This window comes from Melitaea cinxia, chromosome 30 (assembly GCF_905220565.1).
Source record: "Melitaea cinxia chromosome 30, ilMelCinx1.1, whole genome shotgun sequence".
NCBI classification, from domain to species: Eukaryota; Metazoa; Arthropoda; class Insecta; order Lepidoptera; family Nymphalidae; genus Melitaea; species Melitaea cinxia.
This window is the reverse complement of record NC_059423.1, coordinates 2064487-2208665: the sequence shown is the minus strand read 5'-3', so window position 1 is coordinate 2208665 and position 144179 is coordinate 2064487. Positions and strand designations below refer to the sequence as shown.

Below are 144179 nucleotides of genomic sequence, written 5' to 3'. Positions count from 1 at the left end.
AAGGAAACCAGGATCTGATGATGGGATCCTTGAGAAATCGAGGGAAACTCTTGAAAATCCGCAATAACTTTTTACTGGGTGTACCGATTTTAATAATTTGTAATTTAATCGAAAGCTGATGTTTATCATGTGGTCACATATAAATTTTATCGAGATCTGATAACTACTTTTTGAGTAATCTTTGATAACGCGTAGTTACTGGACTATTTTTTCGTCGATCTACGTTGTATTACTCTTCGATGTAATTGAAGTCGGTTTTTTTTTCGTTTGCGAGCAAACACAATTATTTAATAAATAATTTTGATGATTCTTGTTTTAATCGAAAGCTTATGCTTGTCTTGTGGTCCCATTTAAATTTGATCGAGATCTGATTACTACTTTTTGAGTAATCTTTGATAACGCGGTTTTACTTGACTATTTTTCGTCTACTTACGTTGTAATGCTTGTAGATGTAATTCAACTCGGTTTTTTTACACAACTAGCTGCCCGGACAGACGTCATTCTGTCAAAAGTTAATAATAATTTTTTTTTAAGTATTAATACCTTCCGTGGGCCATAAGAAACATATTTTTTTTTTTATGAATTCTCGAGTTATGCGCTTAGCATTCATTTTTAACCGACTTCAAAAAAAAGAGGAGGTTACTCAATTCGACCGTATAAAAATATTTTTTTATTTTTTTATGTATGTTCGGGGATAACTCCGTCGTTTATGAACTGATTTTGATTATTCTTTTTTTGTTGGAAAGGAAATATCCCTAGTTTGGTACCATGATAAGGAAAGTAGGATCTGATTATGGGATCCCAGAGAAATCGAGGGAAACTCTCGAAAATCCGCATAAGTTTTTAATGGGTGTACCGATTTTGATGATTTTTTTATTTAATCGAAAGCCGATGTTTATCATGTGGTCACATTTAAATTTCATCGAGATCTGATTTTAACTTTTGCAGTAATCTTTAAAATCGTTCTTAAAAAACAAAGTCGCTTCCCGCTCTCTGTATTCTTAGATCTTTGGAACTACACAACGGATTTTGATGCGGTTTTTAGTAGTAAATAAAGTGATTCCAGGGGAAGGTATTATGTATAATACACATAATACAGTCGAGGAATACTGACAGTTTTAGAAGTTTCTAATATGATGTCGTAAATAAACACCTGTTTTGCGCTTACATTGCAAATATTTATTTATATTTTATATTTAGTGTCAACATTGCACCCGTGCGAAGCCGGAGCGGGTCGCTAGTAAATTACAAAGCATACATGCAAGTAATTGATTTTTGTTAATTCATATTAATTTGAATAATTTCATGATGTTGCAAGGATGCAAAAGAAGGAAAGGTTATATTGAAAATATGAGGTTATATTATGTTTTATGGAAATAGGAATAATATGATCCAAAATAATAATTTGATTTGTAATGCATATAATTAAGACAGTTAATAGTAAATATTTTACAAGACACATTTTGACAGTTATACTAAGATAAATTGTAATAATATTCAACATTTATTTACAAAAATTTATAGAAGAAAAGTACTTTCATGACAGATGACGTCTTACGATGGAACTAAATTCTATCACCAATAGATGGCGCCGCGTGGGCGCAACGGTCACAGCCATGGATTGTACCTGTTGCGCTGGCTATTGCTGGTTCGATCCCCGCACATGACAAACATTTTTATTGGCCATACAGGTGTTTGCCGCGGTCTGGGTGCTTGTGCAGTCCTTGTGGGTCTCCCCACCGTGCCTCGGAGAGCACGTTAAGCCGTCGCTCCCGGTTTTTATCATGTACACCTGATAGCGATCGTTACTCATAGTAAGGAATATATCCGCCAACCCGCATGGGGCATCCTACATGGAAAAAGCGGGTTATGCCCAGTAGTGGGACATTACAGGCTGAAACGAATAGATGGCTCTAAACATACATTGTACATTTTGCGAATGAAAATATTCCAGTAACAATACTATACGGCTTATTGAATTTATATTCTTCGTTGCTATGTGCACTAAATTATGTAATCTATAAAACAACACTAAATATAATAATACAATAAACCGATTAATTACATCGATTGTAAATTAATATAAAAAGATAATTAATGTGTATGATTTATGAGAATGAAAGATAATGTAGTTGGTATTAAAACTTTTTATTTACTACATAAGTGTAGAAACTGTAGCACGAGTTCTTACACGTGTTTTCAATGCTTGCATAGGTACTTTGTGAAGACTGTTTATCGTTGATGCATTTACGCTTAATTTCGTAGTGTGATATTTTAAGGCATCTGTTCTTCAAATAGGTACCTACGTTATCAAATGCAGGCTGAAGTAACGTTTGTGTGATAACGAGTTTTAACGAAATACTCTAATCTAGACATAAATAGCTGTAGAGTTTTAGTTGAACGCTACCCGGGCATCCCGGATATCACCCGTAAAGAGGTTCCACTGCGATACCAAAAAAAGGGTTCGAATTAAAAAAAAAATTACATTTAAATAGCCCCTTAATGGAGGAAGGCTATAAGCTATACAAACGGAGCATGAATAAGAAATTTTGCTAAAAGAAAAATTTATTTCATTTTGATAGTTATAACATTATTATGAGATGAAATGAAAATCCGCTAACCCGCATTGGAGCAGCAAGGTGGATTAAGCTCCGATCCTTCTCCTAAATGGAGAAAGAGGCCTATGCCCAGTAGTGGGATATTACAGGCTGAAGCGTATGAGATGAAATGAAAATTTATATACAAACGAAGGCAAAGGCTACAGTTAGTAAACAGTAGTGTAATAGGGTCACTCTTACTTACTCTACTTATTATTTACTCTACTATTATGAAGCTATTTCGAATCGCTTTACTAACGCAAGGCGATAATCTGACATTTTTGTATCATGATTAAGGAATGAAATATTTTATCTCTTATAACAATAATACTAATGGCATGTGTAAGGACTCGTACTCGTAAATAACACAATACCTATTTCAAGTTTTCCATTTTGTATACTGAGAACTCAGACTGAAAGACGCAAAGACGAAAAACAAAAGAGAAAAAAAAATGAAGTAGATAAGAATTTTATGCGTGAGTATAAATTTGAATTTGGAATTTGTAACCAAAGAGAAAATACTTATTTGAGATCAAAGTTGCCAGTACGACAAAACGTCAATTTCATATGGAAGGACCTAATATATATATATCTACGTTTGTATATATACAAATTATACAATCATATAACGCCGTATAGGTCAATGTTTGCTAATTGGCCTTTATTTTTATTTTTTTAATTTTGTTGATATTTTTTATAACTTTGTTGTACTTATATAATAAAGTTTTAATACAGTATGTTATATTCAATAAACCTTTAGCCTACATATACAAATAAATAAATCTGGAGTGTGTTGTGATATTAAAATAACCGCTTTTTACTAACTGCATATCAGGATGCATATTATACTAAAATAAAAAAAATTACAATTTTTGTCTGTCTGTCTGTCTGTTTGTTCCGACTAATCTCTGCTGATGTAATAAGGAGTAACTTAGGCTACTTTATTTCAGAAATTTATTTACTGAACAATAACTTTTTTGTTAAAATCCACGCGCATGAAGTCGTGGGGGCAGCTAGTTTTAAATGTATTTTAAAGATATCTGCAACCTGCTAGAACAGGTAAATGACATGACAACAAGATAATGACATGACAGCAGGATATTGGACATGACGACAGCGTAATAAATAACAAAAGACTAATTTAAACACTTTTATGATAATACTGCGAGTAAAAATACTTTTTACTCACAGCAATAATTAATAAACAGATATAACGAAAACCGTAAGCTCATAATAGACAAAACTGTACATTTTTTTTTCTGTTAAACAAAAAGTTTCATAAAGGTAGGAATGTTTTAATCACAGTCGAACGTTGTTATTGTGTCAGGAAGGCTAAGATTTGAGATTTTATGGAGATCTTTAACAAATGAAAAAAATTAATAAAAAAAAAAACAAAATAACTGTAAGCCTCTGAAATAATCAACTTATAATATATAATTGTGTTTGCATGCAAACGAAAAAAAACCGACTTCAATTACATCGACAAGTTATACAACGTAAGTAGACGAACAAAATTAACAAACGCACTAGTCGCCGTTACGGTTTTCGAAGGTTATCCTCAATTTCTCTGGGATGCCATCATCAGATCCTGGACTCCTTATCATGGTACCGCCCTTGGGATATCTCCTTTCCAACAAAAAAAGAATCATCAAAATCGGTACACAAACAACGAAGTTATTATCCGCGAACATACATGACAAAAATATATAGGTATATATTTATATATATTTATTTATTTATTTATTTATTTTATAGGCAATCCGACAGCGTTATGTTACAATAGTATGTTACAATATAATGTACAAATATGGCCAAAATAGGATCACACTGATGTATAAAAATATTATTCTTTATAAAATACATAACTAGACACTATATTTAAAAAATAACAGAAAGTAATAAAAAGTAAACGGCTATGTTCCGTCCCCTCCACTGCAGTTAGAGGTGAGTGTAAGACATGAAAAGGTGAATGCGTGTTCGTATAGGTGTGCATGTAAGACGAAGGTAAGGTAAGGTAAGGTATTAGTGTGGGTTTGTGTATAAATCTGTAGGTGCTGGTTTTGAATATTTTTGATGATACTACGAAAAATGCATCATTTTGATTTCTTTTTTAAGTGCCGTCTTCGTTCTTAGGTAGAACAGGTCTAAGTTTGGATACTGCGTATTATACGTATTGACAATACGGCAGAGGACCGAGTTACGTGCGTAATTAGTTCTTACTCGAGGTGTATGGAACAATGGTTTAATATGTCTAGAGCGTCTTGATGGTATTCGGAATTCAATCTGGGATAAAAGCTCACTGCAATCTATTTTCCCACTCACGATATCATGCAATAAGATAATATCGTACTGCTTACGACGTTGGGATAGGGATTCAATTTGGTAGTGTTTACATGAATCAACATAGGTGTGACAGATTCTGTAACTTTTGAAATTTAAAAGTTTTATAAATTTTTTCTGTAGTGATTCAATCCTGTCGATGTGTACATTGTATACAGGGGCCCATATACTACAAGCGTATTCCAGTATAGTTCGAACGAAGCAGAAGTATAAACTTTTGAGACAACCTATATTTTTAAATGTGTTGCAAACTCGTGATATGAAACCTAGTTGGCTATATGCTTTAGAAATTATTGTATCGATATGATTTATAAAAGTCATTTTGGAATCTAGTATCACCCCTAGGTCTCGAAGAGAATCGACTTTTACGATGGGGACATTGTTTATAGCATAAGTATATAATATAGGATTCTTTTTACGAGTGAAAGTAATTTGATGACATTTTGCTGTGTTAACAGTGATACGATTAGTTAAATAATATGTGTATAGATTATTTAGGTCACATTGTATATTGTGGCAATCAGTGATGCTATTAATTTTTAAATAAATCTTCTTGTCGTCGGCAAACATTATAAATTTAGAGTAAGTTAAACATGAACCAATATCGTAGAGATATGCATTGTAGAGTAATGGACCCAGTATAGACCCCTGAGGAACTCCAGAAATAACTGAAACGTAAGAACTTTGCACTCTTCCCAAAGTTATGGCTTGACTCCTATTTGTTACGTACGAGCTTATCCATCTAAAAAGGTCACCTCTTATACCCAGGGCATGCAACTTGTGTAACAGAATTACGTGATCAACCCTGTCAAACGCCTTTTCAAAATCTGTGTATATAGCGTCAACTTGAATACCACTATTCATTGAGCGAAAGATGTAATCTGTGAATACCATTAAATTGCTTACAGTGGAACGCCTCTTCATAAATCCATGTTGCTCATCCGGGATCGAAGAGAGAATTAACGGACTTATAGATTGGTATACTAATTTTTCGAAGATTTTACAAAATAAGTTTATAAGTTTAACCACGGGAACCACTTTTATGAATGGGTATAACTAACGCTTCTATATATATATATGTACGGTCGAACTGAGAAACCTCCTTCTTTGTTGAAGTTCGTTGAAGGACACATTTCTGTATAAAGATTTTTTTTTTTGTATTTGTCATACGTATCTTCGTTGTGCTTGTATGGTAATAAAAATAAAGAGAAATAAAAATAATGTTCTCTTAAAAAGCTGCACAAACATGACTTAAAAACTTTACCGTTTTATAATAAAAGCAAAACAAGCAATTAATGAGATATTTAAAAAGACAAAACATTAGGGGCTATCAAAATGGCGCGGCTTTGAAATAAAATTAAAAGATAGGATGTATATCTCCAAGATGAGGTGAAAGGTGAAAAGAATCGTATCATACGCACCCGGGAGATTATTTTAATAGTGGCGAGTTGTAGTTAAAGATATAAGGTAAGGCAAAATAGTAAATGTCTTTGTTGAAAATTTAGAGCAGCCCGACCAAGGAAGTGCTTAAACCTTACGGAAGATCACAGCTAAATAGCACTGCACTCAAGTAGTGATGTGTTACTGTGGGGGGGGGGGAGGGTGAGGAAGCTAACAGGGCCGACTGTATTAGGCGCAAAGTATCCATATACAATTTTTGTAAAGTTTAAGCTGCACATTATCAGTTGACCTTTTATTTCCTTCCGTCAAAACGGCCCACTTGGGCACTACATCCAACCCTGGTAGCTAGAGCATCTGGAGAGGTATTGCTCGAGTCCATTGGCTACGGTATCTGCTTACAATAAGGCGCACTGTACGTTTGTTTGCCACCGCAGTATTATTAAAAATTAAGTTTTTATTTCAGACATTCACAACAACAAATATAGACATCAAATCGTTCTGACGAATTACTTCATGACATCACCATCACCGTCATTAGAAAATATTTTTTTTTACTATGTATTCAAAAGTCGATCACGACATAATAAAGGGGGTGATAGACGTACGAACTTAAATAACGCGCTTTTTAAGATCGTGAACTTACTCGGCTCGACGTCGGTGACACACGTGAAGCTTACTCATTCTGTATTGCGATGTCGTCGACAGAAGAAGCTTTGTGTTATTTAAGAATTGTATCGTACTACATTTTAAAAACCAAAAAAAAAAAGACGAAGTTCGGATATAATTCATTTTGAGTAATTTCGAGTAGTTTGAGATTTTGAGTGTTTGCTCGCAAACGAAAAAAAACCGACTTCAATTACATCGACCAGTAACACATCGTAGGTAGACGAAAAAACAGTCAAGTAAATACGCAATTATTAGAAATGGCTCAAATATTACTTGTTAGATCACAATCAAATTGACCACACGCCACACACCACCTTTCGATTAAAATAAAAATCATGGAAATCGGTCTACCCCAGTCAAAACTTCTGAGATAACATACATGAAAAAAGTACAATCGAATTGAGAACCTCCTCTTTTTTGCAAGTCGGTTAAAAATAGCGGTTCGCGGCTCGCAATGCTGCCACACGTACGAGCGGAGGCGGGTTACGAGCAAAATTTCAAACTTGTCGGTTCGCCAACGAACTTACTCGGCGGTTTTAAAGTACGCGTACTTAGGGTGACACACTAACGAAAAAGGTCGTCGAGCTACAAGTTCGCGAACTTACTCGCACGTCTGTCACCCCCTTAAATGATTTATGACCATTTGTCGTAGAACATATTTTTAACCGACTTCCAAAAAAGGAGGAGGTTCTCAATTCGACTGTATTTTTTTTTTTTTTTTTTTTTTTTTATGTATGTTACATCAGAACTTTTGACTGGGTGGAGCGATTTCGACAAATTTTCTTTCAATCGAAAGGTGGTGTGTGCCAATTGGTCCCATTTAAATTTATTTGAGATCTAACAACTACTTTTCGAGCTATATCTAATAATGCGTTTTTACTTGACGCTCTTTTCGTCGACCTGCGTTGTATTATACCGCATAACTTTCTACTGGATGTACGGATTTTGATAATTCTTTTTTTGTTGGAAAGGAGATATTCTAAGTTTAGTACCATGATAAGGAAACCAAGATCTGATGATGGGATCCCAGAGAAATTGATGGAAATTCTTGAAAATCCGCAATAACTTTTTACTGGGTGTACCGATTTTGATAATTCTTTTTTTGTTGGAAAGAAGATATCCTTAGTTTAGTACCATGATAAGGAAACCAGGATCTGATGATGGGATCTCAAAAAAATCGAGGGAACTTCTTGAAAATCCGCAATAACTTTTTACTGGGTGTACCGATTTTAATAATTTTTAATTTAATCGAAAGTTGATGTTTGTCATGTGGTTACATATAAATTTTATTGAGATCTGATAACTACTTTTTGAGTAATCTTTGATAACGCGTCGTTACTTGACTATTTTTTCGTCGATCTACGTTGTATTACTCCTCAATGTAAATGAAGTCGGTTTTTTTTTCGTTTGCGAGCAAACACAATTATGTAGGATTATTTTAGTTATCAAGTTCTTTTTAGAATTTAGTGGTCTTTAGAGGAGAAATCTGACATTTAATGGCTTATTTAACCTGTATTTACGTAAAAATAGGCGTTGTAATTACATGAATTTACTATAATTATATGTATACGACAATTCATTGTACATTTCTCTACATTAGGTAGAGACGTTTAGAAAATGCGAATTTTAAAGTATTAAAGTAAAAAATAGTCGGAAAATGTGTAGCAGCCTTTAAAATGTCATTAACCGACTTCCAAAAAAGGAGGAGGTTCTCAATTCGACTGTATTTTTTTTTTTTTTTTTTATGTATGTTACATCAGAACTTTTGACTGGGTGGAGCGATTTCGACAAATTTTCCTTTAATCGAATGATGGTGTGTGCCAATTGGTTCCATTTAAATTTATTTGAGATCTAACAACTACTTTTCGAGCTATATCTAATAATGCGTTTTTACTTGACGCTTTTTTCGTCGACCTACGTTGTATTATACCGCATAACTTTCTACTGGATGTACCGATTTTGATAATTCTTTTTTTGTTCGAAAGAAGATATCCCAAGTTTAGTACCATGATAAGGAAACCAGGATCTGATGATGGGATCCCAGAGAAATCGAGGGAACTTCTTGAAAATCCGTAATAACTTTTTACTGGGTGTACCGATTTTAATAATTTTTAATTTAATCGAAAGCTGATGTTTGTCACATATAAATTTTATTAAGATCTGATAACTACTTTTTGAGTAATCTTTGACAACGCGCAGTTACTTGACTATTTTTTCGTCGATCTACGTTATATTACTCGTCGATGTAATTTAAGTCGGTTTTTTTTTTTCGTTTGCGAGCAAACTCAATTATTTCGTATAATATCTACTACACATTATCTAAAAGTAACACGTTGTTTATATCTATTCATTCCTTTGGTTTAACGACTTCCAGTAGTGCCAAAATAGCAAAAATGATTTCTGAAATATCACGTAGAATGGAGAACACATATTGCTCAAAAACAATAGTAAGTAGTACCCTATGGAAAAAATCTCATAAAACCTCATAAAACATGGACAAATGCAGACCGAATTCTCATACTGAGTTATGAGAAGCTATGAGATCTATGTAGACTGTTTCGATGATTACTTACGCTTAGAGAAATAAAAAAAATCAATTGCCTATCAAAAAATAGATGAACAATTTGTCTGAAAGCGCAGACCACAGAAGTGTCTGAAAGGTACAGGTAACTGAGGTAGTACAGCAGGAAATTTACTGCTCAAAATATGGAGCAGCCCGACTGGATAGTACCTCAATCCTACAGAAGATCACAGCTAAATAATACTGCTGTCAAGCATTGTTGTGTTCCTGTTGGTGATTACCATCAGGTGAACCGTAAATCTTGAATATAGTATATAATTCCGTGTATATGTTGATATTATAACGGTAAATTTAATAGCTTTGTTTTGAACGCGCAAAATGATGAGACCTACTAATCCGGTTTTATTAGTTCTTTTTGCGTTATAAATTGTTGGGGAAGGTTGAAACAGAGAGTATATAAAAAAATTGGCTATACCTCACTGCTTCATTATATACTAGCTTTTCGCTTACGGCTTTGCCCGCGTTAATTATACGATTTTCGCTGTTCCTTTTCCTCCTGTTATAATTATGTTTGTACTAAAATTAAAAAAAAAAATTAAAAACAGTTCTTTTTGACATAGCCCAACTCTTTTTCTAACCAAATTCATTTTGTGTTCGCTATTGTCAGAAGAAAGTTTGTATTAAAGATACTACTGATTACTCGCAAAAGAAAAAAAAAAAAATTAATATAAGTACATCGACAAATTAATAATAATACAACTTATGTAGTCAAACAATAGTCAATTCAATAGGCATTATTAGGGATAATACAAAAACTGCTCGTCTGATCTCGCTCAGATTAAATAGGATCACATGACAATCACCAGCATAATTAAATAATAATTATTAAAAATGTCTCCCTTACTTTAAATGATATAGAGACGCATTAACGGCGTTTACGACATAGCTTTTTTTTAACTATTTTTTTTAGAATTAGACAAAAATTCCAAAAGATTTTCGTTGCAAAAAAAAGATCTTTGACTTGGTTTTTGTCGGGAATTTTATATAATCTAAGCAGTTTTATAACATTATATACGTCTTTAATTATTTTTTTTAATTGTTGGAGTGTTTTTATACTTAGGTGTTAATAAACTTTCTAAGTAACAGTTCAATAAACGTTAAAACACCTACATACTAAGCTTCACTGATAAACTATCACTTGAATGAATATATATGTGTACATACGTCCAGATAACGTGTGAATTACAAAACAATATAATAATAATCATAAAATACATTTATAATTCCATGAAATATAATATCTTGAACAGGTAACACGACATCAAATATAAGACGCAATATCAATAATTATTTGTTTATCACATTATTCTGTTAGTTAAAAATACGCACAAAAGGAAAAAATAATACCTATCGTAAAATAAAAGTAAAAAATACAACATTGAATAATATAACCCAATTAATTTAAGATAGCATATTTTCCTTAAAAACATGAGTAATTATGCTCTATCCGCAATATGGTCGGTTTATTATGACGTGAGACACGTTGGACAACAAGGGTTGTATATCGTCAATATTCGCCAAGGCTCGTATTATTCGCATCTTCTATCTCTTTCACACTCAAGATAATCCCTATTTTATTGTCTATTGAATTTCTGTAGTCTCGCTTGGTCTCGCTCTTTAGTTGATATTTTTAACTTGCGGAGTGTAGACGTAATACATACATTAGAAAGTCGGTGTTTTCTTACAATTGAATTAAAAATTATAATTACTGTATTGAAACAAACGTATTGAAGAAATAGAAAAGCGATGGCCAAGGTAATTTGTTTATCTAGCAATTAGTTATTTAGTTACAGTGAGATTTATAAAATGTGTTTTTTTTTCGCTACGTACATCGTACCACCCTGTGACGTATGACGAAGATAGCGAATTATTTGTAATTGAGGCGTAAAATTACTTTTTTAGTAAATTAAACCGTTGAAAATTTGATTACAATAGCAAAAAAATTTCACCCAAAATCTAAAAAATAAAACTAATATTTTTTATTATTTATTTAATTAAAAAATATATATATATTTATCATGGACGTCATTATATTATTACTAAACATTGCCGCGATAAAAAGAATTGATAATAATTTTTAACTACGTATTATTTTATTCTGTCTTGTTATGATTCATTGATAATGTGAACTTGCTATTTAAATGCGGACGGGAATTTGTAAACAAACCATATATATGTTTATAAACATTAGTAGGTATAAATTCTGCCGTCTTTAGTCTATATATTTTTCGCTCTGGCAACATGACTACCATGTCAGTCGAATCAATATCGTGATAACCGTACTAGTACCGCTAAAATTAGTATATTTTGGTAATTTTAATGTCTTTTTATATCAAAAAGATATTAGTGGGCGCTAAAAATAGTTGTAGACGACTGATAGACATGAACCGGAACAGTTACTGGGTATGTTTTCGTGTTATTAATTAGTAATATTTTTATAAGTGGATTTACATGTGCCGAAGGTACGTTTTGAGTCATTTGTTTTGCAATTTAACAATAAGTTACCTTGCGTTTACATTCATTTTTATCGTAAAACATTTCGACCTTATGTTTTTAACACGAGATGAATTTAAAACAATTTTTCAACTCTAAATTTTCAGCTTTATTATGTGCAATTCCCGAATAACAACTAATTTATTGCATCACTTTTTAGAGATTTTGGTAAAGCTTTAGATTAGGTAAAACCGAATTTCGGGACCGTGGGGGGAAGGGGGAGGAGAGGGTGGGGAACGCTACCCCTGGTACCACTGTCACACCTCAGAACCCCATGGTTATGGAGATATCCATGGTTAAAGTTTTGAGGTTAGAAGAAGAATTTCGAAAGTTAGAGGAACGCTTGGCTCCGGCGCTGCGGGAAGTGCAGCCCTTCCGCCCTTGCGTGCGAAAGCACGCTCACTCATGCTCTGTTCCGCAGGGGAGGCTGGTCGCCGAAGGCGACCAGCCTCAGCCGCTCCTCTACGCATTCGTTCGCGCCAGGGCTGCCCTCCCTCCGCGCCTCCGCGGCACAAAAAAAACACTAGGGGTAGGACAGACCAAGACCACGTGGACAGTGGGGTGCTCCGATTTGGTTTTGGTTTTGGGTCCGATTTGGTTTTGGTTTTGGGTCCGATTTGGCGAATTTCTAAACCTATATTCTAGCACGCAATGTCACTAATTTTATTAGAATATTATGTCTGACGTGTTATTTTGTTTAAAAGTGTCGATTTGTCAAACAATGCAAACAGTATGAGCTCAAAGGTATTATAATAGCTTTAAATTCTTCTTCTAACCTCAAAACTTTAACCATGGATATCTCCATAACCATGGGGTTTTGAGGTGTGACAGTGTTACCTTGTATAGATTCCCCTACACCCTCCACCCTCCACACCCAAAAACCCCATAATTCGGTTTTTCTAATTCGGTTTTACCTAGTCTAGATCTTAGCCGAGATTTTAACAAATGGTAAAGCTTTAGATTATGAACCATCGAATTATCTAGGTTCCAAAATTTGACCATTTATCGGCATAATTTCGTTTGAAAAAAAAAATCCTAACCTATCTAACTTCAAAATGTGGTTCTTTATCTGAAGCCTAGCCAACAAATCTATGCAATATAGAATCTACGTATACTATTTAACGGAATACATATAATATAAGAAATGCTAAGTAGACCAAGCTTGGTTAAGTTAAATGGAGAAAAGCTAATTTTTCCAGGAATTATACAGGAAAAATATCCGGCATAATTTTGTTACAAAAAAAAAAAATAACCTTAACCTATTTAACTTCAAAATGACGGTTCTTAATCTAAAGACTAGCCTTTATACCTTCTTAGATTAATTTTTTCCCTGAAAAGTGTTGCAAATTTGATTAAAACAAATAGACATATCCGAGAATGAAATTAACTATATGTATTTCTTGTTTAAAAGTGTTGGATGATTATAAGACGCTGGCACATAGACTTATCTATCTAAATCAAACATTGTAACAATATTATTTACACAATGTGATTCCAATAACTACGTACATATATATTCCTTATGCACTTAAATATGCAAAAGAAATTTCTAGCAAAATGTATCCAAAGATACTTACCTACTTGACATGAAAATGTAGAAATTTTCGCATTAACTACAAATTTACTACAAAACTTACAGAATTACTTTCTTGGAAATATTTGAGTTTATACCTGTTTTTAGCATCTTGAATTAATGTTAGGATCATCATCATCATTACAGCCTATACAGTCCACTGCTGGACATAGGCCTCCACAAGTTTACGCCAAAAATAACGTAAACTCATGTGTTTTGCCCATAGTCACCACGCTGGGCAGGCGGGTTGGTGACCGTGCAGGCGGGTTGGTGACCGTTGTGACCGAATGTTAGGAATTTGTTTGTAAAATTAATGACAAAATCATTATTTATCTAAAACTTTCCGCTATACACAGGTTTCTTAATGCAGTACTTACAACTTGTGATCGATGGTCACACACACAGGCATACTATCATCAATTAACACAAATAAATATGTTTAACATACATACATAGATGTCTGTTACTCAGATAGGCTATCTATTTTAGTGCCTATATTTTAGGTAACAGTTGAATGTGTTGTGCCAACAAAGGTTTCTGAGTTAGTACGCCCAAAAAAAAAAGCGTAGCAATGTGCGCAGGGTACAGCTAGTAATACATAAATACACCTAGATTAGATTTGAGATATTGTAAGCCTAGAATTGAAAGCTTACTGCCAACTGTGTCAATAGGCCAGTCAAACTACACAAACAATATTTTGTTTGCCAAATATTAATACAAATGATGATAATAATAAATAATACTCATTGGCTTGGTATGAATGATGATTTGTGTGTGAGTAATATTAACAAATGTTTCTTAATAATTGATGTAAGAAATACATAATTATAACATAGTTACTATGTTAAATAATGATAAAACATGTCAACTTTCAATGATATATAATGATATCATTAATGTTATGTAACAAATTAACATAGATTAACAAATATATGCTTGTAATTGGAAAATTATTGATTTAACAATACTTTTGTAATTTATAAACCGTTGATTTTATAAATAAATTAAAAAATTACACCGTAAATATTTATCTTGGAAATAGGTTACGATTACACTTTAACAGCAGGACCTGTTTCACATCAATGAATAACCTACAACTTTTAGATCAATTTTTGCAAATAGAAATATCTCATAAGAAAAATACATCAAAAACTTATCTGTTGGATATCTCCATCCATCAAACAGCGCTATATACAACTGGTGAAACAGACCATTAAACAGTAAACGTAAATTTCTAATTTAGGTAAATGGGTAATCTTATCTTTTAGTAACTTATTAAAAACATTGAATGTCTGCATTGTAAAAATTCTCATCATTTTTCCCTATTACGCCAAAAAAAGTATAACTTCAAGAAAATAGTGCCACTTTCTGGATATTTCCATAATGTACGATTTCTTTGTGTTTAGTTGTTTTATCTATAAAATATAATATGATTTATAAACATATAATGTCTGTTAGTAAAGTTTGTGTAAAGGTATGTCTCTGAATGCAATCTTTTTCTTTATTAAATTACTAGCTGTGCTGTACAGTGCTATGACTTCGTCTGCATGAAATTTAACAAAAAGTTATTGTTCAGTTCGTAATTCAGCCATTTCAGAGATAAGCCGGCACAAACAGTCAGACAGACAACAATTGTAAAAAATGTTATTTTGTTATATGTACCATATATACATCCATATGCATTTAATAAAAAGCGGCTATTTTTATATTACAAACAGACACTCCAATTTAATTTATTTGTATAGAAATATGTAAGTAGGTATGTATTTTATGTTTGAACTCTCATTCTTAGTATTTTAAAATTTCAAAGTATAATTTCTTTTATATTCATTATTAACTTATCATCACATATAAAATACTCATCTGTCACACTCGATCATGTTTGATCTTTTCTTTAAATAGATAACCTAAGCCCAACCTAACCCCATTATCAATATATACAAACAACTTTTTATATGTGTAAGGATATAATTTAATTAAGCTTTAGTGAGTTCACACAGAGGTTATACACATTTATAATAATATATTATATATGTATGAAGTATGTATAATATTGCTGTTAAGCTGCTTGTTTTTAAGCGACTTCCAAAAAAGGTGAGACTCTCAAATCAACTGTATTTTACTTATTTATTTATAACTACATTATTGCACAATAATGCTATAAGCATTCTCTACCAGCCAACCTTAGGACGTACAAAAGCGGATGTTAGTAGGTTGTGTATTGTGTAATTGAGTATTAGTAAAATTCACATTAATAGAAAAAAAAGAGACAAAAAGGGAGGAAAAATAAAGTAACGTTAGTGACAATCGTTATATTATATACACAAGAAAATAATTCATGAACATACTATACAAATACATACATACATAAACACATACAAACTTAATGTATGTTACCTCAGAACTTTTTACTGGGCTGACCGATTTCGATAATTTTTTTTTTTTTTTTTTGTAATCGAAAGGTGGTGCGTGTCATGAGGTCCCATTTACATTAAATTGAGATCGAACAAATACTTTTTTATTTATATCTAATAATCTGTATTTACTTGACTATTTTTTCGCGTCATTCTTAATCAATACTCAACGTTTATGTATCATAGGCTTTTGTTCCCCATATTTTTTCCACACTACGGGCCTTATATTGTTTCTTAAGAAGGAACCTTCAAAAAGCCTATGTGTTTAATCTAGATCTTCAGCTATACACGTGCTAAGTTTCATTACAATCAATCCAGTTGTTTTTGCGTGAGTGTGTAACATCATCCTAATACACTTTCCGAATTTAAATATATATATTTTTAATAAAACGGTCAGCAAACTAGGCTACGGCTGACCTGATGGTAAGCGATTACCGTAGCTTATAGACGTCTGCCACACCGTAAGCATTGCAAGCGCGTTGCCAACCCTATCCCCAATTCCTCCCAGGAGCTCTGGTCACTTTACTCACCACAGGAACATAACACTGCTTGAAAGCAGTATTATTTAGCTGTGATCTTCTGTAAGGTCCAAGTACTACCCAGTCGGGCTGCTTCATATTTTGAGCAAGAAATTTCCTGCTGTGCCCTACCTCAGTCACCTCTCTAATATTAGTTAGGTAACTGATATAATTAAAAGTAATTCATTAATATATTGCTTCAGCCTGTAATATCCCACTACTGGGCATAGGCCTCTTTAGGCCCTCGTAGGCCCCATGTAGGAGAAGGATCAGAGCGTAATCCATCATGCTGCTCCAATGCGGGTTGGCGGATATATTCCCTACTATGAGTAACGATCGCTGTCAGGTGTACATGATAACAACCGGGACCGACGGCTTAACGTGCTCTCCGAGGCACGGTGGGGAGACCCACAAGGACTGCACAAACACCCAGACCACGGCAAACACATGTATGGCCAATACAAATGTTTGCCATGTGCGGGTTGTATTAATATATTAATTCACTTCAATACTTGGCATGGAAATTGTTTGTGTTATATAAATAGGGCGATTAATTTTATTTTGTTTTGATAAAGCTATCTGACGTATAACGGTATCCAACAGATAGAAGTTGATATATATTTTTCTTTTGTCTAAATAAGCCATACAAATCTTGCCCAAGCAACCTCGTACCTGCACAAGTCACTATGAGTAAACTTCATATTTGACCATTGCTGTAACCCATACTGATAACATGTGCTGAGAATTTTTTAGTTTTTATGAAATGACGAAAGTATGGGCCACGTGGGCTCTGGATCTGGTACGTAAAAAGTGTTCGTAATCTTAAATCACGTTTTGTTTGTCTGAAATTTCACAATTTAATAATAATCTAGTACACAGCCTTGCGTCATCAGCAGTACGTCACGCTACGTCAAAAATATTTCGGTTACAAAAACACTCCCCCCATCTCTAAATATCGTATTCTTGTATGATTCATTTCGATTCATTGATTCTTACTGTAACAAATATATGAAGTAAGCCCAAAAATGTCTAACACATAAAAGTTTCGATGTTGTTTCTTTTTTACCGTCATACACAATATCTGTTAGATAACAGATATAGTAGAGAATAACGGTAAAAAAAGTGTATCTACACGTATTAGCAAACTATGCATCAAAATAAGTTGAGGTAAATCAGACCAATTTTGACTTGCTGATAAAGCTTGTCAGTAGTTTAAGTGTCAGATAAACTATCAGCACGTGGTGAAATAGGTCAGTAGTGTTGACTTATTATTATCAAGATTATCTATTTTGATTCGCCATTTTATCAACTGTTTCCGTTCTGTGAATCATGTGTTTTTATAATTTTTTTCTATGAATCATATTTTTGTTTTTTCCTTAATTTAACAATAAAAAAGCTGAATGGAAGATTAGGAGATTAGTTTTCTCGCTACAAATGAACACACCTTTAGTAAACTAGCCACTTCATACTGTTTGGATTCTTGAGACAGCCATTTTAGATTGATTCTAATAACTCATCTATCTGTCATCATTATAGTTTTGATTTATAAAGACAAATTTTTGACATGATTAATGAATCAAACTAAATGTCCCACTGCTGGGCAAAAGACCTCTTCTCCATATAGAAGAAACGTTGGAGCTTAATCCAACACACTGCGAATTTGCTGATACACTCTACAATGAGGTACCGATCGCTGTCAGGCAGTCTATAATAACAACTGTAACGGACAGCTTAATTTGCTCTACGAAGCATAAAGACGTACACCAGAGATCAGAAACAAAGATGTGTATTGTTACAAATATCTATAAAGAACGAAAATCGAAATCTTGACCGCAAATGTTCAGGCGATCACACGCTCTACTGAAACTAATACTACTAATAGTTGTTTTTGACATAAACTTGATACGATTATGTCAAGATAGATATTGTAACCGCCTGTAAAAATAATTGTTACCGTGTAACCCACTAGGTAGAATCACGAATGATTGGTGGACGAAACAGGTCCAAAGATTAGCTCGTGTGTTCTATAAGTAGACTCATAATTATGTTCGGTGCGTGACCATCGTTCGATCGATCATACGATGAAATCACCAAAAATTAAGTTTTTTTTAACTTTATTTTACGTATAATAAGGCGCGAATTTCAATGTTTTTCGCTTTTGATATTTTTATCGACTTGTTATATGATTGACGTTAACTACAGACTGTCGGGGGGTGTGTTGTTTTGCAATTTATTTTTATCGTTATAGAGTTTAATTGACATTTTTTCATCAGCAGTTTTTTTTTTGCATCAGCTAGCATTAACATGTTTCGTTTTGTACTATGTCATTTCCAAACTCCTGATAAAAATGAGATGGCTTCATGTTACTAAGGTTTTTCGTGTAATATACACACGTGTATATATATAGAAATTCATCGCAATTGTATCATTAACAAACGCAATTTTTTTTAATTAAAGTCACGTCATTTTTTAACAAGACGATGAATAAGTGCATAAAATTGTCGTATAATAAATACGAATTTTATGTGACTTTGTTTCAATTAAAAGTGACGGGACAAATTAAATAATTGCTATGATTTTAATGGGTTAGTGTTCATTTATTGCTGTCACAATTTATGATATTAAACGCCTTGATCTTCAATGAATATAAAATTTAAGTGTTTTTGTCAAGTAACATCAATTAAAATTGAAAAATTATAGTTTATGATACATTAAACCAAATCAGCTAATTCAGCAGTAAGAGCCATTCGGGTAGATGACTGAATATGGGAAACTCAGAATGATTAATGGAAAACATGTAAACCTTTTATATTATCATAATACTAGCGACCTCTGTCCGTCCATATTTTTTACATGATAAGTAATCACCAACAGATCATATAATAAACCTCCGAAACATGCTGCATCTTATCATCTTATATTATTGTACTGTGTGGCTACGGTACTAAAGAATATAGTCACCCCCTCTCTCCCGTGGGTGTCGTAAGAGGCGACTAAGGGATAACACAGTTCCGCTACCACCTTGGAACTACCGACCGGTGGCGGGATAACCATCCAACTGCTGGCTTTGAAATACACAGGCCGAAGATGGGCAGCAACGTCTTCGGTGCGACAAAACCAGCCCTGCGGTCACCAACCCGCCTGCCCAGGGTGACTATGGACAAAACACATGAGTTCACGTATTTGGCGTGAACTTGTGGAGGCCTATGTCCAGCAGTGGACTGTATAGGCTGTAATGAAGTAATCACCAACATATCATATAATAAACCTCCGAAACACGTTGCATCTTATATATATCGATGTATAGTATAATTCCGATCGGATCCATCAAAAAAAGCTCCATTTATTAGTATAGATTTTTAGTAACCATACAAGTATGAAAAGTTATATTTTGTTCTTAAAAATTCGGTGTCAAGAATGTACTTATTTAATTTTGTGCTAACAACGTCATTAAGATAATTATGATAACTGTGTAGATACGGAAAGTTGTGTGGAAATTACCGTTCCTTAATTATCTAATTTTGTTTAAACTGCCGGTATTATTTATTTTGTGTCTGAGTTTGGACGATTTCATAAAGTTTTATATGATTTGTGTCTTTGCTAATTATGGTTTTATACTATTCCCGCTTTCTGTCACAAGATTCTGTCTTTGAAACATAAATCGCTAGATCTAGATCCCTTATTCCTTAAAAATTAACTGTAAATATTATACCTAGAACAGAACAGTTTTTTTTTTTTTTGCAATTCTTAGCTAAGTTTGAAAATATCCTGTCCAAAAAGTACAATGATTTCAATATTTGATGAATCATTTAATTGTCTAGACAAAATTATTTCCTGTTTGTCGCATTTGTTGGGCTTTTGTTGGCTATTCAGTTCTTTTGGATTGCTGTACGGAATTTCAGTTGTTCCGATTTTTTCTGACAAATTCCGTGGTGTTTTTAACAATTTTATTTGAGGAAGAAGAATTTGTCATTGCTGTTTTGGGGATATATTAGCTTAACCCATTTCGGAAAATTAAAATTTATTTTCTGCAAATATTCATTTGCAGTTCAAATTTTTCGAGGCCAAAGATGCAATTACAAATTCTACGAAGTTATTTCCTCATCAAGTAATCGAATCTGAAGCTACTCCGTCGAAATAAATAATATTCTGAAATACCTAACAAAAATTTTCCATTTCAAACATGTTTCGAAATGAAGTAGACTATCCAATGTGTATTTATCTTGAATAAAAAATAGTCAGTCTATTAATAAGTAGTCTTATTGCAATTTCTTTAAATACTATATTGATACGGGTACCAACATCATAGCACTATTAGCTAAATTAAAAGATAGGATATCGCAGTTTGAATCGTGATGTGTTTGGATACCTTGTTTTGTATACAATCTCATTACATAACTTTACTTGCTGACTAATCTAAGAAAGTCAAGTACCTGATTGTCTATTACTAGAAATTCGACTAGATAAGGTAATATATATTTGTCCCTGCTTCGACCATGAGTCATTGTCTGATTTTTTTTTTATGTATACGCCAATTGTACCGAACAAATTAAAGATAAGATTTTTTCATATCAGATAATGAATATGAATTATTACTAAAACACAATATATATTATATTTAAAAGAGTAACTACGAAGTTTCATGCCGATTCTTTTCTGCAGAATATACATTCCGAATCGGTTGTAGCTTCATTTTTAAAAATAACACTTGAAATTTTAATTTGTAAAATGACGATTCGAAAGTGCGTTTACAGCCTATTTGAATAGAGCTATTTTTGATTTTAACTGATTCATCATTCCAGCCTATTGCAGTCCACTGCTGGACATAGGCCTCCAGAAGTTTGCACTAAAAATGCGTGAACTCATGTGTGTTGCCCATAGTCACCACGCTGGGCAGCCGAGTTGGTGACCGCAGGGCTAGCTTTGTCTCACCGATGACGCTGATTACTGAATTCAAATTAATGATATCTTTAGGTTCATTTTAGCATTAAAGTATAAATTGCATTGCAAGTAATTTTATAAATAATAATAACTCACGTTTCGTGGTAACGTGGGTTTTTGACAGGCTTAAACAACCTCTTCTGATAAGATTATCTTAATCCAGATTATTTGTAAGAATATGTAATGGGCTCTAGATTATTTTTTATCAAGTAAGTGAAATTATGTCTACTGATATCTTTATGTGCGTCATTTTTTTTTTTATTATTATTTTACAATAGGTGTTGTTAATATTCTGGCCGGAATTCCAAATGAAATACGTGATCCATATTTTGTTTTCGGCTTAGAAACTATCTGGTGGGTTGTTTGATGCTATGCGAGTACCGTTGGCCAAAACACTATTATGTGAGGAAGTAGAAAGGAACCTTTGTTATTGGTCATGACACAGCTATAAGTGTCGCCGGCTATTTCAAGCCTATTTTTTATTAGGTTGTAGACTTGTAGTCCCCAAATGTGTTAGTAATTGCTTATACCAAAATTCTACCAGAAAAGCCGACTTAGCCTTTAAGGTATGGGTGTAATAAAGAATTTAAAAAAAAACTACTAGAAATTTTTTTTTGAAGTAGAAAGCTTGAAGGTTACGAATTACAAGTGGAGATGTAGAAGAGTTGAGTAGAGACGCTTTTTGCTCTCTAACCAAGAATTGAGAAAATTTATAACAATAAAAAATTCAATAAAGTACAAAGCTTTTATAAAAAAAAAGTTTAAATTTTCTAATATTGAAATTGCCTTTTAGCGTAAGCATTTGTTTAATTCATATAAAAATATGAAATCTGTTTGAATGCGACTTTCTATTTAGGATTTACGTTCTTTTTTTTAATTGTTTGAATCTAGCGAATGCTCTTAGGCAAAAACTTTTAGATTATCTTAGTGTGTCCTTGTCCTCGTCATTTTTTTCTTCTGGCTATAAAGAGTTTTCTACCTAAAGTAACATATTTACTGTGTATCGATTCTTGAGTCAAGGTTCGGAGTTAGCACGTCGTCACGTTGACCCTGCAGTCTACCTTACATTGTAGTTCAATAAAACAAAAACTTTATATAAGGATGGGCTGATATGTAGTTCAACATAGTATAGAATTTATATCGCATAGCAACTCACTCTTAGCAACGCGTAATTTTGTACATATGTTATATTACGAAGTGATTTACATTTTACTTATTACAGTCTTTGTATAGCATGCTAACGACGAATCGACCTATGTTCACATTTTTTCTGAATTAAGCTACATTTCCATTTAGTACATCAAGTGGTATTTGCTTATTTTCTTTTTTAATAAGAAAAAATATATATTATTTTCACTTATTGGATATTATGGATATATTATTGCGTAATAGGTAATTTGTCTTTTTCACATCATAATTTAAGGTTGTAAATTTAAAATCCAAGTGACTTAAGATACTACAAAATAATCAAATAATAACCCAAAGCTTATGTGTTAGATTAAGGCGCGTGCCGTACTAAGTCGATTAGGTATCTTAGATTATCGATATGATTAATACGATTTCGTAATATTAATTTTTATCAGCGTAAAAAAAAATAATAATATTCATAAATAATGAATGAATATAAAGCGTAGCTTATTACCATTATATTTTAATCTTGGACTTTTTTGAAATAGAACTGCTCATTTTCTTTTATCCAATGGACATTTGGCAAGTAGGCAGAGTTCTGTAACAAAAGAGGACCAATACTTTATGACAGATCGGCATCCACTAACTATGATTCTGCCAATTATGATTTTATGAGACGTCATTAAATAGGCAAATGTTGTAATAATCCCCCCTATTAAACTTGTTTTAAAAGTACTAGGCTTAACAGAGGAATCACGAATATGCATAAAGAAGTAGAAAGTGATTTGATATGACGGGTAGTTTGGGATCTTTAAGTGGGTAGCAATACTCTTAAGAAGTTCCAGAACGTCATACAGATATTACAAATGGACATAGTTGCAAATCTAATGCAATTCTTGTAATTAATTTTCATTTATACGTTTCAGTTTCCTAGAAAATAAGTGATAATAATTATCTTGTTATGATTTATAGCGATGACTAAAATATTTACTTACACATATAGTTGAGTGCTATGTAAAAACACGTTTCTATACAAGATGAATTATAAATATCAACCTTATTTCATGGGCGATCACAGTTTCGAATATTAGGCGTAGTTATAAAATGTTACAGTAATTATTTAAACAAATGACAAGTTAAGATGTTTGTTTTTATTAAGTAATTAGTAAATACTGTTAAAAATGCATAATATTTATAAATTGATAAAAATATAGAGATAAAATTTTTTATAACTAAATTTCTTTGTTACTGTTATCGTACGATAGCATTATAAAATTCACAAAAAATACTCTTCTATTAAATTAAGTTTAAATCTTAATGTACCACATTATTCAACTGCAGGTTAGTGGGTATTTATGTCCTAAAACGTTCTGAAGAGCCAGGTTTCCTCACGATATATTTTCATTCCTTTCCTCTATATCCAAATGAGAACTTGTCTTGTTTTGGGATTTTTACAGGTTATTTAAGCTGTATTATTAGTAATGGGAACTTGCAGTTGATTAAAGCAATATCACTGATCAACTTAACGTCTTTCTGCCTAATAAAAGAGAAGTATTGGTAACAGTACAACTTATATTCCCATGTTCAATAAACGATTCGTGGGCAAAAACCCATATGTGTTCGAAATTCAAAAGATTGTGAGCAAAACGAATTTTTCTGAATTCTAAATACTCCCGGTAAGTTACCGTTGGATCTTATGATGTCCTCGTTATCAATGATGGGATGAATTAAATTGACGGCCCAAATCTTGAAGCTACTTAGTTTTGATAAGTAGTACTTAAAAAATTGGACCGATACTATTGATACCAAGGCTGTCTGAACCCTTAAGTTGTGACAGGAAAAAATATTTACAAACATACGTCACGTTTAAATGTGTCACGTTATCGTATTTACTGACTTATCTGACAAGGTCCTGGATGTAGATAAGAGATAAGACGAAAACTATTTCGGTTGTGAATCAATAAATAATAATATGACGTTTCATACTCATACATAAAATAATAAATAATGAAGATAAGAGAGAGGAATGGAATTTTTTAAATCCCATAATTATGATTTAAATATGAGCGTTTGCTGATGATGTGGTTTTGTATGTTGTGTATGATGAGACACGATTTTGAGTAAACTCTTTGTATGATACGAAATAAACAAACGCATTACTTGCAAGTTGATTGCCTATGCCTTTCATTACGTACGAGTATCGTTCTTAGTTTGTACTGCATATGGAAATAATCGTTTAGTTAGGTACTGATACTAGTTTCCCATCTGCTATATAGTGTTCGATTCCTACCAGCGTTTCTTCAAATAGGGGATTTGTATGTGCTATAGATTACATTCCAAGTGAAAAATAATATCCTAGGCCTTTTTTTAAATTTACATATACTAACTGAGGTAGGGCACAGCAGGAAATTTCCTGCTCAAAATATGGAGCAGCCCGACTGGGGTAGTGGGATTGTGTGCCTCGACCTTACAGAAGACCACAGCTAAATGATACTGTTTTCAAGCAGTATTGTGTTCCTGCTGGTGAGTAAGGTGACCAGGGCTCCTAGGGGGATGTTGCAGGCAGGTCTATAAGCTACGGTAATCGCTTACCATCAGGTGAGTCGTACGCTTGTTTGCCGACCTAGTTATATAAAAAAAAACGCGCCACATTGGAAACGAATTATTTTACTCGTATAACGTTTTTTACCGTAAATTATATCCTTACGCTCATGACATGTATCATGTAGAACGAGTCTATTAAAGGTGCTCGTGTATTTAAACAAATTCAAATTTTAAAACGGGCAAGGAATTTTTGTACACGCGGAACGTGAAATATTACATCTACAGCACCCCAGCCTCCACCCTCCCCTCCAGTTGAAGGAACACAGTTAGGAGTCACCCACTTGTTAATGTTTTATGTTAACCGTTTTGGTTCAGATACAACTTTCAATGGATTGATTATAAACTGCCAATGTTTCAATTTACCGAGCACGCTAATCAGTGTATTTAGTGGTATTTATTTAAATTTGAAACAAAACTCAACGTATAAATATAATTACTGAGCATCTTCATCGTTGGGACTAAAAAATTTGGTCCTCTCTTTGGTTAAAGGAGTACATATAGACCTATGCAGCATCGAAATAAGGATTTAATGTGCTCTCATTACACTAATTGTCTTCCAAAAAAATTTTTGTCCAAATTGTTGACACGTGCGCAGATCTTCTTCTTAGAAGATTTGAACTAACAAATTTTTGTAGTATAGATAAACTCCGCCGTATAATCTTAGAATATAAAGTAAATTTCTAATGTTTATTACTATTCTTATCTCTTTCAGAAACTACAAATGTGCGGTACCGAGGAAGAGATGCGAGAGGTAGCGGGTAGAATCTGCAGAAACTATCTTCATGGAGCTTGGAAGACTGTCGATCCGACTGACTTGGATTTTAGACGAATTAGGTAGGATATTCTTTTATCTATACTGCCGATAATAATGTTGGGTTATAAATACACAGTAAATGGCCGATAAGGCGTTGTTGCTGGGCATAGCTTTATGACATCATTGTAGCGTTTTGTCATGTAAGGTCATCTAAGGTCAAGATTGAGGTTCAGTCTACCGTACTGCTTTCCTTCTCAATGTTTCAAAATTGTATTGTTAATTATGAAAAAAATTGACTTCAATGGGTTTTAATTAACGCCTGAAGGGTATGAATCATGGGTTCAGCGACTTGATATCCCTCATTCCCCATTTCATTCATTCATTATTATAATTATGGCTTTCAATTTGCCAAGATGGAACGTGTCATTTTGCTAATTTCACCTGCAAGAGTGGAAAATCAAACAAGACATGGCAAGGCAACTCCAGTTTTTGCAAGTTGTTGTGGTGGCTCTAATTTATAGTTTACCCTTGTTACCCTTTGTTCGATAGTTTATTTGCGTCCATCTGAGCAAAACTATTAAATTTTTTACTATATTAATACACTACTTATAAATGGTAGATTAGTTTTTATATTATACAAAAAATGTAATTATTATTATTCCATTACACACAACCAATTAAGGTTCATTAGACCATTAATTTATAACAGGTGTAACGGTTCTACAAGGACTAATGTCCTAGCTTCAAATAAAGTGAATTTAGGTTTTGTGTGCATATTTTTTCACAGAATTAATTAATACTAATAGGTACATGTGAACTATTTGCAAGTTTAATTGGTAGTACTAGTGTATAACAGAGCTAACGACTTAAGGCTAATATTCTTCTAGATACATAAAAGTATTCACTTATCGACGTTTTTTTATGGCTAATAAAAATAGTATTGGTCGGTTATGCAAGTACGTTGCCAGAGTAGATCGTATAATAAAACAAAGTCAAATTTAAAAAAGGGCTAGATTTTTTTACGTGGATGTGAACTATCATCTGTGTCAGAACTATCATCTGTATCATCTGTGTCATGTGTATCAGATGTGATCTATAACACCTACAGAACCCCTCATTTGAAGGAACGCAGTTAGGGAGTCGAACATTCTGTATATACCTTACTATTGGTTATGGGATTGCATATTAATTTATTTTATAATCCGTATAAAGAAAATGTGTCTTTATTTACATTTGATAATATTATAAAGTAGATAAAATTAAAAACATTTCTCTACATATCGACTAGATAACATCACATTAAGGTCTTATAATTTTTCCAGTGACGACTAATTTACAGACCTAACTGTAAAACTAAAAAGTTTAGAATTTCCTTCTACCCTCTTTACAAAGTGACGTATAAATTAAAAATTTATTTGCCTCCCAAGCAATGGCACGTGGTTCGCGTGTAAGATCTAAAAAAAATGTATATTTCGTAAATCCGTCAAATTTTTTTAGCGACAATTCACTCGATCAATATAACTCTCGGTATATAATTGAAGCTTCCATTACCGGGAATCGGGTAAAAAAGCAACAAAAGTACCAGAAAAAAAGTAATTTGTCTCGACTTAACCGAACCTTTTCTATACACAATGGACTGGAGGCAAAAAACTTAAACAAACCGACGACCTTGAGTTCTGCTGTACACGTAACGAGCAGGATTTCATGTCACGTTAAATATTGATCGTAAAACTGTTTTAAAATAACTTTCTGCTGTAAAGTCCTATTAGAAATTAACAATGTCGTATAGTGCACAACTGTGCCACTAAAATAATGTTCAAGATTATGTTTTTCAAGGTACAGATCTGATTTGTAACTACATTGTTATTTTGTTTTTTTCCACATTGTTAACTACCTTATTAGTTGATCCTGAGTTCTGTATTTACTTTTATACTATAGTAGATTATATATAGTTGATATGACTCTTCTTCATAGTTATCTACCAAGTGGCAATGAAGTAAAATATTTGGTTAACTTTGGCCACCTTTTATTTTTAGTATCGTAGAGCAACCAACGCTTACTTTTCCCGTAAACCCACTATAGATGAGATGCTGATGCTTTGACAATGTCAATGTGGATGTATGTAAGAGGCTGTAAAATATTACAGCGCGGCTCATGTACGTAATTAATATAATGGTCAACTCAGGCTTCTTATTTATCTGAGTTAGTCATAGTAATCATTGAATATGATAAAATAGAACTCAATTGTGAATTTTACGAGGGGCGGCTGAAAAGTTCTGAGCCTATGGCATTAAGAGTCTAGATAAAAATGTAAATAAAATTTATTTTTCAATATAGTCCCCCTGGACTTCAATGCACCTTTGACATCTTTTATAGAGGGCTTGTATCCCTGATAAAAAGTAACCCGCGTCTTTGGCTAGAAAATGTTCATTACGGCCACCTTCATCTCTTCATCATCCCCAAATCTTCGTCCCCGTAAGTCTTTTTTCAAATTTTTAAATAAAAAATAATCGCTAGGTGCCAGATCTGGACTATAGGGATGATGGGAGGAGGGTGATTTACTTCATCGAAGCCAGTTTCTCGCAAGGCTTTCCTCGCAATGCGCACCGTGTGAACCGACGCGTTGTCTTGCAAAAACAAAATTCTTTTGCTGATTTTACCTCTTCTTTTTTCGACAATGGCTTCGCGAACTTTTTTTAAAAGCCCAGCATAATACTCTGCATTAATTGTAGTTTTTTTTTGGAAGGCAATCTATGAGCAAAACTCCTTCGCAATCCCAAAAATTGGAAGCCGATTTTTCCACCTTGAACTTCTTCGGCGGTCTTTCCCCCTTCTCTATCCACTGCATTGTCTCGTCCACAATCCACGTTTCATCAACGGTGACAATACGAGTGCAAATTTCTTCCAAATTATCCTTGCACAAGTCTAAAAACTCTTCAGAAGTATCAACGCGCCGCTGCTTGTCAAGTGGCGTGAGCATTTTTGGCACCCAACGCGCACTGACTTTATTAATATGCAAATGATTGTGCATAATATCTCCAACTCGTTCCTTACTAAAGCCAAGCTCTTTTGCTATCTGCCACAATTTTATTCGGCGATCGTCCAGTACATTTTTTTTTTTACTTTTTCGATGTTTTCATCGGTGACTGCGGTGTTCGGCCGACCCAAGCGAGGGTCATCTTCCAGAGCCTTGTTGGAATAGGCGTGTCTATCGTTTAACCGTGGCTGACGACGGTCCAGATTCTCCGTATATACTAGAAGTTTCTTCAAAATTTTCTTTTGCTGTTTTCCCCTTTTTAACGAGGAATGTGATGACGGCGCGATGCTCAAACTTCGTTAAGTGAGTGATGACTCAGACATGGTGATGTTTACGGTTCAATTATTTAAAGCGTAATGAAGCTAATGACGTGAAACTTCGATTATATAGTGGGTAGATGTTTATTCAAATAGTGACCCACCGGATAAGTAAATAGTACGACTGCAAGTACCCTAGGCTCAGAACTTTTCAGCCGCCCCACGTATTGTTATGAGTAATTTTGAATTTCTTGACTACCCACTCAAGCTTATTCACCCGGCCGTAATTAGAAGGCACAAAGCGAATTCAAGTGAAGATTAGTATGATTTCTTTGTTCAATAGTCGTCTTGAATCTTTCTATGAAAATAAGGTATATTGTTATGCCCTAAAATAGTACATTATGATACCATTTAGAAGTTATTAATAAATTTTGTCGGTAACTATCTGCACCTCATAGTTTCTCCTTCATAATTTCCGATTTCGGGTGAATTTCGAGAAAAAAGCTGCTTATGTCTTGCTATTCTGCATCCACGTACCAAGTGCCATAACAATTAATTCAATAGTTTTACATCATACAGTAACAAAAACCCATCCATCCTGACTAAGCTTTCGCGTGTTTACTATTTTGTGGATATTAGTGAATAATGATCTAACGCGCAAATTTCATGGTCGAAACCCTGAAATTCCAAAAAAATTGACTATTTTTTAGCACACATTTTGTTCATTTGAAACTTATGACCTTCAAGAGGTAACCGCGTTATAGCAATCAATATCCATTTTTAACTTTATTGTGTACATTTTTTTACGAAGTTTTTATTCGACATCAGATAACAATATTTATTAATGTTTTTCCTGGATTTTAGAAAAAATACCGTATACTTTTTTACGTGATAGCGACACGTTTTATTTACGTTTTTTGATAGCGATTTTTTCCTTGAATTCTCTGTACAATTATATCCATGACGGAATTTGATGTTTTGCTTGAGTTTGGGTAGTTGAAAGAAGTAGGGTTTTTCCAAAAAAAATGCTACTCTGACTATATATATATATATTTGTTTTGTACGTGTGTTTGTCACTGAACACCTAAACGGCTGGAACCGATGTGGTTAAAATTTTGTACGTATATTTCTGTGGTTTCATGGATGGTTTGAAAACACAATTGGACCTAGTAGGTGGCGCTGCTTTCGGTATGTCGGCAATCAAATTTAGTAGCTGTATTCTGGGCAGGACAACGTCTGCTGGGTCCGCTAGTAAGATAGATTTCTTGATATAATTTTTACTTTCACTTCAAACAGATATCAAAATCTATCTATCGAAAATAATAAGATAATTCTCATTAATTTTTCTTTGTAATAACTTAGCTAGTATAACATGGAATATTGATTAGATTTAGACATATAATATATATAACTGATATTGTTGATATTTCAAGGCTATTTTAATACTACAAAACTTTGATTACGTCTGATTACTAAGTATGGTTGCCTGATTGAACAAGTTTTCTAACTTGGTACACTCGCCGCGTATATAGATATGCCTTTCTAGATTAATTTGAATTTCATTAAAATACCTAATTAAAATTATTTGCATTCCTATATGCATGGACATAGCATGCCTGCACAAGTTCCCGCCAAAAATGGCGTGAACTCATATGTGTTGCCCATAGTCACCACGCTGGGCAGGCAAAATTGGCAGATTTCAGTTTAAATATCGGCATAGTTCGGTTACAGATGCTAATCTCATTTCTTCGGATATTGTTGCCACATTATCATTGTAATATAGTACTTCTAAGTTTGTGAAATAAAGTATCGATAACAATTTTCGAAGGATTTTCAATAAAATAATCGGCTGTAGTATAGATTATGCCGGAATTTGATAATCTCGTACAACATACCAATGTTATTTTCCACTGACCTACATTGTACTACGCAGTTATGTCGAGACGTGTACAGAGTTTCTTATAGAGTTCAAACATACCCGTTATCATTTAAGGCGTCCTTTGTTTTATGTAGTTTTTTTTTTTATTACAAGATTAGTTGACCTGAAGATACTACGGCCATATAGATTATTCCGTGAATTCCGTTCCGTGTGAATATATATTTTTTTTTTCTTTGTAATTTTCCTCTATACAGACCATGCTCTGACAGTAATTAGTGCAATAATAAAACAAATATCCAATTTGGTATTCGGGTTACTGTAGCCTATAGACGCTCACAGCACTAGGAGCATCACAAACGCATTGCCAAGCCTACCGCTATACGCTGTTAACAGCATCATCTTAAGCTCTCCACATTACTCACCACAGGAACACAACACTATTAGTGGGCGCAATATTTTTTATCTGTGGTCTTCAGTAAGGTTATAAGATACTTCATCATTAAGTAGCATGGGCATCTTCTTCCAATAGGAGAAGGGTTTGAGCTTACCCCACCACGCTGTTCTACTGGGTATTTGGTTGTCTATCCCCTACAAAATGAAAATCAATAATAGCTTTATTTAAATAGGCTTCAAAAGTTTTGAATCTTCATTTTAAAAATTAAACATGTTTAGTTATTATTAAAATTGAATCTATCACTGAATCGGAACGTAAATTCTGTAGAGAAGAATCGGCAAGAAACTACAGTTTCTCTTTAAAAAAAACTAGTGTTTATAGATAAAATTGGTAATATCTTGCAGGAAATACGGTTCAGCCTGTAATATCCCAATTCTGGGCATAGGCCTCTTTCCCCATGTAGGAGAAGGATCAGAGCTTAATCCACCACGCTGCTCCAATGCGGGTTGGCGGATATATTCCCTACTATGAGTAACGGTCGCTATCAGGTGTACATGATAACAACCGGGACCGACGGCTTAACGTACTCCGAGGCACGATGGGGAGACCCACAAGGACTGCACAAACACCCCGACCACGGCAAACATCTGTATGGCCAATACAAATGTTTGTCATGTGCGGGGATCGAACCCGCAACCGCCAGCAACAGGTACAGTCCATGGCTGTAACCGTTGCGCCAACGCGGCGCGGCTTGCAAGAAATACTAATTATAGATTATCAATAATTATTTATTTCGTTTCAGTGGCGGTCTGTCGAACTTTCTCTATTATGTAGCTCTGCCGTCCGACACGTCGAAGCTAGGAGCTTACGCGAGAGAGAACTCTCCGGAGACGGAACTTACGAAGAAATCTCTAATGAGCTCTCATTCCTTTTCTATGGACGAACCGAAGAAGGTAATTTGTTATAATATTTTTCATTGAATTAAATGGGTTTTAGGGTGGGCGAAGAAGCATATATCTTATGGTAAGCGGTTACAGTAGCCTTTATATACCTGCAACACCAGAAACACATAATAATGACTAATAAATAGAGTTTTTGTACTGGCGAAATGCCGTTCCGGGACTTCCCGGCACGCTTGTCTAGATTTCGAGACTTAGGTCGAGATATTCGAGAAATTGAGACACGAAAATTTTGACATGAACACGAATTCCAAAATGCAATGGAAATGTGATGGAAATTCGATACTAAATAATTCATGTTTAGCAAATAAAAGGAACTTTTCGCCCAACCCTCTGCTGATCATAAAATAATAAAAGAAACCGAGCCTGTTGTGGGCCGATAGTTGGTTGAATGTAAAGGCCGCTAACATTCCGGCTGGTATAGGTACACTCAGGGCATGGTTGCTTTGGGAGTTATTTCTGGAAAATCTCTAGGAGGGAGCCGACACCCTAAATACAGTATCATTCTCTTGAAGATACCATGACGTTCTCTAGACATCTTGAGACAAACCCTATTAGTGAAATATTTGTTTTGAAAAGTTATAAATCTAATTTAAAGAAAAATTTGATGCTTTGAATTTGGTATTTACTGTAAAATTTCTTGTTTACTAAAGCAACTATCATTCTACAACACTTTGTTTAATAATTGAATTGTAAAAAATACTTAATTTTTTACAATACATTGCTGTTATTATTTCAGGTTTTGCTACGTATATATGGTCAAGTACACGGTGAGCGAGCAATGGACGCGATCGTTACCGAATCTGTGATATTTACTTTGTTATCTGAGAGGCGGTTGGGCCCCAAGCTTCATGGTGTCTTCTCTGGAGGCAGGATTGAGGAGTATATACCCGTATGTATTTATTTAGTATTTATTAGTGTGCTTTAGACTACACAATTGAATTAAAACTTCGTAAAAACGTAACTCTCTATCTTTCTATTTTGATTAACTCATATCTCCCTCTCAACTTCCGTTCGCCTCTCCCGATCACACTTTTCTTAACGCTCTCGTCACGGATTCACCAGTTTACTCCCCAAGTCAAAGTGTTACCGTAAAGCAGTTTTACTTCAAAAAGCTTTGAGATGGGAATTGAACCCACAATCTAGGAGCGGAAAGCTGGCCACCTGCGCCATACTTAATAATAATATTTTTTTAAAGTCATCAAATTAGTTTTTATTTATTTATTCTATTTATTTATTCTTAATGTACACCGAAATACAGACACAAATAAAGAAAGATACAATAAAAGATGTACAAAGGCAATCTTATCTCTAAATAGCGATTTCTTCCAGATAACCACCAGATATGGGTTGTCTGGAAGAAATGGCTAATTAGCCATAAGTCCGCCCATTGTACTTCACTGTCTGTAACTATCTTTATGCTTTGTTTGTAATGTATTCGTGGTGTACAATAAAGTATAAAATAAATAAATAACCTTTGGGTACTGGACACGATACAGTAGCAGCGGTAAAGGTGTGCACAAATTAAGGAGGAAAATATATAAATATTATAAATAGACAAAAACAACTTACATAATTATTAAAAAAGAAAAAAAAACATATAAAGAAGTAAATATATTAGTATATAATATATAATACACATATACACACACACATACATACATACATACATATAACATACACATACATAACTACATTGAGACATACATATATTTATGTTTTTATGTTCACAATTCTACTAACAACAACATTTGAAAGTAAAGTCGTTAGTAATAGGCTATTTGGTAAATAAAAACAAAATGAGAATATTTTTTTATGAAAATTTTACATTATATATTAGACTTGGCTATAATGATTTTTTAATTTCCATCAATCCTCAGAAATTGTAAAATTTTTTTAAAGAAAAAGCAACAAAGATTTGGAAATTACCATATTCAGTCATATGTCAGATTTTTTTTGTTATATTTCTAAAAACTAGTCTTGTTTACAGGCTCGGGCACTCTTAACCAAGGAACTGTCAGAACCTGCGTTATCTATGAAAATAGCCGAGAAAATGGCTGCCATACATTCTATGGATGTACCATTATCCAAGGAACCGAATTGGTTATGGAAAACCATGGGGAAATGGCTGAAGACCGTTAAGGAGGAGAGGTTATCAACAAATAATACTGGCAAGGTCTTTAATATACATTTTTTTACCTTTTATCTATATTATGATCATCAATTCAGTTTAACATGGACTGTTTAGCATAGGCCGCTTTCTCCGTGCAGATCGTAGATTGGAGTTTAATCACCACACCATTGCAGATATTATCAAAGAAGTTAACTGTGTGGTTATGGCAGTAAAGAATATAGCCACCCCCTCTTTTCCCGTGGGTGTTGTAAGAGGCGACTAAGGAATAATACAGTTCCTTCTACCACCTTGGAACTTAAAAAGCCGACCTATGGCGCCATAACCATCCAACTGATGGCTTTGAAATACACCGGCCGAAGATGGGTAGCAGCGTCTTCGGTGCGACAAAGCCAGCCCTGCGGACATCAACCCGCCTGAAAAAAGCCTAAAGCCTGCCCAGCGTGGTGACTATGGACAAAACACATGATGGATTTTTGGTGCGAAATTATTAATTAAACTAGCACTTTAAGCCGTCGGTCCCGGTTGTTATCATTAGTGATGAAACGGATACCAGTTTGGCCGGATACCGGATACCGGATATTCGCCCAACCATGTGGCTGAATAGCCAAATATCCGGCGGAACTTAGCTGATTGGTGTATCGCACACACACACACACACTTTCCTTTCTTCCCGTGGGGGTCGTAAAAGGCGACCGAGGGATAAACCAGGCTCAAAATCATCAGGGTCCTGGAGAAGGAAAACTTCATTTGAAACCCGGAATTGGGTCTCCGTCAAGCTTGCGTGGCATAGCTCTAAAATGCGAAAGACTCCTGCAGCCGAACTGGCTCCACAGGTATCGACTCGTCGTTGCTGTGGGCCTAGCCAGTGAGGTCGAGAGGGTGGCGCAGAGCTTAGGCAACTCTGCGTTTTCACGAAGAGTGTTCTAGCCGACACAGTGTCTGTCTGACACTGCCTAAATCGTCTGCAATAGATGGATTAAAGCCAATGATGATGATACTGAATTACTATCTGGCGATCGGATACTGAATTACTATCCGGTATCCAGCCGGATAGTGAAAACAAGGCCGGATAGGCTGGATACCGGATAGTTACCAAAGATCCGTTTCATCTCTAGTTATCATGTACACCTGATAGCGATCATCACTTATAGTAGGAAATAAATCCGCTAACCCGCAGTCAAGCAGCGTGGCGGATTAACATCCAAAACATCTCCTACGTGGAAAAAGAGGCCTGTGCACAGCAGTGGAATGATACAGGCTGAATGTTGTAACGTTGTATTAATAAAACCTGTTTTAATTACTTATAGAACGACGAAGAACAGCATATAATCAAACAGCTGAAATCGGTAGACTTTGAGAAAGAAATAGAATGGTTGAAGAAATTCCTGACGACCGTCGAATCACCGGTCGTCTTCTGTCACAATGACATGCAAGAAGGTAAAAGAATGTTTTAAATATAAAACTTATATCGCCTTGCACTCACTGAATCCCCACTAAAATTAACTCCTATGTCTATTTGACTGTGTCTAATAACTAGACTGTTTAGTTTGAACGAAACTGCTTTCTGCTCAAGGAGTTGTGAGTTCGATTCCCACTTCGAAGTCATAACATACATGTCTTTGTATATGTAAAAAAAAAAAATTATCTTTATCAATCGAGGCTACCTACAATATAGGTATTTATTTTCCTAACATACAAACAGACAATAATATATTATTTAACAAATTTATATATTACTTTTTAGGTAACATCCTCCTTTTAGAAGATGAAATTCAATCAACATCAGACGATGAGTACACATTCGAAGACTCAAAGAAATCTCAGTATGTACTAACTCAGTTCGATGACACCAATACATCTGACTCTATCCACAGCCATATATCTGACTCTGGAGAGCCAAAGCTGGTCTTGATCGATTTTGAGTACTGCGCATATAACTACAGAGGATTTGACATAGCTAATCATTTCCAAGAATGGTCCTACGATTACACGAACCCGGAGAGCCCGTTTTATTATGAAAATCAGGAGAATTGTCCAACTCTAGAGCAAAAGGTAATTTCTTTGATTTTTTTGTATGTTATTTTGGTTTTTTTTTTTGTGAATGGAAGGCGATCTTTATTGTTGCTAGTCGTAATATGTTGTGGATTGACTTCGATCTTTTTAATTTTTTTTTCCTCTTATAATAATTGATACAGAATTTTCTAATAAATGTATCTACTTTTAAGGGCCTGTTTTACCGGTTGTTGATACAGCTATTTGACGTATAACGATATCCAGCAGATAAAAGTTTATTATATACTTGTTTTTTCCTCGTGCTGAAAGTACTTATCAGTAACTTATGTCCAAGATAAACTTATCAATCACAGCTGAAACAGACCCTTCTGGTTTGATAGATTTTTAAAGTAAAACATCTAAGTTTCTTAGTATCTTTACAAAATAATCTACATTCGAAACGAAAAATATGTTACAATAAAACAACTTTTTCGGGTTTTATCGCTTATTACTGACGGGGTCCTCCCGTGACCGTGGTAGCTGCAAAGTATCCGAAACGTCGAGTATGTAAACCACTTAACAAACCGCGATAAAATCCAAAAAAAGTTGCTTCATTGTAGCGAATGAAATTCGCGTCAACATTAGAAAACAAAAATACTTTTTTTTTTTTTTACTGAACTTAAAAGTCGAAAAGAATTTAAGTCAATCCAAAAGAAGACAATAGACCTTCCATTTCAGAATAAAATGATCAGAAAATATCACATAACTAACGTGCGCTGCTTCCAAACTCCTAACAACACAGCTTTGATATCAATATAGCTTCATAAGGACACGAACATTATCATGGGGGCTGTTAAAACGTGCGATACTGTATACAAAGAAAATATGAATACATCCTTTGAACAGAACTGTGTGGAAAATAGAAATAACTTTAAATTTTGTGGCAATATCTGTCCATACAATGAAATTTGAGTTTGACAATTTCCTACAAAAACTATCTTCCATTTCCAAATACCTTTAAAGTTTTTTTTTTTTTGTGAGGGGGTAAACCTTGTTATCCAACCGCAAAAAAAATTAAAAAATTGTTGATATTTATGTTTATTTATTTATATTTGTTTATTAAGAATATCAGTGTGTCAAAAATAATTAATAGAATTTAAAAAATGCATGTCTTAAAATATGGTAATTTTTTATACAAAATCGCACGTAGGCCCAACGCTTTGATCATGTTTTTTAAAGTTACAGAAACGGAAACAACCTCCGCGATATAGCGGTGAGGTTCGTTTATGATTGATTTTAAAAAATCCTCTATCAACCGCCTACAATTTACATCAAAATATGCTTAGAAGTCATTCATAAAATATATGTTAGAATGATAAAATATGCATTCGGTTCCGACCCTTCTATATATAGAAAAAGACCCAGCAGTAGGATGTTACCGGCTGTGTCAATCAACCTATCAAAAATTTGGTATAATGATGTGGAACAATTAAAACTCGTTATTACACTGTTTTGAAAATTTGAAATTTTTTGGGATAAGTTTGACCGTATACATAAGCGGTACTACAAAAAATTATAATAAAGGTGGGGGGCAATATTTTTTTTCTCTAATGACAGATATTTAGTAAAAACTTATAATTAAAAGATTAGTTTGTGTTTACATTGTTTAAACTTTAAATTTACTACAAAAACTATTATATAGGGCGCAAACACAAAGCATTTTTTTTTTGTAATTATGTATTTTATGAATCACTTCTACTTAAAAATAAATTTATCTCAACTATATTTTGATAGAAGAAATTGTATAAATTTTTCGTAAAAAAAAAAAATAGTCAAAAAAAAAACATGGTGTTCGATAGAGGTTTTATATAGAATCAAGTAATAAAAAAATGTATTGTGGTCAAATACATCATACTGTGAAACCATCTAATTTATATTAGCTGTATCAATGAAACACTATTAGTTGTAACTCTATATCTGCTTAAATTTTTTTGTTAAAATTTTTTTTGGTATCAAAAAATTTTTGGTAAGAAACAATATTTATCATGAAAAAAAAAATTGATATAGCTAATAAAAAATGGCCTAAAACAACCACTACGCAGCTTGTGTTTGTTTATGCTTGGTTTTTAGCTGGCGAGTTAAATATGGCCGCCGGAGAGGAACCAAGGACTATGGAACTTGGGAAATTCGTATTATAACTCTCGGATAAAACGGCGTCGCGTTTTCTATCGGAAGGAAATGAGTTTTTTTGATTTACATTTTATTAATCTATAAAAAAAAATTGTTGTCAACTTGTCAATTTTCTTTAGTTTAATCGGCGATTCTGTTTTGGTAATTCTCTTGATTTTTATACGAATTAACATTTGTATATTTGAGTTTATTGTAAATTCGATTAATTAAATTTAAATTTTATTGTAAAGAAACGAAAAAAATTTAAAAATCAATCAAGAAAAAAAAAAAGAAAAAGCCTTAAAAATTAAAAAAAAATAATCCCTAAAATTTTTTTCGACTCATTCCTCAGCCTCCAAAAATCTGACCAAGTATTTTATTTTTCAGGAGATTTTCATCAAGGAGTATCTAAAGCATTACCACTCGAATCATTCAGACAAAGATGTGGATGTGGAACCATCAATCGATGATGTAAATCAACTCCTAAGCGAAGTCGACGCGTTTGCTCTAGCTAGTCACCTGTTCTGGTCCCTGTGGTCTGTCGTCAATGCTTCCAAGAGTCAAATACCTTTTGGTTACTGGGTGAGTGAAATTTTTTTTATAACAATTTTCGGTGTAAAATCTTCTTACGCACGCTTGACTTTGTGTGTTAGCTGGTGAATGAGTGACGAGAGCGTTACGAAAAGCGTGATCGGGCGAGGCGAACTGAAGTTGAGAGGGAGATATAAGTTAGTGAAGAAAGAGAGAGAACTGCTTTTCCTATATTACACTGAGGTGTAACATAGGAAAAGCAGTTCTCTCTAGTAGTTTAGTTAGAAGTTTTACTTCAGTCGTATGGTCTAAAGCAAACAAATTTTTTTTTCTTCATGGAATGTTTTTTTTTCTGATTTTTTTTTACCATGTGTAGTTTATTTCTTTTTTTTGGATTTGTAAAGTACCCCCGTATTTATAATTGTTTTATGACTTACTATTGGTTTAAATACGCTTGAATTAAGAAAGACTTCTTTGAGTTTTTTTTTTATATGTATTAAATTTTAGTCATGTTTTCGAAGTATTTTTTTTTCACAGGAATACGCGCTATCCAGGCTAGAGACCTACCTCCGTTTAAAACAGGAGGTAGTCAAAAAGGACAAATACGGTTTCCCGCAAAAGAGGAAAATCTGCGAAGTGGACATATGAGTTATGAGCGAGTGAGTCTGTCCTTGTCTAACATTGGACGTGCGAGCGAGACAGATGTAATTTAATTTTGAAACGCGGGAGTTTTATTGTTGTGATATTTTTTGTGAACAGACTGTATATAGGAAAAAATTACGGTTATTATTCAAACACGCTGTGAAGGGTATGTAGGTTAATGAACTCGTGTATGCGGCTGTAACAAGTTTTTTCTAGTTTTTTTTTCCTTTTTTTTATAGAGGTTGTTGCGAATGTCACTCGACCTTTTATTTCGAATATTAAATAAGTTTTGTAAATAAAAGTAAAGTTTGTATGTAAATAGGGAATAGAAAAAAAATGCAGTATTATCGCACAATTTTTTTAAACATTCCTTAAAAAAATAGGAGATACTCATTATTTTGTTGAGATACCTTCGTGGAGTGGTTTTTTTTTTTCAATATACTGTTGTTGTAGTTCGTTTTAGCCGGATGTACTTCTAAAGTAGTTTGTATATTAGTTTAGCAGTCATTTAGTTCGATTTTCAAAATTAGAAAAGTATAATATTTAATTTATTTTATTATAAATAAAAATAATAAACCTTAGCACGCATATCCCAAGATTCCGGCACGGATGAATTTTCTATATTTAATAATGCCAAGTAAAAAAAAAACCGTGCCTTTAGTGTCGTTAAAGAATTAAATCTTTTTAGAATTTTAAAATGAATACAAAATTTAAAGTTTATTGTAAGAATCGTTGTATCTCAAATGTTAATAAACATGAATTATTGCTTTTTTTTAATTTTGTATATATTTTGCTGTGGCAACTCGAAATGTGACTTTAGGCGACTTTAGGAAAACAACCTTTTTACTAAGAACTAAAAAGGCAATAAATATAAACAATTAAAAGTCAACAGTGACAGTAAAAATAATATTATTTTTTAATAAGTCGTGCTTATAATAATTGTTAATAGTACTATTTTTTACATTTTCTTTTTGCCGCCTAAAGTATACTTAAAAATTGTGATACGCTTTTGTTCACATTCCCAAAAATTGAAGAAAAATTACAAAAAAAAAAATCAAAATAGAGTACTTATTTAACTCAGATGTGATTTTAATGTGCTTATACTTAATTTTACGCAGCTATATATTATTTTTAAAGTTTTTTTTTATAATTTTAAGACACAGGCAGTAGTCGTTTCACAAGAATTTTGATATATCACATCATTCGTCCCCTTTAAGTAGTCTTCTAAACTCTTAAACCAAACATAGTGGCCAAAAAATTTATCCAAAAAACTCCTTAATTTCCTATCTTAATAATAAAATAACTATTATCTAATTTCTGAATAACTTTCCAAAATCAAAATTCTACTCTAAAAGATATTCTAGTATTTGACTCTAAATTATGAAAAAGTTCAGTAATAACTCTCCTATGACTCGTACGTAAAACGTACAACTGTCTGTGTGTGTGACTTATCTTTATAATGACATCGTGTTGTCACTCCTTCTCATAAAATTATTGTTTCTATGAGAGCCAAAGAATTCTGAATTTTTTATAATATATATCTTATAGAAAAGCAGATACTTTGGGTATTGTGTTTTGTTTCGGGGGTAATTTTCAAAACTACCCTTCCAGTTAACTTAACTCTATACAATGTTTTACTAATACTATTGGCGGTTATTTCCGAAACTATCTCCAAATTGAAAATTTTGTTTACAAAATTTTTCAACACCTAACCGAGGGTAGAAACGAATTTGATTACCTTCAAACCAAGTCTAATATAAATTCTTAAAAAAAAAAAAAAATTTAAATAGCTTTATTGAATTAATAATAACAAAATTTAATAATTTAGAATAGTGGACTGGACTAGTTTTGATAATTACCTCCCGATTTTATAAAGAATAATTTTGACATGTAATATAAGTATTCAATTGTAAATAGTCATTTTATAATATGCATTATGTTTTGAGAATAGATCTGACATTGCCGGTTTATAATAGTTATAATTGTGTCAGTAACTGGCACGCTGGCATTAAATGTCTTTGTATACATTTTGTATATTACTATATAAAAGGCCCGTTTCATCGGTTGTGGATAACGGTATCCAACAGATAAAAATAACATTATCCTTTTTTACCACCGAATTCCACTATATTTATGAGATATTTGCATTCGCAAATATAAATCTAAAAGTTGTAGTTGAATTAAGGAGAATTACGTTCTAATGGCATGTTCTCGTGCTGTTGAAGTATGCTCGTAAGTTATTTGCAAGATACACGTTATCCGCAACCAATAAAACTGGCCCTAAAACGTAATAATTAGTTTTAATGTTTTTCTATATATATATATATATATATATATATATATATATACCTAATGTATATACAAATGATTTCAGAAATATAGTCTTATATTATGAGACCCTCTGTTGGGCAGAGCTCCCTTCCTCTATAGTGGGTTAGAGAAATTTTGTAGATAGCTACATATTTTTCTCTTATTAAAATAGATATTTGCAAATATGGATTTATAGTTTTTTTTCTATCAAGTTGGTAAAATTATGACTCATCAAAATATGTCTGATAGACATTGTTATTGTTTTTAGAATCGTTATTTTTATTACTCATACACTGTTTCCGTATTCAAAAATTATTCGTTTTAATAATAATAATTACTGAGTAATAAACAGTTCATATGTAAAACAAATGGTTTTATGAATGTAGGAACTTGACGGTAGAAATGATTGAGATGAAATTGTTTTTAAAGACCATTGAATCATAATCAACAGTCACAGCTTTGCCAATAAATGCTATTAACAAAAGTACCGGAAACAGTAGAAAAGTTGTGTTATAAAAACAATTTATATTGTTTTTCCTTTTGTTTCTACTTGACATTTCTGAAATTCATTTATTTAAGTGTATAAGAAATGTATCCAAAAATGTACGAAATTTATAATGAGACAGACAAAAGTGAAATCTTTTATACGGCGTTAAACAGTCACAGAAGTCGTTGAGTTGTGACTAGTTCGCTCATTAGTTTGATTTTCAAAATTATTCACATTTAACTAAAAATGTTTATTTAGAAACAATTTTCGTATTCACAAGTAAATATTTTTAGTTATATGTAGATCGGCCAGAATTCAGCCTTTGTCTGTCTGATTATTGTGTTACATAATATCGTTAATTTATATTAAATATGTACAAATGATGAAAGAAATAAAGACTATAAAAATATATCATCTCTTTTATTTATATAATTATTATATTAAATACATAATTCGTATCACCGACAAATGTTTGTGAAAAATATTGTATAAGTTGTCCGGGGGGATGAAAAAACCCACACTTCCTCCCACCCCGCCCCCCTTTCCCCCCAACCCCATAAATTTCTCGCCGGGATTGTACATAATTACCATTTTTCGAATTTCTAAACCTATATTCTAGCACGCAATGTTACTAATTTTATTAGAATATTATATCTGACGCGTTATTTTGTTTAAAAGTGTCTTTGTCAGTCGTTAAAGGTCAATTCGTATCGTATTTTGATCTTGCAGTAAAGATCGTTTTTACGTAAATTTTGTTCGAAAATAACGCGTGATAGTCGCAGTGCGGAGCATGAGTACACTTACCGCAGCACCGGAATTAAGGTAGAGTCAGAAATAACAAAAATTTAACCTCCGATAAAAAAAATCTACCTACATTGTACATCATAGCCCGAAAAATACCCAAAACCGAATCGGAGCACCCCACTGTCCACGTGGTCTTGGTCTGCCCTACCCCTAGGCGACCAGCCTCATCCGCTCCTCTACGCATTCGTTCGCGCGCTTTCGCTCGGCGGCGGGCGGAAGGGCTGCACTTCTCGCAGCGCCGGAGCCAAGCGTTACTCTAACCTTAAAGGTGGTAGGTTAATTTTAACCTCAAAACTTCAACCACGATATCTCTGTAACAGCGGGGTTTACACGAAAATAGTTGTCCGGGGGGATGAAAAACCGATTCCCAAAAAAAATTTGGAATCCCTGTTTCAAACACACAATAGTTCACAATAACTTCCCCTACAAGTTTTTTAATTGGAATTTTCAGCAGGGAGATGTTAGGTGGCGTGATCGATGCATCTGTTATTTATAAATTTATTGCTAATTTCGTACGAAAGCGCAAGTGACGACATACTAATTTATCGACTTTATCTAGTTTTTTGACGGTTTTATCCAGTAGGCACAAGAATCTCCCGTATATTAGGACAAAGTAACAGTTTTGAAAATGCTAGAATTTCGTGAAATGTAAATATCTTGCTCAAAATCTGAAGCAGCTCGACTGGGAAAGTAAATAACACTTGCTCTCAAGTAAGTGTGAGTACTTGGACATCTAACTTGAAATCTGTTGTATGTAGATATTTCTTTGAGGTAGGGCACAGCACGAAATATCCTGCTCGAACTCTGGAGCAGCTCGTCAGATGCGGGTACTTGACCTTTAAAATCATGGCTAAATAACACTGCTCTCATATAGAGTTGTGTTCCTGTGTGAATAACGATAATTAAGAGCTCCTAGGGGGATGGGGGGTAGGGTCGGCAACGCGCTTGCGATACTAGTTGAATAAAAAAATGGTACATGGTATTTGTAAAATTACAGCACAATTCTATAATTCTCGCATGAACAGCGGGTAAACGGGAAATATATGGGAGAGGCCTTACAAGACGACCTGGCCTTTACCTACATTGGCACTTAGTGGTACAAAAATTTTTTTTTCTTGTTTTATGTTTCAAAACTTTTTTAGCAGAAGATTAGAATGAAACAAAAACATACTAATTTCAAAATCATTTAATAGTCAGGTTATTACACGGTGGTATTATTATACATTCTTATAACGTAATAAATTTTGTCATATAAAATCAAACTCATTATTGTACAAATCACACTTAAAGATAAACCTAAACAAGAGTAAAAGTAATTTATTTAAAAAACAACAATATAACTACAAAAAAAAAAGTCAAAATAGTCAAATGGGAAAATTGAAATAAATTTATATAAAAATCTGTTTCAAACGAATATAATCCTTATTAAAGTAATCATTTCTTGCATCTTGTGTTTACACGTATTAAGAAAAATTATTGTTCTAATTTCAGATTTTCTTTTCTTAGGTAACACATTTATTAAGTAACACACATAAAAATCATGAAATCTTAAGATTCTTTGAAGCCTTTTTGAACAAACAAATTTTTCATTTTTGATTAATCTTCCAAAAATCACAATGAGTAACTAGTCTTTATAATTATATGAGGGCTATTGAAACAAAGGTGACGGAAATGGACTAATAACGCCATCTAGTTGCTAGGATAGGAAGCTTGTGATCAATCAAAACACCATTATAAAACACGTCTATATCCTATGGAATTCTATGGTTGAAAACGACAAGTTATAACAAAATCATCCACGGAACTTATATCCAACACGGAATGTGCATTGTCAATTTGACACCAATATAATAATAAACATTATGTATATGAAACTAAGTTCTATTACAGACAATCACTTGGTCAGAGAGAAATCCGGTCCGAGAGAGAAAGCACTTAGAGAGTCTTGTGTCCCTTTCTAAAGTGTAACGTGATGATCATGACTACAATCACTCTATTGATGTGTGCTGGGTTTCATCCTTCACGTCATTCATAGACAGAGGACAATTAAAATATAATACACAGAAATAATTATCATATTTCATAGATCATTCATTAAACAATGTAAATAAAATTAAAATTATATCATTTGTTTTTCAAAACTTCTATAGTATTCCGAGAATTTTGATCCGCCACATCCCATTGAATCGTTTCATTGTGGTGATTCACACGAAATGTAACTTCATCAAAATCATTATGTCTCATTATCTCACCACCCGTATGATGAGCCACAGTAAAACTCAAACATTGAAAATTATCACAAATCAATTTTAAGACAGAAATTGCATAAAACCGTTTATAATTTATAAATAAATTTTTATAAATTCTCCATAATGTATTTTTATTTAATCCGTCCTTTCCTTAAAGAATCATTATTTTATGTAATCAAATTAATGGTTATTATATTAATCATATTGTGTGGTCACCCTAATGATAGGGACCGAGGGCTCTAACAAAACTATTTCGCTCGGACCGCGCATCGCCAGCCTGTGCACATTCCAGGTTGAGTATAATTTCCTTGAAATCATGTATGTTCACTGGAAATTGTCACTTTTGTCTTGACAACTTACAAAATTTCAAAATATAAACGGATACGACTCTGCAAATAGCAAAATTATTGTTAAAATGGAGTTAAATGCTTGTGAAGTACCTCCGAACCAAGGTAGAAAGAAGCTAAGAGACAGTGACAGTCCAGTAAGTGGAAAAATACAATAAAGAAAAAATATAGGTGTCATATTTTATGAAATTGCTTAAATATTTTAGTGAAGCAATTTCACAAGTTTTTGCTTAAGCTGATGAATGATTCAGCCGAGCCTGTTACAACTAAAATCAATTCACTGAAAATTAGAGATGGTAATGCCAATCCGCATTGAAGATGGTAGATTAAATTCTGATCCTTCTACATTGAAAAGGGACCTATGCCCAGCAGTGGGATATTACAGGCTGAAGCGTACAGCAATATATACTTCAGCGCAAATCAAACAATACTGCATCCATTTATGATTATTACAAACATAGCAATCTCCAAATTTCTACATATTTCTGTCCTTAAATCTCCGTGACAATCTGATTCAAACTTGTTATATGTTTTCTTCTCTATCCTATATTGAATAGAAAAACATAAAATTTAACCAAAACAAAAAAAAAATGGAGTGCGTCACCTTTGTTTCTATATCTCTCATATAATAAAACTGTAACCAGCCGATACATACAAACATAATGCAAATTATACATTACACAAATGCTTAGTATACGATGTATAATTGCATATTGTATAATCGTATACAAATTATACATTGAATACTAATTGTATATTTGATTGAAACGATAATACACAAAACACTAATGTTACAAATGATACATAGTCAACAAACACTGGCTAACTACCCTCATATATCTTTCCCAGACGCTTTTCAGATCCGCTTCCCTGTAACAATATTATAAATATGAAATTATGAATGTGTAAACAGCATAAAGTTTGTAGCTGTTGCGCTAGCGGTTGCAGGTTCGATCCCTGCACACGACAAACATTTATATTGGTCATACAAATGTTTGCCGTGGTCTGGGTGTTTGTGTAGTCTTTGTCAGTCTCCCCACCATGCCTCGGAGAGCACGTTAAGCCGTCGGTCCCGGTTGTTATCATGTACACCTGATAGCGGTCGTTACTCATAGTGAGGAATATATCCGCCAACCCGCATTGAAGCAGCTTAGTGGATTAAGCTCTGATCCTTCTACATGGGGAAATGGGCCTATGCCCAGCAGTGGGATGTTATAGGCTGAAGCGATTAAAGTTATTCTCAGCATTTTAATTTATTAAATGACTATTCCAAAGTGTTATTGGAGCTTTTTTTTTTTTATGTCACTAGGTCGGCAAACAAGCGTACGGCTCACCTGATGGTAAGCGATTGCCGTAGCTTATAGACGCCTGCAACGCCAGAAGCATCGCAAGCGCGTTGCCGACCCAATCCCCAATCCCCCCAGGAGCTCTGGTCACCTTACTCACCAACAGGAACACAATACTGCTTGAAAACAGTATTATTTTGCTGTGATCTTCTGTAAGGTCGAGGTACTACCCCAGTCGGGCTGCTCCATATTTTGAGCAGGAAATTCCTGCTGTGCCCTACCTCAGTTACTGAAAGGGAGGAGCTTGAAAAAAAGTGATATATTTTTATTTTACAATAGTTAATATATATAGTTTTGTAACTATAATTTTACAGAACATTTACTACCACAGATAAAAGTCATATCGACGTGTCAATGCTACTCACACAGCTCACACTTTACCATGTTTTTTTTGCAATACAATTTTTCCTCACGCACACATACCTTAAAACATCCATCTGTAAAGCACATTGCTCGTAAGCGCATAGAAACTGAGCCAGATCAGTTTTGGGCCAGCTACCCATCCTTAGTGGTTCTATACATCTGTAATAATAAATTAATATAAAATTAACTGAGGTAGGACACAGCAGGAATTTCCTGCTCAAAGTCTGGAGAGATACACACACAGACACACAGAAGACCACAGCTAAATAACACTGTTTTCAAGGTGTGTTGTGTTCCTGTTGGTGAGTAAGGTGACCAGAGCTCCTGGGGGGATTGGGGATTGGGTCGGCAACGCGCTTGCGATGCCTCTGGTGTTGCAGGCGTCTATAAGCTACGGTAATCGCTTACCATCAGGTGAGCTGTACGCTTGTTTGCCGACCTAGTGATATAAATATATATATATATATATATATATATATATATATATATATATATATATATATGTGTGTGTATAACATACACAAACAGGACGTAGCGAGCTTAACACGCGCCCGGAACACAATAACTCTTTAGCCCGCCCATTCGAAAACCATATAATTTGTCCAGCAATTTTATTATTTCTTTGTGAGTAGCGCCATGATGAAACAAAATATTGAATTTAACTCGCCTTTCAAGCAAGTCGATAAACAAAGACCTCAGCTCCCGCCCTCTGTGTAAGTTGCACGCGAGACCGACCAACGCACGAGTGTACAATCTGCGAACAGTTAAATATTAAAATGAAAAAATAAGCAAGTGGTTCAGGGAAAAAATCACGAAATATCACAAGGAGGTGTCTGTAATGGGGCTCTAACACCCTGCAACCATAATGTCCGTCTGAAATTTTTTATTACGAAGCCCGATTTTTTTTATAATTTAATCAGATTATAGCTGTATTTTAAGATTTCTGAGGGGGGGTCTAAAAACCACACCAGGGTGGTGGTACAAACTTGCTAAAACCATCACCCCATTAATGGACGACTCCTAAATAAAAAATAATGTCAATCTCAAACTACCCTCATTTTTTCCTAAATGGGAAAATTTAAAATTAAAATTCAAAAACTAATAATAATGTATACAGGACACAATTCAAATTAATTGATATATCATGTGAATACGAGTATACAAACACACACGCACACTCGCACACATGCTCGCGCACACAAACGCACGGACGCGTACACGCATGGACGGAGATCGATGAGCAATCTAGTGAATCATAATTTAAAAAACGAGTGTGCCATCTTCACTAACTTATACCTCCCTCTCAACTTCCGTTCGCTCCACCCGATCACACATTTCGTAACGCTCTCGTCGCGCATTCACCAGCTTACTCCCCAAGTCACGCGTCGTAAAGAAGTTCTACTTCAGTAAAAGATAAACTCACCTAAAATTAAGCTCCAACTCTTGATAGGACTTCTCCAATAACTTCGGTTTCAAACGCATGCATATCAAACTGAAAACAATTAGAGATAATAATGAGGAAAATGGATGGCCTCAGCCTGTAATATCCCACTGCTGGGCAAAGGCCTCTTTCCCAATGTAGTGGAAGGTTTAGAGCTTAATCCACCACGCTGTTCCAGTGCAGGTTGGCAGCTATATTCCCCAGTATGTTCAAGCAGTTTTGTGTTCCTGGTGAGTAAGGTCACCAGAGCTTCCGGGGGGGATTGGGGTTAAGGTCGGCGATGCGTTTGCGATACTTTTGGTGTTCCAGGACTTCCAGGTGTCTATAGGCTACGGTATTCGCTTACCATCAGGTGAGCCGTATGCTTGTTTGCCGACCTAGTTGTATAAAAAATCCTCCAAAGAACGGTTTCAAGTAAAGCAGTATTATTTAGCTATGATCTTTTATAAGGTCGAGGTACTTCCCCCGTCGGGCTGCTCCAGATTTTGAGCAGGATATTCCTCGCTGAACCATACCTCGATAAGTAAATAAGTAATTTATTGATAGTAATAATAATAATAATACAGACTGTTTGTGCTCCTTCTCCTTATCAAGCAATATCCTCAGCTCCCGGAGCTCCAGAAGGAACTCTCTGTCCATCTCAGTGTCATAATACTCTGGACCCGTACAGCTGTACGTCCAACTTGCCATTATTGCCTGTAATTATTACATCAAATATAATAAGGAGCCATCAATAAATTACGACACACGTTAAGGGAAGGAAGGGCCTATGAAGTGTGATATTGCGTGACAAGGGGTGGGAAGGGTCCAAAATTTCGTGACATCACACTTCTAAATACAATCGAATATATAAAATTCTCGTGTCGCGGTGTTTGTAGTTAAACTCCTCCGAAACGGCTCGACCGATTCTCATGAAATTTTGTGTGCATATCGGGTAGGTCTGAGAGTCGAACAACAACTATTTTACATCCCCTTAAACCCCACATTAGTTTTATTTTATTTTTTTTATTTTTAGTTAAATTATGATTTGGCATTGAAAAATACATACAACCCTAAATTTTCACCCTTCTACCATCAACCTCTATATTTAAATAGCGTTTCGCGGCAAGACAACGTTTGCCGAGTCAGCTAGTAATATACGTTATTTTATTTTTCATTTTATTTTTTATTTTTCATTATTTTTTTTTTTATGTAAGTGATTTATCCACGGGCTTATAATGCCCGTGCTTTTGTCATTCCATTTTTTTTTTGTTTAATTTAAACATCCATCGGTACTTCACTACAACTTTAGATAACTTAATAGCTAGCCTTAGAATCTCTAAAAATTGACGTGAGTCCACTCAAAAAAGGAAGAGGTTCTCAATTCACTGTATTTTTTTTTATGTATGTTACTTCAGAACTTTTAACTGGGTGGAGCGATTTCGACAATTTTTTTCTTAATCGAAAGGTGGTGTGTGTCATTTGGTCCCATTTAAATTTATTTAAGATCTAACAACTACGAGTTATATCTAATAATGCGTTTTTACTTGACGTTTTTTTTCGTCGACCTACGTTGTATTATACCGCATAACTTTCTACTGGATGTACCGATTTTGATAATTCTTTTTTTGTTGGAAAGTAGATATCCCTAGTTTAGTACCATGATAAGGAAACCAGGATCTGATGATGGAATCCTAGAGAAATTGAGGGAAACTCTCGAAAATACGCAATAACTTTTTACTGGGTGTACCGATTTTGATAGTTTTTAATTTAATCGAAAGCTGATGTTTGTCATGTGGTCACATATAAATTTTATTGAGATCTGATAACTACTTTTTTAGTAATCTTTGATAACGCGTAGTTACTTGACTATTTTTTCGTCGATCTACGTTGTATTACTACGATGTTGTTGAAGTCGGTTTTTTTTTTTCGTTTGTGAGCAAACACAATTATTTTTTATAGTTATTATTTTTATTATATTTACACTTATTAGCTAACTTCAATATATGTACACTTATTTTCTAGCTACAATATATGTACACTTATTTGCTACTTACAATGTACATTAACCTATGTTATTGTTAGTAGTACTTTTTTGTGTTCTTAGAAAATCTTTTTATTGTGAATGATGTACGTGATGTATGAAGTACGTGATTTTTTTTTTGCGACCTTTTAAACCCCTAACTCCCATGTGTGGTAAGGTTTTAGACTATCCCCATACCCAAAAGTAGTAAGAAGTTGAGGGGTGTTTGTTGGTTATTTCTTTTTCTTGGTTCAACGGAAAATAAATACGAGTGAGATGTCAATATAGTCCCCCCCCCCCACCCACTTCTTGTGAGATTTCTGATATTTTACCCTTCGAGTATATAGTTATTAGACAACCCCACAGTAAATACTCACCTGTGCACAGTGGAAAAAGTCGTTGAACGACAAGTACTGAAGTTTACGTTTGGTCGTTTCAAACCTCATGCAAGCTATGAATACAACTGCTCCATATTTTCTGAAATAAAAAAAATATTATTAATTAAATATCATATTATCATTGATGTTCTGCTCCTATCAGTCGTACTGTAATGTTATATAGCCTAAAACCTTCGTCGATCATCATTTCAACCTATCACAGTCCACTGCTGGACATAGGTCTCCACAAGTTCGCGCCAATAATGTCGTGAACTCACGTGTGTTGCCCATAGTCACCACGCTGGGCAGGCGGGTTGGTGACCGCAGGGCTGGCTTTGTCGCACCGAAGACGCTGCTGCCCGTCTTCAGTCTGTTTATTTAAAAAAAAAATCAAAGCCAGCAGTTGGATGGCTATCCCGCCATCGGTCGGCTTTTAAAGTTCCAAGGTGGCAGTGGAACTGTGCTATCCAGGAGTCACCACTTACAACACCCACGGGTGGAGAGCGGGTGGCTACATTCTTTACGGCCGTAACCACATCTTCTTTCAACCTTTGTTAAGAAAAAAAAATTCAATTTGATCCAGCAGTTCCTGATATTAACGCATTTAAATACACTTTAGGTTCATAAAATTAGTATAATTAAAAATTCTCATGATACAGAATTATTAAAATTGGTCCACTGAGTAAAAAACAGTCAAATTAAAAACCTCATTTTTCTATCTACCACCTCGCAGAGGAGCAGCAAGGTGGATTAAACTCTAACTCTTTTCCTACATGAAGAAATGTCATGATGAATGTTACGGACTGATTCAATACTAACTTGGCAAGAGGCTCGGATATGAGAAAGGTGGAACGTATGTTTGCCACAACGTTCCCTGGCATCTCTTCAACCGCTTTGAACACTCTCCGGACATTATCGAATTGTCTACGACAACACCTTAGCGGAGCTCCAGATCTCTCTGCTACCTTGAATTAGTACAATATTAGGTAGTTAGATTGTAACTTTTTTTATATACAAGCCCGTTAAACAAGCTTACGGCTCACATGATGGTAAGCGATTACCGTAGCTTATAGACACCTGCAACACCAGAAAAAACACAAGCGTGCCACCAACACCATCCCCAATTCACACCAGGAGCTCTGGTCACCTTACTCACCAACAGGAACACAATACTGCTTGAAAACAGTATTATTTAGCTGTGATCTTCTGCAAGGCTGAGGTACTACCTCAGTCGGGCTGCTCCATATTTTGAGCAAGAAATTTCCTACCGCGCCCTACCTCAGAATACATGAAAACTGGATAGCATTATACTGATAAGACCTAAGACTGAGAAGCCTTTGCACTTTCTTTTTAAATTAAAAAATTGTTACTTTCCGTATGTAAAATGAAATGTGCAATAATATATTAAATAAATTAACTGTAAAATTTCTGTTGTTCTCGAATTATAAAGATTTTTTTTAAAGAATTGATTCCTATAAACTATACATATCAAGTATAAATATATCATACACGTGATTTGTTTATAATCTATCGATTTGAACTATCCCTTTTCTCCAAATATTATAGAATATATTTTAATAATCGATTTATAAAAATACGTAGTAATGTGTTTGGTTTTGGTGTGAATAATCTAATTTTTATTAATTATATTTCATTTATTTTTCATTTTTTTGTTGTGCATGTTATTGTCAGAACAAGATTTCTATGAAAGAAAATTAAAAAAAAAGAAATCACGAATAAAAATGTTTTGAACAACATTCGCCAGGCAAGCTAGTAAAGTACACATAAACAAACAAATAATTACCTCGTCCAAATCTTTTCTGTGACGCGAAGACAACTTTCTTCCGAGCAATTCTCTTATCACCGCATCATCTAAGTCGTAATATCTGAAAATTATTATATATTATCGAGTAATAAAACTTAATTATCACAAAATTTATAAATTTCTTATGTACAGAGTTGATAGAAGCTTCAGCCTGTAATATCCCACTGCTGGGTATAGGCCTCTTTCCCCATGTAGGAGAAAGATCAGAGCTTATTCCACCACGTTGCTCCACGGGTTGGTGGACAACCGGGACCGATAGCTTAACATGCTCTCCGAAGCAGGGTGGGGAGACCCACAAGTACTGCACAAACACCCAGACCACGGCAAACATAGGTACGGCCAATACAAATGTTTGTCATGTGCGGGGATCGAACCCAATCGCCAGCGCAACAGGCACAAACCAGTACTGTGACCGTTGTGCAACACGTTGTCACAATATGGCCAAGTTATTTATATATTTATATAATATTTCCAAGTTATATGTTTACGTACTTCTCGATGAGCATATGCTTTGTCGGTTCGTCAATTTGAAATACCATTTGTTCAGAGAGCTTCGATGGCACCGTCAACAGTCGTTCTAATAAAGCGAATGTCCTGCAATGAAGAATTAAAATTGTATTTAAAGGATTTATACATATTTGATATTATTGGTGTATTCTATGTATGCAGGCGAAAATATTTTAATGGGGACGACCGGTAATATTCTAATGTATAAAAATATCTGGTCTTGGTGTTTGTGGTTGCTCTCATAAGATAGAACTTGACCAATTTTTACTATATTTTTGTGTATACCAAGCATGAGAAAAGATCCTAAAGTTTACTTTGGTTCCCTAGATTATTACGTTATCCATATCCAGATTTTTTTTCTATTTTGAATTAATTTTTCTAGTTTTTAACCGACTACAAAAAACGAGGAGGAGGTCGACTGTATATTTTTTTTTCTTATGTATATTTGGGGATAACTTCGTGGTTTGTGAACCGATTTTGATAATTCTTTTTTTGTTGGAAACGACATATCCCAAGTGTGGTACTATGATAAAGAAACCAGGATCTGATAATGTGATCAGAGAAATCGAGGGAAACCCACGAAAATCGTAGTGACGACTAGTGCGTTTGTTAATTTTTTTCGTCTACTTACATTCTATTATATGTCGATGTAATTGAAGTCGTTTTTTTTTTTTTTGTTTGCGAGAAAACATAATTATTATATAAATTAGTAGAGAACAATACTTTAAGTATTATTAATACACATTTAAAATCCGTATTTATATTATTTTATTGATGCAATAGTTACCTGTAATGATCCAATACATCACTAGCTATTAATTCTACAGTTGCTCCCGTTTGTTTGCTGACAGCTCTTTGGTGTAGAGTTGTCACTGCTTCACTCGCTATAAAGATAAAAAATTTGTTCATTTCTCAATGAATAAAAATATTAACTAATAGAAATTAGCTGTGTGGTTACAGCAGGCGGCTAAGGGATAACACAGTTCCACTACCACCTTGAAACTTATAAAGCCGACCGATAGCAGGATAACTATCCAACTGCTGGCTTTAAAATACACAGGCTGAATACGGGCAGCAACATCTTCAGTGCGACAAAGCCAGCCCTGCGGTCATCAATCCGCCTGCCCAGTGTGGTGACTACGGGCAACACACATGGGTTCATGCCATTTTTGGTGCGAACTTGTAGAGGCCTATGTCCAGCAGCGGACTGCAATAGGCTGAAGTGAGTGAGTGAGTGAGTGAGTGAATAGGAATTAAGAATATTACATTTTTTGGTAATATCCACACTAGAATGAAGGTTACAATTAGTATTTACAAAATTATGACTGCTTGTGTGTTTATATTCATAATACATTGACCTAAATTACTCAATCTTTTTTTCAAAATATATTTATATGTAGGTAACAGCCGACTGATATTGCTATATTCATTTTATCAATATATATACATTTATTACATCCACAACGCCAGAGCACAAAGTAGGGTAGGGAAAGCATTTTGAACACTGCGCCAACTGGCTTGTCAATTTCACTTAATTTAATATTATCATTGGTACATAATACAGTAAATAGTGTGGGTCTATGTCTCTAAGCAATGCTCGAAGCCTGTATATACTAGGAATACATTATATAATATCACTATAAAAATATATTAAATTTAAATTTACTCATCCATAATTTAGACTACTTTCTAAAGATAAGTAGATCTTCGTATCAATACGACTAAAATAATTAGGAATATGCAATACAGTAATTAAAAACAAACTTTCAAAATTAATTTTTTTTTTATATATTATTGGTGGGTATTAAATAAAAAATTAATTCAGTCTTTACTTACACGAACATCCCTCGATCCATAACTGATATATTTCAGGATCTATAAGTGTAAAATTACTAACGAAAACGTCTACTTCTGTGTACATTTTTTGTTATTTTTCCGATATAAATATTTGGAATTTGGGATTTTTGTGTCAAAATTGACAAATTCTGAAGTTTTTTTTTTTTTAATTTTTGAGAGCTGGATTCAAGTTCTTCGATCTACAAATTCTGAAGTTATTTAGTGTATTGCCACTGAACAGAGATTTTCATTTTATAGCACTTTTTTTATTTTATACAAATATACTTTATTTATTATTTAGACTTTAAAAAAGGGAGGGAATTCTCAATTTTGCTTTTTTATGTCTTACCTCATAACTTTTAAGTGGGTGCACCGATTTTCATGATCATTATTTTATTCGAAAGCTGGTGCTTATCTTTTCATGGAGGTACCCATAGTTGGACTCGAAGATAATAACAGAATTTTTAAGATTTATAATTTAAATTGCCGATTAATCAAAACATTTCCAAGATATAATTGAAATAGTGTAGTTACGCTTCAGCCTGTAATAACCTACAGCTGGGCATAAGCCTCTTTCCCCATGTAAGAGAAGGATAATATGTAGTTGGTGTCGGTAAAAAAATAATTTCTAATTTTCTACTACGTACCTAAGTATTTATTTAATTTTTATTTTTATTTGACCCTTGACAAAGTTGTGGACACGTCCATTTAAATTTGATCGAGATCTAATGTGCTTAGGAGATTCCTAATAGAATATATTTCATTGACTGTTTTATCGTCTACCTAAGTTATGTGTCGATGTAAATCGAAGTCTGCTTTTTTACGTTTGCGAGAAAACTCAATTATTTACTATTGTCTTAATTAATATTACTGTAAATAATTATGACTGTGTATTGTCGCCTGTTTATATGTATAGCCTTGAGTTTTCCTCTGGAAATGGACTACTCAATACAAAAAGAATTTTTCAATTCAGACCGGTAGAATTACTGAAATGATAATGGCGTATATTTGATATGGTACCACATTTATTTTATATATGAATATTGTTACTTTTGTATTATTATAACGGCTTAGTTTTTTTTTTCATCAGTAGGTAACAATAATATGAAGAATTATATTTTATATAAAATTTTGATTTATGTATACAGGCTGTCCCAAAACTCAACGTTAAGCCGAAACGGGGTGATAAGATTGATTCTATCATGAGAAAAATCAGAAAAAAAATCTACCCCATGCAGTTTTAAAATTATGGGCATTTAAGAAAAACTTACAAATTTGGTCAAACTGTAACCATTAAGCACCAAGTAAAGTGCCTTGGCAAGTGCTATTAAAAGTTTGCGCATTTAATCAGGATTGTAAAATGGTACAATACTTTTTAGGTTCATACAAAAAAAACGAGTAAAAAATAAAATCCTCAAGTAGCCCGATTTTTGCTAACCCACTTTACTCAGTTCAAATGTTTTTTATTCGCACAAGCTCTTGGTAGTTTCTTAATTTTACGACGAAATGATGAGAGAGATGGATAGTGGACATGTTAGCCATGAGCGAGATTATGCTGAAAGGATTTCATTTTGTAGAACAATGCTATAAAGGCATAATGAAAATCCCCAATTCATCCAAAAATTTTGCATTTAAAAAAGATGGTTACATAAACTTACACAATTTTACGAGTGGCATGTGGCGAATCCTTATTTAATGCGAGAAAGTAGATCCCATGCCGCCAGTAAGCCATGACTGCTGTCTGCCATCCATGCCTGCAATAAAAATTCTAGGATACATTTTATTTAAATTATTTTAATGATAAAAACAAATTTATAAGTATGATTTCGACAATGTGTAATAAAATGTAATAAATAAATAATTAATTTTCTTTTTCGGCAAGTTATTCATCTTTGTCTTTCCTTATAATTATTCTGTTCAAAAGTTTAAAAGTGTTATGTTGACAAATAATATTTTTAAGTTGTTATTCTTAAAGCGTATTAAAAGTTTCAAAAGTAAGAAAGTGTCGAAATATTTGTTTTATTAAAATATAAATCCTTGTATAATTAAAGTTCATTAAAAATAATTATAGTAAAATCCAAAAAGTCATCGTTTCCGAACGCTCGAAAGCATAATTGATTTTTTTCAACATTGGATTACCAAAAAATGCTATTTTTATTTCGCTTTGTTTTGTAAATACAGCAGTAAGTACATCGTTGTATGTTATTTGAATACTGCAATAAAATTTGTAGAGTTAAAATTTACTTAAGTGGCTCTAATGTTAATATTAATAATGCCTATAAATGAATAGCAAAATAATTATGTCCCAAGTGTTGGAATAGCGGCTATACGCCTTGACGTCAAAATGTAATTGAAAAAAAAAAAACTTTTTCATTTTATATTATTTCACTGGCGTCTAACCCGTTTATTTTGGTGAAAATTGAGATAAACATTTTAGTGTTACGCCGATTTATTCATTTACCGGTGTGTTTATCAGTGTTATTCGTTTGTTTGATAACGTGCTTTTAACTTTTATAAAATTATTAATGTTTACAATATTAGACCATATAGCAGATATCTTTGCCTTTTATGATAATAAAAAACAAATTAAAAAAAAGAAATACAAATAAATTGTTATCTTTTAATATAAACTTTTAAGAACTTTTGCCTACAATGTAGGTAAAGTATTCAAAACAAAAAGAAACCATCATTGAACTATGAAAACTAATACTTTTGTTATTTTTATAATAATATGGTAGTCGTAAATTATTTTGCTTCTATTTTTAACCGGCTTAAAAGAAAGGAGAACGTTCTCAATTGAATTGTATTTTTTGATATACCTTACCTTATAATTTTTACTGTCGTTACCAATTTTGCTGATTCTTTTCTTAATTGAAAGCTGGTGTTTGATGTGTGGTCCTATTTAAATTTGACTAAGTTGTAACAATAATGTATATTTGTTTATTTTTTGGACTACCCACGCTGTATATATGGATTTTTTTTATCAGTTCTAACTTTGTTTGCTATTTATTTATTTATTTAATTTTTAATGGAAACAAACAGTATATAATAATTTTTATAAAAAGAGCACACATTTGGAAAATCATCACCAGAACAGTTTCCAATGACTAAATTTATTAGTAATCAACTATATTATATATAGTTATTAATAATACACTTATTTAATTACATTTTTTAACTTTCTCTCCCTCTTCAGCTTATTGCTGTTCTCTGCTAGACAGATCCCCAAGTTACGCCAAACATCTTAGTTTTCTTTTTAACTATTATTACCTAATTTGTATTTTCAGAATAAAAATGGGCGATCAAGAACCTAAAGTTGAGGATACTGGCATGGCTCAATCGGAGGAACAGGAGACGGACATGATGAATATGTTTGCGAGTGTCTGGGTCAAAGTTGAAGTTGAGGAAGAAAATAGTGAATACGATACTGTTCCAGAGAAGAAACGTCTACGGTAAGACTAGTTACATATATGGGCACCTCTAACGAGTTCGTTCACTCGGTAATCAAAGGCTTAAAAGGAGCGTTAAACAACTTCTAAAAAAGGAGAAGTTGGTTTTGATTATACTTTTTTTTATATGTGTTACCTCATAACTATCCTGGTTGTACAAATTTTGTTTTTTTTTTAAATGTTAAGTTGTTGTGTGGCCCTGTTTAAATTAGACATAATTAAAAAATAAAAAATAAAATAGTACAGGATAAGGAGGAGGATGTGTGCATATCTATGTGTGTATACATATACACATATGTGTGTAATTAATTAAATTAATGTTTTGAACAGTAGTTACACATGGTTGTCTGATCCTAAGATAGACTGCTAAATGCCTGTTACAGGTAACAGCAGACCAATGTAATACTTTAAAATCCTGGAATAAAAGAGTGTTTTCTTAAAATAAGCAAAAGTTTATAAATTATACAACACTAGATGTGCCCCGCAGTTTCACCCACGTTAATTTAAGAAAAAAGGGATACTAAAATATTATAAAGCCTATAACCTTCCTCGATAAATATAATTGAACACTGAAAGAATTTTTCAAATCGGACCAGTAGTTCCTGAGACTAGCGCAAACAAACAAACAAACTCTTCAGCTTTATAATATTATATAGTATAGATTGTTGAATTATACAATAATTCTGAATTAGAATGTAAAACTAAATGTAAAATTATGTCATTCAAAAGATGCAGCGTTTACCGATTCTTGTTTAGGATTTGTTTCTCTAGATAGAGGCCTTTGCCCAACAATGGGTAGTTTATAGGATGCAATTAATTTTATTGGGTATTAAAGTATGATAAAACCTTATACTGTCCAAAGATATAGCTTACATATGAGCAGATGATAATAAAACCAGTTAAATAACACTGCCTCTCAAGTGGTGTCGTATTCCTGTGTGGACTCACACAATATAAGTAATTCATTAATAATAATATAAAAGTATTGAGGTAGGGCAGAGCAGGAAGTATCCGGTTCAAAGTCTGGAGCAGCGCAACTGGGGTAGTACCTCGACCCATAGATCAAGTAAAAAAAAATAGATAACGCACTTAGAACAAAAAAATGATGCCACTTTTTTAAATATGTGTGAGTGAGTGAAGTGTTGACACTTTTTAAAAAAAGTCCCTGAAAATTTTATTAAACACAATTAATTTAATATAGTTAAAATGGGTATGCGAAAATAAAAATCTGTTTATAGTTTTAAATATATTTACTCCTTTTTTCGCTTCAAATTGTTAAATAAATCTATTGCAGCCATGTTTTGATTTAATGAATTATATAAATCTGTGTCAAAGAAAATTACGTTTTTAAGTAACTGATGATTCCTCTGAAGGGCAAGTTTTAAAGACGTATAACTCTTTGCTGTAATGATTTAATTTTTTTATATTTTTTTTAAAAATAAAGTTCCTGTTTTTTTTATTACTTTTCTCTTAGTTTATGTTTTCTAGGTGTATCAAAGATTGAATCTTGGTTAACGACTGATTTTAGAATCATCCGGTAGGTCCTAGAACAAAAAATACAACATTAAAATACGTAGTAGTAATTAGTAGTATATACGTGATGGTACTCTGCGAAGTCCACGTTTTGTACCGTACATGGCAGCTTTATCAAAATGGTTTGAACAAACCACATTAGACGAGGATGGCTGTCGTTGTAGTTCATTTCGGCTCAGTCGTACAGCAGCTACCTATTTTATCTATCTCCTATTAAAATATTTGTTGGAAACCTAAAATCATGATATTTAGTAGTAAACTATGAGTAGTTAATTCACAAATTTAAACAGACACAAACGAGTTAAAAATTCATATTGACTTCAATTTAGGTAAAACATAAAATCACACGATAAAAAAACACAATAATGATGTCCACTTTCTACTTAATTATTTTTCTATGATTGCCTACAATTTACTTACCCGCATTTTGGGCTAATGGAAATAAGAATTACTGGTAACACTCCCTCGGTACGACATTTCGGGGCATGGAAATTATAAGTTCCGAATAACCTCAATATTATTTTGGAATAACAAAAAATATAAAGTTTTGTATGTACTTACGTGTGAAACGATATGTCTTCAGACTGTTTGTTCACTTTGGTATTGTTTTTGCACCATTTGGCTAAGATCTAGACTAGGTAAAACCGAATTAGAAAAACCGAATTATGGGGTTTTTGGGTGTGGAGGGTGGAGGATGTAGGGGAATCTATACAAGGTAACACTGTCACACCTCAAAACCCCATGGTTATTGAGATATCCATGGTTAAAGTTTTGAGGTTAGAAGAAGAATTTAAAGCTATTATAATACCTTTGAGCTCGTACTGTTTGAATTGTGTGACAAATCGACACTTTTAAACAAAATGACGCGTCAGACATAATATCCTAATAAAATTAGTAACATTGCGTGCTAGAATATAGGTTTAGAAATTCGAAAAATACCCAAAACCGAATCGGAGCACCCCACTGTCCACTTGGTCTTGGTCTGTCCTACCCCTAGAGTGTTTTTTTTTGTGCCGCAGAGGCGCGGAGCATGAGTGAGCGTGCTTTCGCACGCAAGGGCAGAAGGGCTGCACTTCCCGCAGCGCCGGAGCCAAGCGTTCCTCTAACTTTCGAAATTCTTCTTCTAACCTCAAAACTTTAACCATGGATATCTCCATAACCATGGGGTTCTGAGGTGTGACAGTGGTACCAGGGGTAGCGTTCCCCACCCTCTCCCCCCCTTCCCCCCCACGGTCCCGAAATTCGGTTTTACCTAATCTAAAGCTTTACCCACCATTTAATTACAAAAGAACGGCATGTTATAGGCAAAGTTACTGTACGAGGCCCCGTGAGATAATAACGAAAATGAGCGTAGTTTGATGCATATGGGTGCGTGAGGAGCTTACTTGAAGGAGCCGAGTTTTGTGGCTTCAGTAACAACAAAGGCCGCGCATTATCTACTTTTTTTACTTCATCTATGCCTCGACCTTACAGAAGATCACAGCTAAATAATACTGCTATCAAGCGGTGTTGTGTTCATCTGTGCTTAAGGTAGAGAGTTGGACAGGATCGGGAGTAGGGTCGGCAATGCGCTTGCGATGCTTCTGGTGTTGCTAGGGTCTATAGGCTAAAACTGTATGGCTACATAGTTTATGGCTAAGATATTGAGCGCTGACCTTGGGACCTGCGCATAAACGAATTTGTGCTATGATTTGGTGGTATGATGTTAATACCGATTCACATTAATTGGCTAACCTAGTAATCCACAAGAAATGCCATTCTCGCAGCTTTTGTGATTAATCATTTAATTTTTTTTTCATTCAAATTTTTTAGTTGTTGATGACGGTATAGCATGCAATTATCTATAAAATGATATATAATTTATGTGGAGTAATTGTGAGGTTTTTTTTTTAAACACATCTTATTAATATATATGATTTCTCGCTCTCACATACTACACATAGAATAAAAATAATTAAACTAAATGAAAATACAAAAATATGGGGAACAATCAATGAATTAACGAATCATTAACCTCGTTAAAACTGTTTTCATACGTGTACAGTGAATTTCGACTACGAGTACATAACCGTCCAAAATCATTGCCTACATTTTATTTTATTATTTATTTTAAAATTATAGTTGACTGTTTATATTTATTGGTAAGTTAAATATTTTATTTGAATGTATTTCTTATGTTACATGTAAATGTTTTTTTTTAGTTAATTATAAATAATTTTTAATATAACAACACATAATATGTAAATATAGAAACACAATATTATTCTTTAGAAAATAATATTTTATTTAAAAATTTCTATCTAATACTATTGGTAATATAGAAATTATTTAAAAATCCGTGACTTAATTGGATTATTTACAGTAAAAAAACAAATCGTGTTTTGGGTTAATTTATTTTTTGGTTTTGCAAGACTTCAAACGGAAATTAATGCAATAAGGTGCCAAAGCATTAGCAATTTGGATATCTTTTGCGCTTTACATATTTATTTAATCTTTTTAGGTACAAAATGCCAAGACAACGCACCATTTTAAACGGTCAAGCCAAAAAAATGGTTTACGATATATATCGTTTTATGGAAAAGGAAGCTAAGGAGGGTATATCAAATGTAAAACAAGTTCAGAAAAGAACGGCAATGGCCACGAACACGTGTGTCGCGACTGTTAGGAGGATTTCTAAAGAAAGCAGTAGTTCTGATTCACTCTCTGTATTCAAAACACCGGGAAAAAAGCGACCCCGAATGAAACCTATGACAGATATTGATACTTTTGATCAGGGCGTGATCAAAAGATGCATACATCATTTTCATATCACTCAAAAAGAATTGCCGTCAATTGGAAAACTGCGAAAGATATTACAAAACGATATCAATTATTTAGGATCGGAACGAAGCTTGAGAAGGATAATTAGGAGTTTAGGTTTTAAATCTAAAAAGACGGAATCAAACAAACGAGCTCTGCTAGAAACGTGCAACGTCCGCGCAAAAAGGATTGAATACTTACAGCAAATATGTCAGTACAGACAAGAAGGAAGGCCTATAGTGTATACCGACGAATTGTTTATAGATTCATATCATTCGAATCCTAAAGCCTTTTCAGATGGTACAGTTAAAGGTCTGAAAAGACCTATATCAAAAGGACAGCAGTTGATTATTATTCATGCTGGGTCTGAAGCGGGCTTTATTCCAAATGCACTTCTAACGTTTAAAACAGATAATCACGATACTATAAAACATGAAATATATGAAAAATGGCTAAATACACAGTTTCTACCAAATCTGCCAAATAATTCTGTCGTGGTTTTTGATAATGCTTCGTACCATAACGTTCAATATAATCCAGCTCCAATTGCTACTTCTAAAAAACTCGAAATGCAAGCCTGGTTAACTGAAAAAGGTCTGAGCTATACCGTTGATATGTTAAAACCGGAGTTGTACAGCATAATTAAAAGTCACAAAGATAAATACACAACATATACTGTAGATAGGATATTAGCTGAAAAAAATCATACCGTGCTTCGACTGCCTCCGTATCATCCAGATCTCAATCCGATCGAAATGGTTTGGAGTGAAATTAAGGGCTATCTATCAAGCAAAAATGTTAATTGGGATGCTAAAGATGTCACTGAGATTATTAAGGAGAAAACTGGTCAGTTTAATGCAAGCGACTGGAGTCAGTATTGTTTAAGAATTAAAAGTATAGAAGATGAATACAAAAAAAGCGATCCTGCAATCGATATGCTGACAGAGGACTTCGTTGTACACATTGACAATGATTCAGAAAATAGTGATGATTTTACTGATGGAGATGATAATATCGAGATGTCTAACGCCAGTACGAGTAGCGTTAATGACTTTATGGACGCTATTGACTAGTCCAGTTTATTCAGTTTGGCCCTTTCAGGTCTGGCAGAATGTAATATATATTCAATTTAAATATGTATATTTATTATAGTAAAAATTGGTTGTCTGTAAAGTTGGTAGTTTAACGTGACAACGTCATAACAAAACTTCTCCTCGGACGCATAGGCCAATCGAGTGGAAGAGATAGATACGGCGCAAGCGTACAATGAGCGTAACGGGCTATTGAACGTAACTAGACAATGAGTCATACTTTTTCGTGCATGCAGCCGGCGTTCATTGATTTATTAGACGTTGTCACGTCAAAAAAAAAAAAAAAATTTCACCTGGCCTACCTTAGGAACAGACGATTGTGTGTATATGTTAAACACTTTTTTATTAATTGATTTATTTGTCACCGTGAAATTACTAATCTAATGTATCATAATTAATAAAACTATTTAATTTTATTATTACACTTTCATTTTAATAATTTTTCCCTCATAACTAGAACCGAAAAGATTTTAAATGCAACAAAAAAAAAAACTTGCTTTGCCTTTATTTTGCCACTCGTGCACGATACGCACGTCGATCCTCACTCTCATCACCGAACACTCAAGATCAATGCCCTTAATTACACATACAAAAATACAGACTATTTGTTGATATTTTGATCCAATTGCTTGGACCCTGGTCATGACTTGGCTTCAGTACAGTGTCATTGTATCCCATATTATTCTTTTTGCACTTCCATTAATCTCACAGGAAATTAGACAGGAAACACCCATAAGTTAATTATTTATTGTGAAAATATTTAGACAAACCAGATATTATCACCCTTTTGTTTTATAATGTTTATATATATAATCCTTAACCGACTGCTCCAAGAGAAAGAGACATGCCTCCACTAATGAAATAAGTAAATCAACGATGCATTTCTCCCTTTTTTGCACATGTACGAATTTATGTATTGACGTAAATGTTAACAAAGATGTTTAGTTTATAGTCTGTTCATGTTAAAAAATAGTGACCATCGCTGTCATTTAGTTTACTCCCGGACCCTTGACAATATTTATTCGTACTTAATTAGAACGTGTTCAAATTGGCCAGTTATCGTGAGCCAGGAGTACACAGTCATTACTTGCTTAACGCAAATAGTCTATAGGTACTACAATCTATACATCTATACAATTAAATAAAATTGGAGTATCTGTTTGTAATATTAAAATAACCGCTTTTTACTAAATGCGTATGGATGTATACACGGCACATATACCAAAATGACATTTTTTACAATTTTTGTCTGTGTGTCTGTCTGTTTGTTCCGGCTAATCTCTGAAACGGCTGGACTTATTTTGACGGGACCTTCACTGATGCTGATGTCATAAGGAGTAACTTAGGCTACTTTTATTTTAGAAATTTATTTATTTCATAACTCTGCGAACTGAACAATAATTTTTCTGTTAAATTGAAGTTAACAGAAAAGTTATTGTTCAGTTCGCAGAGTTATGAAATATTAACTTGATTGAACAATAACTTTTCTGTTGAAGTTGAAGTCGCGGGCACAGATAGTAAATCAATAAATCAAATAAAATTTAGTCATACAAAATTGAAATTGTTATTAATACAATGTTTATTTGTTTCAGCAGCAAGAGCAAACGAAAACAAATTAAAAAACGTAAAATTTCTAAAACACTAAAATGCGAAGAGTGCGACTATACAACAGTTTACAAGAACTGTCTTGATTTACACATGGCAGGTCACAAGGATTCGAAACCGTTTACTTGCCAACTTTGCAATTATACGACTAAATATCCTACCTCTTTGCAGAGGCACATCATGATCAAACATCAGTCGAAGGAGGACGCTTTGTCAAACGATGATAAAAAGTCCCTACCAGTCCACAAATGTGACCAATGTGACTACACTTCATACTTCAAATGGAACTTAAACGCACACAAACGAAAACATAAGCAAGAGAAACAGTTCAAATGCCCGCACTGCGATTATGCAACAGCCTACAGACACAATTACTTAAAGCACAGCAAAATTCATAACGAAGGTGTTTTCTACAAGTGCGATAAGTGTCCATTCGTGACGAAATTCGAAGGGCACATAACTAGACATCTGGCTAAAATACACAATGAAATAACAGAAAAAGCTAATAAATGCGATTTCTGTGATTTTTCAACCATGGTCAGATGGAGATTGAATATACACAAGCAACGTAGCAAGCAGGAAGCCCCACTAAAATGTGACTACTGTGACTTCGAGACTATGTATATGTGCGAGAGTAAATACCATAAAGTGTCGCATTACAACAAAATATATGGTTCAGGAACTGTCCATAAGGCGAACGACAATATACATACACCAACGGAAATCCAGGAACACGTACAAGAGAAATCTGATTATGTATCTAAGGAGCATCTAGAGAAACATGACAATCAATATACGCTAGACCCGAATTGCGTGGATTGGAATAGCATCCAAGTTCTGGAATCTGAAGATAAAGAAAGGCCATTTCTATGCCATATGTGTAGTTACACGTCGAAGTTCAAAGCAGCTGTACAAAGGCACTTTCAGAGACACCACACTGGAACACAGAACCGTCCGTACAAATGTGTTAACTGTGATTTTTCGACGAAAACTAAAGATCAAATTGCGCTGCATAATAAAAGGAGTCAGTCAGACAAGTCACTATACTGTAGCATATGCAGTTTTACGACAAACTTCAAATGTCAGTTTGTTATGCACCAAAAGTGCCACTACGCGTACAAATGCACGATATGTTCCTACTCCTGTAGGCATAAATACGAATTGCAGAAGCATTTTACGACCCAGCATTTGGGTAACGGTCTGAAATGCAGTTACTGTGACTATAAAGCGTCCAGAAAGGAAAGTCTACTGTGTCATGAGACTATCCATACCGGAAATAAGCCGTTTAAATGTTCATATTGTTCTTATACGTCTGTACGGAAATCCTTACTTGATAACCATGTTAAGAGGTACCACAGTGATATAAAGAAAAATGTGACGATTGTTAGTGAGGCCAAAATAGAGTCATTAAGAGTGCCAATACCATCTTTGATCGATACATTGGCGGAGAATTGTGATAAAATGCCAGTTACAAAGTAGTTTTTAAGTTTCTGTGAAGAAGGTACGGTAAGAAAGTATGGACTCTTCCACTGGGAAATAATTTTTTCTAATTTGCAATGACAAGGCGATTAAAATTTTAATAGGCCTGAGTGATACCAGGTCACTTAGTTATGATATAAGAATAAAGTTTACTTTATTAATAAATACTAAAAAATTAAAATGTAATTATTAATATTTTTCCTTTTGGGGGGGGTTGTGATCAAAATATTATTTCTTCCTTAAGTCTAAAGAAGTTCTTGCTAAAATTTATTTGATGACAGATTTTAAGTATGGTCTTGTCTATTAAAAATTATACAGAACTCTAACTAATATACAGTTCGCTTAAACCGAAAATAAAAATCATCATATCAAAAATTTCGCTCTAGCGGGTATATCGTTCCATAGCTTAATTGGCTAGAGCGCCGACACGGTCAGTCGGAGACGCGGGTTCGAACCCCCGCTGGAGCGGTCAATTTTTGATATGATATTCAAAAATGTTTAATATACAGTTCTTGGTGCTAAAAACTTTTATACACGCTAAACTATCACACACATACACCCAATTAAACCATCCATTTCTAAGCTATACCTACATATAAAACACAGTCAAATAAAACCAGTACTTAAGCACACGATAAGTTTTTATCTTTTGGGGAAGATTTTAGATGTCTATTCTTTTAACTGACGTCCAAAAAAGGAGGAGGTTCTTAATTCGATTGTATTTTTTTATGTATTTGACTTCAGAACTTTTGAGTGGGTGGACTGATTTCGATAAAAAAAAATTAATCGAAAGGTGGTGCGTGTCATTTGGTCAAATTTAAATTTATTTGAGATCTGACAACTACTTTTCGAGTTATATCTAATAATGCGTTTTTACTTGACGCTTTTTTCGTCGACCTACGTTGTATTATACCGCATAACTTTTTACTGGGTGTGCCGATTTTGACGATTTTTAATTTATTTGAAAGCTGGTGTTTATCATGTGGTCACATTTAAATTTCATCGAGATCTGATTATAACTTTTTAAGTAATCTTCGATAACACCTATTTACTTGACTATTTTTTCGTCTACCTACGTTGTACTACTTTTCGATGTAATTTAAGTCGTTTTTTTTTTTTCGTTTGCGAGCAAACACAATTATGTCTATCTATTCTGTATATGAATAGGGTTTTATATGATGTTTTTGTTAAGAGACAAATTTGAGAAATAAATTAAATGAAAAGTCCGCTAACCCACTAGTGCAAATTCTATTTTAAGTGGGTTTTAAGAACTAAGATATACTTATGTCAGTAAACTTTTTTTGTATTATGGTCGACTAATTATATACTTAGACGATCTGTAACACTACATAGTTGAAGATCTCGAGATTCATATATTTTACTTATTAAATATATGTATATATATATATATATATATATATATATATATATATATATATATATATATATATATATATATTTAATATTAGTACATACAGTTGCTCTGTAACAACGAAATGATTTACACTATGCTTTTCTTGTCTACTGAGTGCTGTGGGCAAGTACCGAATACGCCTTCATCTGATTTTAATCTTAATCATTAATGATTTTGTTAAAACTGACTATAATAGTCAAAAGAATACCAGAATTCTAAAGTTCTTAGGGTCTTGATTATTCTAAAGGATCAGAGCCCATAGGTTAAAAATGGTCCTCGATAAACATACTTTCTGTAAATATAATGAACTAGCTGACCCGGCGAACTTCGTATCGCCTAACACAAACTTTATCGTATGGTATTAAAGTTCAAATTGATTTTTAAGTATTATCACAAATCTTTTGTATGGGAGTATAGAAACGTGTTGTTTTTAGACTTTTTCAGGAAGTTTAAAATTATTATTTTTTTTTAGAATTTTTCTCTCCGTAAGAACCATCCTCGTACTTCAAGGAATATTTTAAAAAAAGAATTAGCGAAATCGGTCCACCCGTTCTCGAGTTTTGCGCTTAGCAACACATTTTGCGATTCATTTTTATATTATAGAGATAATTGATGTATAACACTGAGATCAAAAACTAACCTTTATTTACAAATAAAAAAAAATAAATAAAGTGATTACTATGGCCTTATCTTTATTTCAACGCATTTTATCTTAAAACATTTATTAATTGTAAGTGTAAGACAATAATAAGCACCCTAAATAAGGAAATTATTATCTAATTAAACAAACATATGAGGGTTGAATACAAATAAGGCGTTACTTGCATAAACGCGACCGTCGCTTTTTGAAAATATAGCTTCTTTGAAGGTAGTTGTAAAATTTTATATGAAAGCCCATGGAGCTTACAGAAATGGAGATTCTCTCTAAGCTCCATGTGAAAGACATTGTAAACGTTAGTTTTTCATATGACAATTTACAACTAGGTAGTTTTTTTTAACATCCATGGGCTCTTAAGTGCCCATGCATTTTTTATATATACATTTTTATTTTCAAAACTTTGAATTCGACTGTATTTTTTTTTTATGTATGTTACATCAGAACTTTTGACTGGGTGGAGCGATTTCGACAAATTTTCTTTTAATCGAAAGGTGGTGTGTGCCAATTGGTCCCATTTAAATTTATTTGAGATCTAACGACTACTTTTCGAACTATATCTAATAATGCGTTTTTACTTGACGCTTTTTTCGTCGACCTACGTTGTATTATACCACATAACTTTCTACTGGATATACCGATTTTGATAATTCTTTTTTTGTTCGAAGGGAGATATCCCAAGTTTAGTACCATGATAAGGAAACCAGGATCTGATGATGGGATCTCAGAGAATTTCTTGAAATTCTTGAAAATCCGCAATAACTTTTTACTGGGTGTACCGATTTTGATAAATTTTTTTTTTTTGTTGGAAAGGGGATATCCCTGGTTTAGTACCATGATAAGGAAACCAGGATCTGATGATGGAATCTCAGAGAAATCGAGGGAACTTCTTGAAAATCCGCAATAACTTTTTACTGGGTGTACCGATTTTAATAATTTTTAATTTAATCGAAAGCTGATGTTTGTCATGTGGTCACATATAAATTTTATTGAGATCTGATAACTACTTTTTGAGTAATCTTTGATAACGCGCAGTTACTTGACTATTTTTTCGTCGATCTACGTTGTACTATTCGTCGATGTAATTGAAGTCGGTTTTTTTTCGTTTGCGAGGGAACACAATTATTCAACACTGAACTGGGTAGTTTTGTTTTGGGTAGGTAGGTATGTAAGCAGTATAGTTTAGCAATAACAGTTAGCCCGTCAAAATTTACCGCCTATCCGCTAGCAGAATAAGCCAATGATAACAAAGCTAAGTAATATAGTACCAACCGCTTTGTGGAGAAAACGTTTAAAAACGTACGGCTTAAATTTTTGTAAATGTTCCTTTATAGCTATTTTCCTTTATATTCCTATGATTATTTTGAGTAAAAAAGTCATAAAACTCAGAAACAAAACAAAAAGGAAAGTTCTTTGGCAATAAGATATAATAAAATTTTCCTATTTTATTATTACGGATAAAATTGAATATTAAGTATTATATACTTTTACATTGTATAATCGAAAATATTAACAAGATTGAATATTTTTTATCATAAGAAAAACTAGTAATTTGAGCACTTAGCAGACTTATTTATCCTATAGAAGAAATGCTAAAATTATTTTAAACTGTTTCCGGACCCGTACATTCTAACATTCCAATAATAAAGTTATGTTTTATTGCAACTTTTTAACCATCATAATAAAAATCACGGGTTTTTTTTTTTTGTGAAGAGTACATCGACATTTTCAGTATATTTTAAATACAGGGACGTATAATCTGATTAAATTATGGAAAATGAAGGTTGCAGGGTGTTTGTTGTTTATTTTGAATAAGAAGTGGCACGTTTATAGTAAAAATATTCACATAATTTGATTTCAACCCTGAGATTTTTGAAGTAAAACTTCTTTATCCATGCTTGACTTGGGGAGTAAGCTGGTGAATGCGTGACGAGAGCGTGACTAAAAGTGTGATCGGGCAAAGTGAACGGAGGAAGAAAATGAGGTGCGACCACACATTTTTTCTCTCGTTCTCTTCTAACCAGTTATGTTTCGTATATCTAAGACAGAGTGCAGGCCTATTGTGCAGAAGTTTTACTGCAGTCGTGTGGTCTAAAGCACGCTCGTTTATTTCATTCTTATTCGTAAATTCTAATCACTTCCACGCCGTTTTTGTTAGGAGACAAATTTGCCTTTGATCTTGATGTGTGAGGTGAGGTGAATAAGAATTGTTATAAAGCTACGATTTAAAAGAGATTGATAACAGGATTTTCTGTTACAATAAGATTTGGAGAGCAATTGATCAAATGTTATATATATACATATATTGCACATCTAACTCTTTTCTTTTCTTTGATATCTTGAAAAGCAAGAGAAGATTAAAACCGACCAATTCCCGGTTCTCCGTCCACTTCAGTGAAACATGCTTCACATATATTTTGGTCCATTTTCGATTTCCAAACTTTTTTCAATATTTTCTCATAATGTCTGGTCATAATACCCACCTGTGATAAACGAATTATTCATTTAAAAATTTTCTGGGAGTAAAGTACATAAAAATGAATCACAGAAAAATATGTAAGAGCCTCATGAAAGAATCTCATATATATCATAAGAATATGGACAAATGCAGACCAAATTCTTATAGAAGATATTTCTTTACGTAAGATTTCTATGACATTTGTAAGGTTTTCATTTCATTTTATTATATCACAAGATAAGCCTTCATTTTTTTTTTAATTTTCCTGTCCATATCAAGATAAAGGTCCAATCAAATATAGTGTGACGCTTAAACTCCCTTGCGTCCAACACGCCACCAAGTCACGTATCTGGTATCCACATAATATTTATTTACTTATAAATACTGTGATCAAAATTATATTTAAATAATTTTATAAAAGAGACAAAACATAATAATTTCTATTTTTCAAATTAATTAAAAGTCTAATATTGAATTTTTATTTTGAAGTATGATTGACAGAATTTCTTGAATCTAGAACTGAAAATGAATTGGCTTCAAATAGCACCAAGATGGCAAAAATTATTTCGACAATATCTCATAGAATGGAAAATACACGAAGGAAATTTATCGGTACAACGTTTTAAAATATTAATAATGTAATAATTTCATATAGGTATATGTTGTTCGACTATAACCGGAGTTTTCCCAAATAGGTACCTAGTTTGTCTGATTCGTTCTATTTTAGGGTAAAGATAAAATTACCTAAAGCTTCGCTCACAGGCTCATCCCTTAAGGAACTTTCCCCATCGACTCTAAACAGGCTTCCCTATAATTTTCATCCATATTCCGAAATTGATAGCTGAAATTATAGTAAAATATATCGCTTCAGCCTGTAATATCCCACTGCCGGGCATAGGCCTGTTTTCCCATGTAGGAGAAGGATCAGAGCTTAATCCACCACGCTGCTCCAATGCGGGTTGGCGGATATATTCCCTATATAAGTAACGATCGCTATCAAAATACATCATTAGTTAAAAATTCTAGTGAGTTGTAAGCCTCAGTGAATTCTTGACCTCAGTCAGTCGTAAGCTCCAGTTACCTAGTAATAGCTCCTGCTAATTATAAACTCCAGTCAGTTACAAAAACCACTCAAATGTAATCGCCAGTCAGGTGTAAACTCTAGTTAGTTATAAACTCGAGTCCAGGTTAAGCCCTAGTCAGTTGTAAATTTCAGTCAGTGTTACACACCCCCAAGTTTTACCCCAGTTGATATTTTTAATAATATTAGGCTTCGGCCTGTAATATCCCACTACTGGGCATAGGCCTCTTTCCCCATGTAGGAGAAGAATCAGAGCTTAATCCACCACGCTGCTCCAATGCGGGTTGGCGGATATATTCCCTACTATGAGTAACGATCGCTATCAGGCGTACATGATAACAACCGGGACCCACGGCTTAACGTGCTCTCCGAGGCACGGTGGGGAGATCCACAAGGACTGCACAAGCACCCAGACCACGACATTTACCTTTATGGCCAATAAAAATGTTTGTCATGTGCGAGGATCGAACCCGCAACCGCCAGCGCAACAGGCACAATCCATAGCTGTGACCGTTGCGCCAACGCGGCGTCAATAATATTAATAATATTAAAATTATACGAATATCCTATACTATGCAAGAAAAAGATTAACTAAGGGTAACTAAACGCAAATTTAAATAAAAAATTGAATCTTCATCTTCTAAAGTCATTCAGAATTCTCAGCAAATTATTTTAGACGAAATGCAACAGTTTAAAAACTGTTAAATCTTAGTTTTTTATTTTATTTATTTATCTAATAAACAATAATGTACTTATTTCTTATAAATAGCATTAAAAAAAAACACGCAGCTTATGACAATGCTACTCAGTAAAAATCAATGAAAGAAAAAATATAAAATAATCACATTTTTTTTTTAATTATGTTATATATCCACAGGCTTATTATGCCCGTGCTTTTGTTATTCCATATATTATTATTATTATTTTTTTAACATGCATCGGTACTTCACCGCAACTTAAGAATCCAGAAGCCTTAAGAGCCATTTCACAAAAATCGGTAACAATCCGCGAAATTGTAATATTTTGACGTCGTTAATCTCAGTGTTGGATGCAATAATGTAATTTATATTCTTGAAATATAATAGAGCAACCTTTGTTGTAGTCCATAGTCAGGTCAGAATTTTGATTTATATTATGTGTATAAAATTATTAACCTTTTCATCAGCCTCCTCCCTGGGTAAACGGTCGCAATGTATACTTTGAAGGCCTACTTTTCAATAACCTCTACGTTGAAACCATTTTAAAAAAATATCATAATATGTGGAATATAATTTTGTTGTCCACTATCATAGATTTTTATTCCATTTGTATCTCTATTAAACGATAAAAAAAATTTAAAGTTACGAATATTTTCCAAATAAGTACAATTTTAAAAGCGATATTTCTCTTAGAAAACTAAGAAATTTTAACGAACTATCTTCATCAAAGTAAACTTACATCATTAAGGAATACAAAAAAAAATAATTAAAAGATGTAATTATTTTTAATACATTTTATATTAAATAATAAAAAGATAGTATATATTGCCACGCATCAAGCCCGGTAAATCAGTCGAGCGCTAGCGCTCTTAGAGGTAAGGTCCACGCCAAATTCTGCGCAGCCGTCTCTTTCGCTCACACGCGCCAAGCGCCTGTTGTTATAGCGGATAAAACGCATTTGATACTTTCATAATAAAATATAAATAAAATAAACATATTACGAAAATGACTTTAAAATAATATAATGATAATTTCTGTAAACAAATGTACAATTTAATTTTCTTTTCTCACACTATTAATACAAATAGGCATTTCAATCTGTTTGTCTTGTTATTTGTTAATTAATATGTTTGTCGGTGTCGATGTCATTAAATGCTTTTTTATTCATATCGTAAATATTAGATTCATTCGTAAACTGAAAAAACTAAATCAATTTAAAAAAATTGTTTCATAAAATTGATTTTTTTAATTTTATTTTAAATTTATTGACTGTTGTTATATAACATACTTGAAATTTTTAACAAATTAATTATGTAAAAAACATTTTATACCATAGTTATAATTTTTATTATACATCAGAAAATGATCACGATGGTCTTTTGGTTGTCACACTATACGTACTAGCACAAAGATCGCGCGGCTCGTACGACTCGCGCGATGCGACCAAATTTACCTAAACTTGCAGTAAGCGTAAAATTGTTAAATGGCTCTTAATAGCTAGTTTTAAAATTTCTAAAAAGTCGACGCGAGTCCACTGATCAATACTATTCTACATATTGCTTTATTATATTTTTATATGATAATTATTTTTATTATATTTACACTTATTTGCTAACTACAATATATGTACACTTATTTTCTAACTACAATATATGTACACTTATTTGCTACTTACAATGTACACTTAACCTATGTTATTGTTAGTAGTTAGGTATTTTTTTTTTGTATGTTTAGAAATCGTTTCATCCATTTAAATTTCTTTTTTTTTTTAGTTTTTATTAATATATTATATGACTAATCCTATCTTATTAAGTAAATATATAAAGCCTTATCATCATAATAATCACATATTTACCCACCCTCCTATTAGAAGCAAGCTGGGACTGAAAACTCAAATAAAAAGATGCACACATTCAAATGAATCAAGCCAAAATAGTGTCAAGAAAGTAATTTTTAAGTTTATTTTTTTAATTAAATAGTGTAATACTTTCAATCAATTTTGATGGTAAGTCATTTGTTAGTCTAGGCACTAAATAAGCTGTAGTTCGCTCACCATAATATGTGTTGTGTATGCGCCTAGTAGTCCATAACCGGTTTTTTGCGATAACACGGATTTAAGTAGGGTTTGTTGCAATTGTAGTAAAGATTAAAGGTTATTATCATAAATTAAAAATAATTAAATACTACGCTTTTTCTTTGTAAACAGAGGTAAGGTACACACACACACACACACACACACGCGCGCGCGCACATGCACAAACACGCGCACAGACATGCACAGACGCGAATAGACGCGCACCTACGCGCACAGACGCGCAGAGACACGCGAGAGAAGATATAAAATATCTGATCTAAATTTCTAAAAGTTAAGAGGAAAGGGTACCGGCTCTTTCTCCATACAAACGTAGTCGACTGTTTTCTCCCTGGATAATGACACTAGATCAAATATTTTTGTGACATAGAACTCTTTGCTGCCATCACCATGCCCCTATGTTTTGATTTTTTTCATATTCTTATTATCATAGGAATTAGGAGACTTCAAAAAATCGAAATATTGCATAATTTTTTGTACATTTTCAGACACTCATTAAAAAATATATATGCATATTTTCAAAAAAATGAGAACATAGGGGCATAGCCAAAGTCTTCTTTTATTTTCTAAAAAAAATTAAAAAAAAATTGCCATGTTTTGAGGAGAAAACAGTCGACTACGAAACACTGTTTTGGTCAAAACTTATGTACCTAAAACGGTCTGAGCTGCAGTTGTCCCTTTCTTGCTTTTTGGGGGATAGGTCTGGGGGAGAGAAGGGTCAAAGCAATACGTATATACGCCAACGAAGTGATGCCTCATAGTCGATAATTATATCGATACACTAGTGATGTAATTTTTAGTCGATATTTTCTAAAATTCGTATTAACAAAATTAAATAATTTCTCTTTTCATAACTACAATAAAACCGTATTTGTATATGCGGTTTTTATTGTAACACTGTGCAAACCTGGGCTAATGAAGGGTTTCGCTAACAAATAACAATGATAGTTATGGTAAATAACTGTGTTGTTTGTTTTTGGTATCAAATTAAGGGCTCAATACAAGGATTTCAAAAAAGTATATTGTGATTATTATTACCGTAATACTAATAAAAAATACAATAAGGAAGTTTAAAAAATTAGGACTCTGCTCTTTCCCATGCCTATGCCAAGCAAGCTGCGAGCCGCGCTTCTTCCTCGTCTCCTAGGCGAAAAACAACTTCGGGGTTTACTCTTTCGAATATATTTTTTTATCAATTTCGGAATACTCTGTAAAAAGTTATGCATGGTCAAACATAAATAAATATAGGTACGTGGCGACTTTAGAACCTCCTCTGTTTTTTTTCATCGGTAAAAAATTGCTTAGTTGTTTTCTTGACATTACTGAGGAGCAGATTATTAAATTTGGTCGAATCTATGTACCTATGCGATTCGTATTTGGACTTCGCAAATAGAATCATATTTCTGAATTGCGTAAAAAACTCAAGTGGCACCACTGGCGTAGCATTCCTTGGAACCCCGGGAACCTTGGGGCCCTGTATCAAAATTAGTGGGGGGGCAGGCAAATGATGGGTAAAGATTTCTCACAAAAAAAATGCTTGCATTGAATTAAAATAAATATTTATTGATTATAAGTTATTACTTCCTCCTAGAATAGACAATAAGTGAGTGTAGTCTGCTGTAGCTGTTCCTGTTTTAATACCTCCGGAAAACTGGATGCAAGGCTATTGAATTTTATCAGTAATAATTCGAGAGTGAGGCCAATACTATTAGTGAATTCCTATGAATCTTCCGCATCTATATGGGGGATTCACAGGCGCATAACCTGAAGAAGAGATTCAACGCTGCCTCCAGGTCTTACAGGTAGTAAATCGCTAGGGCAAAGTTCAAACACAGCAGTATTGGCGAGAGACTATTGGGCTTTCCAAATGGAACCCGTGCCTTTTGTTTCTTACAAAAGCTGTCGAAGGTAACTTTTTTTAGTCTACACTTCCATCATTGCGTGAACCTGAAGGCTCTCTGACACATTATGCGAAAAAGTAAGCGAAAATTCTTTGCACTCTTTTTGCGTCGAATTCAACTCTTGACGATGAGGGAAAAGCACCACCGAGCATTCCACGGTGCGAGCACGCGATGCGTAATGTGCACTATGAGCAGTGTCGTTTGTCGTGTTCTGCATTCTTTCGATGTCAAGAAGTCTAGTGGTGGTAATTGTATCCACCAGTGGTTTGCAACCAATGTGCGAGCTTCGTGCGCATTCTTTCCGCGTACATTCAAAGTGTGGAATGACCTTGCTAAAATTTGGGGGTTTTCAAGCGTCTAGTGTCTAAATTTTTTCTATAAAGGCCATGGGCGACGGTAGCCGTTATAAATCAGATGGCTTCGTTTGCTTGTGTGCCCCATTCTTATATAAAAAAGATTAATTCATTGTTCATAATGATTAACTGAATCCCGAAATAAACGATACAGAATGTTATCAACAATTGGGCGCACGCTTGATTCGGATAAAAGGGGATTGCTTTTCAGACTTCAGTCATTTCTGAAGTGAAAACTCTATAGGTGTGTATGACAGTTTTTTTTATTCTTTTTTTCAGGAAGCACAAGATTCAGTGACATTGTGGATAACATTTTACTAATTTTTGCTTACACACCTTAGGGGCCCTGTAAATAGGGGGCCCCGTATCATTGATACGGCTGATACGGCAGTAGTTACGCCCTGCGTGGCACCCAATTCCCTACTGCGGGAATACGTATATTCTCAACTTACTTTATTATTTTTAACCCTGTTGTACCTGCTTATCTAAAACGACGATTTAAATTTCTTAGTGATTCCAATGAACGCAGTCTTCGTTCTGAGGAAAGCTTACTTCTTGAATTTCCCTCTCACTCCTCTTTCTTTTATACTAAATCTTTCACTGTTCAAGTTTGTCGACTTAGGAATTTTATAGACGTGTAAAATCGGTTTCTATTTTTAACCGACTTCCAAAAAAGGAAGAAGCTCTCAATTTAACTGTATTTTTTATGTATGTTACTTCAGAACTTTTGACTGAGTGGACCGATTTCAACAATTTTTTTTTAATCGAAAGGTGGTGTGTGTCATTTGGTGTCACTTAAGTTTATTTGAGATCTAACAACAACTTTTCGAGTTATATAAATAATACGTTTTTACTTGACTATTTTCGTCGACCTACGTTGTATTATACCGCATAACTTTTTACTGGGTGTACCGATTTTCATGATTTTTAATTTTATCGAAAGCTGATGTTTATCGTGTAGTCATATTTCATCGAGATTTGATAACAACTTTTTGAGTAATCTTTAATAACGCGTATTTACTTGACTATATTTTCGTCTACCTTTGTTATATTACATGTCGATGTAATTGAAGTCGGCTTTTTTTCCTTTGCGTACAAGTCGAACTCGGTCCACCCAGTCAAAAGTTCTGAAGTAACATATATACAAAAAAAAAAGAAAAAGAAAAATACAGTCGAATTAAGAACTTCCTCCTTTTTTGGAAGTCGGTTAAAAATCAATCTGATACGTATTATTATTTTCTGTTGGTGTACAATAAAGTGTATTGTTATGTTATGCCATGTTGATCAACCACTCTTTAAAAAATTTCAATCGATTACGTAATTTGCCTAACTAAAAAAACATAAATAAAATAATAATTGAAAAAGTCGCCTTCATGATTTTTGTAAGTGTACAGTGAAATTGGTGTGATTTATTTAGTTATGTTATTATCTTTGTGTAATTATAGAATTTTTATCTTGTTCCAGCCTTTTCAATTGACTTTCTAATAGTTGTTCTTCACGCAGGCGGCTTTTCTTGTTTTTTTTTTTTTTTTAATTATGATATTATTTTTAATCATTGTTATATCGCCGCAATTATATGTTAATTAATACATATAACCTATACCTATGTATTAATAACTGCGACAAACATGAGACATTACAAATTATATAGGTACTAAGACAAACATTTTATACTATGTATGTACTACATTACATATATATACTATACTTACACTTATACTATGTACTACATGTATACACTATAATTATGTATGTATTTCATTACCCATTCTAACACACCTCAACCATGTAATTACATACCTAATTCATAAATAAAGTACCTAAGTATTTCGATAATTACCCACAAAAATATAGACATGTATCAAGTCACAAAGAGTATCCAAGTCAAAATAATAAAACATAATAATAAGTAGTTTACGAAATTCAATAATAGTAAGCCGAGTCACAGCAATACGATGCAGAACAAATTCAATAAAACATGCCAAATTCAGAAAAATAGCACTATGAAAGATGCGAATACTAAAATATCGTCAACAATTAATAGCTGAATAGCCGGTGCACGCACACTAACAACACGACAGTCACACATAGAAAAAACGGAGCGGAGATGGCGCGGGGCGCGGTAGCGGCATGCAGCGCGACAGAAACATTTTATTCAAATACCTATTTTTGAAAAGTCTCTTCGGTACCCTTTCCTCTTAATGCTTTTGACTAAAAGATGTATGATATAATCTATTTATACAAATAAATAAAATTGGAGCGTCTGATTGTTGTTTCAAATAATCGCTTTTTACTAAATGCATATGGATGTATACACGGTACATATCTTAAATTAACATTTTTTTTACAATGTTTCCGGCTAATCTCTCAAACGGCTGGACTGATTATGACGAGACTTCCACTGGCTGATGCAAGAAGGACTAACTTAGATTACTTTTATTTTAGAAATTTATTTATTTTATTACTCTGTGTACTGTACAATAACTTCTTTTGTTAAATTCCGTCGTCGTCCGGGTGCTTTCTTTTATTTCGAAAGGTAAGGTAGCCTGGGTACTGAAATTCGAAATGCAAATTTTTTTAGCAAAATTGCTTAAGTCCGGTTTCAATCCACCAGTCCTGTCAAAGCCATTTGCTATTGCCATCGGTTTTTATTACCTAAGATGTAATAATGTACGTTAGTAATTTTAGGTTACTTTCCTTTTTTTATGAGATTTTTTTTGTGTAAGGTGTGCGGTACATAGCAGTCACGGAAAATAAATAAATATCTACTCCCCCGCCTCCTACCGCCCCGTATAATGACAACCCTGTGTCAGAGGTTCAGGAATACGTAAAACAAACACAAAGGCCCAGAACATACAAACAATTTTAGGAACTATACAAACAACAACGTGTCCGCAACCTTTGCGTTAACTCGTCGTCGTACTTTTAAAAATTACATTATTTTAATAATAACATCAAAATGTATATGCCATTCTATTCATTCATTTTCTTTTATATACTTTCAAATTAGTAATTTTTTATTGTTGCTAGCTGTTTACGTAAAAATTAAGGAAGTCCGTAAGTAACTAAGAAGATACAAAATTTACAAATAAACCTATGTTTTGACGGTTTAACTAACGTATGAAGTAAAATGAGAAAAATACATGAATTTACATTTACAAAAATAAACAAAGATTCGGTTCTGAGAAGTTCGTGTATTGCCAGGTGTTGTTGATATGTTCGGAGCGTAGTGATGTGCGATTAAAGTATCGATGAAACGGAAAAGGGGAACGTGTTGTATGACAACGAATCATTGTATTGGTAAATCTATTTATTGTAAATTATGCAAACAATATTTACAATAAATAGATTTACCAATACAACGATTCATATATATATATAATTCTCGTGTGGCGGTGTTTGTAGTTAAACTCCTCCGAAACAGCTTGACCGATTCTCATGAAATTTTGTGTGCATATTGGGTAGGTGTGAGAATCGAACAACGTCTATTTTTCATCCCCCTAAGTTATAAGGGGGGGCGGGCAATGTAGGGGGTTTATAACATATATGGCAAAACAACGTTTGCGGGGTCAGCTAGTTGTATATATAATTTATTTAGGCAGAACTAAGGATATCAAATAATTTGATAGGAATATCCTGCTCAAAATCTGGAGCAGCCTGCCAGGGGAAGTACCTCCACCTTACAGAAGACCACAGCTAAATAACACTGCTCTCAAGCAGTGTTGTGTTCCTGTGCCACAGGAACACCTGTGGTGATTAAGTTAGCCAGAGCACCTGGGCAGGATCGAGGTTAGAATCAATAACGCATTAGCGATGCTCTTTGTGTTACAGGCGTCTACACACTTCGGTAACCGCTTACCAAAAGCTGGACCGTAAGCTTATGACCACACCCCTGTTGAATAAAAAGTTACTTTTTATTCCGACTTTAAAACGGGTGAAATCGTAAAGCGCATCTAGTAAGTAATATTGCACATCACTACTCAACGAGTAATTTTATATATTCCCAATCCCGATTTACATTCAGGAGATCATTATTACCCAGACGTTAGCGGGACTCGCGCGGGATCGGCCGTTCTTATAAATAGACGCGGATTTATAATATAATATTTGCGGAATAGTGGAGTTACAAAAATAATTTGATTATTGTGTGTATGTCAGTGGACAATGATTTTGATTGGGTGAGTGAGTATTTTTTAATTTTTTAAGTTTTCCAGCTTGCCAGACTAGTGACGTGCGCAAATTTAATCGGTAAATTAAAAAAAAATCTTGTTAAAATTCGGTATAAACGTATATGCGCTTGAAAATATAAAAACTTTTCGCGATAACTCCTTTGTATTAGTTGTAAGGCTAATAATGTTCTTACTTTGTTGTTCCGAAATTTTTAAATAAAAATCGTGTTAGAATACGAAAAACCACATCGTTTTAGAGAAAGATTTACTATTTAAACTCATACGTTCAATGAACTATTTTTTATTAATTATTCTAAATGCATCTTAATTGTCGACAATGTTTTAAAAGGACAAAATATATTATTAACAATCTTTATAAACAGTCATAGTACGGCAACACAAAAAAAGGTTGCGGCCTTTTTACTAAAACAAAAAAAAAAAGATAAATTAAACCTGGAATGCAATATCCGAGTACTATTTTAAAACCTTGGCAGAATACATTATTTACGTTCGAATCGGTCTCCAGAATAAAAAGAACATCGAATTGTGTTTTTTTCGAAGTGTTAATGAGCTTTTCTTTTCGGAATTTTTATTAAAATTATTAAATACTAAACGTGTGTTCTATAATTTTATATACTTTTATAAATGTAATAAATAAACATAACTCGCATAGTTCTTTGTAGGATTACTTTTATATTTATGTATATTGCTACATGTGTAAGTAATTTTAAGATGCTTAAGATTAACTGGGGTCGGGCACAGCAGGAAATTTCCTGCTCAATATACGGTGCAGCCCGACTGGTGTAGTACCTCGACCTTAAAGAAAATCACAGCTACATAATTCCGTTTTCAAGCAGGATTGTGTTTCTGTTGTGAGTAAGATGACCAGAGTTCCTGGTGGGGATTGGTGGAGGGTCGGCAACGCGCTTGCGATGCTTCTGTTGTTGCAGACGTCTATAAGCTACGATAATCGCTTACCATTAGGTGAGCCGTACGCTTGTTTGCCGACCAAGTAATATATCAAAAAAATGTATATTGATATTATTAAATAGTCAATTTAGGTTCCAGTGGTGAGTAGGGTAACCAGCGATCCTGGAAATGTTCGATGGTGATATTGGAGGCAGGGTCAGCAATGCGCTAATACCTCTGCTGTACCTGAGTTCATAGGCTACTGTAACTGCTTACCGTCTTACCTAGCAAAACGCTTGATTGTAACTCTTGATTTCGATAGTAAAAATGATGTACCTAATACAACTGACTTAGGTCATAAACCAATTTGAGAGCTCTTACAGACACGAACAGTCATACACTTAGTCTTTTGATAAGAATAATCTAATGTAAAATATCAAATCTGTTGTTTATTGATAATTATTTTTCCAACAACGGACAGATGACTTCATTTGTTTTTTTTTTTTTCATTTTGTAATAGATAACAATTTATATAAAATCAGTATAACTAAGCAATAAAGTCATATATATCTATACAAATAAATACAATTGGAGTGTCTGTTTGTAATATGAAAATAGCCGCTTTTTACCAAAATGCATACGGATGTATGTACACGGTACATATATCGAAATAACATTTTTTTTTACAATTTTTATCTGTCAGTCTGTCTGTATGTCTGTTTGTTCCGGCTAATCTCTGAAACGGCTGGACCGATTTTGACGAGAGAAATTTATTAATTTTATAACTCTGCGAGATGTACAACGTTTTTGTTACATTCCACGCAAACGAAGTCGCGGACACAGCTAGTAAATAATAAATATTTAATAATACATTTGGTGTCTGGAAGCCATTTAGTGATAACACCGGCTTTGAACATTAATTTTAGTACCTACATATTTTAAAGTATCTTTAACATTGTGAGCAGTAAAGAATATTCCATTTTATTGATGAGATGATTGGTGAAGTACCTCAATCTTAAAGAAGGCCTTTTGAGGATGAAACAGGATTGGTTGGGTTGGGTTTTAATATAGCCTGAGTGATCAAACTTTTAGTTTGTGCGCTGCTGATCGCACACTTTATTTAATTGTTTGTCACTTTATGAAGTAAAACCTTTGTAAAGAAAAGATATTCCAAGTGTGGTACCATGATAAGGAAATCAGGATCTGATGATGGAATGCCATAGAAATCGAGAGAAACCCTCGAAAATCGTAGTGACGACTAGTGCGTTTGTTAATTTTTTTCGTCTACTTACGTTGCATTACTTGTCGATCTAATTGAAGTCGGTTTTGTTTCGTTTGCCAGCAAACACGATTATTTTAAAAAATATATTAGCATTCTGCACTTCTTCTCTATATAAACTATAAGTATGCGAAATTTCACTCTCCTCCGTTAACGCAATTTTTATAAAAAGGGGTACAAAGTTTTTGCTTCACGTATTAATATATAGATTTACTAGCTGACCCCAAAACGTTGTTTTGCGATATATGTTGTTAACCCCCCTAATCCCCCCTCCTTATAACTTCGTGGTATGAAAAATAGATGTTGTTCGATTCTCAAACCTACCCGATATGCACACAAAATTTCACGAGAATCAGTCAAGCCATTTCGGAGGAGTTTAACTACAAACACCGCGACACGAGAATTTTATATATTAGAAAATAGAAAAGATACTGGGATTCGAAAACCGCGTAAGCCCAGGTAGTGTGCGTCAGTTTGTTACTGTATTTTAAAAGTTTTCTATTACGTAATTGTGTGTAAAATTCTATTAGTAACAGAAAATGTGTATTCTATATTTAGAAGATTTTTGCGTTCATACAAAGTTCAGGCACGTGTGCAATTTGTTTATACCTTGTTTTATGGACGTTGCCACGCTCGCCGCGATATTAGAACGATATCATGTGATTAGCTGTGATATAGCTAAAATTTATGTTTTATAATGATGTATCATGAATCAAGTTACTTTATTCACGTAGCTTCAAAGGCACTTTTTAATCATTATTTTACAAATAATAATTATATTCGTTTTAATAATTAATAATAATAATTTCGATTTTATCGTGGTTTATTAAGTTTTTTAGATGCCCGACGTTTCAGATACTTTACGGCAACCACGGACACGGGAGAACAAACCGCGATAAAATCCGAAAAAGTTTTCATTATAATGAGTGAAGTTCGCGTAAACATTAGAAAATAAATTACAGTTAATGCAAAGATACCATAGTTTTTTTTATTTTTTTTTTATTTCACTAGTTCAGCAAACAAGCGTACGGCTCACCTGATGGTAAGAGACTACCTATCAGACTATGTATTATATAATCTATAATCTATAATAATATATATAAAAGTGAAAGGTCACTCACTCATCACGAAATCTCCGAAACCATAACACCTACAAACTTGAAATTTGGCAGGTAGGCTCCTTATAGAGCGTAAACATCCGCTAAGAACGGATTTTATGAAACTCGACCCCTAAGGGGGTAAAACGGGGGTTGCAAGTTTGTATGAAAGTCCTATGTTTTTGAAGTAAGAGACTTGAAATTTAAAATGTATGTTCTATAGATGATGAAAAGGCATCCAAATAATGTATCTTTAGAAATCAACCCCTTTTTGGGGTTAAAACGGGGGTAGGTAGGTTGACTCACTGATCACGAAATCTCCGAAACTATAACACCTACAAACTTGAAATTTGGCAGGAAGGCTCCTTATAGGGCGTAGAGATCTGCTAAGAACGGATTTTACGAAACTCGACCCCTAAGGGGGTAAAACGGGGGTTGGAAGTTTGTATGAATGTCCTATGTTTTAGAAGTAAAAGACTTGAAATTTAAAATGTATGCTCTATAGATGATGAGAAGGCGTCCAAATAATGTATCTTTAGAAATCAACCCCTTTTTGGGGTTAAAACGAGGGATGGTAGGTTGACTCACTGATCACGAAATCTCCGAAACTATAACACCTACAAACTTGAAATTTGTCAGGAAGGCTCCTTATAGGGCGTAGAGATACGCTAAGAACGGATTTTGCGAAACTCGACCCCTAAGGGGGTAAAACGGGGGGTTGGAAGTTTGTATGAAAGTCCTATGTTTTAGAAGTAAAAGACTTGAAATTTAAAATGTATGCTCTATAGATAGCGAGAAGGTGTCCAAATAATGCACCGTAATCTATATATATAAAAGAGAAAGGTCACTGACTCACTCATCACGAGAACTTAATAACCGCTGGATGGTCCATCCATCCAGGATGGACAAAGATGAGGCAGGGAGGTAGATTATAGTTAGTTGACGTCCGCTAAGAACGGATTTTGCGATATTCCACCGCTAAGAGGGTTTAATTAGGGTTGATAGTTTGTATGAAACATATACAGCACGAAAATAAAACTAAAAATGTGGTGTATACAGAGGTTTTATAAAAATAACTATTAAATTATACTAAATTGTGCCTTTTAAAAAGTTACTCAGTTTGATAAGCATTTCAAGTGACTGAAATAAAAAAATTATTTGCGTTAAACATCTTAATAGTAATGCATATCTTCATAACCACGCGGACGTAGTCGTAGGCGACAGTTAGTGTATTATAAAACAAAGTCCCCAAAAGTATGTGATGGATTCCTTCAAAATCTACTGAACGGATTTTCATGCGATTTCAGCAATGGAGAGAGGGCTTGGAGAAAAAGGTTTACGGAACGGCTAAGCCGATTTCGATAATAGTTTCACTGGAAGTTTGCCGGGAAAACTTTGTGACGCACTGATTTCTACGCGGGCGAAGCCGCGGGCACAGCTAGTATATGTATATATGTAACGTACATTTATTCATCCAAACTTTAGCATTTACTATTTCGTGGAATTCATTTTGTCTCATGAAACTTATTATTTAGAAAGCTATTGCAGAAAAAAAAACGCTAATTGATTTAATAACACTATGAGCCATCTTGAAAGTACCTTTTAAAATTCAACTGAAACAGCTAGACAAAGCTATAACTAGGTATGTGTGTTTCAGGTCATACAGATATTAGATCGTTTTAACTTACGTAGGGCACAGCAGGAAATCTCCTGCTCAAAATATGGAGCAGTCCGACTGGGGTAGTATCTCGACCTTGCAGAAGATCACAACTAAATAACACTGTTTTCAAGCTATTTTGTGTTCTCGTTGGTGAGTCAGGTGACCAGAGCTCCTGGCGGGAAGCGGGGATAGGGTTGGCAACGCGCTTGCGATGCTTCTTGTGTTACAGACGTCTATAAGCTACAGTAATCGCAAGTAATCGCTTACCATCAGGCGAGCCGTAGGCTTGTTTGCCGACTTAGTTGTATAAAAAAACAAAAAAAATTATATGTTTCAGGATCCAAACCCAAGAATTTTTTATTTCTGAGGATTATTTAGTGAGAAGAGTTTCAACAAGGTGTTTAAAAATTGAGGATTAAATCGTTAGAGATGGTTAAATATTTATTCCAATACAAGTGTTAGTGTACAACTATCAGATACCTTTGTTTTGGTCAAATTTTATTATTATCTTATGATTATATACACTATATATACTCTATCAATATAGCATTTATACTACGAGGTATAAGAGCTAAAATCCCTTAAAAGTTAATAGGTACTAAAATGTTATATTCGAAGATTCCCCACTCTATTATTAAACAAAGATACGGTCTCGTCTGTTTTTGCCAAACGGTCACTCGTGTAACTATTAATTATGTACCCAACAGTTTTTCATCTTTTGATCTGCGCCTCTGTTATAATTATTTTGTCGCTTAAAGTGTTGCCATTTTAAATTATATTATTTGACATTTACAAGAATGTTTTGATACGAGATGATTTTGTGATATTGTCTTGAGTATTTTTAGGGATTAAGGTAGCACAATAACATTGCAGTGTTGTAAATTTAAAATACACCGCAAAAACGCTCTGGTGTAGGCGTCGAGCCCCACGGTCGTGGGTTCGATTCTCCCTTGGGACAGATGTTTACATTTGTGCAAAGATGGACGATGGATGGATGTATATGTATATGTACAAATATTTTTTCCCGGTCTTGTCTATCCTTGTGGTCTCCCTACTGTGCCTCGGAGAGCACGTTAAGCTGTCGGTCCCGATTGTTATCACAGATACCTGATAGCAATTGATCCGCAGTGAAACAGTCTGGTGGATTAATTTTTGACACTTCGTCTACATGGAAAAGGTGGTGCTATGGCTAGAAATGGGATGTTGCAGCTTGAAGTAATCAAATTCGTAATGGCTATTTTTCTTTCTCTATTTACAATTTTGATTAATAATTATTCCGAAGTTGTCAAAAGGAGGGTATACCTTATCTTGTGGTCATTGTTATGGTTGTGTTGAAAAGAGAAAAGAGCGATTGCTTGTACGGTAGAATTTTTAATTACCCCAATATATAAGTACAGAAACACACCAATATAATACGCAAAAAGTACACACACAAGTAACAAATATTTTAATATTCTGCATAGTTTAATCCCAAAATAAAGACTTTTCACAATACAAAACTCGAGACAAATAAAACACTGTCCTTCATGCGTAATATCATTACATAGTATAAAACAAAGTCGCTTCCCGCTGTCTGTATTCTTAGATCTTTAAAACTACGCAACGGATTTTGATGCGGTTTTCTTTAGTAAATAGAGTAATTCAAGAGGAAGTTTTATGTGTATAATACATGCATAATATAGTAGAGGATCACTGATAATTTTAAAGGTTTCTAATTAGGTGTCGTAAATTTTAACATTTTTTTGCGCTTACACTGCAAATATTCATTTTATATTTTATATTTATTACCCGTACGGAGCCGGGGTGGGTCGCAAGTTCAATATAAGACTAAAAGTTTTCATATCAATAGATAATCCCACGCAAATATTAGGATAGTTAAAGGAAGATTTCTTAGTAAATTAAAATTAGCACCTCAACAAAACCCTGTTATTATTACCTGCCCATTCCCATTTTAACATTCGATCAGGCAGTATGCTTTCACAAAAAGAGTAAAAACGCAATAAATTCCAAAAATAAGACAACCCAAATTTCAAATGACCGAAAAGCAGAACAATTGAACACATCCGTGTTCACTTGCGAGACATTTAATGCCAATTCGAAAATAATTATCCCATTTAAACGGAATCACAAGAAAACAAGGAAATGTTTCGTCCAAAAATACGTCCTCGATCCAGGAACGCAACATTTGGTAGCGATGCGATTATTTCATATTATTAAAATCTTGTATATTTACTTGTAATAAACAAAATAATAATATATTTTAAATTTAACTGCGTCTCAATACTTTATGTATCAGAAATTTTGATGTTACTATAGCCTAATATGAACTCCAACAGTATGTTTCATGGCCTAATTTCTTATATCGTCTTTAATTTACTGGGGTCTTAACCATTTTAAAACTACACTTTGACATTTCAAAATATTAGGACATTTTGACTATTATATTTTTTTGTTCTTGTCGTATATAGCATTATACATTGGTAGTCAATCACCCAGGTACTGGAAGGATTCAATGATTGTGAAAACCTTGTTGATAAGAAAAAGGAAGGAAGAGAAGTATTCGCAATCACAACTAAGTGTTATTATTAAACAGTAGACCTTGAAAAGAGTCAAATCTTTATTATAAGTATAGACTGCAGCTAATTACATTAAAGAGAATCATAATTCATTTATAATTTCATACGTTTTGATATAATTAAAGAAGACAAATGTTATATTACTGCACTTGCGGAGAGCAATATCAAGCGAAATAAATTTGAGTACAAAATCAAGCGTACGGCTCACCTGATGGTAAGCGATTACCGTAGCTTATAGAAATCTGCAACATCAAAAACATCGCAAGCGCGTTGCCGACCCTATCCCCAATTCCTCCAAGGAGCTCTGGTCACCTAACTCACCAACAGGAACACAACACTGCTTGAAAGTCGTGTTATTTAGCTGTAATCTTCTGTTAGTTTGAGGTACTACCCCAGTCGGGCTGCTCCATATTTTGAGCAGGAAATTTCCGTGCCCCACCTGAGTTTAATTGTACTATTTCACAAACCATTAATTCAAGACATTTCGTCAATACAATATCACATAGTTCTAACGAGTTTCAGTTTTTTCCTCGAGCGTCCCAGTTACATACAAAAACAATAAATATTAGAACAACAGAAATAGAAATGTATAATGACAGATTGACTGACAGCTCACATTAATGTGGGCGTTTTACTATTATGAACTCTCATTTTTATAGAGCAACGTACTTTGAACGGACCAAGTAAAGCAAGAGCTGAAGGAAGGTGGTCTAGTGTCCAATATCCTAAGTGTAATGACCTAGTATTGTAAACATCTGTTGTGTATCTTTTCTAATTTATGATCGCAGACAATCTTAGTCACAACAATTGACTGATGCGTTAGTAGTCGAGAGTTTCTTCCCCAGATGTTTTGTAGTCTGAACGCTTGTGATTGTATTGTGACAGGTCTTTCCAAACCCAGACATGGTTTCATATTCTAGTAGGGATCGTTAAATGTGAGTTGTTTAATAATTTAAGAGTCTTCCAAAGTTTTTTCATAGAGTTTGTTTATTTCAGTCATTTCTGCTTGATGAAGAAGTGAAATAATGAATCAACTAACGTGTGCTTGGAATTAAATTTGAAATATGTATCTTTCCAATTTTTAGAAGAAATGGGATGAAATAAGCTTCAAGTTATTTCCCTCGCAAACAACTGAAATTTTGTGGCAAAAACAAGTAAATAAATAACAGTCAGTTCGTCGTCGTTATTTTGTTGATTGGGTCAAGAAAAAACATACATTAGCACACCAGGGTAATAACTATGCCAAACATGTATTCAGCAGCAGAGCTTACAAAACATTAGTCATGATAGGTCATTGATCCAGTGATAAAACTTGCGTGCACTAGAAGGTACGAGCGTCAAATGATCGTTGTAAATCGGAGCTCATCAGGTCATCTCATCTCCATTTCTACAACATTTCCCTCAGTATTAAATACAATTTTAAATAACTAGTGTACACACGTAAGATGTGAAACTTTTTGATGACCTTATTTTCCAAAAAATGATCTACTATATGCAACTTTATAGAAATTGGTTATTAAAGTTAAATTAGATAAAGTTTAACAAAAGGCTTTTATTATCATGACATGACATGAATATATATTACTACTAAGATTATTACAGTATTTTGATATTTATCACGTCACTATAGAGTGTTAGAAATAAATAAGGGTGCAATACAAAAACGGTCAAGTCTAGTGGTGGGAGTAAGTCCGCTTAAACGACATGCTATCCCTACTCCGCTGGAGAAAGTACTCTTCGAATCAACCGTGGTAGGGACAAGAAAAAGATGGCGCGTAATGGAAAAATGTGACGCGTAACCGAAAAATGTGACGCGTAACCGAAAAATGTGACGCGTTTAAATTTTTTTCCAACACCGATAAAGAAGTTTCACTTCAATGAAAGATTTTTTTGTCACACTGTTACAAGTAACGAATATTTTAATACTAATGTATACAACAAAAACAACCAAAGACAATTAAAAATTGTGCAATACAATCAAATGGTTCGTTTACAATTCCTTCCAGGAAACTTGGATTACATAAATATATTCAGAAACCTAAAACATATCTGAAACTGAAGGCTACCGACCGAAAAACGGCCTCCGAAAATCAACTTCCAGAATTCATAAATAAATAAACTATTAAAATACCTCTCGTATCTGTCAAAAATCACTGTTATAAACGATGAATTTAGCATCGAAACAGTTGTGTTTATTCAAAACACTAATTGATTAAAACAATGCCACATGCAGGCCACGTTCAATGTTATTTTCGGAAGGCTATCGACCTGATGCTGGTTGATCAACCCGCAAAGCGATCGATTGAAATTAATATAATTTCAAAGCTAACCACTAACCCAATTATGATATTCTTGATGCTAAGAGCCAATTTGTAGCCAAGAAATTCGTATACTATTGGCGCGTAAATAAGCATACTAATTTTGAAGCGCCAAATGGCTTCATATCTTGATTGATAGATGTATCATGATGACATTTTATGTGTGTTTTACTTTGGTTCTTGTTATTTTCTTGATTTGATGTGCATGCAAGTTTGTTTGTGTTAATTTTATTGCGGAATAATAAGAGTTACTTAAAGAATGAGACATTTTCTATGTCTGTTTTTGGTCATTTTGAGTGAAAGGGTCTCCTGGCAGGTTCGTGATGTATTGTATAGCGTTAGTAGTCATGGTAGGTAAAGAAAACACGTCCGTTTAGCTCGAGTTTCCCCACATTATTAATATAAGAAGCTCGCTGCTCAGTACATCGGTTTAATGCTGACTGAAGGCTATACAATATACTTACACACCACACTTTATTGTGACTGTACTTACAATATGCCTAATATATTGGTAACGCAAAAGGTAAAAGATGATAATTATAAAATTTATCAAGTTTTATATACCTACTAAATATAGTGAAATAGACACGGGCACATTTAAAATTAATAAATTGTTATTTTTTGGAACGCAAAAAAAATTGTGTTCCAAAACAAACTGACCCGCTATAACAAACTTTTGTATTGCCACAGATAATGTTTGTCTTGGTCTGAGCGTTCTGAGCTCCTGGTGTAGGTCTTTCCAGACTTGATTGTCACGAACCTCATAAAACCATACACAAATGCAGACCAATTTCTCATACCGAGTTATAAGAGCCTATAAAATTTATGAGAATTTGGACTGCATTTGTCCATGTTTTTATGAGATCTGAGATTTTTCTATAGGGTATGGTATGGTAAGGTATACCGGCGGGATCGTGGAAGTGCTTAGCGTGCCCTCGATCCCACCCCAGGCGAGCGAAGTAACACACCAGAGGTTTTAGTCCGTGCAAATCGGACATCCAGCTCCCCCGGGCTGGAGACATCCGTTAGGGATTTGAGCTGGGTCAAAGGTATGGTAGGGTATGGGTTTTCATGGGGTATATTTTAATTTACCTCTTTTACTTATACTTGTCCATTTTTCGCGTTAGTTCCAATTTATTTTTATAAAAAATTAATGAATGTTTTTCTACTTTTGTTCTTCTAACTTAGTTAGGATCAGTTACGGTAACGATGACAGCCTAAAAGTCTTTACAATACTGAGGATTGATAGATAAACATATACATACATAACACTTAATTTAAAATTAGTTATTTTTCGTCATTACCATACGGACAGATATTAACGTTGTTCATATTTTTGAAGATGTAGGTAACTAAATGATGCGAAACATATAAAACTATTTTAATATTCGTTTATTTTTAGTATTACGTTATCAATTTAATACAGGCCACTTATATAAGATATTTATTTTTATTTCCTTTACAATACTGGACAGATAATAAAACAGTACGCATACAAAATGTTCAATGTTTATTTTTAAACGTCAATTGTATGCGATTCTGATGTGTTTTGTCAATCGTCGACCAAACACTTTTAGAAAGGAATTCGTGTTTAAAATACTTTTACATTTGTACTTTGCGATTATGTTGACGCAGTGGTCACAGCAGATGGCTAATAGATGGCGCTAGTGGTAGGGGTTTCCAATGGATTCGATGACAAATGTTTTAAGTGTCATAGAAACGTTTCGTTACTACCGGCCGATGTTGTAGATGACAACTGCTGGTGAGGTGGACTACTGCTGCTGGCGATGCTGCCCCCTGTCTCTTCATTTTGGCCCCGTCGCGGTAACGGCCAAGCCACATATTTTGACTAAGGTGTAGAGTTTGTGAAGTTAGGCTTTGTAGAGTTAGGGCGTGTAGAGTTAGAAGCTTGGCTCTACATGAGATCTGATAACTTTTTGACAGTGCGAGCCATATGATCTCGTCTTGGCAACATTTTACATGAAAATGTTTTTGGAGGGATTTCACTTCTTTTTGTAAGTTGCTTATGACAATATTTTAGCTGCATTTTATTTCCGACACATTTTATACCATAAATATCATCCAATCTTCACCATATTCGGTTTAAGCACGCTGTTTTTGATTTTATGTTGAACTGATATGCAAACGGTGACTTCCGTCAAAACTTAAATACCAAAATTACAAAATGTAAATTTTCGACATAAACTAATAACCGATTTTTATTTTTTATGTATTTTATTATTATTATTTATAACAAGGAGTAGAGAAGGAGTCCCTATATCAATTTTCAGACCTCTAGCATCAAAATTTGCGGAAGTCTCATACAAACTTCCATCCCCTAGTTTAAGGGGTTGGGGGGTAAAAGTTCCAAGTTTTAGAATTTTTTTGTTGTTTGTGTACTAATACTAGCTTACATACCAAATTTCAGCTTTCTGGGACTTCAGGAAGTACTCTAAGAATTTTGATGATCATCAGTGAGTGACGAAATCGGGCTTTTTTAGATGCCAATAAAATCTAAAGTATAAGAGCTATGCAATTGAAACTTTATACGTTTAATAAGTCCACTATTGGTATCATATCCCCAGAATTTTGTTTATCTGGTATAATCCAAACCCAAATTATGAGGGTTCAAAAAAGCGACGAAGCGCTTCGAGAAAAGATAGGTAGTGCTTTTCGTTTTTTTTTTTTTGGCTCGTCTTGGCCCGTGAAAAAAATCATTCAAATTACATAAATCAAACTAGGTGTATAAAACTAACTATTATTTTCGCATACAAACAGACGTTGTTTTAAAGTTTTAATCGATTTTCAACACGCTATAAATTTTATAAATAGTACGATTTTGTAACAGCGAAGATATTTCTAATTCGTGACAGTCGTGTTCTGGTTGAAATGTTGTGAAAACAATCAAATTATGTGAGGTTATTTTTAACTTCGTGTGACTTTCATGCTTATTTAATTCCTACTATTAGTTCACACTCTCTGTCCACCTCACTTACCAGAGGAACTTAACACTACTTGAGTGCAATATGATTTAGCTGTGGTCTGTAATCTGTCAAGCTGAGACACTGTGCCAAAACTTCAATAAAACAAACCTTCTATAAAGTATTAAAAAATTCTAAAAAAAAAAAACAGTGAACTGTCCAACTATTTTCGAGTTTTTGCTTTTGCGTTCCTGTCGTGAGTAAGGTAGCCAGAGTTCCTCGGGAATGGTAGAGTAAGCAACGCGATTGCAATACTCCTAGTATTGCAGTTGTCTATAGGCTATAGTAACCGCTTACCATCAGATGAACCGTACCGTGTTATGATTTTCACCATAAAATCGAAATAGAATTACAAAAATAAAGTTTGAAAAATCTCATACTTCATAATAATAAAATCCGATAAAAATGTAATATCCGACCTTGAACCGACCTTCAGAGACGTTTCAGTTCTTTATGCTATCTAGATGCTATTTTTACAATAACATACGAAATTAAGTGTTGCGTTTTATTTATAATTGAAATTTAAACATTTTCATCTTTTTAAGGAGAATGAAATACTTGAATGTATAGGTAATAAAACATTGACACATTTTGGGAGAAATTCTCAGATTTCTTTGCTCTAGATTAGCAAAAAAGAGGCGCACAAACTTCGTTACGTTTTTCTCTGCCAGGCTACTAAAATGATCACACATTTTGTAAGCAAGCTATAATAACAGCACTACATCATCATTTCAGCCTATTGCAGTCCATTGCTGGACATAGGCCTCCACAAGTTCACGCCAAAAATGGCATGTATTATGTGTGTTGCCCATAGTCACCACGCTGGGCAGGCAGGTTGGTGACCGCAGGGCTGGCTTTGTCGCACCTAAGACGCTTCATATCATGTAAATAAACTCTAAGTGTATTTTGTGACACATAAGTAAAAATACATAATAAATTATATCCACTATCCAGTATTGAATAGGTATACGTTAACATATTTAAGCACATTGCAAATCAATCAAAATATCAATAAATGTAAGATGATAAAATATTACATTACTTTTTTTTTATAAAGTAATACGAAATATGTAAACTTTTTGGAAGCCTGGCAAACGAAAACGTTGTAAGGTTTGTGCGCCATCGTTTTTATAACATCTATAAAATTAGTAATTATTGTTCGAAAGTTAGTAAAGATAGAAAGAGAGAGTGCTACATTTCGTATATTAATGTAGGGACTCGGACAACTAAAGAAGCCTTACTTCAGTCGTGTGGTCTAAAACATAGTCGTTTTTTTACTTAGGCTTGTTTTATTATGCTATTGGCTATAATAATGCGATACTTCTGATGTTGCAGGTGTCTATAAGCTACGGCAATCTCTTATTTATTTATTTATTTATTTATTTATTTATTTATTACAGTTTACATTTATTGCACTTACAGTTTACAACCAAGGCGTACAATAAACAAGCATAAATAAATAACACTACAACAAATACATTAAAGAAATAACAATTTATCTTATAATACGAGTATACACATTAACATAATTTTAAATACTTAAAGCAAGATTTAACAAATTCTGACAATTCATAGCGAATATATCAATACTACTATTGGAGGCCAACATATTATTAAGTAAGCGAAGGGCTGACTGCGTTGGGGCGCTCTGAGCCGCTTGCGTCCGCACACACTCCACCGCGAACAGGCCGGGAGCGCCTCATGACCGCACAGCGCGGTGCGCATATACCACATGTCCCTAATGTCGTAGGGTTATCTATTTTATTATTTAGTAAATGGTAGTAGTGGAGCACAAGGGCACACTTTCGCCTTAGCTCAAGTGTATCCAAGCCCACCATACCATTCACATAAAGAGAGGGATACAAATAAGGATAGTAACCATAGAGTTTAAAGAACAAATAACGGGCAAACTTTTTTTGCACTCGCTCAACTAAGGTTTTATAAAGTTTTTCGTGTGGATTCCAAATTAAAGCATTGTATTCCAATGTACTGCGAATAAAAGCAAATTATAATATTAAAATTGATTCTTTGTTAGAAAATCTTGCCGATTGTCTTATAACAAACCCAAGTGCTTTGTACGCTTTTTAACACGTCAATTTAATGTGGTGATTGAACGTTAACGCCGAATCAAAGATTATACCTAGATCACGTATTCTATCTACTCTAGATAAAGCTTCGCCGTCGACGGTGTACGTGAAGGAGATCGGGGAATGGGACCGAGTATACGTTACAATTTTACATTTAGATGTATTAAATGCTAATTGATTGTCTCTGCTCCAGGCACAAACATTATGTATGTCATTTTGAAGCGCATCGCAATCAGTATTGCCTTCGATAGTCATAAACAACTTTAGGTCATCAGCGAACATCAGACATTGGGTTCTTTTGAGTACTTCTGGAAGGTCGTTTATCATGATGAGAAATTGGGTAGGACCTAAAGTACTTTCCTGGCTTACACCAGAAAGTACAAAGTATGGATCAGACTGATAAAACCCAAGATGGACGTATTGAACGCGGTTTGTGAAATAATTTGCAAAGAAACCTAATTTTGAAAACTTATTTAGAAGAATATCAATATTTACGCGGTCAAACGCTTTTTGGAAGTCAAAGTAGGCAACGTCAACTTGTTTTCTTCTGTCTAAAGCCCTTGCACTGTAGTCGGTAAAATTAATAAGGTTCGTGGTAGTTGAGCGGCGGGCGCGAAAACCGTGCTGTGAGTCTGACAGTCGGGACTGGATTTGAGCAGTGATATGACAATTTAATATTGTTTCCAAAGCTTTTGCAAAGCCTGATAAAATAGCTATAGGTCTATAGTTATCTATTCTAGATTTATTACCACTCTTAAGAACTGGTGTTACTCGAGATAATTTCCAAGCAGTGGGATATTTTTCGGATGATAGTGACAGATTAAAGATAAAGTGAAGAGGGCCCTGAAAAACAGACAGACAGTCCTTTATAAGATATGAAGGAACACCATCTGGACCTACTGTCGAACGGGGCTTAAGGCGCCGAACTGCAGTACAGATGTCAGCCTCAGATATGTAATTTACAGAAACACACGCTAATGGGATACCAGGCACTGAACAAATTTCATTCATATCTAATCTAGGTTTTGCGGTTAGGAATACCGACCTAAAATAGGTTGCGAAAGCATTAGCAGCGTTTAATCCCGAAACTACATTTCCATTAATCTCATAGTCTGTACATAAATTATTAGATGCACGCTGATTTTTAACAAAGTCCCAGAATTTAGAAGGATTATCTTTCAAGTTAATTTCCAATGTATGTACATAATTTGAAAAAGCACTCTTAATTAAAAATTTTGTCATTGTTCGATAAAACTTAAACATTTCTCTATTGAATTCCTGCCCGCTGCGCTTATATTTCTTTAAATGAAAATACTTGTTTTTAATATTACGTATAATCTCAGGTGTGAACCATGTCGGATAATTATAACGTGATGTATTTAGAGTTACTTTTCTTTAGGAACACATCTATCAATCATCTTGCCATCAGGTGAACCGTACGCTTATTTGCCGACCTAGTGATATAAAAAAAATAAATGTCTGTCGTGAGCGGGAATCGAACCCGCGACCGCTAGAGCAACAGCCAGTGTTTTATACCGCTGCGCCGACGCGTCGTCAAATACCGCAAACATTTCATTTATAGATAATATATATAATGTAAATAAAAACCACAGATACAATAACCAGCGTCCGGGCAACAAAGACTCGAGGCGACCTATTTAAATGGCAAATATATCGTCGGCCATTGACATTCGACTCCAGGTAACTGGACTGTCTCAGATATATTTGTCTGACCATTAAATTGGCAATATCATGAATTTCCACGGAATTTCATGCTTCATAGGTCATCTTTCATTTTTCGTTAGTCATATTATTGGCAAAGTCATGGAATGGCGGTTTTTTATGATCTGGCCAATTATATTAACATAGACATATAATCGGGTATATTCCTCTAGTCGCGACACGGGTTTAAAGAGAAGAAGGTGGAGATTATTCTTGTGAGCATTAATGTAATAGAGAAAAACATACTATCGTTTGTTTCTTAAGTAACTTAATTTTATCGACTTTGGTAACAGCTTTTCTAAATATCCCAGTTTTTTATATATTTATTTGAGAATCTTGGGGAGGCCTATGTCCAGCAGTGGACTGCGATAGGCTGAAGTGATGATGATGAGTGATTTGAGAAATAAAATACATAATCATTTAGGTAACAGATACATATATAAATTACCGAGAGTCGGAGTTTCAATCAAAATTTCAATTCAGGAGCAGATAATTGTGCCTACAGACCAGATATTACTATTTAAATATTAAAATTTTTAATATTTAAATTTGACACAAAGTATTTCAACGCTATTACTAAAATTCTGCTGTCTGTCTATCACTGAGATCGTTCAAACCGACGAACTACTCATTAAATCATATCAATAATCATTAAAGTCTTTAACTCAACTATACCGAGATATGGGCCTAAAGACACACAACATAAATACACACCATAAAAACATCTGTATGATCAATGAAGACTCATGATCAGGTCTATTACCGATTTTATTTGTTATATCAGTAAAAGTATATTGTTTTCTAATGTTTACGCGAATTTCACTCATTATGATGAAACATGGGTGTGGTAAGAAGCGACTAAGGGATAACACAGTTACACTACCACCTTGGAACTTAAAAAGCCGACCGATGGCAGGATAACCATCCTATTGCTGGCTTTGAAATATATAGGCCGAAGACGGGCGTCTTCGGTACGACAAAGCCAGCCCTGCGGTCACCAACCCGCCTGCCCAGCGTGGTGACTATGGGCAAAATACATTTCACGCCACATGTTCACGCCATTTTTGGCGCGAACATGTGGAGGCCTATGTCCAGCTGTGGACTGCGATAGGCTGAAGTGATGATGATGATGAATGAAACAACTTTTTCGGATTATATCTCGGTTTATAAAGTTTTTTAAATGCCCGACGTTTCGGATGCTTTACAGTAACCATGGTCACGGGAGGATAGGCCTCAGTTTCATTGTAATAAACCTATATCTATAAATGCTACCGTGTTACAGAACCCTTCGCGTGGGCGACTCCATGACTCAACGGAGACTTCATACATACATAGGAAATTTATGTGGATATGTATTAGTAAAAGCGAATGAAACCATGTGAAATAAATTTTGACAAAATCGTAAATTATCTTCGTAAATATGTATATTGCAGATATTATTAATAGTAGTGAAATCGACTGTGCGCTTCCAATTGATCAAATTTATTTAGTATTAATGTAACCAGAGGATTTACTTTTCCTAAACTTTCCTTTTTCACAATATCTGCAATATATAGATCTATTTACTTCTGATACTAGTTGTTTCATGGTATAAAACATAACTTGTACTAAAGTTAAAATTGTTAAAATTCTCGATACGTCCTAAATTTGAATCAATTTTTAAAAGCAATTTACGCTTTTTTTTTTCTTTTTTAACAAGCAACACCAGAAGTTTTTCTGAGGCTATATTTTCAAGATTAATTTTAAGGAGTAAAAATTCTATATTTTATTTTAATTTTATAAAACTTATAAATAATCTTGCGATATCGAAATACACGTGTTCCTGTAAAATTTCCTGCGGGTTATTGACTTGTTCCAGTTAAAATTATTTTAGTTCTGCGAGAGTTTTCAGAGAACTATGATATTGTCATAATTCTATTAATGTATTGTTAGTACGTCGTTAACACCTTTCTGAAATAAGTTAACTACGAAAAGGTAAGTTTACAACTGAGATTTTAAACATTAAAATTCAACACGTGTCAATACACGAAAAACTCTTCTGGCTGTGCATTAAAATTTGGAGTTCAACAGGGAACGATTCTTGGGTCCTTTCTTTTTGTAATATACATAAATGATCCTGCTATTTAATGTCAAAGATATACATTGCTTTACGTTGTGACTATGGTCAAAACACATGAGTTCACGCCATTTTTGGCGCGAACTTGTGGAGGCCTATGTCCAGCAGTGGACTGTATTAGGCTGAAATGTATGATGAAGAAAAAAAATACTTAATTGCAAAGTCGATAGGAAAAAAGCTCAAATCTGCTTTTAATTTTATTTACTAATACAAAGCCTCCGATTTAATCTTTTAGTTGTTTTAATCTTTAACACAAAAATGCTTTTAAATTTGTTTATATATTAAAAGACAGATAACAATATTAAGATGTTTATGAATCTGTTGGCAGAAATAAAGACTCATTACGATCCTATCTTGAATTTAAATTAAAAAAAAAAACAAAAAGCGTTAAAAAATAATAGCAACATTTCGCTGTTGTTTGAACACTCTCTTATTACGTGTTTTTCTTAATATTTATTAGCCTGATGATAGATATGAGTTACCTTCAACGCAATTAGAGCATGAATCTCCCAAATTGTAAGTAGGTCAAAGTTGTAACACCTGTAAAATTCAGTTGTACCGCGTGATTGGAACACGATTAAATTATACTGAAGGCTGAAGTTACTTCGCGTTTACAGTATTTGTGAACTATCTCTTGCTCGCGACTTTGATAAATATCTATATAAACTTAGAATAGTATTTTTGGCTTTTTTTGTATAAGTGATGTTTATTAAGAAAAGTAAATAAAGCTTATTTTTTTATATAACTTGGTCGGCAAACAAGCGTACGGCTCACCAGATGGTACTCGTAAGCGATTACCGTAGCTTATAGACGCCTGCAACACCGAAGCAGCGCAAGCGCGTTGGCAACCCAATCCCCCAAAAGCTCTGTTCATCTTACTCACCACCAGGAACACAATACTGCTTGAAAACAGTGTTATTTAGCTGTGATATTCTCTAAGGTCGAGGTACTACCCCAGTCGGGCTGCTCCATATTTTGAGCAAGAAATTTCCTGCTGTGCCCTACCTCAGTTATGTTATTGTATAGCTATAACTTATTATATGATATTAATGAATTTAAACTGCATTTCATGACGTAAAAGTTACGTTTTATAACATACAAAATTAAGCAGAGCCCCACAAACAGACAAATAAAAAGAAGCTATAAAAATATCTACATCAATATTTTCAGTGTTTAGACTATATTAGACTTAGTTTAAGCAAAAAAAAAGTGTACTGTGTGGCTACGGTACTAAAGAATATGGCCACCCCCTCTCTTCCCGTGGGTGCCGTAAGAGGCGACTAAGGGATAACACCGTTACACTACCACCTTGGAACTTAAAAAGCCGACCGATGGCGGGATAACCATCCAACTACTGGCTTTGAAATACACAGGCCGTAGACGGGCAGCAGCGTCATAGGTGCGACAAAGCCAGCCCTGCGGTCACCAACCCGCCTGCCCAGCGTGGTGACTATGGGCAAAACACATGAGTTCACGTTATTTTTGGCGTAAACTTGTGGAGGCCTAAGTCCAGCAGTGGACTGTATAGGCTGTAATGATAATGATGAAGCAAAAAAAAAAATGGTTCCAAGTAAAAGATTCATCTCAAAATTTGAGTTTTAATCTGAGGACAGCGACTTTTGAAAGTTACTTGATGTGTATGTTAGAGCACGTTAAGCGGCCAGTCTGGTTGTCAAGTTTCTCGTAGTAGGGAATATATCCGCCGACCCGAAGTGGCATAGCGTGGTAGATTTATCTCCAATCCTTCTCCTACATGGAGAAAGAGGCCAATTCCCAGCTGTGGGATGTTACGGGCTGAATCAATCCATCTGACATGACATATATTGTCTGTTGTTGGACATGTTGTTATTTGTGTCAGTGACATATTGAACTCGTCTGACGTCATGAATATGTATCGTATTCCGGATTTGGCAAGATTACGCGGAAGTTTTTATATATGAGTTGTACAGGAAAAGTGTTTTCCGTGTGATAAATCTGAACTCTTTTCAAAGCTTTTGACAATAATTTTGGTGCAGTGGTATGAATAGTCGCCTCGATGAACGCAGTTTCAATTCCCACTTGGGGCAGATATTCATATTTGTACAAATATTTGTGGACTGCGTGTTTCCTCTACGTATACTTGTGGGTCTCCAAACCGTGCATCGGAAAGATCGTCAAGCAGATCTTAAATTTTTCAAACTAGGGGAGAATTGTGTCATACCAGCTAGCATTTAAAATAAATCGTTAGTAAAACCACAGAAATTAGTACATTTATATCGATTTTTTTATCACGACAATGAGCATCCTTTCACAAATTTATAGTCCTTGGTACCGATAAATTAATATTTAGATACCTCTTTCGCCTGTTTAACATAACTTCTTTTTTTTAATGACCTTGTATTATCTCTCTTAATCAGTTTTTAGTTTTGAGTACACCATAATGGCGACAAATTTAATAACATTTCTGATACTTCTATAATCTATATCTATAATCTATAATCTATAATATGTATAAAAGCGAAAGGTCACTCACTCATCACGAAATCTCCGAAACTATAACACCTACAAACTTGAAATTTGGCAGGCAGGTTCCTTATAGGGCGTAAACATCCGCTAAGAACGGATTTTACGAAACTCAACCCCTAAGGGGATAAAACGGGGGGTGGAAGTTTGTGTGAAAGCCCCATGTTTTTTAAAGTAAGAGACTTGAAATTTAAAATGTATGCCTTATAGATAATGAGAAGGTGTCCAGATAATGTATCTTTAGAAATCAACTCCCTTTTGGGGTTAAAACGGGGGATGGTAGATTGACTCCCTCATCACGAAATCTCTAAAACAATAACACCTACAAACTTGAAATTTGGCAGGTAGGTTCCTTATAGGGCGTAAATATTCGCTAAAAGCTGATTTTACGAAACTCGACCCTTAAAGGCATAAAACGGGGGTTGGAAGTTTGTTTGAAAGTCCTATATTTTTGAAGTAAGAGACTTGAAATTTAAAATATATGCTCTATAGATGGTGAGGAGGTGTCCAAATAATGCATCGTAATCTATATATATAAAAGAGAAAGGTCACTAACTTACTCATCACGAGAACTCAAAAACCGCTGGATGGTCTATCCATCCAGGTTGGACAAAGATAAAATTTGGCAGGGAGGCAAATTATAGTTAGCAGACGTCCGCTAAGAACAGATTTTACGATATTCCACCGCTAAGGGGATTTAATTGGGGTTAACAGTTTGTATGAAACATATACAGCCTGAAAATAAAACTAAAAATGTGGTGTATAGAGAGGTTTTATAAAAATAACTATTAAATTATACTAAATTGTGCCTTTTAAAAAGTTACTCAGTTTGACAAGCATTTCAAGTGACTTTCTTCATAACCACGCGGACGTAATAGCGGGCAACAGTTAATTTATTATAAAACAAAGTTCCCAAAAGTGTACGTGATCGATTCGCTCAAAATTTACTGAACGGATTTTATGCGGTTTCACCATTGGAGAGAGGGCTCCACCATTGGCAAGAGGAAGGTTTACGCACCGGCTAAGCCAATTTTGATGACAATTTCACTGGAAGTTTGCCGGGAAAACTTTGTGACACACTAATTTCAACGCGGGCGAAGCCGCGGGCACAGCTAGTATATCATATATATCACATTAATAACTTTTACATTATTTATTTTTAAAAACCCTGTGTAACGATCACTTCTGCTCTAACTGGAAGTGATAAAAATAATTTATAGTCGTAATTAACTTTGCTGAAAATAGTTTTATTATATTGCGTAGTGATTACGTTAGTAATTATACAAGAAAACAATTTTAATAGAATCAAATACAAGAAGCTTATCATGTCAATAGTATCTCCGAAATTTGACACTTAATTTTGCTTATTGTTTTTGTTTGTAACACAAGAAAATACTGTCCGTGGAAATTTGAGGAGTTCTCTGAAACTATCCAGAGATGTAGCCTTGTGCCATTTGGATAAACAGTAGAATATTTATAATAGTAGGTAGGTAGGTATCTATATATATGTATATCTAGGGCCTGTTTCGCCAAATGTGGATAAAGTTTATCCTGCACATAAGTAACGAATAGGCTTTAACAGCGGGAGGTTGAATAGGCCATTAAGACCTGGTCCTTCTTAATTATGAAACTACAATGTTTAGATTCACCGTTACGAACAAAAATATAGTAGAATATCATTACATCATTACAGCCTATACAGTCCACTGCTGGACATAGGCCTCCACAAGTTTACGCCAAAAATAACGTGAACTCGTGTGTTTTGCCCATAGTCACCACGCTGGGCAGGCGGGTTGGTGACCGCAGGGCTGGCTTTGTCGCACCGAAGACGCTACTGCCCGTCTTCGGCCTGTGTATTTCAAAGCCAGCAGTTGGATGGTTATCCCGCCACCGGTCGGCTGTTTAAGTTCCAAGGTGATAGTGGAACTGTGTTATCCCTTAGTCGCCTCTTACAACACCCACGGGATAAGAGGGGGTGGCTATATTCTTTAGTACCGTACCCACATAGTACAGTAGTGGAATATGATGGTGACTAATACATCGTAACCGTTTATCTGTTTGATAGCGTCATCTGTCAAATAGTGTTAACGAAAATCGGTGAATCGGCCCTTAATCTCTTTAGGTGGAATTTTAAAATACTATATGAACTAATATGAAGTTTTAACATCGAATTTCTTTGAGCATAAACATTCTAATGTAGAAACTGTTCAGGATACTTCTTTTATATAGGAAAGTTATAGGCTATAAGGCATTACACTGTGACTTATATGAGCGAAGCTGTAATCATAAAAGTCAAGTGATCAGGCCAGATTTTGGTAGATTATAAATTTCGATTCAGTGGGAGGAAAGCAGAAAGATTTTCTGTTTCTGTTCTTATTTTAGGTATGCGTTTTTGATTATTTGTGGACAATGGTGTCACCCCATTTGTTTATACTACAAAGATAGTAAACAAGTGTACGGTCCACATGATGGTAATGTAGATGGCTTCTATAGCATCTATAGTATAGTCTATGGATGCTGCTAGTCTACAACCCTTCCCAGGAGCTCTGGTCATCTTACTCACCACAGGAACACAATATTACTTGGGACCAGTTATATTTAGCTGTGGTCTTTCATAAGGTGAAGGTACTTCCCTAGCCTGACTGCTTTATTTTTCAGCAAGAATTTTCCTTGACCTACGTTTACATGCCAAGTAGGTGTTGAGTTCCTGCCATTTCTTTGGTCAGCCAGAGCACCTGGGGGGTCCCCATCCTTAAGAATAGGGTCGGCAACACACTGTTAGTACACCTGGTTTTCCAGGCGTCCATGAGCTACGGTATTCGCTTAGCGTCAGACTAAACCGTGCGCTTGTTTACCGCCTTTTTGATATAACAAAAAAACCTATTTCTATTTTAATTCTTACGATCAATATTATAGATGTAAATGTTTAGACATACCACGTTCTTGATTGTTCTATTTTAAAGACTGACGAGCATTTTTGCATCGTTAAATTAGAATTTAAACTGTAATAATAGACTATTGTTTATAATCATATGTTTTTATATGAAAGACTTGTTCACTAGCGGTAATTGGATTGCCTTTTAGGAGTAGTTTCACACAAATTAAGTTTTAGTTTTACATTAACACCTACGTACATCTTTCTTTATTACAATCCCTGTTTTGTTTCTTAGTGATGTGCAATGAAAGCTATATATATATAAATATACGGTAACTTATTATTCTATTCTTAATTGAGACTAAATACGTTTGCAGCAGTCGGAGGGTCGAAAAAAAACGAATAATTTATAATATATTGTTTTCTAATGTTTACGCGAATTTTACTCATTTAATGAAACAACTTTTTTCGGATTTTATCGCGGTTTATTATTATCTTTTGATTCCCGACGTTTCGGATACTTTACAGCAACCATGGTCACGGGGGGACTGAGGTGTCAGACGTCCCAACGTTACAAAGTTATTCGAAACTACCCGACATACATCAATATCTTATATAGTCCTATCTACGCAGAATGTGCTAATTGAGTCTTTAATCTGTGGTGAATTATGCTTGGTTTTTGATTTAATTATATTAATAATGGGGTCCCAAGCAGGTGGTACCTCACCTCCTCACCACCTCAGTCCCCCCGTGACCATGGTTGCTGTAAAGTATCCGAAACGTCGGGAATCAAAAGATAATAATAAACCGCGATAAAATCCGAAAAAAGTTGTTTCATTAAATAATTTATAATAATTAATTAAGAGCCATTTCACAAAAATCGGTAACAATCCGCGAAATTGTAATATTAAGACGTCGTTAATCTCAGTGTTGGATGCAATAATGTAATTTATATTCTTGAAATATAATAGAGCAACCTTTGTTATAGTTCATAGTCAGATCAGAATTTTGATTTATATTATGTGTATAAAATTATTAACCTTTTCATCAGCCTCCTCCCTGGGTAAACGGTCGCAATGTATAATTTGAAGTCCTACTTTTCAATAACCTCTACGTTGAAACCATTTTAAAAAAATATCATAATATGTGGAATATAATTTTGTTGTCCACTATCATAGATTTTTATTCCATTTGTATCTCTATTAAACGATAAAAAAAATTTAAAGTTACGAATATTTTCCAAATAAGTACAATTTTAAAAGCGATATTTCTCTTAGAAAACTAAGAAATTTTAACGAACTATCTTCATCAAAGTAAACTTACATCATTAAGGAATACAAAAAAAATAATTAAAAGATGTAATTATTTTTAATACATTTTATATTAAATAATAAAAAGATAGTATATATTGCCACGCATCAAGCCCGGTAAATCAGTCGAGCGCTAGCGCTCTTAGAGGTAAGGTCCACGCCAAATTCTGCGCAGCCGTCTCTTTCGCTCACACGCGCCAAGCGCCTGTTGTTATAGCGGATAAAACGCATTTGATACTTTCATAATAAAATATAAATAAAATAAACATATTACGAAAATGACTGTAAAATAATATAATGATCATTTCTGTAAACAAATGGATAATTTAATTTTCTTTTCTCACACTATCAATACAAATAGGCATTTCAATCTGTTTGTCTTGTTGTTTGTTAATTAATATGTTTGTCGGTGTCGATGTCATAAAATGCTATTTTATTCATATCGTAAATATTAGATTCATTCGTAAACTGAAAAAACTAAATCAATTTAAAAAAAATTGTTTCATAAAATTGATTTTTTATTTTTATTTTAAATTTATTAACTGTTGTTATATAACATACTTGAAATTTTTAACAAATTAATTATATAAAAAACATTTTATACCATAGTTATTAATTTTTATTATACATTAGAAAATGATCATGATGGTCTTTTGGTTGTCACACTATATTTACTAGCACAAAGATCGCGCAGCTCGTACGACTCGCGCGATGCGACCAAATTTACCTAAACTTGCAGAGCGTAAAATTGTGAAATGGCTCTTAATACTAAATTAATACAATTATTCTTAAGACTAACGACTACTTTATACGAAGTGGGAATAAAGAGTGATCGAAATAATTATACAATTGATAAAGTTAAAAATTAGAACAATGGGGCATTGAAAGGCTAATACGGAGAACTCGGCCAATATGGGACAGTCGTGAGGTGATCGCCTGGGAACATTCCATCTGTTTGGTACGTCAGCATATTCGTGGGATCGTGGTTCCGTAACTGACTCTAGATCACTTGTCCATAAAGTTAAGAAAGAAATAAATAAATAAACCCTTCACACTCAACGCTCCCAGTAGGATTTTGTTGGGGGTCCGGAAACACACACAATATACAAGCACAAACGCCCAGACCACGACAAACATCTATATGGCCGATACAAATGTCTGTCTTTACGCACGCTTGATTTGGGGAGAAAGTTGGTAAATATTGACGAGAGCGTTTTGAAAAGTGTGATCGGGCGAAGCAAACGGAAGATGAGAGGGAGATATAAGTTAGTGAAGATAGAAAGAGAGAGAGTTACGTTTGGTAAGTTTTGCATAATCGTTTTTTTTTTTTTTGAAAAATGGTGACTGCGTATCTTAAACTGAATCTTTGCTGAAAGTTCGTGCATTCAAAGAAAGAAAAAAATGACTTACCAGTCCTTGACAATTTTAAAAAATCTAAAATTCTAAATCCATTTCGGTCGATTAAGTAATAACTTTTTTATTTTTATTCAGAAGAAAACACTTAACAAATTGTAACACTACAGTACAGCTTATTACGTTTTCACGTAAAAAAAGGAAAAAAGTAATTCTGTCAAAAACAAAAGGTGACTCTATATTTACATTGCGATTATTTACATTTCTTATTGAGCGAAGTGCTATCGAATTTATAAAACGTAATTTTAGTTTTATTGCTGTCGAAATAGAGATTAAAGTATCTTAAAATTACTTCGAAATGATGCGTCGTTCTATTCACTTTTGACGTTTGGCTCAAATCCAAAATGGCTCCGAGATACCACGGTGAAAACCGTGTCTCAAACTTTTTGAATAATATTATATTATATAAATAAAATGGATAATTTTATATAAGTAATTTAGATAATTTGTTATATTTGTGAACGCTATTTGTTTACAAATAAATGTGCGTAAATAAAAAACACTTGTACCTATATGTGTTAAATGTTGCTAGGACAAGGTTAACACGCAAAAAATGCGAAAATCCAGGGAAAAAGTTAGAAATTGGATGACAATTTACTATATCACACAGACGTATGTAGTTTATGTTGGCCAGAGCGACATAAACCTACGGAGTAGCTTATTTTATTATTAGAGTACCTGGGTGACCGAGCCTAGCTCGGAATTTTTAGTAAATCGTGTTTTTTGGAATTCATATTTAAATATAAAATATGAATAATATTTTTTTTAAAATAACGAGTGCAATTAAAAAAAAGGAAAAAAATAATTGATCAGGGACATTGGGATTTGAACCATGATCTCCTCGGTTGATCCCGACCGGCCGATTTCCCACCGAGCTATTACAACTTTAATGACAGTTGCGAAATTTACCTTCGTATTCTAACGATATTGTAGCTATTTTTTCACTCCCTAAAAACAGGGATAAAACGTCATCTTCTAAAAATGAATCCTAGTTAAATGGATTTATCTCCCCCAAAACCTCCTATTTACTAAATTTTATGGAAATCGTTGGAGCCGTTTCCGAGATTCAGATTATATATATATACAAGAATTGCTCGTTTAATAGTATAAGATAATTAGTCTGGCAAAGCCCTTATGGTGCTCCTTATGTTGTTGTCGTCCCCCGGCTGGTTCCTCTACCAGACACAGTAGATATTTATTTTAATAGTTTACTACATAGGAAGCAGCAGGATAAGATTCTTATCATACATTTCAATTATAGGCTAACTCAACACATCTATGGAAATATGTATTATTATAGAGGAAAAAAAGAAAAAAAGTACGTAATAGATATAAGAAAAAAAAAAGAAAAAAAATAAGGCTTTATATAATTAAATATACAACAAAAATTAGCAACAATTAAAAATTTACTGAAAAATATTATACAACTACTACTTAAAAATACTATTTATATATCATCATTTAACAGGAAACTGTCAAAATATTGACTTTTTAAATACATCAAAAGTTTGACAATCACTGTTTACACTAAGTGAGTGTAAAAACAGACTAGTTAATTATAATTGTGTAACGTGAGACATAACTGCATATCGCTCTTCACTGTCGGTTAAATTGCGATCAAAGTTTGAAAATAGTTTTATTATTCTTAATATAATTTTATGTTATCTTTGAAACACGGGAAACACATTCCTGAGATCTTTGTTTTACTTTATAGTACTTTAATGATTGCTATTCGTTTAACAATAGTCGCGCGATAGTTGCGATAAGTAGATACGTGTATATGAGTTAATCTAGTAAATGGCTAATAGGTATTTGTTTAGTTTGCTGTGATTTGTTCAATTTTTTCGGACAGTTTATGGAGTTATCCTTTTTTGGCGCGTTGGGATAAAATGATAAGAGTAAATTCAATGAAGAAGAAGTTAGCAACGTGAAGTTAGCTAGCCAATGAAGTTATGACTCCTGCCGTGCGTACATAAGTACACACACACACTTTTTTATTTTTGTTTCTTAAAAACCTTTTTTAATTCACTGAGTAAGAAACAAGTCTTTCTCAATGTGTCTTTTTTATTGACGTGACAACGTCTTATAAATTGGTTTGCCGGGTGACACTTCAAGAAACTGCGTTACGCTCCGCTCACGTTATGCGCTCACAATGAGAGCGAGTGAGAGGCACGCGTCCCTTCCACTCGGGCAAAATCACTCAGATAGGAAACAAGTTAAGTTGTAGTAAACGCTGTTTCATTGTACGCAAATGTATTGCAAGTTATTGTATGTATATTTGTATATAATTACGTATGTATGTGTAAAGGTAAAAATAAAATTTTGTTAATATGAAATTCAGTGCGAGATTCTTTGTATAAATTAATGTTTTAAATATAATTCTTTGTATAAATAAATGTTTTAAATTGTTACTATTATTTCATCCTTCTTCCTACTATACGAATGAATATTCACATTAAAATTATTTTACCACTCAAAGTCGTTGTCACGTAAAACTTTCGCCCGTATACCGACTTTACAGGCAACCAATTTTTTTTGAACAAATTATTGATTGAAAATTCATTAATCTTTTTTTTTAAAGAATGAACACAAATGAAATCTCTGATTATCCTACTTACCAACAGTAACACAACACTGCTTGAAAGCAGTATTATTTAGCCGTGATCTTCTGTAAGGTCGAGATACTTCCCCTGTTGGGCTGCTCCAAATTTTAAGCAGGATATTTCCTGCCGTGCCATAGTTCACTTAAACCATTAAACCAACCGTTCGCTTGCTACCCACCATGATGGTATACAAAGTAGGTCTTCGTCTCATATACCTATATGAGACGAAGATTAAAGGTGCGAAAAATATACATAAACAATATATAAAATAATAAACAATACTATTAAAAAATAAAAATAATAGGTATAATTAATAAACTGATAAATAAGTTTTATATATATTTGAAATACCTGTTATAATGAAACAACTTTTTCGGATTTTATCGCGGTTTATTAAGTTTTTTAGATGCCCGACGTTTCGAATACTTAACAGCAACCACGAACACGGGAGGACTCTTGACCATGGTTGCTGTATGCGTTCATTATAATGAGTGAAATTCGCGTAAACATAAGAAAAAAACATAAGTACCTATTATATTTATACTAGCTGACCCTGCAAACGTTGTTTTGCCATATATTTTATTAACCCCCTTGATCCCCCTCTCCCCCTTATAATTTAGGGATATGGAAAAAAAAAGATGTTGGCCGATTCTCAGACCTACCCGATCTGCACACAAAATTTCATAATATTTTATTAAGCTCCTCAATACCCAACTCCCCATTATAACTGAGGAGTATGAAAAATAGATGTTGTTCGATTCTCAGACCTACCCAATATGCACACAAAATTTCATGAGAATCGGTCAAGCCGTTTCGGGGGAGTTTAACTACAAACACCGCGACACGAGAATTTTATATATTAGATTATAAGTACCTAATTAAATATCGGCATTACAAATTTTATATCATGAAATTATAAGCTTCGTTCGACTTGAAGAAAAATGTATGAACACGTGTTAATGAAATGAAATGAAATTTATTACACGGAATCATTGGACGGAATGTAATGACGTACAAAATTTCATTTGACATGTTTTTGTTAAAAAAAAATATATATATGCGAAGTATCGGAGTTTTTTTTTTTATATCACTACGTCGGCAAACAAGCGTACGGCTCACCTGATGGTAAGCGATTACCGTAGCTTATAGACACCTGCAACACCAGAAGCATCGCAAGCGCGTTGTCGACCCAATCCCCAATCTCCCCAGGAGCTCTGGTCACCTTACTCACCAACAGGAACACAATACTGCTTGAAAACAGTATTATTTTGCCGTGATCTTCTGTAAGGTCGATGTACTACCCCACTCGGGCTGCTCCAGATTTTGAGCGGGAAATTCCTGCTGTGCCCTACCTCAGTTAAGATATTCTTATAGTTACAGTTCTATTAGGCTTTCACCACCTTAAAATATTCCATAGCTGGGAGATTCCTTGTCTGGTAAATTTCAACTTGTTAATGCAATAAAAGGAACAGCGTTAATTGCACTATTCGTCTGCGAATTGGTGGGTAATTTCTCTACCAGATCATTAACTATTTATGGGGAAGGTTGGTTGATCATCGTACACACAGATTATGCTAATAATCCATATAGGATGATCAGTCTGAACTCATTTTTTTTAAATTTAATAACCCTTTGCATAAGTAAAATTTGTAATTATTAGCATTTGTTAAAAAGGTTTATTGAAATAAAGTTTAAAGTTTATTATTATTATCAGGTATATATGATTTCCAGAGCATAGCGAGATCAGAAAAATATTTCTGAATAAGTATACGAATATTTGATAATGGCGCGAATTAAACTCACGCCCATCTGAGTTGCTGTCGCATCACCTCTTATATGATTTATAACGAGACATTTTATGACTTTCGTTATGTACTAAATAATTTTGTATCGTCAGAATTGGTCACTTCTTAAAATTACTTCTCGAGAAGTTACAAAGGCTAAAATTATTTTGATAACACTAATACACAAGTAAAAATTATTGTTTTCGAAAATATATTCAAAGTACGGAATTGGCCTTGTTACTTTTTTATAATATATAGAGTACAGATACTCGCGAATTGGGAAATGGCAGAATTATGTAATGTTACCGCGAGTATTTTAAGCCACACATTTTTTACAATTTGGGATCGCTGTAAGACTTTATAACATGTTTTGAGTGGCGCAGTGGAGAAATTAGCATTATGCTACATTCTTTTTTTTTTACGTGGGGAAAATCCATCATGGATGCCCTCCGACGCGGGGCGCCTGAGGGTTATGTCAGACTCCTACTGACTAAAAAAACCAGCACGTATGAGCAGTCGTCCACCTGGGTGGGGTGAGATAGGGTCGCGCTAGCAATCGCAACCTCATTATGCTGCTTTCTGAATCAGGGTTAAGGGTTCGATTAACAGACGTACGTGTCATATCTATACTTAATATTATAAAGAGGTAAAGTTTTTAACTTTGTTTGTATGTAGGGGCTAATCTTCGAAAATACTGATCTGATCACGAAAATTCTTTCACTAACAGAAAGCTACACTATTCAGGAGTGATACAGGCTATATTTTATTGCTATTGAACAAAAAATTTAGTGAAAAATAATAGTATATGCAAATCAAATCGGAAAAATACGAGCGAGATGAAAATTTGTATTACTAGCTGCGTTTCGCGGGTTCACGTCAGAATATTATGTACATAATATAATGCATATTCGTTCCTTTGTAAATATTAATAGTTGTTTTATGTTAAAAAATCTGATTACTATCTCGGAATGTCTGTAAACTAGGCATTTGTTTTTATTATGAGAATATATCAAAGAAGAACTGTCAAACCAAAAACCTATGTATATTTATTGAGACTTGATACAGAAATACCATCAAACTCCCAATTTTTTCGGTCGATCTTTTCTGCTTCTGTTATAAACATCATCATCATCATCATAATCATCTTAATGTATACAATCATTGACAACAGATACAAAAAGAAAATATTTCAAATACTCACAGTCCATAAAAAACGAGTGTGCTTTAGACCACACGACTGATGTAAAACTAACGAAACGTAACTCTCTATTTCTTCATTGACTTATATCTCCTTCTCAACTTCCGTTCGCCTCTCCCGATCACACTTTTCGTAAAGCTCTCGTCACGTATTCACCAGCTTACTCCGCAAGGCAAGCGTGAGTAAGAAGTTACACTTCAAATAAATATGACAAAGAAAAAAAAAATAACATACACACGTCATAGCTCATGATGACTCATCTTGGGTCGTAAGATGGGCTACTCAATGCTTATGTTGTAGGACTGTAGGCTATAGCCGACTGACGTAGCTACGAAGAGGTTTTTGTACATAGAATAAAGACATACGTATATTTTGACAAAATACAACCATACTAATCAAAACGCAATAACATTAAAATACAAAAAAAAAAAAAAAATATTAATCATCTTTTTTATAATTTTTACAATTGATTTTACTTATCTGTGCAACAATAAAGAATTCAACACTTAAACCTACAAGCTCCATGACTTCAACCAACAAGAAACAAATCAGATTATGTTTTGTATTTCAGCAAATGGCTGATTGCAAATAGATTAAACATCAAAAAATGTGCGAAAAAATGAGTGAAAAAAATATGCAACTGAAAAGATATTTTATTCCAGCCAAACCATCTCAAATAAACGTTAAAAACGTTAAAATAAAAAGAAAAATGAATTCAACGTTTATTTTATTGGCATTTCATTAAACAGAACGAAGTTTTGTTTATTAAAAATTCAGAATCGAGTCACGCATTGAAAATTCTCTTTCATTCTGTGCAGAGAACAAAAAGTTTGAATTTAAAATACATTTCTTTATTTTACTAACGAATATAAAAAATAATAAACAATATGGTTTTTGGTTACATTTAAACTTTTTATTTAAGATTACCAAAATATATAATATAACATAAAATAAAAATCACCGGCTGTAACGTTGTTACGCGCATACCTATACACTTCACAATACTTTTTAAGCATTTATTTCCAGGACGGGTTTGTATAAAAGAACGTAAACGAAAAAATTGCGTGCGTATAAAATACACATGTCAGACTGAAGTGAAACGTCTTTGGCAAACTAATTAAAAAAAAAAAAAAATACGAATTGAATAATTGAAAAAAAATGTACGAACTATTTACTGCCATCTATCGTTAACTAGGTTCGGCTAGTTTTGTATTACCCTATAGAAAAAAATCTCATAAAACATGGACAAATGCAGACCAAATTCTCATACAGGGTTTTGAGTCTATGAGATCTGATAGATTCTAATAACTCGGTATTAGAATTTGGTCTGCATTTGTCCATGTTTTATGAGATTTTTTTCCATAGGGTAGTTGTGCTCGGGAGATATCCGATGTTTTGAGGAAAAAAATTATAGCGTACTCAAGTATATGTATGTGTATATGTATTTGTTTTATTATATAGGTATATATTTTATTTAGCGCAATTTTGCCTCTTTTGTTCCTGCACTAGATATATTGCCCCGTGATCACATCACCTCTCACCACCGTGGGTTGCTTGGTAAAGATCCCTTTTAGAAATAAATTCGCCATTACCAACTTCTTATATAATGACTATTGTAAAATTATTAAGTGCAATAATGAATATATTAAATATTTTATAGCCTATACCCTTCCTCGATAAATAGACTATCCACACAAAGATTTTTTCAATTCGAACCAGTAATTCCTGATTAGCGTGTTCAAAGAAACAAATGAGCTCTTCAGTAATAATATTACTACAGACAGATTAAAAAAAAACTTAAGATGAAAAAATAGGAGTATCGTTTGTTTCATCAATTCAAGGGCAAAGATGTAATTGGCACACTCACTCTAAACCGGAGTTTTAAATACGCGGTTGTTTTCGCTTCGCAAGTAAGCGATGAAAGTTGAATTACTTTAATTTTATGAAGTATCGGTATGCGGTAGTGTGGATAGATGCTTGTTACTCAATTTTGTTAGAACGGCTAAACGGAGCACAGAAATAGTCTGAAAAAGCACATTCCGGCTAGGCTTTAGATTAAGAACCGTATTTTGAAGTTAGATAGGTTAGAGTTATTTTTTTTGTATTGCACCCCCAAGTGCTGAAGCCGACATTCGGTCTAGGAATGCCTACCCGGGCATCCCGGATATCACCCGTAAATCCCCTGCGATAACAAAAAAAATTTTTTTTTTGTAAACTAATTATGTAGATAAACAGTCAAATTTGGTAGTTAGATAGGTAAGTGTTACTTTTTTTTTGTACCGAAATTATGCCGATAAACGGTCAAATTTTGAGCTTAGATAATTCGACGGTTCTTAATCTAAAGCCTTACCCACATTCCTACTTTTTATCTAATGTGAAGTTACAGCTAATTTATAATATAGATTATGCAAAAGAATCAGCAAGAAACTTTGCAATTGCTCTATAAATTGTCAATAATTATAAATTTAATTATATCTTGTATGCAATAGAGCACCACCAAGCCTACAAATTTTGATCTAAAACATAATCTTTTATGCTAGCTATTCTGAGCTAATATTAAAATATTGCATTTTTTTTAATGACGATTTTGCTACCATGACTCATTGGAAGTTGATGAAAAGTATTTGTTTTTATGACGTTTATTAATTGTGTTATTTCATATTATATACTTTGATAGTTAAAGCTGCTAAAGTATATATAATACAACAGGTTTCCATTGTTTCAAACAAAAACATTAATAGTTGTCTATAAATATATTGGAATACGTAATACTCTGTCTGGATCTCTCCGAATGCTATTAATATCATCCAACGAAAACTCAAAATAAATATATTCAAATGTCAACGAAATGTTACCGCGTAAATTATAACTTCCTCGTCAGTTTCGTGTTTCTAGCATGATTACAAAGTTTTTTCTTCAATGCCAGCTTGAGGACCACCTATGTTTTTGGGTGGTTGGGATCAAAACGATATTATATAGGTAGTTCTGACAAACGCATAAAAAGAAAAAAAAACACGTTAATGTATGAAATATATATAAACTTTGCGACCTATTATTATACTTAGGTACAAAAAAAAATCATATTAAATTGGTCTAGTTCATTATGTTAAAAATGATGTTGTGCAACAATGAATATTTGCTACGGTCAAAAAACTTAGAAAAAAAACACTTTATTCTTATAAGAAATTAAACAAAAAATAATTAACGAAAATACACCAATAACTATGTAAAATCAAAATCGGGCGCATGTAAGAGGTATGAATTCCATGAATTTTGCCTGTAACATTGTACTGCTGGGCTATTCCAGGCCGATGCCTCTTTCGCCTGTAGGAGACGTACTGCGGTTCTTAATATTATCAATTACAGTATACACTCAGATAACATTCTTAATTTTAATATCCGCTATCTGACGCCATCTTTTGGAGTCTATATACAAGCATCTGACATACAGCGCCCTCTGTTTCTCAGCTTCTTTCAAGGCACTATTATGCTACCATAACGTATCTATATAAATAAATTCGTAATAACTAAAATCAGTATAAATAAAAATAATAGTCGCATCATAGGATAATCTCTCTAACTGAGGTAGGGCACAGCAGGAATTTCCTGCTCAAAATATGGAGCAGCCCGACTGGGGTAGTACCTCGACCTTACAGAAGATCACAGCAAAATAATACTGTTTTCAAGCAGTATTGTGTTCCTGTTGGTGAGTAAGGTGACCAGAGCTCCTGGGGGGATTAGGGATTGGGTCGGCAACGCGCTTGCGATGCTTCTGGTGTTGCAGGCGTCTATAAGCTACTCTAATCGCTTACCATCAGGTGAGCCGTACGCTTGATTGCCGACCTAGTGACATAAAAAAAAAATCATATTTCACGTCTTTTGAACCCGATTGTCAATGTGTTAACTATTTCAAAAAATATAAATGTCACAGTAGTAGGAGATCCAAACTAAAAACGAAATTTATCAATCTATTTAATGGATGATAATAATTTTATACTTATTTTAGTGTAATAAATAATTGGGTTTGCTCGCAAACGAAAAAAAAACCGACTTCAATTACATCGACGAGTACTACAACGTAGATCGACGAAAAATTGTCAAGTAACTACGCGTTATCAAAGATTACTCAAAAACTAGTTATCAGATCGCGATAAAATTTATGTGACCATATATCAGCTTTTGATTAAATTAAAAATTATCAAAATCGGTACACCCAGTAAAAAGTTATTGCGGATTTTCGAGAGTTTCCCTCGATTTCTCTGGGATCCCATCATCAAATCCTAGTTTCCTTATCATGGTACCAAACTAGAGATATCCCCTTTCCAACAAAAAAAGAATTATCAAAATCGGTACATCCAGTAGAAAGTTATTGCGGATTTTCGAGAGTTTCCCTCAATTTCTCTGGTATTCCATCATCAGATCCTAGTTTTCTTATCATGGTACCAAACTAGGGATATCCCCTTTCCAACAAAGAAGAATTATCAAAATCGGTACATCCAGTAGAAAGTTATGCGGTATAATACAACGCAAGTCGACGAAAAAAGCGTCAAGTAAAAACGCATTATTATATATAACTCGAAAAGTTATTGTTAGATCTCAAATAAATTTAAATGGGACCAAATGACACACACCACCTTTCGATTAAAAGAAAATTTGTCGAAATCGCTCCACCCAGTCAAAAGTTCTGAAGTAACATACATAAAAAAAAATACAGTCGAATTGAGAACCTCCTCCTTTTTTGGAAGTCGGTTAAAAATCAATAGCGAGAAGGTTGACTGAAAAAATATGATCAGACTTTAATTAGGCAATTCAAAATCAAAAAAGGAGGCATTTTTATTTAATAATGCACCTACGAGCTTAAAGAATACGACGGACAGTATGAAGCCTGTTTGTCTGTATAAAATGCAATCGTTAACTTGTCTTATATTTCCTGGCATTACTACTGGGTTGGCACATATAAACAGGTATATTAATATATTATACTGGTACTAGTTATTTTCATCCATATGTTTAATAAATAAAACTTACATCAAAATGAGCGCTGTTTCATTGCGAATACGATAATATACGCTTGCCTGCTAAAAGTCTGGTTTGAATGACAGTCGGCAAATATAATATAGCCCGGCCAAAAATTTTTCAGTCACCCCTATCGCGATTTTTTTTAACTAGCGACCCGCCCCGGCTTCGCTCAGTTGCAATGCTAATACTAAATGTAAATATATAAAATAAATATTTGCAATGTAAGCGCAAATAAAAATGTGTTTATTTACGACATCACATTAGAAACCTCTAAAACTATCAGTGTTCCTCTGCTATATTATGCATGTATTATACATACAGACCTTCTTCTAGAATCCCTCTATATACTAAAGAAAACCGCATCAAAATCCGTTGCGCAGTTTTAAAGATCTAAGAGCATACAGACAGCCAGAAGCGACTTTGATTTATACTGTGTAGTGACATACTAAAGCAGATATAAAATAATGTTTAACCATTGAGCAGATGGACGAAGACCGTGTCTAGTTCGGATCTTAGACTACAGCTAAATTTGCAAAGTTGTTCTATAAATTAATTAAATTATGAGCTTTTTATGACAATTGTACGTATCAAATATTACAGAAACTAAGTATGAAAATCTTTGATCTCAATTTTATTATAAATTATTTCGAATGAAGTTTCTTTTGTTGTTGAGTAAATGACAATAAAAAAATTTTCGTTCATCAACCTTTTATTTGACGTACGTTAGAATTTTAGTGTGTATGTTTATCTATACTAGAAATATAAAAACGAAAGATTTAAATTTTTGTATTTTTTTAATGTTTACTAACTTATTAAACTCAAAAACTACTGGAACTATTTAAAAAAAATATTTTACCAGAATGCTACCCTATCACTGTGTATATAGGCCACATTTTAAAGGGCGAAATCAAATTAGCTAAAATCGTGTATTCCATGCGGGCGATTTCTCAAAGCTAATCATGATACAAAAATGGTTTATAATAGTTCAAAGAACATGGGAAACATCATACCATGGTATTTACAATCTAAGAAGGAGTTATGATTATATCCTTACTTAAATATACTAAATAGTAGGTATTATTTGATAGCAAACGAAAAAAAAGTTGACCTCAATTACTTCTACAAATAATACGACGTAAGATTAGTCGGTAAAACTTTTTATTAAATACGTATTATTACGAAAAACTCAAAAATTACAACAATTACATGAAAATCACACGACAAAAACTGACTTTTGATTAAACAATCGGTATACCCGGTAAAAGGTTAGACAAAAAAATATATAATCGAATTGAGTACCTCCTCCCTATTTCATGTCGGTAGAAATTGTAAAAAAATAACGAATTCAAAATAACCGTGGCAGTGTCAGCCGAACCACTAATACGATATACGCCCCAAATAAACCCGCGCCCCCATTTACAACGACACTACTCGCGCTTGACACATTCTCAAATGACAAAAAGAAAAGACAATGCTTAGAACACAATTTATTTCAGTACATTGCACTTGTCACAAATGAGGAAAATACTTTCTTCATATATTATATGACACGTATTGAAAAATCTATAATAATAAATATGCAATAATAACTATAAATAATTGGTATACTGCAAAAACACCCAGACCACGGCAAACATCGGTATGGCCAATACAAATGTTTGTCATGTGCGGGGATCGAGCCTGCAACCGCCAGCGCAACAGCCACAAACCAGCGCTGAGACTGTTACGCCAACGCGTCAATTGGTTTATTCAAATAAATGAAAATAACCAAAGATTCCCTCGGTGTCTTCAGCGGAGACGTACGATGAAATCAAACATATTATTCATATCCGCATATAATCGAAACTGATTTTTAGGGACAAACTTATTTTTTATGTATATTAAATTAACTTCTAGTTTTACAACAAAATTTCTATTTAATAGGTACTTTTTATTATTATTCTTAAATAGCTTAAATAAAAAAATGTAACTGATTGATTGATTGGTTAAAAAAAATGTAATTATTTATACTGAATAGTTACGGGTTTCTGTAAAGAGCTCACTATAGACGGCGCCACGGTTCGCTTAAACCGAATATAAAAATCATCATATCGAAAATTTCGCTCGAGCGGGTGCATCGTTCCATAGCTTAATTGGCAAGAGCGCCGACATGGACAGTCGGAGACGCGGGTTCGAACCCCGCTGGAGCGGTCAATTTTTGATATGATATTCAAAAATGTTTAGAATTCCTAATGTGGGTAACACAAAAACAAAATCTTAGATATTAAAAATGTAATTGATATTTCATGAAGCGCATGACAGCTGTCAACTCTCATTTTGAAATGTTTCGTGCCAATTTTCATTTCATTAAAAATAATGTTAGATCTGACTTAGCTTTAATTATTCCATTTTAAAATATATTTTGTATTAAATAAAGCCTTTCTTTTGTTTGTTACAGGTTCAAAAAGGACGTTCAATTCGAAATATTTTGAGCCACAGATACTCTATTACTTCTTTTCAATCTATTTCACTTTTGATTTTTCGAATCATGGTTAAGACTAACAATGTGAAAAAGTTTTGTGTAGTCGGTAGTAAAAATTAAACAACAAATAAAATAATAAGTGTAAAAAAAGAAAGATATATAGATATAGTGGCTGAAAGAAAGCGAGAGATGTCGCTAGTTGCGCCGAGACGGGTCCAGCTCGACTGGGCTCATACTATACCTTGGTAAGTTATTAATTATAAAAAGGTTCCTCAATACTTAATAATTTAAACACCAAATTTTGTCTATACAAGCTTTTAGCGAAGAAAATGTGAATTTATATGGGTTGTGTTGATAAGAGCGAGGGTCATTAAATTAAACCAATATTTTTTGTGCAAAATAAATACAGTCTTAATATCTGTAGCATTACAACATCATTGACATTGAATCATATAATTACTGGGATTACTTCGATGTCTCTTTTTAAAGAGTACTAAACTTTTACTATATCTTAACAAACCTGGAAAAGAACCTACTTTAATAGCACAAGGACGGACATCCAAACCAGAAAGAAATATTTGTAGAAGTGCAAACATCCTACTCGACCGGGAATAGAACTCACAACCCGCCGGTTGTGAGGCACGTAAATGTCATACCTACGCACCACTACACCTTATGGTGACACATATGATGATGTTACATTTCTCACGAAATCTATATCAAAATTTTTACTGTAATTAAATTTTATGACAGCCGCTTAGGCGAACTTCGTATCGCCACATTTTTTTTAGAAAGATGACAATTTTCTTTATATTTTTGGTAATTATACAATTTGGTGCAGTCGTTCGAACGTTATGAGCGTATAATCGTATATAGATTTCGGAGATTCATATTAATAAAAACGGATTAAAAAAAACCCTGATTTCTAACTTACCTGTAACTTCATTTGCCTTTTAATTTAATTAAACATTTTTTTTAGATAAGGAATTTATCGACTAAACGAAAAGAATAAACTTATAAAACTTAATTAAAATTGACTACTGAACAAGTATTTTTTTTTGTGTTACGCCCACAACAGACCTCTGTAATTTTAATATAACAGTTTTAATGTAACAATTTGTAATAAATTGACAATAACAAAATTATTATATGATCTTATTTTAATGGTCAATGAATAACAGAGCAAATCAATCCACAACCGCAAGAAATTAATACAATAATAAGATCTTCCTAGTATATGGGAAATTACTTAACACAGAACAGGTCTATAAATATAAATTTGTCAACATTTTTTCAATAAAAACTCTTTTGAAAATTCTTCGTGTATAACGGATACTAATTAGATTTAAGAAACAAATGTCTGTGTGATTTATCGAAAAATTATTTAATAATTTAAATATATTGTTAAGAACTAAAATAGTAACAATGAAATATCATAATTTTTAATGTAAAAAAGTGAAAATAAAAACTACGACAGAGGTCGTTGCCCTCACTGAAGCTAACTTCAGATAGTTAACGAAAAAACCAGTCCCGTCAGCTGTGCGACCGCAGCTCACTTCACTACGTCAAAAAGACCTGTCATGGCTCCGCTATCGATCTTCGTTCCGTGCTAAAATCACGAGAAAATGCGAGAAATATGTCGCACGACGCGATGAAACACGTCAGCTCGGTCGCGAGAGAGATTTCGATGACAAAACAATAAAAACCAATAAAATAGTTCGCTTGTTTAGTGTTTTTTCAGTGAATTTTCAGCGTATCTAAATTTATTCGGACCGACCTATCTCGTTTTTCTGGGTGAGTATTGCGTTTTTACTACGCGTTTAGTATTACAGTAATTTTTATATTATGTTTACAATAATACGGAATTGTCGTTAAGGATTTTTATGAGAAAAATCTCCGTGAATAGTTAAAAATCGATTATATGTGGGTGGGTTAGTATGAAATAGGTCTCTCTCGTTTCCGTATAACCCGACCGATTTAAAAAGTGACGTAACACTGTGATACTGCATAGCGTCATAGTGCAGACAATCGGGTCGGTTAGCTATTGTCATCTCTTTTTGGCATTGATACCCGATATATTTTAAATAATCTTTGTATTATTGACATTTTCCTAAATAAATTGTGGTTTATTTATTGTTTAATAATATAAAGAAATTAAGAAATAAAATTTGGAGCTTATAGAATGAGAAAAAAACTTATAGGTAAAACGATTCGGATCAATAAAATTTTCATTTTTAATATTTTAGTTAAAAAAAGTAGTAATTTTTTTTCCAAAAAAAAGAAAAAATACTTCATATCAATTAAAAACTATCTGTTCTCTTTTTGCTATGTTTACTTTTATCTGTTTCAGCTTGCGTACTTACTTATTCGCTAAAATAAAACAAAATCAATACAAATAATAATTGATTCGTTAAAACATATTTTATTATTCAATATTACTACAAACTATTAAATAATTTAGTAAACTTACTACTTCAACTCTAAAATCTATAGGTTCTTCTGGGTTTTTCCTAATTTGCGTTTTTCATACTTCCAGTATTGACGCGGTATTACATACTAATTACAACGAAAAAAAAATTATACCTATATCATTGAGAAACGATGTTCGAGTTTTTGCGACGACGATATGCGACAAACTTTTTTTGTGTAAAGTTTAATTTACATATAACATTTAATTTAATACATGACAAAAAATAATAAAATATGGTTAACGACATTCATTCATAATTAAATGACGGGGCTCACAATTCGACTGTTTTTTTTTTTAAATTTGTTATACCTCAACTGTATACTGGGTACCGATTGTGCTTGTGTACGACGAGTTTTTTTTATTTTAATAATGTGTATTTAATCAACTCAATCGTTTTTCTTTTCGTTTGAGAGCAAACACTATGATAAATTATATTCTATACTATTAAAAGAGTTATATTTGTATGTATATTTGCGAATTATATCTTTATATAGGTACTATATTTCCGACCGCGGCTTCGGTCGTTAGATTATACGACTTTTGCTGTTACGTTTTTCCCCCAATAAAATATAGCCTATGTCACTCGGTGATAGTGTAACATTGTTTTGGAGAAAGAATTTTTTAAATTTTTGATGAAGTTATTAAGTTTATCTAATACAAACATTAATAAATACTAGTTTTATAGTATTATATTTTTATTTTCTCTTTATAATATTGGTATGATATAGATATGTTTCATTCTCTAAGAATGTGATGACTGTGACCGGGGCTGTACTGACTCTGTAACGGGGGTAAAGAATTAATCTAGCTTGTTATAATATGTATATCGACGCTTGAAAGGCAATAATTACTAAGCGACATGTTGGCAACTTTACACTAGAGCATTTCAAAGTTTTCTTTTTTTGAAAAAAAATTCATCAAAAATCGCCTAGTACTCATTGTTACTCGATTCTAACGGATTTTAAATGCAGTTTGGAAGCTTTGTAAGCTGATATTTAAGGATTATTAATTTTCTCAATATTTTAAGAAATAGTGTCAATATCGCCCAAAATGTCGCTTGGTAATTATTGCCTTTCAAGCGTCGATATAATGGTAAAAGCCCTTTTTTTATTTTCACCCAAGTGGAACGACCAAGCTATGAAATACCAAAAACTACAACAAAAATAAATGAATCTGATTCGAATGGTAGCAAATTGAACATCATTACAGTTGTTATGTTCACGCTTGTCTTATTACCGTTTCTAATGATTATTTATTAGTGTAATGAACGTAATAAGGCTCAATTGAAAATTGGAACAAATTCAAGACATTCAAATATTTAAATATTGTTTGAAGATTCATAGCTGCTTAGTAAATTTGTTTAATATACAACTAGATGGGCAAACAAGCGTACGGCTCATCGATTCGTAAGCAACTACCGTAGCTTATAGACCTTTGCAATACCAGAAGCATCGCAAGCATGTTGCCGAACCTGTCCCCAACCCACCCAGGAGCTCTAGTCACCTTGCTCACCACAGAAACACAACACAGCTTTCAAAGAGTATTAATTCGGAGTGATCTTCTGTAAGGTCAAGTTACTTTCTCAGTCGGGCTGCTCCAGATTTTGAGCAGGATATTACCTGCTGTGCCCTACCTCAGTTGTGTTATTATTGATTAAGATAGCTAAATAAACAAATAACAGTTATTATAAGCAACATGTTTTCACTAATAGTTGCCTTATATACAAATTTATCTGTTTTTTAATGAATACATAATAAATATTACACCTATCGCACGCACACATATATACACTCGAAAACATGCACTTAATTAACATTTTTATATTGTGTGACATTGATTAATATTGCAAGCTTGGTGGATGAGCAGGGTACCCAGTAACGGGACACCACCCAGTACAAGGGCCCCTGCGACTTGTTTGTTAAAACTTATTTACAAACTATTTTGTATTGTATGATTCTAGAGCAGAGTTGTTGACCAACTTGGGGTTATAAGGAAGTTTTTCTCGTGATATGACACTAATATTAACAAAAATTTGTAGGTATTATTATGTCTTATTTTTCCCAATCATTAGCGTAGTGGTAAAGCTTTGGCACGTTGTTTACTCATAACTATGTTTATCTTCTGTAGTTAAGTTTGTTTTCTATATATTTTATAATACAAGCGTTGATATGGTGATATTAATATCTATGTCATGATAATTTAGTTTTTTTTTTTACGTTAAAATTGTTTTGTAGTTTATCTATCAAAACAAACTAACAAAATATTTGTGTTCTGTACTATTTATTATATACAAACCCAAAATTTATTCAATTTATTATCATATAGACAACTTAAGTTTAGATTCTTACAGATAACTACCTCTTGCCTGTGATTTTGAATGTGTTAATGTATTCTTCATTGACAAAATGTTATCCTAGAATAAAAATTAGTACTGTTTTATTCCAAACCATAGCTTATCTCTTAAATTTCATCCAACTCTTGAGGGATTTGTGTGTGTTAAAATAGTATATTATTGATTCAGCCTTTAATATCCCACTGTTGGACGTAGACCTCTATCCATTTACTAGAAGAGTCAGAGTTGAATCCACAAGACTGCTCCACTGCGGGTTGATGGACTTGATGGATATATTCTCTACTATGAGTAATGATCGCTGTCAGGTGTCTGTTAGAACAACTGGGACTGATAGCTCAACGTGTTCTCCGAAGCATGGTGGGGGTGATCCATAATAACTTTTAGGAACAAACATTAAGGATATTTGGATCAAAAACGTCATTTTAAACTGTCGTCTTTATTATTTTTAACCGACTTCAAAAAAAGGAGGAGGTTACGCAATTCGACCGTATATATATATATTTTTTTATTTTATGTATTTTATTTCATTTTATTTTACTTTATTTTGGAAACAAACGGTATTACATAAATATACAGGAATACACAACACAATAGTATGTTCGGAGATAACTTCTTCGTTTATGAACCGATTTTGATAATTCTTTTTTGTTGGAAAGGAGATATTCATAGTTTGGTACCATGATAAGGAAACCAGGATCTGATGATGGGATCCCAGAGAAATCGAGGGAAACTTTCAAAAATCGTAAGGGTGACTAGTAAATTTAATCATGTTTTCATTCAGTACTATAAAGCACTACTATTTAATAAAGGTCTGGAGTCGATCTGATGATGGAGAAGAAAGATAGTCGAGGGAACCCTTCAACAATTATTAGCAATTACGTGCTTTTTGAACTTAATTCGTTTCTATTGATGAGAACTTTGCACCTGTATGTGTTATAAGTGCCATTACAGTCTGATGATGGAGACAAAAGTTAGTCGAGGGAACTCTTTAACGATTTATAGCAATTACCTGCTGTTTGAACTTAATTCGTTTCTATTGATGAGAACTTTGCACCTATATGAGTTTCTCAACAATTTACAGCAGTTACCTTTTGCTGTTTGACGACCGCTTTGATATAATGGTGCATGTGCCGTGTCGGCGGCGCCTAAACACCGACGGTCGCGGGTTCTATTCCCGCTCGGAGTGGATGTTATGTTTATACAAATATTTATTTTCGGTCTAGTTGTTAATCCTTGTGGTTCTCCCAACCTAGCCTCGGAGAACACGCTAGGCTGTCAGTCCCGGTTGTTATTACGTACACCTGATAGCGAACTTTACTCATAGTATGTCGACGCGTTAGCGCAGCGGTCACAGCACCGGCTGTTGCGCTGGCGTTAGCGGGTTCAATCCCCGCGCACGACAGACATTTGTATTGGCCATATAGATGTTGTGTGCTGTGTGGCTACGGCACTAAAGAATTTAGCCACCCCCTCTCTTCCCGTGGGTGTCGTAAGAGGCGACTAAGGGATAACAAGGTTCCACAACCATCTTGGAACTTAAGAAGCCGACCGATGGCGGGATAACCATCCAACTGCTGGCTTTGAAATACACAGGCCCAAGACGGGCAACAGCGTCTTTGGTGCGACAAAGCCCAGCGTGGTGACTATGGGCAAAACACATGAGTTCACGTTATTTTTGACGTAAACTTGTGGAGGCCTATGTCCAGCAGTGGACTGTATAGGCTGTAATGATGATGATGATGATGATATAGATGTTTGTCATAATCTGGGTGTTTGTGCTTGTGTAATGTGTATGTTTCCGAACCCCCGACATAAGAGAAAAAGCATCCTTGTTAGGTCTACCCATCACTAAAAATTGTAAAATAAAATAATTTTTAACAAAAAAAAACCGACTTCAAAAAAGAAACTAAAAAGTGAAAAATAAATTTACTTAGTACAAAGTAATTCGTATTTTGATTTAGTTAATCAGAAATGATTAAATAAATATTTTATAATTTTGAAGTTGGTGCCAAGTAAAATACTACAACAACCTGGCTACAATAACAAATACAAACAACACACACACAACAAACAAGTACAAAAAATATTATTAGATATGTCAAAACAATAACAGAATAATAACAGTATTCAAACTAATAGTCAATGAAACAAATTATGAAAGAAAACTGAATACAACTTACGAGTAGATTCTAGAGTAGTTATTGTTTTATTTGGCACCGACTTCAAAATTATAAAATATTTTTTTAATCATTTCTGATTAACTAAATCAAAATACGAATTACTTTGTACTAAGTAAATTTATTTTTCACTTTTTAGTTTCTTTTTCGGTTTTTTTTTTTTTTTGTTAAAAATTGTTTTTATTATTATTATTGTAGTTTAAACTTGTTTTGTAAATGAATATGTAAATTACGCTTTTCATATATTTTGGTATTAGTTATCAAGTTACGGTTCTCACGTTAAAATACAGTTAATATTTCAAATGGATGTAATTTTCTTTATTTTTATTGTGCCATTAAAAGTTTACTCACATAGGAATTCTGCGTGTAAAGAATTTAGTATCTTTGTGTGAAGTTTCATTGTTAGGTTTTGGTTCACATTTTGTTTTTCCTATACAACTAGGTCGGCAAACAAGCGTACGGCTCGCCTGATGGTAATTACCGTAGCTTATAAACGCCGCCAACACCAGAAACATCCCAGGCGCTTTGCCGACCCTACCCTCAATCCCCCCCAGGAGCTCTGGTCACCTCACTCACCATAGAAACGCAATGTTACTTAAGAGCAGTATCATTTTGCTCCCCCAGTCGGGCTGCTTCAAATGTTGAGCAGGATATTTCCTGCATTGCTCTACTTCAGTTATAAAACATAGATAATGTTGTTATGGTATATTTTCACGATTAAGGATTGGATATTGGTGATGTTGAAAAATGTATTCTTCTAATATATAAAATTCTCGTGTCGCGGTGTTTTTAGTTAAACTCCTTCGAAACGGCTCGACCGATTCTCATGAAATTTTTTGTGCATATTGGGTAGGTCTGAGAATCGAATAACATCTATTTTTCATCCCTCTAAATCTTAATGGTAGTCCAACCCTAACTTTTTTTTTAATTTTTAGATAAATTATTATTTTTTTATTTTTTATGATACAACATTAAAAAATACATACAACTCTAAATTTTTAACCCTTTACGACCAACCTTTATTTTTAAATAGCGTTTAGCGGCAAGACAAAGTTTGCCGAGTCAGTTAGTATTTTTATATGGTTCAACCTGTGTGGGTTCTGTGGCACTGTATTGGCGTGTACGGCGAGTAGCTACGTAATTTGTTGCTAATTCTTCTCTACAGAATCTTAATTTCGTATTAGTGGTAGCTTTGCATAAACTATAATTAATATATCAAAGATTAAAATATATTACTAGAATTTGTAAATTGACGATTCAAAAGTGCTTTTGAAGCCAAAATGAAAATACAATTTTTTTGTTTGAATTATTCAATAAAACTAACACCAACTGTTTTCAAATGTTTACGCGAACTTCATTAATTATAATGAAATTACTTTTTCAGTCAGACGTTCCGTGACCATTGTTGCTGTAGTGCCCGAAACGTCGGGCATGTAAAAAAAAATTTAATGAACCGCGATAACATCCGAAAAAGTTGTTTCTTTACAATACTTTAATTTCGTTAAAACCTTTTCATTTAAAAATGTATTTCATGACAGATAAAAAATACATTCTTAACAAATATTTATAAGGATCGTTTATCGATATCGCAACCCCTAGGACATTGTTCCAAAAGCAAGGAATCCTTTTTTTTACGTGGGCAAAATCCATCATGGATACTCTCGGGCGCGGGGCCGCCAGAGGGTTATCTCAGATTCCTACTGACTAAAAAACCACCACTTGTGAACAGTCGTCCGCCTGGGTGGGGCGAGATGGGGTCGCGCTAGCATTCGCCACTAGATCAGTTCTAGCAAGTCTTTATTACCCGGAATCCTAGAGTTTTATTTTAGATGCTGTGACGAAGTAAACAATTTTGGCATCAGAATTTCCCTGTCTCATAACTTTTACCGATTCTATTTTAATACAAAGACAATTCTGTTACGACCAGAATATTAACGTAGGAGACCTGTGGAGTATTCACAGATACACAAACTTTTTACGTCAGACTAATAATCAAACCTCATCATTCATCATCATCATTACAGCCTATAACAGTCCACTGCTGGACATAGGCCTCCACAAGTTTACGCCAAAAATAACGTGAACTTATGTGTTTTGCCCATAGTCACCACGCTGGGCAGGCGGGTTGGTGACCGCAGTACTGGCTTTGTCGCACCGAAGAAGCTGCTGCCCGTCATCGGCATCGCCATCGGTCGGCTTTTTAAGTTCCAAGGTGGTAGCGGAACTGTGTTATCCCTTAGTCGCCTCTTACGACACCCACGGGAAGAGAGGGGGTGGCTATATTCTTTCCTACCGTAGCCACACAGTACAATCAAACCTCATTTTATGTTTTTAATATTTTTTATAAAAATATTTCTCGATAGATACCAAGAAATTGTATTTTAAATTCTTCTTTATAACTTTGCAAACCTTACCACCGCTTGTTGCAGTAGCGTCGATTTTTCTAGGCTCTATAAAAAGAGGATTCTAAGACGGGAGTGTTCCACTATTTGCCACGCCTCAAGCTTGTCCTTGATTATACGCCATTCATCACCCACACACTCTTGGCCACCTCATTTCTAGGGACTACATTCCCTTTTTCTTTATTCAAACCGCTGAGATCCACTGAAACAGAAGTTTAACTTACAAAAGAACTTAATTTTAAAAACATAAGAAATTGATATATCGAAGCGATAATTCTTGTAAAATTGTATAATAATAATAATAAGAATAATAATCTTTATTTCGGGACTAGCTGATATAGTGTTAGTAACAATGTTGCTTATAATGTTAGTACAATTACAAACCTTAAATAATTACATTCTACAACAAATTTTAAAATAACAATAACTATAATAATGTTTATTATTATTAATAATAATTTTATTATATTAATGTGAATTATAATTTAATTATTAATTTATTCATTTATTTACCATTTCATCATCATTATTAACAATTTGTAATTAAGGAGTTAAAAACAAAAAAATTAAAACACAAAATACAAAATAGACATTAAAAAATAAATTAAACGAATATTTTATTTTGGAGTAAATATTTAAAAAGCACGATGTCATTATTTTACCTACTAATGTAATACACTGCAGGAATTATCTCGTTCAAAGTCCGACACAGTCAGATTAGGAAGGACCCTCGACCTTACAGAAGATCACAGCTAAATAATATTGCTCTCAAGTGTAGTGTTGTGTGTCCCTGTTGTGAGGTGGTCAGAGCTCTTAGGGAATGTGGAGGATACTATCAGCCACGCGCGTGCGATGCTTCTCGCTTTGCAGGTGTCTATAGGCTACGGTAATCGCTTGCCCACCGGTGGACCGTACGCTTCCTTTCGTGGGTGGTATAAAAAAAATTGGTTTTAATTGTTAAATGTAAAAACCCTATTTTTACTAAAAATGTAGTATCTATCTTCAAAGTGATCATCACGCCTTATACAAGGCTACATTTTTGCAAAATATTTATTTAGCATAGAGCTTGTACATAAGAACACAAAAGATTTAAAAAAAACTATCCTACGCCAATAACCAAGTTCAGGCATGAAAACTTTTTCGTAAAGTTGACATTTAAGTAGCATCGATTAATAAAAAGTATTAATAGAATATAATTTATGTTATCTTATATATGAAATTCTCGTGTCACAATGTTAGTTAAAATACTCCTCTGAAACGGCTGGAGCGATTTTTATGAAATTTTGTGTGCATATCGGGTAGGTCTGAGAATCAGCCAATTTTTCATTCCTCCAAGTTGGGGGGGGGGGGGTGATTAAGGGGATTAATTACATATATGGCAATTAACGTTTGCGGGGGGTCGGCTAGTAATAATATAATATAACGTGAAATTTATACTAATTACTACATACACAATTGTTCAATTTTCATTTATTTAGATATTTTATTTTATTGTATTAATTGCATTTTTATCATGTATTTAATTTTTATTGACTAGGTTTAAATTTATTTATTGGTTTTAATTTATTTTATTTTTCATGAAAATTATTGAATTGACGAAATTATCATAGTTTTTATTAATATAGATTATGTAATTTGAATTTATGTGAACTATGTATTGTGAATTTTAAGTAATAACTTAGTTTTGTTTTGTTAAATGAAATAATGGAATTGAATGTGATATCAATTTTTGTATTTTTATCTGCGTATGACATGTATTTAATACGTCAACGACACTAACGCATTAGGATAATATCCTGTAATGTTAGATGTATGATGGGATAAATAAATAAAAATTGTTATTACTCTAGGAGATTTAATAAAATCTGTTAAAATTTAAACAATTATCTAAGTACCTACCGATATTCTTTTTTTATATTATATTTATTTATTTAATACTTTATTGCACATTTATATTTGATCAAATAAAATAACAATATTCAAACTAAAAAAAGTGCAAAGGCGGTGTCTTATCATTTAAAGTAATCTCTTACAGACAACCCCTATCAATATAGAAAATATTGATAACATATTTATATAATAAATATATTGTTATACTTATTGATAGTCATTAATAAATAAATAAATAAATAATGAGACCTAACATAAATCCTCAAAGGCCAATCACCAAGGCGTAAAAAAAGAACAAAAAAAAAAATAGGTCACATCAATCCATTAAGAACAAAGCAGCGCATTTCAAGACGTAGTCTAGGCTTCGAGGGCTTTCTGAAAGGTTATGAAAGTATAATGCCCATAATTTACATGGTAAATTAGGATTCAAGTTAATTTAGGTTAAATATTCACCTACCCGCATGAAAGGGATTATTTTAAGTCGTGACTTTATTTGAAAATGTAATCGTATGTGTTAAAGGGATTGCGAAGTTAATTAAGAAGATGTCGGGGAATTTAAATTAAAAGTGTAGATGACTACTTTACAAAACTGTACTGTATTAAAAATAGAACTTAAATTTACATAGACAAGTAATTAAAATCAGAAGATCATCAACGTCGAAAAAATAGTTATTATAAATATGCATTATAAGGGTTCTCAGATCTCGCTCAGAATTTAAATCAGACCACACGACAAGCACCAGCTTTCGAATAAAAAATAACTTTTAATATCGGTACGCTTCAGCCTGTAAAATCCCACTGCTGGACATAGGCCTCTTTCCTCACGTAGGAGAAGGCCCGCAACCGCCGGCGTATCAGTCACATACCAGACCCACAAGGACTAACAACATGACCGGAAATAAATATTTGTATAAACACAAATATCCATTCCGAGCGGGAAACAAACTGGAAAATCGACCGTCGGTGTGTAGGCGCCGCCGACACGGTACACGCACAATTACACCAGAGCGGTCATCATTACATATAATTTACCAGTACCCATTAATAAATACCCATTAATTTATCTATCTACATTTGGTTACTTATCTATCTACATTTGATCCACCTTGTAACATCCATTGGGCTTGGTTTAGGTAGCTTTCTCTATGTAGGAGTGCGTCATAGTCTTTATCAGCTTTACCTGCTCTCTGAGACACAGGAAGACCTCCAAGGACAGACATGCAGACCAGAAATAAATATTTCTATCAATATATATAATCTGTCCTGAAAGAGTATGAAATTCTTCTTGTGTGTGTTTTTTTTACATATATCATTCTAACCTACCTACAATCTCTGTCTGAAAATGCTTCTACATCAAATTTAATGGTCGCTTAGATCTTCATAAGAATAAGTACAAAGGTCGATGTCAAAATTCTTGTTCTTTATTCTAGTAGAACATTTTTATAGATAGTATCGTCTCGATCAGATATTCTCAAACTTTTAGTTCCGAAGACTACTTTCCAAATTATTTTCCTTTTTGGGCTATACCCTCTAATTTTCTTTCTCGTTTATTCTTATTTATTCTTTATCGTTTTAATAATTTTAAATTACTATTCATAGTGATTATAGTGTGTTGCTATTGGTACTAGTATTTTTTTATATCCATATTCTATCGTGCTGTGTGGCTGCAGCACCAAAGAATATAGCCACCCCCTATCTTCCCGTGGGTGTCGTAAGAGGCGACTAAGGGATAACAAGATTCAACTACCACCTTGGAACTTAAGAAGCCGACCGATGGCGGGATAACCTTCTAACCGCTGGCTTTGAAATACACAGGCCGAAGACGGGCAGCAGCGTCTTAGGTGCGACAAAGCCAGTCCTACGGTCACCAACCCGCCTGCCCAGCATGGTGACTATGGGCAACACACATGAGTTCACGCATTTTTGACGCGAACTTGTGGAGGCCTATGTCCAGCAGTGGTCTGCAATAGGCTGAAATGATGATGAATGATGATATTCTTTCTTCAAAAATTGTGCTTAAAATAACGTCTCCTTGCCATATGTGTATACATGGGTATCTACACGCTTCGATTCTTGGGCTCGATATTGGCTACTTTGAGATTTAATAAGTGTCTTAGCTAACATTGACTATTTCACTCGCGTTCATTTGAGAAAGGAAAACGTACTCAAATATTATATACTTTCAAATATTATATTATCCGCCAACCCGCATTGGAGCAGCGCGGTGGATTAAGCTCTGATTCTTCTAAATGTGAAAAGAGGCTTATGCTCTGAGCTGTGGAATATTACAGGCTGAAGCGAAATATTATATAGCTTATAGCCCTCTTCGGTAAATGGACTATCGAAAACAATAATAATTTTACGCCCGCGTGGATTACACTATTTAAGCTGTCCTCTATTCTCCCGCTACAATAAAGCCTATGTCACTCACTGATAACGTAGCATTGTACTGGTGAAAGATCTTTAAAATTGGTCCATTTTTTTTTACTTTATCCATTAGAAACGCAGAAATCAAATCCTCTCCTTTTTACAATATGTCTAGATAACTATTTACCTTGTGATATTTTGCTCTGTGACATTTCTATTCTAGACTAATATATTTAAAATAATAGCATAACCAATTTTTATTGAAGTCAGTTTTTTAAATTATAAAGTAAATGGTACTTTGTTGCGAGCGATAATAGATTAATATCGATTCACGGACTACAAAGATATCGTTTAATTAAGAAACAACAGCGTCTTTCGAAGTTGATTAAAAATGGCGATAGTATCGTCTCCTAATTTCTGTTTTTTGTAATCTAAAATTGTAGATCGAAGATGACCTCTCATTTATCTCAAAGAAATCCAATAATAACTTTTGATACTATGGAACGGTTATTTTTTTATATTAGTTGTCGACCTAGTTATATATAGTAGTATATATAACTAGGTCGTAGGTAGGCAAGCGTACGGTTGACCTGAAGGTAAGCGATTACTGTAGTTTATAGACATCTGCAACACCAGAAGCATTGCAAGCGCGTTGCCGACCCTACCCCCAATTCCCCCCATGAGCTCTGGTTACTTACTCACCAACAGGAACACAACACTGCTTGAAAGCAGAGTATTATTTAGCTGGGATTTTATATAAGGTCGAGGTACCACCCTAGTCGGGCTGCTCCATATTTCGAGCAGGAAATTTTGTGCTGTGCCCTACCTCAGTTATTATTTTGAACCTCTCGATATTTCGGCGTCGTTGCCGGCGACACGGTCGCGGGTGACTGTGTGACTGTTCATAATGATCATGAAAGCTTAAAAACTTCAAAACAATAATATTTTGAACTGATTCGAATCGATATTTGATAGGCTGTAATATATATTATAGTACAAGTGGAATCCACAGGCGTCGAGTCTAATGAACTGTCAAACTCGTGAAGTTTAAATTGCTGCCTTTTCTTACATTTGACAATTTTTTGCCGCGGTTTTACCAGTACCAATGACAGTTAAAATTTTACTATAAACTAGCTGTGCCCGCGACTTTGTCCGCGTGGAATTTAACAAAAATTTTATTGTTCAGTTCGCAGAGTTATAAAATAAATAAATTTTTTAAATAAAAGTAGCCTTTTTTTGTAATAGTAGGGTAACCCATTTACGGGTGATATCCAGGATGCCCGGGTAGGCAGTCCTAGACCGTATGTCGGCTTCAGCACTTGGGGGTGCACTACCGACCAAAACCCCTGTGGGAGCCTTCAGCCGCTTCTAACCTTGGTACCTATAGAAAAGGAATAGAAATATGGTAGGAATGTAAGCAATACGGATTGATACATATTGTATTAATAAAAATTTATTCTTTTTTGTACACCTGAAAAAACTAAACTACAAAAACAACAAAAAGTACAAAAGGTGACTTGGTCGCATTAAAAAATTTCTTCGAGACATCATTTAGAAGGAATCTGAAATATAAGAATTATTGTTTGTATAAAATATTTTGTAGTTCATGTAAGCTCTTTAAAATTGACTTATTTGTAAACCCTGTTCTATGACAAAAAGTCCTCTTCAAGCTTCGTGTAATCGACTATAAATTATATCAAATTAAAAGCAGACACGCTCGTTGTGTATCTACCCTCATGACCGGTTTTATGACAACGATATTATTAGCATATTCAAAGTAGAAATATTGATTTTATTCCTACAAAGACAGAGTAACTCGGCTTCAGGTTAAACTGGAGAGGGGGGGGGGGGTTAAAGTTATCTAGTAACAGATGATTTTATATAGTTTTTCGAGGTTTTTTGAGTAAGCTGGTGAACGCGTGACGAGAATTACGAAAATAATGATCGGGCAAGACGAAGGGAGCATGATAGAGAGGTGCAAGCACACATTTTCTTTATCTCTTTCTCAGTGCATGCCTATTGTGCAGGCCTATTGCTAAATAAGTTTTATGTCAAGCGTGCGTAAAGAATTTTTACTTCAACTGTAACCGGCTGATGTTTGTACATCTATATACCTAAATAAAAATGAATGTTGCTAAGCGCGTAACCCGACAATGGCTCGACCAATTCGGCCAATTTTTTTTAATACTAAAATAAAAAAGGCTTAAATACTAAAATAAAAAAATAATAAAAAAATACTTTTGACCGAACGAAGTTTATCCGGGCAGCTAGTAATATATATAGGAGTCTTTATCAGAGTGATATAAACTAAAACAATTAATTTTGAATTTTATATATTATATATCTTATATACTTATATATGATATCTAGTGTTTTATATTGAATCCCCATACCCAGTAGTGGATTTATAACTCATTAAACACATGGATGAAATAAATCTGAAAAATAAATTCGATTCTTTTAATAACTCACTATTGTATGTTTCTACTATTTTCAAAAGAGTAACTGCGGAGTTTCTTGACGATTCTTCTCTGCAGAATCTACATTCCGAATCGGTGGTAGCTTCACTTTTTCAAAATTTAGAAAAATGACGATTCGAATGTGCTTTCGAAGCCTATTTGAAATTTATTTTGATTTGATTTCATAACATGACTACGTAGTCACAGAATAGAACGAACATCTAAGTAAAATATTATTTTTGATACGGGATAAAAGTTAATTTCTTAACCGACTTCCAAAAAAGGAGGAGGTTCTCAATTCGACTGTATTTTTTTTAATGTATGTTAAATCAGAACTTTTGAACGTGTGGACCGATTTCGACAATTTTTTTTTTAATCGAAAGATGGTGTGTGTCAATTGGTCCCATTTAAATTTATTTGAGATCTAACAACTACTTTTACAGATTTTGATAATTCTTTTTTTGTTGGAAAGGGGATATCCCTAGTTTGGTACCATGATAAGGAAACCAGGATCTGATGATGGGATCCCAGAGAAATCGAGGGAAACTTTTGAAAATCTGCAATAACTTTTTACTGGGTGTACCGATTTTGATGATTCTTAATTTAATCGAAAGCTGATGTTCGTCATGTGGTCACATATAAATTTTAATGAGATCTGATAACAACTTTTTGATCTTTGATAACGCGTCTTGACTATTTTTTCGTCGATCTACGTTGTATTACTCGTCGATATAATTGAAGTCGGTTTTTTTTTCGTTTGCGAGCAAACACAATTATTTACAGACACATTCGGCACTTTATTCCCGTACTATTATATTCTAGTGCGCGATCACCTCGTTCAACCCATTAAATGTGACATCATTCCCATGAACCGCTATACCTAACGCGACCTTTATAGTAATTACGGGTGTCTGACTCATCATTGTACTTTGTAATATTTACAAATTAGGGCTAATATCGAAGGTGGCTTATAAAGTTGTAGATAGTTAACTGATATATAAGATTGTCTAACAGATAAAAGTTTATGGTCGTATATTTTTGTTTTTATACTATTTAAATGACAAAAGATACTTATTTATATATATAAGTTTTTTTTATATTGTTAAAGTAGAGTACCTACCAACAGCTAATATGGCTGCAGATGTTCTAACAAAATTTTTAAGCTGTGTAAAAAATTATAAGTTTTTGAAACCGATGGGGGGTGCAAAATAAATATAATTAATTTAGTGTGTTGTTGCATTTACTGTATAACATTTTGATATAGTGGGGGTGTTAATATTATGAAATAATATCAAAATGTAATTTATTCACATATGCTACAAGTAGCGACATCTATGTTCATTTAGTGTACGGAATATGAAATTTCAATAATATATTCAGTCTGTTGTTTGAATGCACACGGTCGTTTTATTAAAAATATTTATGTAAGTCTATCATATCGTAGTTTATATCTACGTACTATCGTTTTAGTATTAAACATGTAAACAATTTGTTTAACGTTGTTTATTGTTGATTTTTCTTCCTTAATATGTGCACACTTCTAACCGCTGCAACTGTATCGTGTCCACTACCCAAAGGTTATCTGGGAGAAATCGCTATTTAGCGATAAGATCGCCTTTGTACATCTTGTATTGTATCTTTCTTTATATGTGTTTGTATTTTGGTGTACATTAAGAATAAATAAATAAATAAATAAATGTTTCTATTCCCAACCAAAAGTCAGTCGAGGTTGATTTTTAGCAAAGGTAAAAAGAACCATAAGGGTTTGTTTTGTCTACTGCTTTTATACAATTGAGTCGGCAAACATGCGTACAAGTCACCTGACGGTAAGCGATTGCCGTAGCTTATAGATGCCTGCAACAACAAACTCATCGCAAGCGCGTTGCCGACCCTATCCCCAATCCCCCCGGAACTCTTGTCACCTTACTCACCAACGGAAACACAATACGGCTACTATTATTAGGTGTACAAATAAGTTTTAGAACAGTTTTCAAAAAATTCAAGATTTATTAAAAACGAAGTAAAACACAGTTATTTATCGAAGTAATCTCCATCGCACTGAATGACCTTCAGCCATCTCTCAGGTAACTCGCGGATGCCTTTCGCAAAGAAACTTTAGTCTTGCGAGATGAGAAATTTAGCGACCCATTTTTCTACTTCTTCAAATGTTTTGAATCGCACGTCAGACAAATCGTTCTGCATTTTCCAGAATAAATGATAATCGGATGGGGCTAAGTCTGGTGAATACGCCGGGTGTGGTACAGCTTCCCATCCAAGCGCTAGTAACGTATCCTTGACCGGTTTACCCACATGAGGCCGCGCGTTGTCATGGAGCAGTTTTACTGGACGTTTTCCTTTACCAGAAAATGGACGTTTTTTCTCAATTTCTTGATTCACTTGCATCAACTGATGACAATAGCGATCGGCAGTAACTGTTTGACCAGGTTTGAGAAGTTCATAATACAGTACGCCTTTCATATCCCACCATATGCACAGCATGACTTTGTTACAATAAACATTGCGCTTTGGCGTGGATGTTGTCGGCTCGCCGGGGTCAACCCAATGATATTTACGTTTTGGATTTTCAAAATAAATCCACTTTTCATCGCCGGTCACAATTTTCCACAAGAAAGACTTTCTATGTTGCTTGTTGTAAAGACTCACACAAATGTTAAGACGGCTGTTTTTATTTTCTTGAGTCAGAAAGTGTGGTACCCACTTTGTTCCTTTTCGAATCTTACCCATTGCTTTTAAACGATAAGAAACAGTTTGTTGAGTTACTCCAAGCTGTTCCGAAAGTTGTTTCTCCGTCTGACAAGAGTTTTCATCCAGCAACGCTTGCAGTTCCTGATCGTCCACCTTTACAGGAGGCCCGGTGCGTTCACGGTCACTAACGTCGAAATCACCTTCTTTGAATCGCTTATACCAATACTCACATGTACTTTTAGATATAATGTTGTCTCCAAGAACAGAACATATCGATTCACACGCTTTCCTAACACTTTTTCCTTGGTGGAATTCATAGCGAATGCAGTGTCTAATAAATAGCTTATCGGTCTGCATGTTTAATTTACAGAATTTATAGGTTATGTTTATGACTCCTTTACGTTTCGATACTACATATCAAGCGCCATCTATGATAAGTGAGCGGGACCTTTGAATTAATTTAGAATAGCTGTTATGATACAAAATCGAAGTGTCCTAAAACTTATTTGTACACCTAATATTTAGTGTTATACTATTATTTAGCTGTGGTCTTCTGCAAGGTCGAGGCACTACCCCAGTCGGGCTGCTCCATATTTTGAGCAGGAAATTTCCTGCTGTGCCCTACCTCAGTTATTACATACTTAGAAACTATATCAGTAATATTAAACATTTTTAATACTATACATAAAAATAACTATTGCTTATTAATCAAATTTAAAATAAATTAAATTAAATACTTCTGTCCTTAATGTCTTATAAAGTTCTAAACATTTTTTTAATATCATATCAAAAATCGACCGTTCCAGCGGGGATCGAACCTGCATCTCCGCCTCACCGTGTCGGTGCTCTAGCCAATTAAGCTATCGAACGATGTACCCGCGAGATCGAAAGTTTTTAATATGATGATTGGTTTGGTTGATTTGATGATTATATTCGGTCTAAGCGATATTTAAAAAAAATGTTTAGAATTTCCTAATATGTGGGTAACACAAAAATAACATCTTATAAAGTTTTTAAAATTAAAATCGAAACAAAACATTCACGTAAATATTTTACACTAATTGAGGGTTTGAGGCTGACCTTTCACAGTGTGAATATGCAGAAGATCTTTTGTCTCTTTGAACAGTGGTCGAGATAATATTGTGATCTGATTCATGAATTATACAGACCTGGCGTTTTTATAATGGTTTTATATAAAATCAAATCAAAATAACTATTCAAATAGGCTTCGAAAGCACTTTCGATTCGTCATTTTAAAAATTAAAATTTTAAACTTGATAGTTATTTTTAACCGATTTCCAAAAAAGGAGGAGGTTCTCAATTCGACTGTATTTTTTTATTTTTATGTATGTTACTTCAGAACTTTTGACCATGTGGACCGTCGTTTGGTCCCATTTAACTTGATTTGAGATCTAACAACTACTTTTCGAGCTATATCTAATAATGTGTTTTTACTCGACTATTTTTTCGTCTACCTACGTTGTATTATACCGCATAACTTTTTACTGGGTGTACCTATTTTGATGATTTTTAATTTAATCGAAAGCTGATGTTTATCTAGTGGTCACGTGAACATTTCATCGAGATCTGATAGCAACTTTTTGAGTAATCTTTGATAACACGTATTTACTTGACTATTTTTTCGTCTACCTACGTTGTATTACTTGTCGATGTAATTGAAGTCGGTTTTTTTTGTTTGTGAGCAAATACAATTATTTTTGTAAGTGAAGCTACCACCGATTCGGAATGTAGATTCTGCAGAGAAGAATCGGCAAGAAACCCCGCAGTTCCTTTTTTGAAAATAATATATAAGCTGTAAAATTAGTAATAACTTGCATAAAAGAAGCTGACGCTTTTAAGTCCACACATCTTTATATAAAAACTAGCTGTGCCCGCGGCTTCGCCCGCGTTGAAATTAGTATGTCACAAAGTTTTCCCGGCAAACTGCCAGTGAAACTCCCATCAAAATCGGCTTAGCCGTTCCGTAAACCTTCCTCTTGCCAATGGTGGAGCCCTCTCTCCAATGGTGAAACCGCATGAAAATCCGTTCAGTAGATTTTGAGCGAATTGATCACATACACTTTTGGGGACTTGGTTTTATAAAACACTAACTGATGCCCGCGACTACGTCCGTGTGGTTATGAAGATATGCATTACTATTAAGATGTTTAACGCAAATTATTTTTTTATTCCAGTCACTTGAAATGTTTATCAAACTGAGTAACTTTTTAAAAGGCACAATTTAGTATAATTTAATAGTTATTTTTATAAAACCTCTCTATACACGACATTTTTAGTTTTATTTTCAGTCTGTATATGTTTCATACAAACTATCAAACCCAATTAAATCCCCTTAGCGGTGGAATATCGTAAAATCCGTTCTTAGCGGACGTCTGCTAACTATAATCTACCTCCCTGCCAAATTTTATCTTTGTCCAACCTGGATGGATAGACCATCCAGTGGTTTTTGAGGTCTCGTGATGAGTGAGTTAGTGACCTTTCTCTTATATATATATATATATATATATATAGATTACGATGCATTATTTGGACATCTTTTTACCATCTATAAGGCATACATTTTAAATTTCAAGTTTCTTACTTCAAAAACACGGGACTTTCACACAAACTTCCAACCCCCGTTTTACCCCTTTAGGGGTCGAATTTCATAAAATCCGTTCTTAGCGAATGTCTATGCCCTATAAAAAGCCTATCTGCCAAATTTCAACTTTGTAGGTGTTATAATTTCGGAAATTTCGTGATGAGTGAG

At 33.7% G+C, this 144179-nt stretch overlaps 3 protein-coding genes and 1 long non-coding RNA gene across 4 annotated transcripts; 3 read left to right on the top strand and 1 right to left on the bottom strand.

The window, feature by feature from the left end:
* Nucleotides 1-25946: 25946 nt before the first annotated feature.
* LOC123668170 (choline/ethanolamine kinase) lies at nt 25947-41084 on the top strand. Its single transcript, XM_045601961.1, has 8 exons — nt 25947-26090; nt 32380-32530; nt 33276-33428; nt 34527-34712; nt 35978-36107; nt 36415-36722; nt 39219-39413; nt 39900-41084. The coding sequence occupies exons 1-8, from the start codon at nt 25978-25980 to the stop codon at nt 40008-40010; spliced, it is 1347 nt and encodes a 448-aa protein (XP_045457917.1). The 5' UTR covers nt 25947-25977; the 3' UTR covers nt 40011-41084.
* Nucleotides 41085-46636: 5552 nt separating this feature from the next.
* On the bottom strand, nt 46637-56033 carry LOC123668171 (acidic fibroblast growth factor intracellular-binding protein). The gene is made up of 11 exons (XM_045601962.1): nt 55899-56033; nt 54850-54946; nt 54048-54149; nt 53535-53616; nt 52550-52695; nt 51731-51830; nt 49920-50047; nt 49334-49402; nt 48578-48664; nt 47971-48069; nt 46637-47071 (listed from the first exon to the last, which is right to left on the bottom strand). The coding sequence occupies exons 1-11, from the start codon at nt 55981-55983 to the stop codon at nt 46993-46995; spliced, it is 1074 nt and encodes a 357-aa protein (XP_045457918.1). The 5' UTR covers nt 55984-56033; the 3' UTR covers nt 46637-46992.
* A 2014-nt stretch (nt 56034-58047) lies between these two features.
* LOC123668087 (zinc finger protein 761-like) lies at nt 58048-68035 on the top strand. Its single transcript, XM_045601880.1, has 3 exons — nt 58048-58081; nt 59186-59350; nt 66363-68035. Exons 2-3 carry the CDS (start codon nt 59193-59195, stop codon nt 67852-67854), a joined length of 1650 nt encoding a protein of 549 aa, XP_045457836.1. The 5' UTR covers nt 58048-58081; nt 59186-59192; the 3' UTR covers nt 67855-68035.
* A 14428-nt stretch (nt 68036-82463) lies between these two features.
* On the top strand, nt 82464-122687 carry LOC123668211. The gene is made up of 2 exons (XR_006745523.1): nt 82464-82684; nt 122562-122687. It is a non-coding gene; the product is annotated as an uncharacterized LOC123668211 (long non-coding RNA).
* Nucleotides 122688-144179: the final 21492 nt, after the last annotated feature.

Bases quoted from the DNA above. Each gene is read 5' to 3' on its own strand.
- LOC123668087 (XM_045601880.1), top strand. From the start codon at position 59,193: ATGGGCGATCAAGAACCTAAAGTTGAGGATACTGGCATGGCTCAATCG. The intron at 59,351-66,362 runs GTAAGACTAGTT...TATTTGTTTCAG, and splicing joins CCAGAGAAGAAACGTCTACG to CAGCAAGAGCAAACGAAAAC.
- LOC123668170 (XM_045601961.1), top strand. From the start codon at position 25,978: ATGTGCGGTACCGAGGAAGAGATGCGAGAGGTAGCGGGTAGAATCTGC. The intron at 26,091-32,379 runs GTAGGATATTCT...ATTTCGTTTCAG, and splicing joins TTGGATTTTAGACGAATTAG to TGGCGGTCTGTCGAACTTTC. The intron at 32,531-33,275 runs GTAATTTGTTAT...TTATTATTTCAG, and splicing joins CTATGGACGAACCGAAGAAG to GTTTTGCTACGTATATATGG.
- LOC123668171 (XM_045601962.1), bottom strand. From the start codon at position 55,983: ATGTACACAGAAGTAGACGTTTTCGTTAGTAATTTTACACTTATAGAT. The intron at 53,617-54,047 runs GTACGTAAACAT...AATAATTTTCAG, and splicing joins AAGCATATGCTCATCGAGAA to ATATTACGACTTAGATGATG. The intron at 49,403-49,919 runs GTCTGTATTATT...AATTGTTTTCAG, and splicing joins AAGGAGAAGGAGCACAAACA to TTTGATATGCATGCGTTTGA.